This window comes from Trichomycterus rosablanca, chromosome 5, assembly GCF_030014385.1.
Source record: "Trichomycterus rosablanca isolate fTriRos1 chromosome 5, fTriRos1.hap1, whole genome shotgun sequence".
In the NCBI taxonomy this organism is placed as follows: domain Eukaryota; kingdom Metazoa; phylum Chordata; class Actinopteri; order Siluriformes; family Trichomycteridae; genus Trichomycterus; species Trichomycterus rosablanca.
This window is the reverse complement of record NC_085992.1, coordinates 36,876,652-37,001,017: the sequence shown is the minus strand read 5'-3', so window position 1 is coordinate 37,001,017 and position 124,366 is coordinate 36,876,652. Positions and strand designations below refer to the sequence as shown.

Genomic DNA, 124,366 nt, shown 5'->3' with positions numbered 1-124,366 from the left:
TAGCTGGGCACTGATGTTTCTCAAGAAAGCATCAGTTGATATTCTGGTGGAAACAAATACATTCAAAACTTAGAAGGAATGTCCTAATACTTTTGTACATACACTGCCTGGCCAAAAAAAAGGTCACCACCTGGATTTAACTAAGCAAATAGGTAAGAGCCTCCCATTGAATAATTACTGCATGGGTGATTATGTTTCAGCTGGCAACAAGTTATTTAACTCTAACTGATGCAGTGAGTAGCTTCTCATTTGTTAAACAACCATGTCGAAAGACACATCCTGTGGTCGTGGAAAAGATGTTAATCTGTTTCAGAAGGGTCAAATTATCGGCATGCATCAAGCAGAGAAAACATCTAAGGAGATTGCTGAAACTACTAAAATCGGGTTAAGAACTGTCCAACGCATTATTAAAAAGTGGAAGGACAGTGGGGAAACATCATCTTCAAGGAAGGAATGTGGTCGGAAAAAAATCTTGATCGGCGATCACTTAAACGTTTGGTGAAATCAAATGGTAGAAAAACTACAGTAGAACTCAGGGATATGTTTAATAGTGAAAGTAAGAGCATTTCCACATGCACAATGTGAAGGGAACTCAAGGGATTGGGACTAAACAGCTGTGTAGCCACTTGTCAGTGAGGCTTACCGGCAAAAACGGCTTCAATTTGCTAGGGAGCATAAAGATTGGACTCTGGAGCAATGGAAGAAGGTCATGTGGTCTGATGAGTCCAGATTTACCCTGTTCCAGAGTGATGGGTGCATCAGGGTAAGAAGAGAGGGGGCTGAAGTGATGCACCCATCATGCCTAGTGCCTACCGTACAAGCCTGTGGGGGCAGTGCTATGATCTGGGGTTGCTGCAGTCGGTCAGGTCTAGGTTCAGCAACGTTATGTGCCCAAAGAATGAGGTCAGCTGACTACCTGAATATACTGAACGACCAGGTTATTCCATCAATGGATTTTTTCTTCCCTGATGGCACGGGCATATTTCAAAATGACAATGCCAGGATTCATCGGGCTCAAATTGTGAAAGAGTGGTTCAGGGAGCATGAGACATCATTTTCACACATGGATTGGCCACCACAGAGTCCAGACCTGAACCCCATTGAGAATCTTTGGGATGTGCTGGAGAAGACTTTGAGCAGTGGTCCAAATCTCCCATCATCAATACAAGATCTTGGGGAAAAATTAATGCAACTCTGGACAGAAATAAATGTTGTGACATTGCAGAAGCTTGTGGAAACGATGCCACAGCGAATGCGTGCCATAATTAAAAGTTAAAGGCGGTCCAATGAAATATTAGAGTGTGTGACCTTTTTTTTGGCCAGGCAGTGTATAATATATTTGTTATGCATATATTTCACTGATTTTGTAAACAAATAAGCATGAGTGAGGTCTCAAAATGAAAATGTCTTTGACTAAGGTCTCATTAGCTGTGGTTCTAGGAGAAATAGGAAATTGAGTGTCAGACAAAATAAATGGTTTGATATTGCTATCTTCAAACATTTCCAAATAACATGCCAAAAAAGAACAATTTGAGTGGGATTTTATTTGTCCCTATTAGTTTGCATAATGTCCATAAAGCTGTACAAAATAAAATGAGAAGGGGTAAAATCAATTTCCAGTATTGTCAAATATAGACAAAACCAGCAAACTTAGCATTGACTGTAGTAAGAGATTAAAGGTTGTCAGTACGGGGCAAATTTCTGCCGCTCAGATTTTTTGGTGGTAGCCGAGGCAGGGATTTTTGCAGTGTAGGGAACAAGGCCTGGTGTGGCAGCAGCATGCATGGCCAGCAGAGGCACGGTTTTCATGCCAAACAGACTGGACACAGGGAGAGCATAATGGGCACTGGGAATAGATGGCATAGCCATTTGGGAGTGGACGTTAATGGCCGTGGGAGGAGCAGCCAGCATGGCCATAGAGGCCGAAGCGGAGGCAGATGCAGGATTTGCAGACTGGGGGAAACTCAGTCCGAGGTCAACGGGAGTGCCAGAGGAGGAGGAGGCAGCCTGGATGCTGAGTTTAGCCATCTCTAAACTGCAAACACAAACACATACCCAGACGCATCCCGCCACCACAGGGAAGGAAGCATGAAGGGCAGACATGGTTAATAATTAAAGGAGGAACAAGAAAAGTGAATGGGGGAAACAGAAGGATGAGAGAAATGAAAAAACAAGAATTAATATTAAGGAAATGCAGTGTTACAAGGATAAACCAGGATTTCAAATACATTGATAGGTATTAATAAAGCTGAAGAGCACCCACATGATAGAAAATAAATAGAAAATATACAAAAGGACACAGCATGGAATAATTATAACAAATTTTACCATTTTACCCAATTCTGTTATGCTTAAAATGCCAAAATAGCAGCTACACGTGTAAAGTCAGAGGTTTGTGTTTGAGCTGTCACCGTCTGCTCTTACCTGGCACTGATAAGGTACTGGGCCAAGCAGATGCTGGTCGGGGAGCCCGTAATGCTAATATGGCGCACAGCCGAACCATCTGTAGCTCCTGCTATCTTGATCTGTGCTCCAGACATCTGGCGGATTTCATTGATCTTAGTGCCCTGTCTGCCAATAATGCAGCCTATGAGCTGAAAGAAGATGACAGTGAGAGTGGCACATGCCATGATTTAATGGGTAGCTCTTAATCTCAAGTTCTTAATACCAGTTGCTTTACAATTGGCTGCCACTCAAATACATTGTGTAGTAATGACCAAGGTGTGAACATGCATAACTTCTAAACAGAGCATAACACTATAAAGGATGTCAAATGATGCCAATTCATTAGTACACTGGGAAATCCATTATACTACAGTAAGTGCAGCCATCTCTTGGAAGTCATTAGGTCTAATGATAGGTTTGCATGGTTGTATGGCAACCAACAAAGATTAGGCAATTAAGAGAACCCATGTTGCAAAATATTCCCTGCGGTAGTCCATCTGTTTCTCTGCATGCTTTGTTAGCCCCCTTTCATGCTGTTCTTCAATGGCGAGGACTCTCCTAGGATCACTACAGAGTAGGTATTATTTGGGTGGTGGATCATTCTCAGCACTGCAGTGACACTGACATGGTGGTGGTGTGTTAGTGTGTGTTGTGCTGGTATGTGTGGATAAGACACAGCAATGCTGATGGAGTATTTAAATACCTCACTGTCACTGCTGGACTGAGAATACTCAATCAACCAAAAATATATCCAGCCAACAGCGCCCCGTGGGCAGCGTCCTGTGACCACTTATAAAGGTCTAGAAGATGACCAACTCAAACAGCAGCAATAGATGAGCGATCGTCTCTGACTTTACATCTACAAGGTGAACCAACCAGGTAAGAGTGTCTAATAGAGTGGACAGTGAGTGGACACAGTATTTAAAAACCACCACCATGTCAGTGTCACTGCAGTGCTGAGAATCATCCACCTCCTAAATAATACCTGCTCTGTGGTGGTTCTGTGAGGGTCCTGACCATTGAAGAACAGCATGAAAGGGGGCTAAAAAAGTATGTAGAGAAACAGATGGACTACAGTCAGTAATTGTAGAACTACAAAGTGCTTCTATATGATAAGTGGAGCTGATAAAATGGATAGTGTGTGTAGAAACAAGGAGGTGGTTTTAATGTTATGACTGATTAGTGTAACGTTGACCAGACTAAATATGAAATATCTCGGGTTTATACTGTTTGCAATAAAATACAAGTCAGTTTGTTTATTTGCATTTTCTATATGTCCCAACTTTTTCTTGGGGTTGTAGATATTCATCTCTTGGACTGACTATACTGTAGATATTTTCTTTAGTCCAAACCATCCAGGACTTGTATGACAGCAGGGCCGGCGCTAGGGGGGGGCTGAGGGGGGCATTGCCCCCCCAAATTGTGTCTTTGCCCCCCCAAGCACAATGCAAGCAACGGCTATTTTTAAAATTATCTCTGAACCAATCACAAAAATGCATTTTGTTTTACAGTGTGAAGATATTTCCTTGCTTATTCCTGATTGGCTCTTTGAGTCATATAAAAATCGGCAGACTGCCCCAAACAGTTCAGTTCGGCAGTATATGTTCTGTTAGTGTGAGCGAGAGGCAGGTATACTGGTAAACACTTTTTTTTTACAGAATTAGTATTCTTTTGTTTTCTTTATATTTTAATTTCCCAATAATATAAATATTCTCACTCATTCCTATTTCCACGTTTGAATATTCTCAGTCTGTGTGTAGGTACATTTGTCAGCTTTGACTTAAATTTGTATTAAAGCCTTTCAAGAAATAGAGTTGTTCTATTAGTAATGGCAATTTAATTAAGGGCGCGTATTAAAATGAAATACAATTAGATAATCTTTTTTCTCCATTTACATAATCAACATGTATTTTTTAATCATTGGGTTTTAAGTTTAAGTTCGAAAACATGCATTTTTATTTCTTTACCTCATACATCACTTTAAGCCAGTATCAATAGCTTGGCTGTCATCATTCATGCACAAATCAAGCCTTGAATATATTTCTGGCTTCAAAAACATGACTATCAACATGCCCCCTCATTAGGTTTTACTGCCCCCCCAAGCAAAGCAGTCCAGAACCGGGGCTGTATGACAGCATTTCAGAGATGATTAAAGCTGATTAAAGAGGCAAAGTGTGGCCCTTGTTTGGTCCTTGATATAATTTTTTGTATGTATATGGCTGAAATATGATTGCCATAAGGAGTTTCAACACAAATACAACAGAATTATTAATAATTAAGCAAAAATACAATACAATGTGAGTGTTTTCACTAGCATTACCTACTTGCACATACTCTAAATTATGATTCCTCCTATGCCATTGTACCAAAAACATAATTAAGAATAAAGAGACATCAGGCGTGACAGTGGATAAAAGCAGAGGCTGTAATACATGCTGTAGCTTCAGCGGTTTCTCAGCAGATTCTAATGTGTCAGCGAGATCATTAATGCAACGTGACTTGCCTTCAATCAGCCACAGTAGGACTATGGCAGGTTTAAAGGTTAATGCATACAATTTTGAAAAGTATGTAATAGTGATTTTACCTCATTCGGTATGGTCAGCTCATGAGACGTGGCAACAGAGGTATCCACTCCTAGGAAGAAAAATGGAAGATGTAACCTACATGACACTAAACCACATAAGGTGACTAAATGCTGAAATTATCTAACAGATCTTCAACATCATAACTCTATTAGTCATACTAAACATCATTTGAATTACAATTCAGATCATGTAACTCAATTACCCTGAATTATGATATGTATATGAGCAGCAGGGCTATACATGTGTAATCTTACTGGATTTAAGTGCTCTTATAGATGAGAGATCAGTTCCTCTAGTTAAAGCAGCAATCGTGGTTGTTTATTATGTGTTCCCTCTCATAAAAATATGTGCATTAGTGTAAAAGGGCTGGAGGATGGAGGGTATGTTGGAGGTTAGGTATGGTGTAGGGCTACGTGTGGAGTTACATAAGAGCAGAGGGAACAGTGAATGAATGAAAGCAAGATAAAATGGTATACATGTCTTAATGTCAAGGTAACATACAAACCTGGGTGATAAGTATAAATGAAAACATTAGAATCATCATGTCATAACGACGGGCCTTATTTAGAGCTTTGACTTAATTACACTTAATTACAGTTGTGATGCAGCTTCTGGGTGGCTAGTTTAAATGAAAGACATTTCCTGCATGTATATGTTATAAGTTTGCCAGTTTCTTCCTGAGGAGAACTCTTGGACAGCAATTTCTCTAATGATTTGAGATTGATTTATTTAAATATAGAATTGCTATTTTCTCAATAAAAAAATAAAGTAATTGTAAACTGATGAATCTGTGACTGAAAAAGTACAGACAGATAAAACATGAGCATATTTTGAGCATTGACTGACAGGTTTCCTTAAAAAAACATACACTAGCATTACAGTTATTAGCATATAAAACTCCGTACACTTGGGCATTGTACAGCTTTGGCTGTCCCCAAGCGGCCCGAATGAGGTCAGTGGCAATTAAAAATCAGACGAAAGCCGCTCAGGTGGCGCAGTGGTAAAGTGCGCTAGCACACCAGAGTTGAGGTTTTGAATACATCGTATCGAATCTCAGCTGTGCCCTCTGACTGGGCTGGGCGGCTGCATGAACAATGATTGGCTGTTGTTCAGGGTTAGAGGGTAAAAAAGACGGATCATAGGTCCTCATAATTGGTGCAACTGCGGCCCCTGCTGGCTGACTGATGGCGCCTGCACAGGGCTGAGGAATAATGCTGATGGGGGTGTGGCCCTCTGTACACAGTGCCCGTCGGTGTATGAACTCGACTCGTGCAGGTGAAAAATGCAGTCTGTACTGACTGTACACACCGTCTTCAGTCAGCGGTGAAGGGTCGAATCAGTATAGAGGACGCATTCAGGGTAATTGGACACGACTAGAATAGGGGAGAAAATTGGGGAGAAAAGTGGGAAAAATAGAAAATTATATAAAAAATAAATAAAAATCTGATGGAAATAAATGTACATCACATGCAACAAAACAGGATCTTTAAATGTACATACGTTTTAATTTACGTGTGTGCAAGTTTTCCAGCTTCAGCATAATGTGTTGGCGAACAGAACTGAGTGTGACTGATAGAGACCATAATGTTTTAACAAGACATAAACTATTTATTAGTATTTATTTACTGAAGTCAGATGTAAAGCTGTTAAATGATCATAATTTAAACCTAGGGTTTAAATCACCATTACGATACGGAACAGAGAAATACAAGAATGATGCAGAGCCTCATATCTGAAGCTTTGCATGCAAAAGCATCAAGGACATAATTAAGCTTTACACATCCAGTACTGGAGCAGTCAAGAGCAGCTTGGTGATTTTTAAAAAGAATATCCAACAATAACAAAGTACTGAAAAACAGCTAATAAGGTAATACAAAAAATACTATTAGCACTTTGTGTATAGTTTATTTGAATTCTGCACATTTTGTTCACATCTGTTTTCAAAAAAGTTTAAATTACGATTAAATAGTGATATAATGATGTTTTTACTCTGCCTGCTTCTCATTTTCATTGCCTGATTGTAACATCTAATCTTAACAATTTATTGCTTTTATAAAGAGATACAACTGTTATTGAGCAGAATTAAATTCACCCTATTAGTCTGGCCCTCCACAACAGTCCCAGTTTCTTATGTGGCCCCTTGGACCTCTGCCTAATAGGAAAGTTTTGTACAGTAATTTATATTTTCGATTAAAAAATATTTCAGACTACACCTGAAACCCCTCTGCAGTTTGATTTCAGCAGGCTGAAGAGTTATTCGCCATTAAATTTTAACTTACATAACTTACATAGACAGACAACTGACGGGAGTTTATTGCACTAATCTAAAGTTATTGTGCACACAAAATACTGTTAAATACAATAAGAGTGACATTTTAAGGAAGTATCTTAAAGTTCAAAAATTCAACTTAAAAATGAACTACAGAACTCAACAACCAAACATAATTGCTTACAATATTGCTGGCCTTTTGTTCCTGTTTACAGATCTTTGGGAGCCACACTCTCTGAGTTTTATGTATTTATTTTGTTAGCTCCCAAAATGCCAGACAGATTGCAAAAAATAAATTTTAACTGAAAATCACTAACCTTTTTTTAAATTCAGATCAGGAGTCACAAATAATAGAATGAATCACGATCTGTGAAAACCCTGCTCTGCATGGTCACCTGCACATAACTGTGCATAAACAAGTTTAACAATTAATTTGCAGTCTGACCTGATGATTGCACATGTATAATACAATTTGGAATACATCTCTTTAAATCACCTGGGCCATCAGATATGGCTTTAGTCAGAGTCAGACCATGCCTTCATTTTTCTTATAATGTAAAGGTAAAACTCTTAGCATGATACTGACCATGTGCAGTGAGAGAGGACAGCAAAGAATGAAGAGTAGGAAATCATAAAGAAAACAGAAGATGTAGATGTAGAAATTTAAAGGGAGATCAGACTTTTCCAGGGACTTTTGGGTACGTACCAGGAAAGGTAGGGTTGCTCTGCCCAAGGGAGGTAAAGGGGATATTCTGCATAGCCAACTGGTGAAGCTTGGTCAACTGCAGGGCATGAAGGGAGGTTAGAACTATAATAACTGAATTATATCAGAGGATACACATCTACAGACAATTCACAGAAAGTCATTATTAGATCATTATTAGAGCTTGTTAAATTTAACTTAATATATGCTTTAAAAGACAATCATATATGATTCTATTAATGCATTATTGTGATCAAACAAACTGGAAAAGGAAAGTATTAGTAACATCAGGCAAAGGAAATGATGTTGGATGAAAAACTTCTATGTTAGTTTGTATTAAAAAAGAAACACATTGAGATATACAGTGGGATGCAATGGAAAAGGTGTGGTGGTAGAGAGGACAGAAGGTAGCAGGGGAAAGTGAGGTGGTGACCATGAGGAAGAGATGACCAACATCTCTGATAAGATTGCAGCACTGGCACTCACGTCTTGGGTCGGAATGGCATACTGTGTCGGAACAGCAAAAGCCTGCACAAAAGAAAACATTGTTAGGCTGAAATAGCTTGTAACATAATACAGTTCTTGTCTCCAATATACACTCACTCACTTTCTTAACCGCTTATTTTGTCTGGGTTGCAGGGGGATGGGGGGGGCGGGGGTGTGCTGGAGCCTATCCCAGCTTTTCAATGGGCGCAAGGCACACAGTAATGGATGGGACACTAGTCCATTGCAAGGCAGACACACACACACATGCCCATTCACCTATAGGGCAATTCAGTGTCTCCAATTAACCTGACAGCATGTTTTTGGACTGTGGGAGGAAACCAGAGCTCCCGGAGGAAACCCACGCAGACACGGGATGAACATGCGAACTCCACACAGAAATGACCCACCTGGGGATCGAACCGAGGACCTTCTTGCTGTGAGGCGACAGTGCTACCCACTTAGCCACCATGCCACCATGCCGCCCTCTACTATATACAGTTAAATGTAAATATTTAAGCTGATTAACAACCCTGTCAAAGCATTTATTACAAGGGGTCAGTGTGTAAATATGTCAGACAAACAAGCTAAATCGTATAACTATTAGACATACAGTAGTTTTGCCTTATGTACAGCCTCTACACAAAATCACTGTAAAAAATTTTAAAAGGTGTTTGTCTTGGTTTGTATGAGCTTTTTCAAACCTCCCAAAATACGTCTTTATCTGTGCTGCCTACTGTAACTCATCCATAAGTGTGAATGAGTGAGTAAACAGGTGAGGATCAGGACTTGTATTTCAGCTAGGGTGTATTCCTGCCTTACACCCAGTGTTAATGGGTAGGCTCCAGACTCATCGTGAGCAGGATCAGGATGAAGCAGTTTAATGATGAATGAATAAAAGTAAATTAAAAGAACAAAAGAATGAAATACAATAAATAGATAATAGTTAAATCCCCCTGCTGTGATTCCCATACCACTCTGAGGAAAACAGACAGTCCTGGATCAGTAATTCACTAAAACTTTATCTGCATGTCTAAGAGCATTAAAGAAGTTTACTAGCTCTGAATGCAAATCTCTTTTCAGCCAGACTGTTTGTGAAGCGATCATTAGCCTAAATATCCAGACTCATGGTTCCCCAATGAGAATGCAGCATGCAGTTATTAATGTTTAAGAAAGATGCACTCAATCCATTACAATGCTGAATTCATAACTCAACACAGCTGCTACTTTGAGATTTAGTGAGGTGAACTGAGGTACTCACGGGAGTTGTGTGTGGGTGGGTTAAGACTGTGGGATTGCCACCAGCGGAAGGTTTAGGCCGATAAGGAATTGTCGCTCCTTTAGGTGGTGACTGCACATGAAAATAAAAAAAATTTCCTTTTGCAAGTGTGTTTAGAAAAATAATATTTTTATTTGAATTTTAAAGCACAAATTACAGAAAATTGAAGTAGGCAAACTGCTGGGAGGCCCAGTGGGGGTGGTAGAAAAATGTGACAAGACAGAAACCATAAAACCTTTGCTGAACATAATGAGATGGAATTGAAATAAGGAATATAGATGAAAATGGTATTTACCTGTTTCATATTGTATACATGCTGATTCATAGGGGAAATCATATTTTTACCTGTAGTCCTAAAACACAGACACAAAACACACACACACACCTCCAGCATGATAGTGCAAATGTGCCTCACACACTGTGTGATGGCGTCGGGGATGCCAGATATGGTCACCGCTCTTTCAGTTGACTCCGGGAGCAAGTCTCCAGCTACCTGCACCTGGGCACCTGTGGTCTGACATACAGCACACACAAAAAGTTAAGGAACTGAGATACCATAAAGCATTAGCAAATAGATATACTGCTTGCAAGTCAAAGCATACTGTCAAGCACAGATGTACACTTTACAAAATAGCTGCTAATGGCCCTAAAGTACAGCCACAAATATACTCAAAGAATTAAATGAGCAATTCTGTGACCCAGTCATAGCAAAAAATATTTATATATTTAATGATTTGTTAGTTCGCTTAAATCTTTATTTAAATTCTAATATTAAAGTACAAAGAAAAGATTTACAATGTTTTCACTGACCAACTTTACTGAATGTTGTATAAAAATATTTAAAATTAGATGCCTGCACCGCTCAGGTGGTGCAGCGGTAAAAACACATGCTGGAACCAGAGCTGGGATCTCGAATACATCATATCGAATCTTAGCCCAGCTCTGCCTGCCGGCTAGGCTGAGCGGCCACATGAACAACGATTGGCCTGTTTTTCAGATATGGGCGGGACTAAGCCGGATGTGGTCTCTCTCCCATGACTGGTGCAATTACGACCTCTGCTGGCTGATTGATGGCGCCTGCACAGAGATGAGAAAAGAGTGCTTTCAGGGTGTGTCTCTCCGTACACAACGCTGAGTTGCACTCCACTCGTCAAAGTGTAGGTGATAAGATGCATACGGCATGCTGCCCACGTGTCGGAGGGGGCGTGGGTTAGCTTCATTCACCTCAATCAGAGCAGGGATCGCATTGGTGGAGAGGAGGCATGACGCAATTAGGCAATTGGACACGCTAAAAGGGAGAAAAGGGGGAGAAAATGCATAAACAAAAAATTTTTTTTTTTTAATTAAAAATTGGATGCCTGCAACACAGTGGGACAGAGGGATGTTTACATGTGTTACATCACCTTCTCAACAATTTGAGACTGAGGACAATAATTGTTGCTGTTATGCAAGTCAAATTTTTGACCACTCTTGCTTCATACAGCTGCTCAGCAGTCTATTGTCTGATTTTTCTCATCAAGTCTGATACTTGATGCATTTTCAATAAGAGACAGATCTAGACTGTAGGCAGGCCAATCGAACCCACAGATTTTGTGTCTATAAATCCACGCTGTGGTAGCACATGCAGAATGAAGACTGCCATTGTCTTGCTGAAATAACCATGGACATTCTGGGAAATTGCTTTGCCTTATGGCAGCATGTGACTCTCTAAAATCCCAGTATAAACCTTAGAATCAATAGTACCTTCACACATATGCAAGTAACTCATGCTGTGGGCACTGATGCACACCATATCATGGCAGGCTTTTGCACTTTTTGCTGATAACAGTCTGATTCTTATGTGAGAAACATACACAGTCAACAGTGGCTTGCCCTACACAAACTGAGATTTTTTCGTATCCTCTGAATCTTATCGCTGTTATGTTAGCTAAATGATGAACAACCTAATTTCTTTGCAGTCTTGCTTTGAGAAATGCTTTTATTCGACTGAATATTCAATTTCAATTCTCTTACCAAGTTTGCCACATAAAAATTTTTTTTTGTACTGTTGTCAGTTAAAGTCCCAATAGAATTAAGAAATAACATTCTTGTTTTCTATTGCATTTTACAAACTGTCCCAACTTTTTCCAAAAATTTACTTTTTTAGTTCAATATTAATACACGATCAGCCATAACATTAAAACCACCTCCTTGTTTCTACACACACTGTCCATTTTATCAGCTCCACTTACCATATAGAAGTACTTTGTAGTCCTACAATTACTGACTGTAGTCAATCTCTTTCTACACATACTTTTTTAGCCCGCTTTTATCCTGTTCTTCAATGGTCAGGACCACCACAGAGCAGGTATTATTTGGGTGGTGGATGATTCTCAGCACTGCAGTGACACTGACATGGTGGTGGTGTGTTAGTGTGTGTTGTGCTGGTATGAGTGGATCAGACACAGCAGCGCTGCTGGAGTTCTTAAATACCTCACTGTTTACTCACTGTCCACAAGGTTTACCTTGTAGATGCAAAGTCAGAGACGAGCGCTCAACTATTGCTGCTGTTTGAGTTGGTCATCTTCTAGACCTTCATCAGTGGTCACAGGACGCTGCCCATGGGGCACTGTTGGCTGAATATTTCTGGTTGGTGGACTATTCTCAGTCCAGCAGTGACAGTGAGGTGTTTAAAAACTCCATCAGCACTGCTGTGTCTTATCCACTCATACCAGCTCAACACACACTAACACACCATCACCATGTCAATGTCACTTCAGTGCTGAGAATGATCCACCACCTAAATAATACCTGCTCTGTGGTGGTCCTGACCATTGAAGAACAGGGTGAAAGCAGGGCTAAAAAGGTCTGTAGAGAAACAGATAGACAGTCAGTAATTGTAAAACTACGAAGTGCTTCTATATGGTAAGTGGAGCTAATAAAATGAACAGTGAGTGTAGAAACAAGGAGGTGGTTTTAATGTTATGGCTGATCGGTGTATGTTGTTAGTGTTTTCCATAGTTCTGTCTTCTGTAAATTGTAATAAAATGTTATTCTTCACAGAGTGACATTAAAAATAGCTGTTTAGTACAAATCCTGATCGGACATTGTTACAACATGTGCAGTTATTTAGGCCAACCTATTTAGATGCCATATATAAATATGAATCTATTTGGGCCTTGGAGAGTCATCCTGCTCCCGACATTCAAAGCTACTGGGAAATCAACCAACCAGTTCAGCCTTTATGGCTCTGAATAGAGGGGACAGCTTTATTCAAAGAAAAACATGAGCACACAGTGTTCCTGTTACAAAGTGCTTATTTTTCCTGTCAAACACTAATAAGGAAAAAGTACTGCTTTGCAGAAACATTATTTTAGCTTTTTACCATGTCTAAAAGTTGTAAACTGATAGCTGAAAAGCAGATATGTTTGGTGGATGAAATTGGAGCCAAAAGGGGCATTGTTTGTAGCTGTATGTTTAATAAAGCAGCTCTTAGTTCACAAATACGAAAGCTCTGTTTAGATGTGAACAATTAATCACACTGAGGTAAAGCTTTTCTGCTGGGCATGTAAACAAAGAACACCCAGTGTTAAAGAAATGATCACACCATGAATGATTTAAGACTTATGGAGACATTCATAAATAGTACTGTGTTAAGTCTGTTCAAGATCAAATTAAAGATCATATCTACCTCTCTGATCTCTTTGATCTTGGATCCTCCTTTGCCGATAAGCGAGCCACACTGGCTGGCGGGGAATACAAGTCGTAGTGTTACTGGAGGTCTGCTCGTCACTGTGCTGTTTACCATACAGGCCAGTATATCCTGCAACACAGGAGCAATAACCTCACAAGACTTTCATTAGAACTCACTTGTGTAACTTAGTGACATGATGGCATCTTATGTATCTAATTAAAAACAACAGATTTTAAATGATGAAAGACTATCATTTGGTGATGAGGAAAAGTAAGGCAAAGCATAAATCCACTGAGGCTAGCATGGCAAGTATTACATAAAACATCGACTATTTTAAAACACATTACATTTCTTTTTCATTTTCACATTAATAAATCACTAAAGTCTTAATTAAGTACTGCTTTGAAATGAAATTGGAATCCTTGATGTGTAATAATTAACAGTGTATTACAGCAGAATGAAGTTAATTGCATTTAATGATGTCTTTTTTTCAGTACAATACGACGTACCTCCTCAAATTTCTCTGCAATCATAGCGAAAGCTTTGAAGATAACCTCAGAGGAGCCCGTGATGGTGACAATGCGTTCTGGGCTGGAGCCATCTGATATATTAATACGAGCTCCGCTCTACAATAACACAGAGAAAAGAGCATCCATGAGTTATTGGACTCATTCGCTTGCCTATTATGGCGAGTCAATTCTGTTTGTAGTGTTCTTTCCTCTATACAGTCAGCGCACAGTACGGCACAAGCACAAGTCAGCCTTAAAAGCACTTAAGCTTAACAGGTATTCCTCTTTATTTATGCTGAGTCTTGTTTATATATTATCTGTAATGTACTGAATACATCTTATTATCAGACGTTTTGAATATTGTACCTACCTCCTCTCGCATTTTCTTTACAGTTTCCCCTTTCTGAAAACCAAAACCACACAAATGAAAGTTATTAAAACAACATACTAAAAAATACAATCCAGTTACAAATACATCAAATTTAACATGAATTATTTATGAGCAAATAAAAAATATCACTACTGTGTGACTAACTGGTTGATTTGAAATATACACACCTTTCCAATGATGCTACCCACTTCCTGCAAAATAATAAAATAAAATGTACATGTATAAACAAAGGTTTTGATATACATACACTCTTGAGAAATACAGAGGTGGACTAAAGTACAGAAACAGCAGCTCAGTCAGTCTCAAAAGTTATACTGTATATTAAACAGGGACAACCAGCATCACCAAAACAAGAAATAAAGTCTGATAAGACAACATTTACAGTATTTCCTATGATATTGCATGGCTGTATAAGTGAATATGAGGCAAGTTTGCAAGACCTGCTCCTTTTGACCCCATGCAAACCACTAAAACTATTTAAGAGTGGTTTGATAAACACCAGAATTATTTCAAACACTTCCCTTGACCTTACCAATCACTAGATTTAATTATTATTAAATATTTATAACATTTCTAGAGTAGAAGTAGATCTTTACCTCCGCTATCCCTTAAAGAAACTGTTGATTTTAAATAATAGTTTAACTTCCCCATAATCCATTCAGAACTTTTTGTTGGCGTTCAGGAGTGTGGCCCTACCTGAAATTGGTGCCTAAATGTTAATATATTATTTTACTTCAGATGTAGATACAGTTGCAACCGGAAATATTCAACACCACAAAGAAAGTCAAACTCAGAACCTTTCTGCAGAGCTAGATTTTGTATTACATTCATGCTTTATCAGTTGTATGATACAGCAAATAAACAAAGAAAATGAATGATGCAGTATTTTAGAGTACAGTAGACCCTTGAGTTACGAACGGTTTACCATACGAACGATCTTTTTCAACTTAACGTATGATTTACGATTATGATTACAAACCGAAATTCGCAAAACGTGGTGTCACAAACAAGTTGACTCAGACCATCTCTCTCTCTCTCTCTCTCTCTCCCTCTCTCTCTCTCTCTATATATATATATATATATATATATATATATATATATATATACAGTATACAGTGTATCACAAAAGTGAGTACACCCCTCACATTTCTGCAGATATTTAAGTATATCTTTTCATGGGACAACACTGACAAAATGACACTTTGACACAATGAAAAGTAGTCTGTGTGCAGCTTATATAACAGTGTAAATTTATTCTTCCCTCAAAATAACTCAATATACAGCCATTAATGTCTAAACCACCGGCAACAAAAGTGAGTACACCCCTTAGTGAAAGTTCCTGAAGTGTCAATATTTTGTGTGGCCACCTTTATTTCCCAGAACTGCCTTAACTCTCCTGGGCATGGAGTTTACCAGAGCTTCACAGGTTGCCACTGGAATGCTTTTCCACTCCTCCATGACGACATCACGGAGCTGGCGGATATTCGAGACTTTGCGCTCCTCCACCTTCCGCTTGAGGATGCCCCAAAGATGTTCTATTGGGTTTAGGTCTGGAGACATGCTTGGCCAGTCCATCACCTTTACCCTCAGCCTCTTCAGTAAAGCAGTGGTCGTCTTAGAGGTGTGTTTGGGGTCATTATCATGCTGGAACACTGCCCTGCGACCCAGTTTCCGGAGGGAGGGGATCATGCTCTGCTTCAGTATTTCACAGTACATATTGGAGTTCATGTGTCCCTCAATGAAATGTAACTCCCCAACACCTGCTGCACTCATGCAGCCCCAGACCATGGCATTCCCACCACCATGCTTGACTGTAGGCATGACGCACTTATCTTTGTACTCCTCACCTGATTGCCGCCACACATGCTTGAGACCATCTGAACCAAACAAATTAATCTTGGTCTCATCAGACCATAGGACATGGTTCCAGTAATCCATGTCCTTTGTTGACATGTCTTCAGCAAACTGTTTGCAGGCTTTCTTGTGTAGAGACTTCAGAAGAGGCTTCCTTCTGGGGTGACAGCCATGCAGACCAATTTGATGTAGTGTGCGGCGTATGGTCTGAGCACTGACAGGCTGACCCCCCACCTTTTCAATCTCTGCAGCAATGCTGACAGCACTCCTGCACCTATCTTTCAAAGACAGCAGTTGGATGTGACGCTGAGCACGTGCACTCAGCTTCTTTGGACGACCAACGCGAGGTCTGTTCTGAGTGGACCCTGCTCTTTTAAAACGCTGGATAATCTTGGCCACTGTGCTGCAGCTCAGTTTCAGGGTGTTGGCAATCTTCTTGTAGCCTTGGCCATCTTCATGTAGCGCAACAATTCGTCTTTTAAGATCCTCAGAGAGTTCTTTGCCATGAGGTGCCATGTTGGAACTTTCAGTGACCAGTATGAGAGAGTGTGAGAGCTGTACTACACACCTGCTCCCTATGCACACCTGAGACCTAGTAACACTAACAAATCACATGACATTTTGGAGGGAAAATGACAAGCAGTGCTCAATTTGGACATTTAGGGGTGTAGTCTCTTAGGGGTGTACTCACTTTTGTTGCCGGTGGTTTAGACATTAATGGCTGTATATTGAGTTATTTTGAGGGAAGAGTAAATTTACACTGTTATATAAGCTGCACACAGACTACTTTTCATTGTGTCAAAGTGTCATTTTGTCAGTGTTGTCCCATGAAAAGATATACTTAAATATCTGCAGAAATGTGAGGGGTGTACTCACTTTTGTGATACACTGTATATATACATACAGTGTATCACAAAAGTGAGTACACCCCTCACATTTCTGCAAATATTTCATTATATCTTTTCATGGGACAACACTATAGACATGAAACTTGGATATAACTTAGAGTAGTCAGTGTACAGCTTGTATAGCAGTGTAGATTTACTGTCTTCTGAAAATAACTCAACACACAGCCATTAATGTCTAAATAGCTGGCAACATAAGTGAGTACACCCCACAGTGAACATGTCCAAATTGTGCCCAAATGTGTCGTTGGCCCTCCCTGGTGTCATGTGTCAAGGTCCCAGGTGTAAATGGGGAGCAGGGCTGTTAAATTTGGTGTTTTGGGTACAATTCTCTCATACTGGCCACTGGATATTCAACATGGCACCTCATGGCAAAGAACTCTCTGAGGATGTGAGAAATAGAATTGTTGCTCTCCACAAAGATGGCCTGGGCTATAAGAAGATTGCTAACACCCTGAAACTGAGCTACAGCATGGTGGCCAAGGTCATACAGCGGTTTTCCAGGACAGGTTCCACTCGGAACAGGCTTCGCCAGGGTCGACCAAAGAAGTTGAGTCCACGTGTTTGGCATCATATCCAGAGGTTGGCTTTAAAAAATAGACACATGAGTGCTGCCAGCATTGCTGCAGAGGTTGAAGACGTGGGAGGTCAGCCTGTCAGTGCTCAGACCATACGCCGCACACTGCATCAACTCGGTCTGCATGGTTGTCATCCCAGAAGGAAGCGGACGCACAAGAAAGCCCGCAAACAGTTTGCTGAAGACAAGCAGTCCAAGAACATGGATTACTGGAATGCCCTGTGGTCTGACGAGACCAAGATAAACTTGTTTGGCTCAGATGGTGTCCAGCATGTGTGGCGGCGCCCTGGTGAGAAGTACCAAGACAACTGTATCTTGCCTACAGTCAAGCATGGTGGTGGTAGCATCATGGTCTTGGGCTGCATGAGTGTTGCTGGCACTGGGGAAACATGAATTCCAACATGTACTGTGACATTCTGAAACAGAGCATGATCCCCTCCCTTCGAAAACTGGGCCTCATGGCAGTTTTCCAACAGGATAACGACCCCAAACACAACCTCCAAGATGACAACTGCCTTGCTGAGGAAGCTGAAGGTAAAGGTGATGGACTAAACCCAATTGAGCACCTGTGGCGCATCCTCAAGTGGAAGGTGGAGGAGTTCAAGGTGTCTAACATCCACCAGCTCCGTGATGTCATCATGGAGGAGTGGAAGAGGATTCCAGTAGCAACCTGTGCAGCTCTGGTGAATTCCATGCCCAGGAGGGTTAAGGCAGTGCTGGATAATAATGGTGGTCACACAAAATATTGACACTTTGGGCACAATTTGGACATGTTCACTGTGGGGTGTACTCACTTATGTTGCCAGCTATTTAGACATTAATGGCTGTGTGTTGAGTTATTTTCAGAAGACAGTAAATCTACACTGCTATACAAGTTGTACACTGACTACTCTAAGTTATATCCAAGTTTTATTTCTATAGTGTTGTCCCATGAAAAGATATAATAAAATATTTGCAGAAATGTGAGGGGTGTACTCACTTTTGTGATACACTGTATATATACAGTATATATATATATATATAGTGAGCGAACATTCTGTTTTTCCGGTGTTTTCTTTATATTTTGTACAATTCTATATTAAAATGTCCCCAGAGAAGGTGCAGAGAAAGCACAGTTTTTTGTTGTTGTATAATTACTCCTGCCAGTAGCTGTCACTGTGTTATTCTTTCGTTAAATTACACCTACAAGAAATATATAATAGAGAAATATGAGAGTTATTGTTGTTTCTGGTAGATACAATGTATTATGGTGTATGATACAGCACACATACTGTAGTGAAATGTGATGTGTGTTTTATGTACAGTACAGTACTACTGTGTATTGTTGTTTATTAGTGGTTATTACAGGAATGTCTGTTCTATAATTTAAGATTAAGGGAAAATATACTTGTATTTATAACAGAAAAGACCATTTAAGACATTAGAAGGGTTAGGTAAGGGGAGGGGGGGGTTGAGAGGTCTGGCACGGATTAATTCTATTTACATTATTTCTTATGGGAAAAATAGGTTTAACTAACGAACATTTTGACTTAAGAACTTAAATTCGTAAGTCAAGGGTCCACTGTAGTAGGATATTTTGTAACTACTGCCATGTTACAATTATTCAATCCCTACAGATGTGTCAAACTCGAGGCCCATGGGCCAAATCCGGCTCGCCACGTCATTTTATGTGGCCCGCGAGAGCTTAAAAGACGTATGATTGTTGTGATGGTTTGAGTAGTTACAGAGACGTACTTATAATTTTATGGGACACTCGTGCCTTTAAGCAGCAACCGTTGACATCGTAGTCATGGCAACTAACTTTGAACTTTGCTAAGAAGCCATGTCACTTTTACGTTTTAGTGGCAAAAGAACGCGGGGCAAAGTAGTATAAAAAATAATAAATAGAACTTAATTCTCTTGCAATCCAATACAGAAGCATCGTCTGTAAGTAGTAGACATTTATATTCTCAGTTGTATTGTAAATGTTTAGCGAGTATGTTACAGCGTTTCAGTTACGAATTTACCATAATTCCGTAATTAAATACGGTTGTTACCGTTACTAAAGCAGTTAGTATTTTTACACAAAATGCTAACTCATTTTACATTTTACGCTATTTTACGTTTGGTAAAATTTTATGTTGTACTAGATGTAAACTTAACTACAGCTATGTGCATGTACTGTATTAAGTTTTTACTTCATACATTTTGTAGATTTACTTTATTCTGATGCACACAGTTTGGAAGCAAATAAAACCAATGTAACTGTATTTTTGAGGGAGTATTCTGTCTGTCTGTCTGTCTAGCTGAGAAAGGGGGGAAAGCGCTTAGCGAGGGCAGAACAATTGTCTTAAAATACACAATAAAATTGTACATAAACTGCATCTCCCACAATGCATGCCGATTTTTGTGACCCGCAAAGTGATCGCGTCCCGCCATTAGATGATGTTGAGAAATATTTACAAATAATCCCAAAATGTACAAGAAGAGAAACTTGAAGCAGAAGGAAGGTAATCTAATGAAAGATGGGAAAGTGAATACAAGTTTGTGCTTCAAGCAGAAAAACCGTTACGTCTCTTGTGTTTTGAGTGCAATATAAATGTAGATATACATTATAAATATAGAGTATAAATTGGCATTTTGACACCAAACACAGAATTTAGCCTCCAAGAAAAACAACAAATTGTTGAAGACCTAAAAGGCAGACTGCAATCATAGCAGGATACGGTACAATCAGTCCTTTGAGGGCCACCATAATGCAGATATGGCCCTCGGTGAAAATGAGTTTGACACCCCTGCCCTACATAATACTGCCGATGTTAAAACCTTCTGCTAGTCTGTATGACCTTAACATGATTAAACCATTGTAAACTTACAGTATAATAACGACCATTAATTTGCTTCAGCTCTAAAGTGTTATATAGACCCAGACGTGTGTTCATGGTGTGTTGCAACCATGGTAAAAACTAGAAGCTGGGAGAGATCAGTTTATTGCACCAAAAGTGTAATGTGTATAAGAAGATTTTAAAACCTTGAACATTCCTAGAGAGATCATCAGAGGTATTGTCCGGAAGTTCCAAACTTATGGCGCAGCTTTGAACAAGCCTGGTTGTAGAAGAAAGCCCAACATTTCATCCAGAGGCCTTAGCAATCTCATAAGGACAATGAAGAAAAGGCTTACAGGATGACCTGATAAAGCCTGGGACAAATGTGTCAGTGGCAACCCATAAGAAGATCACCTAACAGCTAAGGACTTCTTGGCTGGACTATATGAAGCACACCACGTGCACAGGATGTGTTGAATGCAATAGGCCAGGAGGAATTTGGATAGACATGCAAAGTTCTGAAACACAGTTCTATGGAGCAACGAAACAAAACTGGAACTGTTTGGCCACATGGAGAAGCGGTTTGTCTGGCAAAGAAAGGTGAGGGTTATGACCAGAAGAATACTTTCTTCAAGGTCAAGCATGGAGATTGTTCAGTGTTGATGTGGGAATGTTTTTCTGCTGCAGGAACTAGCAATGTTATTTGTGTGACTGGCATTGTAACGGGGGAGGTGAGAATAACAGAGTCTCACCACCAGAATTATGCTGGTCCCGAGAGCAGATGATGGGCTGAATCAAAATAAGGAAAAAGATTCAATTCTATATCAGGCTGCAGAGCGTAAGAGACAAACAGTCAATATTCCCGACCAGATGGCGGCCCGACTCGCCATTGACTAATGCAGGGTCTGACTGCCAAACAGCAGAGCCTGACTTAAGCAGGGAGAACTGAGTCGAGGAGTCGACTCTGCCCTGACGATGACACTCTTACAGTCCTAAATATAACTAACAGGAGAGAGTAATGGATAGAACTGCGACCATGGCAAGCAAGTTAGCTACTTGATCCACCAACCCACTGATATGTGGTTTAAGCCCGGATGCTTCTCTCCCAAATCTAAGGTAAAAGGAATAGTGAGCAAAAGTATTGGTTAGGGGAGTCAATTTGTGGTTCTGATTCAATGTGGCTTTCAGAAAATGCAGAAGCAGTTTGAGGTGTTTACAATCTTGCCTGGAATGGCAAGAATAAAGAGCTCTCCTCAAATGCAATATGTTTATTTATTTATTTATTTATTAGGATTTTAATGTCATGTTTTACACACTTTGGTTACATTCATGACAGAACAGATTCATCAGTTCAAGTCGTGTAATGTCAAACACAGTAATGGACAATTTTGTATCTTCAATTCACCTCACTTGCATGTCTTTGGACTGTGGGAGGACACCAGAGCTGCGCAGGAAACCCACACAGACAAGGGGGAAACATGCAGACTCCATAAAAAAAAGACCCTGACCACGCCACCTGGGAATCGAACCCAGGACCCTTTTGCTGTGAGGTGAGCCACCATGCCACCCCAAATGCAATTATGAACACATACTTTCTTCTACCTTAATAACTGAGCTTAGTTTAATGACTGGCCTCCAAACTTCTTCTTAATACCCTCGGCGTCAGCTGCTGTGTGTTAATGCTAACTGATACTGCAGCCCCTGGGATTTGTAGTTTGTTTTGGACTAAGCCAGGCTGAGCTACACTTCCTGCCACAAGATAAGGTGGACGAAGGTAATCAACCCCTTACAGGCATCGTGGTTTGTTTGTTTATTTGGCTTTTTAACGTCATGTTTTACACCCTTCGGGTACATCCACGACAGAAATGGTAGTTACTCTTTACACAAGATTCATCAGTTCACAAGGTTATATGGAACACAGTCATGGACAATTTTGTATCTCCAATTCACCTCACTTGCATGTCTTTGGCCTGTGGGAGGAAACCGGAGCTCCTGGAGGAAACCCACGCAGACACAGGTAGAAAATGCAAACTCTGCACAGAAAGGACCCTAACCTTTAAGCTTTACCTGGGAATCGAACCCAGGACATTTTTGCTTTGAGGCAACGGTGCTACCCACCAAGCCAAATGCCACCCTAAATGCTAGTATGAACACACACTTTCTTCTACCTTACCAACTGAGCTTAGTTTAATGACTGGCCTCTAAACTTCTTCTTAATAGCCCCGGCATCAGCTGCTGTGTGTTAATGCTAACTGATACTGCAGCTCCTGGGATTTGTAGTTTGTTTTGGACTAAGCCAAAATACTTCAGGTATTTTAGGGGGAATGCTATGCCTTCTGTGGTGAAATCAAACCTTTGTAATAACTGGATTTAAGCCTACGGTACCAATCCTGGAATATCCTGGAGGATAGTGGGCCTTCTACCTTATATGCCCTTAGATCCCTTAAAATTTTGTTTAGATATAAAGAAAGCAGTTACAGCATGAAAGCCATTAAACCTCAATCAGCTGGAAGCTTTAGTGAGAGAAGACAGGGTTCCACATGAGAGGTGTCAGAGTCTTGTTACCGCTTACCAAATTTGTTTATTAGAGGTTATTAGGGTAAAAGGATGTTCCACAAAGTACTAAGGCTGGAGCTTGAATAATGATGCAAAATTGCTTTACATTCAGTTCTATTCACATCACCATGATACCCTTTAAAGTGATGGGGTGAATATTTTTACTTGCTACTGTAAAAAAATGTTATTGTGTTGCATGATAGTTTCCTCACTGGGTTTTGGGAGCAGTGTGTATACAGTGTTTATCATACAGTATAATTGATCACTGCTTAATATTGAAACCAAAACGCATTATACTAAGCTTTTAAATTGGATGTTGACACAGAACTCCATGCCAGATACTAGCCAGATTCTAGTGTAAAAAAAATATTACACCACACTCTGGTGAAAATGTTTCAGGTGGATTTTTTTCCAGTTGATTCATTACAGAAGACCCAAAGTTCGAATAGCTCATAAACATTTATAACGTAAGTGTTTGCAAGCCTCACCTTTCCGTGCATTAGTAAGCGGATGGTGAGGGTGACATTTAGGCCTCCCTCAGACCACAAAGCGGCCTCCTTCTCATTCATATTCATACTTCTTGATAATTTGAACACTTCACACTTTCAGACTGACAGGCTCTGTGCAGACAAACAGATAAGAATGTTAGCAATTTAGACAGCCCAGTAGACAGTGAAGCAAGTTCAATGCAGTTCAATAAGCATTCGCCACGACACCCAATTCCAAGTTGTACATTTTGGATTTTTCAATAACGCCTTCAGCTACAAAGACTGAATTTCCAATAGCACTTTCAATTCTGCATTACTAAAAAGCAATTCCATGTCTTATTTCAAGTCCAGTCAAGTCAAATTTATTTGTATAGCGCTGTTTAAAATAGACTTTGTTGCAAGGAAACTTTACAGAATCCAGGACCCAAACCCCCCTGTTGAGAAGCCAAGGGTGACCGTGGAAAGAAAAAACAATCCAAATAATACAAGGAGGAAACCTTGAAACCTTTTTGCTTAAAATAATGTTGTGTTACATGTTTCCTGTTAAACTATTGAAACCATATATAAGAAAGTTTTGTACCTATAATTAACCATTAACCATTATTAACCACATTATTTGATTGTTCTCACATTCCTCTTTATTTGTGTATATCAGGCAATATTTTTTTCTATATTTGAGACAGTAGAATGTGCTGGTAAGGTCATGATATACAAAAGGTGAAATAAAAAAGACCACTGTTTCCAGACAGTGAAGGTCTTTGGTGAATCTTATATGCAGCACTGTTACTGTGCAGTTGTTGTTTTTTCCCCTGAAATGAATATTATGCTTGGTATTTTCTTAATGAGGCCATGCAGATCACAAAACGTGTTTCATTAAAAAAATTTATTGATACATCACCAGCTTTGGTTTTTGCATGAAGGTACCTGCCCTCTATTTTCTGGATATGTTCTTTAGGCTTGAAGCAGGGAGACCGGTATCTGAGTTGCCATTTTATTCCTGATGCAGCAGAAATGTAGTGTCTAGACTGAAAATAGAAAGAAAATAGAAAAAGACTGAGCTAAATAAACAAGCTTAACATAATGATATTTAAATGCACTAAATACTGTGGTGAATTTCTGAAATGTATGTATTGTGTGTTCATATTAGCTAATTCCAAATAATAACACATAATAAAATAATGCAGACAACAGGGCAAATACTGTAGGTCTGAATTGTAGAAAAAAAGAGTGGACTCAGTTCTGCTGTTCCATCAGGTATATGCATCAAACACACAGCAACAGCCTTGCCTAATCCTATAGCCAAGGATTTATTTGACTAATGCTAAAACCCCTTTGACCCATTTCTGTCTCTTCAAGCTTGTCAGCGGGTCGCCGGTCCTGCAAACCACTTTGCCATGTTACAACCCAGCAGTAGGAAGGCCAGAAGGCCAGAACACTTTTTACTTCTGAACAAACAGACCACACAGCAGTACACAAAAATATATGTTACGCTGTACTGATCCATTTAGATCACTATGGGCAATTAACATCTAACAATAAATCAGAATTTAAACTGGATTGTTTGTGTAATATTGAATATGCTTTATAGAGTTCAAATATAAGTATAAGTACAAATTATTTTGTATTTATATATTACTGACATTAAATATGTATATATTACTGTCTAGTACCATGTCTTACCATCTACAAACAAATATGGGTCAAACATGTACATAGCAGACTTTGTCCTATTATTTTCCACTAAAGTCCCTATCACAACTTAATAATTACATTTTAATAATTACATACAGATCACATTATTCTGCAATATCTTCTGTATGTAAACATTTGTACATATATATATATGAACAAATGCAATTGGACACCTAGACATTTCATCTACATGAGCTTTTATGATATCCCATTCTAAATCCATGGACATTCATATGGAATTGGTCCCCCCCTTTGCAGCTATACTAGCTTCCACTCTTCTGGGAAAGCTTTCCACAAGATCTATGGGAATTTTAAACCATTCTTCCAGAAGAACATTTGTTAAGTCAGACTGTTGTTAGACAAGAGGGCATTCTATTAAAGTACCATGCTAAAATTCATTGAGCTCTTTAGAATGGCCCATTCTTCAACATTCTAGATGCCTGACTTGGTACACCTGTGGCAATGGGGCCACAAAGGTGTGTCCCAATACTTTTGTTCATACTGTGTAATTCGGATAAACTATTTTTCCTATATTCCCAGACTAGAAATCCAACTCCGACTGCTTTGGTGAAAGCATTAAATCCTAACCAAGACCTCCAGGGGGAAAACAGTGCGTCCTTATTTTAAGTCAGAAACCTTTATGGTTATAAACGGATGTTGAAATAGGGCTTTTATGCTTTTAGGTAAGAATGAGCAGGGTATTGCCCCATAAAGTAGACCCTTAGTATTTTAGTAATTTGTAATGCAATGACAAGCCCTATATCCCTCCAGAAATAATAAATATTAACACATCTAATTTACTATATGTTGTATATTACTATGTTGTTAACAGACTTAAAACAATGTCATGCAGTGTAAACATTACAAGTTGTGGTAAATATATGTAAAATAAAATATTGATTGTTAATGCATGGCTGCAACACTAGACATTTTTGGGTGTTGAATTAGTATTTAAGTATTTAAAAAAGATATAACCCATTGAAACAATACATGGATCAATACATGGATCATTGCTGATATAAATTTTGAAATATAATATATTTTATTATATTTATATTTTTAAATATATAAGTATTTTCTCTCTATCGAAAATGTCAAAACAACTACATTGTATACACACTGTAAATCAGCATAAGCACTGTGCTAATATAGTGTGTTTCCTTTTTAAACCACATAATATACTGTTGACAAAATGTACAAAGATAGCATAGGTTAAACATAAATACACCTACTTGTTCCTGTCTTTTGGACAGTCTATAAATGTGATTAACAGCAAGGTAGTGAACTGACCTTCTGGGTCGATGGAGCTAATGGACGTTGAGTCAGTTTGATGTCGGTCAGTTGTTTATTTCTGTTTGCCTTGTTTCTCCTACAATGTGACTGTCGGAGTCTCCAGTGGCTTTATGGTCTGGTAATGAAGAATTTCCCCCCTTTGTTGTCAGCTGTATTCAGAGACTGGACAGATGGCCTTGTGCCCGTAGCTCTGCCCAACTCAAACAAGCTTTACTCCCCTTTGCATTAGTCCCTGATAAGCCCTTTACACAGCACAGGCCAGCTTGACATCGCTCATTTTCCTATTACCCACATAGCTGGTCCTATCATAAGAGTAATAAAATGCTATGGAATGAACACGTAATGGCTTTCATACACAAAGAGATTTTGAGACTATTCTGCACCAATTAAAATACAACAAAAACAGGTGACTTGCTAACTAGGCTTCCTACTGAATCAGCAGGTTTGAATAAAGCTGATTGTACTCCTTGACAGATTGTATTCCAGGACAGAATAAAATAAGATGAGTGTGATAGAGTTTGATAGTCTGATCATCGTGCACATCTCCATCACCATGAACTGATTGTGTCACATCATTAAAGTTGGAGAGAGACAGCGCGTCTGTCACCCCCTCCCCCAAAACATAGCATCTACTTTTGCTAATGAGGCCAAAGCTCTGCGAAAACAATGTAGGCCTTTACCAAAAAGACATGCATTCAGTATGGGAGCCAAATTATGAAGTGAGAGAATCAGTGGAGCAGAAATGACGTTTAATTACTGCTCACAGTTTGGGATGGCAATGAACCATGCATGGTCTTTCCCCAAGTCTGTTTGTCTTAAACTGTGTGTCAATTGGATAATAAAAAATTGCACATATCAAAAAGCATTATTTTATAATGTATACTATATTGCCAAATGTTTGTGGACAGTCAGACATTAGCATGTTGGATTTCCCATTCCTAAACCATGTGCATAAATGTAGAGTTGTCCCCTCTTCTTTGCAGAAATAACAGCCTCCAGGATTGTAGCGAGTCTCTTTGGGAATTTATGCCCATTTAGTCAAAAGACTACGTGTGAAGTAAGGCACTGATGTCGAACAAGCCGGCCTGGCTCATAACTGATGTTCTGATTCACACCTTAAGGCCACTGGAGTTCCTCCACATCTTTTCATACTCTTCAAACCATGTCATAATGGATCTCACTTGTGCACAGGGCACAGTCATACTGGCAAACAAAGGGACTTAATCTAAACTGTTGCCTTGGAATTGGAAGCATGTAATTCATTTTATATAAATTATTTTATACATGTTAGCAATGAGTGTGGCTAAAACACCTGTACAAATATTATAATTTGGGTTGCACTGAATAAGCCTTAAAACCTGCACTGAACTACAGTATTGCAATCAGCAGTAGAGAAGTGCTGATCCTTATGCACACCACAGTATAGGAAGCTATTTGAGACAAACAGATTTTATGGTTAAAGCAAGCAGTAGTAAAATGTCAGTAGTAAAAAATGTAAAATAAACCATGCCAAAAAGCATAAAATAAAGCAAAAAGCATAACATAAATAATTACATAATCACTATACATACAACCCCAATTTAGAAAAAGTTGGGACAGTATGGAAAATGCAAATAACAAAAAAACACAGAGTTTCTTATATTTAATTTGACTTTTATTTCATTGCAGACAGGATGAACCTGAGATATTTCATGTTTTATCTGTTCAACTTCATTTCATTCATAAATAAACATCAGTTCCTGCATTTTAGGCCTGCAACACATTCCAAAAAAAGTTGGGACAGTAAAGCATTTACCACTTTGTAATGTTGCCATTCCTTTTCACCACACTTAAAAGATGTTTTGGCACCGAGGATACCAAGTGATTTAGTGTTTCAGCTTTTATTTTGTCCCATTCTTCCTGTAAACACGTCTTAAGATGTGTAACAGTTCTCCACACAGGACAGGACTGCAGGCAGGCCAGTCCAGTACCCATACCCTTTTCTTTTGCAGCCATGCCCTTGTAATGTGTGCAGCATGTGGTTTTGCATTGTCTTGTTGAAAAATGCATGGATGTCCCTGGAAAAGATGACGTCTTAAAGGCAGCGTATGTTGCTCTAAGATCTCAATGTACTTTTCTGCATTAATGCTGCCACACAGAAGTGTAAATGACCTCTGGCCACTAACACAGCCTCATAATAGAGCCAGGATTCAAACCATCAATCTTCAGATTGTTAGCCCAAAGCTCTACCCACTAGGCTACCACATGTATGTATATATTGTTTTTGTGGTTGACATTTGTTATTAATTTGTTATTAATTTTTTTCTACCCTGATTATATGATGTGCATAACAACTGGAGAAGCTGTAAAAATGGCAACAATGATGTAGAGGAATAACTGACAAGGGATTATTGTTAACATTCAGTTTTGAGGTGTAGAAGGCAGGTAATAATGGCTTTTGTTTTGAATTAATTGTAAGGGCTTGAAATGTATAACATGTAGTTAAAAGTGACACTGACTGACACTGCATCAATAATTTGTGGAAATGTGGTATTGGTATTAAAAAAAGAATGGCATTGGCGCAGCCCTCGTTACAACAGAAGTGAGGCCAGCAATCTGCCCCCTGTTAAATTTGTGCCAAGCTATAAAGGGATATTTATATTTATCTATATGTAACACAGCAATAGCACTCGGGCAATTACTTTGCCAATCATTTTGACACTATTCACACTACGACTTTCATTATAAGTGCTTGTTCATTATTTGTATCCTTTTCAACTAATTACCAATCCCCACCAGTTAACTAATAGCTAACCCAGCAATCAATTTTGGAGCAGAGATGCTAATACATACCTCCTCTGAGATCCTGCATCTTTTTCAACTGCTGCAGTGTTATAGAGCAGATAAAGAACACCCTGGAGGAGAGCACTAACAGCCCTATTTTGTATAAATGAGCTAATAGATGCCTGCACTTGATAACTCGAGGGACAGATGGAGAGACGAAGAAAAAAGACATATCCTGCCCAGAGACCTAGGCCTGTTATGCTCTCTTGGAATCCTTTCCACATATTTTATTGAATATTTCTTTAAAGGTGCACTGGTCAATAGTTTTTTCTGTAAGAGTAAAATAGAAATACAGAGAACACAAACACAATGTCAACTGTGGCTGAAGCAAGTGTATCATATGCCTAAGAAAACAAAAACCTGAAAAACGTGGTCAAATGCCTTACAGACACCCCACCCATCCTCTATACAGCACTAACATGGCAGACACTTATGCTAATGCCTTAAGGTGTATGTATCTTTTATTGCACTATTTTTGTTGGGAAAGTACCTTGGCCTAGCTGTTGGTGCAGGTGCCACCAAGTAACATGGGTCCTGGGGGCCTGGACTCGACTTCACTGTTTCCCTGTGTTTCCAAAGTTTTTCCCCCACAGTGGGTAACATAAAGGAAGGATTGGTGTCCTGTCCAGGTTGTTTTTCCACCTTGTGCCTAGTGCTTTTTGTGTGGTGCTGGAACCACAACAGACATGATCAGAAGTTAATAATAAATAAGTCCAATCTTTTAAGCTGAATATGGCATAGGACCTGATTTTCCATAAGGGTTGGCCAAATGTTTTTTTTATTCACACTAGATTTTATTTTATTACTTTAAAATTGATCTTAAATTGCATAACTGATAGAAAATGTAAGTAAGCAATATAGCCAAAGACCCCTTATGATTTGGTTTTCCTCCAGAAGCTCTGGTTTCCTCCCACAGTCCAAAGACATGCAGTCAGGTTAACTGGCGATACAGAATTGCTCTAGGTATGAGTGTGTAAATGTGTGTGTGTGTAAGTGTGTTTGCCCTGTGATGGACCTGCCCAGGGTGTTTTCTAATTTACGCCCAGTGAATCGGACCCACCACAACCCTGAATAGGATAAAGGTATGGTAAAACAGACAATGAATTAATGAATGCATGAATAATAATAATGTAAGGCAATGTGGCACAGCAACATGGGTCCTGACCTAGGTTCAATCATTGGCTTTAGTCAGTGTTATTTGAGGAGTTTGGCATTGTTCCTTGTGTTTGCATAGGGTTTGAGTACACTAGGTTTCCTATCACCTATAGGTATGAGTGTTTGTGTGTGTGTGTGTGTGTGTGTGTGTGTGTGTAAGTGTGTTTGCCCTGTGATGGACCTGTCCAGGGTGTTTCTTACCCATGGAATCTGACCCACCGTGACCCTGAATAGGATAAAGCGGTGGTTAAACAGACAATGAATAAATGAATGAATGAATAATAATAATGTAAGGCAATGTGGCACAGCAACATGGGTCCTGAGGACCTAGGTTCAATCATCAGCTTTGGTCAGTATTATTTGAGGAGTTTGGCATTGTTCCTTGTGTTTCCTATCACCCTTAGGTATGAGTGTGTGTGTGTGGGTGTGTGTGTGTGTGTGGGTGTGTGTGTGTGTGTAAGTGTGTTTGCCCCGTGATGGACCTACCCAGGGTGTTTCCTACATTACGTCCAGAGAATCGGACCCACCACGACCCTGAATAGGATAAAGCGGTGGTTAAACAGACAATGAATAAAGGAATGAATTAATAAATAATAATAATAATATGAGGCACTGTGGCATAGCGACATGGGTCAATCATTGGCTTTGGTCAGTGTTATTTGAGGATTGGCAATGTTTTCTTGTGTCTGCATAGGGTTTGAGTACTCTGGGTTTCCCTTAAGTGAGTGAGTGTGTGTGTGTGTGTGTGTAAGTGTTTTTGCCCTGTGATGGACCTGTCCAGGGTGTTTCTTACCCAGTGAATCTGACCCACTGTGACCCTGAATAGGATAAAGCGGTGGTTAAAGAGACAATGAATAAATGAATGAATGAATAATAATAATGTAAGGCAATGTGGCACAGCAACATGGGTCCTGAGGACCTAGGTTCAATCATTGGCTTTGGTCAGTGTTATTTGAGGAGTTTGGCATTGTTTCTTGTGTCTCCATAGGGTTTGAGTACTCTGGGTTTCCTATCACCTCTAGGTATGTGTGTATGTGTGTGTGTGTGTGTGTGTGTGTGTGTGTGTAAGTGTGTTTGCCCCATGATGGACCTGTCCAGGGTGTTTTCTACCTTACGCCCAGTGAATCAGACCCACCTCGACCCTGAATAGGATAAAGCGGTGGTTAAACAGACAATGAATAAATAAATGAATGAATAATAATAATGTAAGGCAATGTGGCACAGCAACATGGGTCTTGATGACCTAGGTTCCATTATTGGCTTTAGTCAGTGTTATTTGAGGAGTTTGGCATTGTTTCTTGTGTTTCATATCACCCTTAGGTATGAGTGTGTGTGTGTGTGTGTGTGTGTGTAAGTGTGTTTGCCCTGTGATCGACCTGTCCAGGGTGTTTCCTACCCAGTGAATCTGACCCACCGTGACACTGAATAGGATAAAGCAGTGGGTAAACAGACAATGAATAAATGAATGCATGAATAATAATAATGTAAGGCAATGTGGCACAGCAACATGGGTCTTGATGACCTAGGTTCAATCATTGGCTTTAGTCAGTGTTATTTGAGGAGTTTGGCATTGTTCCTTGTGTTTCATATCACCCTTAGGTATAAGTGTGTGTGTGTGTGTGTGTGTGTGTGTGTAAGTGTGTTTGCCCTGTGATGGACCTGTCCAGGGTGTTTCCTACCCAGTGAATATGACCCACCGTGACACTGAATAGGATAAAGCGGTGGTTAAACAGACAATGAATGAATAAATGAATGAAAAATAAGAAGAAGAAGAAAAAAAAAGAATGTGAGGGACTGTGGCACACCAACATGGGTCTTGAGGACCTGGGTTCAATCATTAGCTTTGGTCAGTGTTATTTGAGGAGTTTGGCATTGTCCCCTTGTTTCTGCATAGGTTTTGAGTACTCCGGGTTCTTTATTACCTCCCAAAACTTGAAGGTTTATTTCTGCCATTCAACCTGTGTTTATGGGTGGTGACATAACAGCATAAAGCAGTTATGAAAATGAATACATGGTTAGATAAGTGGAAGAGAGGACATTAGCAATGGATTATTCTTCGACATAGTTATTTTGCTGTGTAGCAGGATAGTTTTAATTTGGTTAAGCTGTATTATTGTCGAGTATATATACAGCAAACTAACAGTTCAGTGAGAAAAGAAGTATTTTATGTGTAAAAAAAAAACCTGTTAGACGCCAGAGCTAAACGCCGGAGGAGAACTAGGCGAGAGCTTAGCGAGTCATATGTTTAGCACTTGGCAGACATTTTCTCAGGGCATTCAGCTTTCCGGCGCTCCTCTGTGGACTTGGGACTCAGCCACTCCAGCCTGTCAGAAAAGTTTTTTCTCCAGGAAAAAAAATGTCAGATACGGAGTGGCTGCCAACGAAGTTGACATTTGGACGTAATGGAGGAGAAGCAGAGTGAATTCAGCCGCCTGTGCACGTTTGAAAGCTTTAAACAAATATGTCCGAATTACAGTTTTACTTCAGAACAGACGGAGCTGATCCGCCACCAATTCTCCAGGATAAAAGGTAATCGTTATCGTATTTAGCCATTCGTCTGCAGGACAAATCTGTCTGATACTGCCAGCTTAGTGCCAGCTTCCAAACATTTGTTTGAAAATAACGCCATAAATCTGTATGTATAAAGTGCCAATACAAAATCTGTAACAGCGGCGACAATAATGAAAGTGTTTTAGTTCTACCGGCCCGTGTTTTACTGTACTGTATTAGGGTTAGTATTCAGTTTTACTGTATCAAGCGCCCTCTGCTGCCCATCACCTGCTTAACACTTCATACACCCGTTTCAGTTTCATTTCTATGTTTGTTTGTTTGTTTGTTTATTAGGATTTTAATGTCATGTTTTACACTTTGGTTACATTCATGACAGGAACGGTAGTTACTCATTACACAAAGTTCATCAGTTCACACACACAAGGTTATATCCAGGCTCTCCACACGCATTTCAACAATCTCACAGGCTCACACGCCACACATGGTATTTCTCACGCTGAGAAATGATTAACTTTGCCGCACAGAAATGACTATAACCTATCCTGCACACGAGTCAAAGGCAGATTACTCTGCGCTCATACAGCTGTCTTTAATTAGCGACCTATCGGCCAATCAGAAAAATAACATTTCTCAGCCAATCAGAAAATAGAATTTCTTGTTGCTGGGTGAGGTAGGTGCACATAGTTGTAGACGAGCTGGAGGTGGAAGAGAACCGTCAGGATCAACAGCTAATATCTTCATTTATTTTAATCTTTCATTAGTTACTATAGTTTTCCTACTCTTTGTATAAGACCTATACTTAGCAATTTAATAACTGCAAAATATAAAATAAATATGTAGGAGTGTAATTAGGCTTCCTTGGTTCATTTTTTTCAAAGGTGACTGGTATGAGCAGATTTCCGAGGCTGTCTACAATTGCCAAACTGGTATTAGTTCTGCCACACTCAAATGCAGATGCAGAGAGGGTTTTTTCCATGGTTGGGCTTAATAAAACCAAAACCAGGAACGCGTTTGACACTGGATGGAACTCATTAATGGACATTGAACCACAGTGCTTTAAATGGGAACCCCCAAATATCGGTCATCAAGGCATCAAAATCTGCCACAAACACTTACAACACACAACATCACTCATAAACACAAACACACACAGAGGAACAGAATAACCACTACTGTTCAAGGGGCCCATTTGTTTTCTTTATTTAATTTGTCTGATTTTTTGTTTGTTTAAAAAGGCATAGCTAAAACAATTTATTTAATATTACAGAATTTAGTGTAAAGTGAAGAGACAATGACCACTTGACAATGGCAAATTGTGTTTATGCTGATGGGACACTGGGAGGGACCGCACATCTGCAAACTTACATTATTAAAAGAAAAAGAGCCAGACTGAGGTTTGCAAAACACTGTAAAGATGGGAACGTAGAGAATTGGAATAAGAATTTATTTTTTGGAAGGATGCATGCATCAAGTACTATATACCAGAGATTCTCACAAGTCACAAAATGCGAGTCCGAGTCAAGTCACAAGTCTTTAGGCTAGACTCGAGTCCCCATCTCTGGTATATACAGTTCTTTAATTTTTTCCGACTGCCCCATTTATCGACCACCACAGTGGACCTTCTTGCCATGTCTTGAACATCCTCATTTTCTTCTCTGGCCCACCTGTACCATAGTTTTAGTTGTTAACCGATTTAGCATCAACCGATTCATTATGTATCTTTGTAGTTTTTTTACCTACACTGTGACTTCACGTTTATCTACGTATTTTATTAATTGTATAACTTTATAATGGGTTTGATTAAAATGGTAAATGACTTTACTTTTTAAATACACATACTGTAAAGCAGCGTTATTCAATTTTTTTGACATGCACCCCCATTACAAAACACAGTGGCTGGGAGTTTGATTTAGAACAGGCTTCAAGGCAAAAAAAATGCCTACATTAATAAAACAAAATGAGCCAGATCAAAGTTTGCAAAACACTGTAAAGATTGGAACGTAGAGAATTGGAATAAGAATTGATCTTTGTTAAGGATGCATGAATCAAGTAGTATATACAGTTCTTTAATTTTTTCCGACTGCCCCATTTATCGACCGCCACAGTGAACCTTCTTGCCATGTCTTGAACATCCTCATTTTCTTCTCTGGCCCACCTGTACCATAGTTGTAGTTGTTGTTAACCGTTTTAGCATCAACCGATTCATTATGTAACTTAGTAGTTTTTTTACCTACACTGTGACTTCACGTTTATCTATTTTATTAATTGTACAACTTCATAATGGGTTTGATTAAAATGGTAAATGGCTTTCCTTTTTTAAATACACATACTGTAAAGCAGCGTTATTCAACCTTTTTGGCAGATACCCCCTTTACAAAACACAGTGGCTGGAAATTTGGTATAGAACAAGCTTCAAGGCAAAACACTGCCAGACTGAGGTTTGCAAAACACTGTAAAGTTGGGAATGTAGAGCATTGGAATAAGATTTCATCTTTTGGAAGGATGCATGAATCAAGTAGTATATACCAGAGATGTTCACAAGTCACAAAATACGAGTCTTTAGGCTAGAGTCCGAGTCAAGTCACAAGTCTTTAGGCTAGAGTCCGAGTCAAGTCACGAGTCTTTAGGCTAGCGTCGCAGACTCGAGTCCCCATCTCTTGTATATACAGTTCTTTAATTTTTTCCGACTGCTCCCTTTATCGACCGTCACAGTGGACCTTCTTGCCATGTCTTAAACATCCTCATTTCATCCTCATCCTCATGGCTTTCCTTTTTTAAATACACATACTGTACAGCAGGGTATTCAACCTTTTACAAAAAAGAGGTTTGCAAAACATCGTAAAGGTTGGAACGTGGTCCGCTCAGGTGGCACAGCAGTAAAACACACTAGCACACCAGAGCTAATATTTAGAACTCATCGGTTCAAAACTTAGCTCTGCCATCCGCCTGGGCTGGGCGGCTATATGAACAACGATTGCCTTGTTGTTCATACAGGGTGGGAAGCCAGAGAGGGACCTCATAACTGATGCAATTACAACCCTCGTACCGCACACGTGGAGGAGGGGGTGTGTGACAGTCTCGCTCTCCTCAATCAGCAGTGGAGATCAGCACTGGTAGAGAGGAAGCGTAATGCATTTGGGTAATTGGATATGACTAGATTGGGGAGAAAAACTGGGAAAAATGCAAAAAAAAGAGATTGGAACATTGAGAATTGGTATAAGAATTTATCTTTGTGAAAGATGCATGAATCAAGTAGTATATACAGTTCTTTATTTTCTTTATCGACCATCACAGTGGATCTTCTTGCCATGTCTTGAACATCATCATTTTCTCCTCTGGCCCAACAGTACCATAGTTTTAGTATCCTGCTGGTCTGCACTACCAGTTGTGGTCGTTGTTAACTGATTCAGCATCAACTGATTCATTATGTAACTTTGACTCTGATTTGCATGTTTATCTGGGCTTGGAACCGACACTAGGAGCGCCCTCTTAACAATGCTCAGATTCAAACCCTTCTTGGTCTTCTCACCACCACAGTGGATTTTCTTGCCATGTCTTGTACATCCTCATTTTCTTCTCTGGCCCAACAGTACCATAGTTTAAGTATTCTGCTGGTCAACAACACTACTGGTTGTGGATGTTGTTAACCCATTCAGCATCAACTGATTCATTATGTAACTTTGACTCTGATTTGTATGTTTTTGTATTTGTGTGTTTATCTGGGCTTGGAACTGACACTATGAGCGCCCACATAGCACTGCTCAGATTCAAACCCTTCTTGTTCTTCTCATCTTGTCATAACAAGCACACAGCACCGTGTCATTCACTCACAGCTTCTCTAACTTTCTGCTTCAGGTTTTTACTCCTTTATACTTATGCAATAATGTCACCAAAAATAATAATATTTCTTATAATAATCATGGTACAGTAATAAAAACTGGGTAGTTTCATAACAGAACCTTGGGTTTATGTTTTAAAAAAGTACAACCACTGTAAACTCTATCACTGGTAGTAATAATCATTATAATGAGGCAACACAGTATTTACACAGTTTGCCCACACCCGCAGCACCCAGGCAATGTGGACATAAGTAACATCAATCATAAACTTCCCTTGTAAGCTAAATAAGGATTAAGGATTTTTTGCTGTTTTTCATGTAGCTTGGTACTTAACGGCGATACCGCTGTGATACCGCTGCCGCTACTGTTTGTTTACGTGGGCATGCTGCTATTTCGTGCGGCTGAAGTAGCGGCTGAAGTAGCAGTTCTACCAGTTTTACCAGCTATAGCCCTTTTATTTTTCATCTCTGCTGCAACTGACATCATCTGATGACCACTGCTACCTGCTGAGTAGCCAGCTGCTGCGCTTCCTCTCAGTTAACCTCGCCGGTGACTGTGCTTGGCTGTCTGGCTGCGAGCCTTCTCCTAGGACGTCCTGCATAAGCCTCAACTGTGGTGAGTGGGTCATCTCTCGTTCACTCGTTTGTGTGCTGTCAGCTTTCCCTCAGTTATATCGCTAGCTGAGCGACTGTTTGATTGTATGTGGGTACTTGCCACTAGGTCGGCTAACGTAGTTTTTCCAGATTTTGCCATCAGCTACTTTCACCTGTGTAGTGTGACTGTGAGGTTGTGCTGCTGCTGCAAACTCTTTTTTGCTTAATTTCTGTTTTGAACTGTTATTTTGGCTACTGACCTTTCATATATGGTGCATTATGCCATCTGCTGGCTTTATGCTCTTCGCCATCTCCGTTTTTTCATTGTTTGGTCACTCCATTGCAATTCTTGGAATCCCAGACTGCATTACAGACTGCAATAACTACGCTGCTTCCTCCGATGGCTACTTCCATGTTTATTCTTCAACTGAACTTCTTCACCTACGATCCTGCTATCACCTTGATTCTGCAACTTATAGCTTCTGCCGTAGTATTGGAATTCTACGGCGCCCACGCTATATTCATCGCGGCCGTAGGAGGCATCACTCTCAACGTGCGACCCTGTTTCACAGCTATCAATCTTCTGTCTCGGCTATTCCAGTCATCTGGTCTACGGTTCGCCTAAGAAGAGCTCCAAGTGGTCATCGCAGCGTGCGGCTCCGAGGGTCCTTCGCGAGTTTCCTCGATCTGCCACATCCTCGTCACCGCATATACCCTCCCAGTCCACAACATCCCAAAATAGACTGTTTACCCTCGCACTTTTCAACTGTCGATCACTTTCGGACAAAGCTGCCTTAATCTGTGATCGCATTGCTCATTACCATGTTGATCTCCTGTTCCTCACCGAGACTTGGCAATTGCCAGACGAATACTTTCATCTGAACATTGCTACACCATCTGGTTTTAGACATTTCTCGTCACCAAGATTAACTGGTAGGGGGGGAGGTCTAGCTGTGTTTTTTCCTAACAGTGTCAATGTAAGGCTATGCGAGTCCCAGTTGGTCTCGTCTTTCGAGTACATGATCGTTAAGATCCTCGGTCGTATCACAACATATATAGTATTGGTATACCGTCCTCCCAAGAACTCTATCTCTGTATTTATGTCTGAGCTGGCTGAAGTTCTAAATTTCATCAGTGCAACCTCTACTTCCATAGTCCTGCTGGGTGACTTTAACATACATCTCGACGTTAACTCTTCCCCCGCTGCAGACTTTTTGTCACTGTTGAATTGTTTTGATCTCCAGCAGTATGTAACTTTTCCAACACATAAACAAGGCCACATTTTAGATCTCATATGTGCAACTGGCAATGTTGTCAGTAATGTGTCTGGACATATTACTGGTGTTTCTGACCATCTCTTCATTACTTTCTGTCTCTCTCTTCCTATTACCAAATCCTCTCCGAAGACATTAATTTCCTATCGAAATTATTCTGCTATCAGTCCTCAATCCCTCATGGCTACTCTGGAACACTCAAACTTTACCAGTATTACTTCTGTATGCTTACTGGTGGAGGCTGTCTCACTTTACCATCAATCAATCGCATCTGCCATTGAGGTCCTAGCTCCGGTGAAAACCAGGTATGTTCCACGGTCCCACTCCTCTCCCTGGTTCTCCCCGGAACTACGTGTATTAAAAACTACTGGTAGACGGTTAGAGCGTCTATACAGGAAAACCAGGTCATCCGTGCATTCCATTGCTTTTTCTGCTCACCTAGACAAATATAAAGCGGCACTTAATGCTGCTCGAACTACTTACCTTACTGATAAATTTAAGATAGCAGGACAAGACCCCTCTCACTTATTTTCTACTGTCAAGAGGCTACTGCATCCCCCATCTGACTCTTCTCCCGCTTCACGGGAGCTTTGTAATTCTTTTTTGACATTTTTTGAGGATAAGGTCTCTACTATTTATAAGACTTTATCAAATTCTACAAATCAAACTCCGTTTACTGTTCCTTCACTCTCTTCTCCTAGTTCTCTGTCATCTTTCACTGCTGTCGATTCTTCTGCTATTTTAAAGATCTTGGCCGCTTCAAAGCCCACTACCTCATTTCTTGACCCCGCTCCTACTTATCTTCTGAAATCCTGTGACTCGCTCTTAGTTGCTCCTATCTGTCATCTTGTCAATCTCTCACTCTCTTCTGGTTCTGTCCCTTCTGATCTTAAAACTGCCGCTGTCACTCCCATCCTAAAGAAACCGGGTCTGGACAGATCTGTGTTAAACAACTTCAGACCAATCTCGAATCCTCCATTCCTTTCTAAGGTTCTCGAAAAAGTCGTAGCTTCTCAGCTTCTTGACTTTATGAGCACAAATAATCTGTTTGAAACTTTCCAGTCAGGTTTTCGTTCCCAACACAGTTCTGAGACTGCTCTACTCTATGTGCTGAACGATCTAATACGTTCCTCGGACTCTGGTTTTGTCTCGTCTCTTCTTCTTCTAGATCTCTCTGCTGCCTTCGATACGGTTAACCACAACATCCTTCTGTCTCGTCTGTCTGATATTGGGATTTCTGGCATTGTACTCTCCTGGTTCAAATCCTATCTATCTGACAGGCATTTTTTCATTCGCTTGGGTAATCATGTTTCCGACACTGCTTTGGTGAAACAAGGGGTACCGCAAGGCTCTGTACTGGGGCCTCTTCTTTTCATTATTTATATCATTCCACTTGGTTCCATCATACGCAGACATGGTCTTAACTTTCACTGCTACGCAGACGATACCCAACTCTACCTTGCCTTCAAACCATCCATCTCTTTTCCTCCCTCCTCGCTCACCTTGTGTATCCAGGAACTTCAATCCTGGCTGCATTCAAATTTCTTGCTGCTTAATCCCCTTAAGACTGAGCTTCTTTACGTGGGCACTAAAACTTCACTTTCCTCTTTCACAAACTCTCCCCTCCTCATTGGGAATGTTTCCATCACACCTTCCAGCTGTGTACGCAATCTTGGTGTTCTGTTTGACCCTCTGCTTTCATTCGGTCCTCATGTGAAATCACTATCCAAATCAGCCTTCCTTCAGCTTCGCAATATTACTCGTCTCCGTCCATATCTTTCATTTGAGGTGGCGGAAACACTGATACACGCTTTTGTCACCAGCCGTTTGGACTACTGCAATTCTTTATTGCACGGACTTCCCGCCAAAACCCTCCGTCCCCTGCAAACCATACAAAATGCAGCTGCTCGGGTCCTGACATTTACCCGAAAGTTTGACCACATCACCCCTGTTTTGGAAGAACTACATTGGCTGCCAATTTCCATGCGCATTAAATATAAAATTCTGGTCATGACTTTTAAAGCACTTCATGGTCTCGCTCCCGCCTATCTTACTAAACTCCTCACACGCCACACACCATCACGCAGACTAAGGTCGTCAGACAAAAATCAGCTCTCCGTTCCTAGATTTAGGATGTCCACTATGGGTGGCAGGTCCTTCAGCGTTGCCGCCCCAACACTCTGGAACTCTCTGCCCTCGACTCTTCGCTCTATTTCTTCTCTTTCTGCTTTCAAGGTGTCTCTAAAAACTCATCTCTTCTCACAACATTTTCATTCTACTTCTTGAACTTATATCTCTAACCTATCCTTACACACTGTTGAATTGTTTTTGTTTTGGTTTTGTTTTGTCTTGTTTTGCGTGTTGTCGTTTGTTTTCACTTTTTATACTGTACAGCGACCTTGAGCTTGGTGAAAGGCGCTATATAAGTTGAACTTATTATTATTATTATTATTATTAATGTGATTACTTTTTACATGACATAATATGCAAAGTTATCCTGTTAAATCCTGTAATTCATCATTTGTAATAGATTGCTTTTATTTGAGGAACTATCCCAAAGCATATTTGTATTTTTATTAATAATAATAATTTTTTGTTTCCAGATATTACATACCTTGATCATGCAGGGACAACGCTTTTTCCTGAATCCCAGATCAAGGCATTTTATGATGACATTACCAGAAATGTGTATGGTAAGCATTGTTTTTAGTAACAGACTATCTAATCTCATATCTCAATAATCTCAACCTTACATATTTGAATCAGTGCAATGATATAAAACAACATTTAAGGCTTAGAGTTTTCTCAGGTCCACCAAAATCTCAGTAAATTTAAAATAGAAGAAGCTTGGCACAACCTTAAACCTTCCTGGAAGATCTCGGTGGATGGACAACCATCTTTGTTGAGCTTCCTAAATCCATCTCTTATAAAAGAGTGGCATGATGGATGCCATTGTTGAGTTTGAGTTTGATACACAGCAGGTAGCTGACTCTGGCAACATGAGGAAAAAATTATCTGATGAGACAAAACTGTACTGTTTAGACTGAACAACAAACACTATGACCGGCAAAAAACAGGCACCTGGCTAATCCCATCACTACAGTGATGGAAGTGATGGTAGTGACATCATGCTATGGGGTGCCTTTTTTAGCAGGAACAAGGAGACTAGTAAGAATTAATGGATGGGTGAATGCAGTCAAATACAGGCACATCCTGGATAAAAACCATCTTCACAATGCACACAAACTCAGACTAAGGTGACAGTTCAACTTTCAACACTTCAATGACTCAAGCGTTAAAGGATCTGCTCATGATGAATGAGATAAACTGCCCAAATCCAGGTGTGCGAAGCTTGTAGTGATGTATCCATAAAGTCTTGCAGCTGTAACTGCTGCCGAAGGGGTTTATTCAGTATGGAAATAAAGAGTCTGTCTGTCCACTGACATGGTGGTGGTGTGTTAGTGTGTGTTGTGCTGGTATGAGTGGATAAGACACAGCAGCGCTGCTGGAGTTTTTAAACACCTCACTGTCCCTGCTGGACTGAGAATAGTCCAGCCAACAGTGCCCCGTGGGCAGCGTCCTGTGACCACTGATGAAGGTCTAGAAGATGACCAACTTAAACAGAAGCAATAGATGAGTGATCGTCTCGGACTTTACATCTACAATGTGGATTAAGTAGGTAGGAGTGTCTAATAGAGTGGACAGTGAGTGGACATACTTACTCCAGCAGCATTGCTGTGTCTTATCCAGTCATACCAGCACAACACACACTAACACACCACCACCATGTCAGTGTCACTGCAATGCTGAGAATCATCCACCACCTAAATAATACCTACTTTGTGGTGGTCCTGGGAGAGTCCTGACTATTGAAGAACAGCATGAAAAGGGGGTTAACAAAGCATGCAGAGAAACAGATGGACTACAGTCAGTAAGTGTAAAACTACAAAGTGCTTATGGTAGGTGGAGCTGATAAAATGGACAGTGAGTGTAGAAACAAGGAGGTGGTTTTAATGTTATATGTATGTTATATGTATAGTTTAATGTGTATATCCATTTAAAACCAAGTAAAATACACAATGACGTGTGCAAAATGTCAAGGAACATTTTTTGAATCCACTGTAACAGAAATTCCACTTTATGATGGTTGTATTTAACAACCCAAGAGTTAATGTGTTCCTAATGCTGTGCATTTTTCCTAGGTAACCCTCACAGTCTGAATCCCAGCAGCAGGCTAACACATGACACAGTGGAAAGGGTCAGATACAGGTACTGTGTTCTATGATTGCTTTCAACATATTCCTTCCTTTATCTGCTAACATTCCTACAAGCTATGCTTTTTTTCATAGTACGGTCTAATGTTGAGCTCCCTGAAGAGATAAACATACAAATTACCTGGGAATTTGATTCTTATTTCCTGTCAATGTTTGACAAGACTCCAGTATATTCTTCCACTCTCCAAAATCATGCAGAAATAGAAATGGTTACTGTAAATTGACACACTTGATCCACACAAACACATTCACACACATTTTGGGCAATTTTAATGGCTCCAGTTAACCAAACTGCATGTCTTTGGACTGTGGGAGGTAACCGGAACTTTTGGAGTAAACCCACCTGGGAATTAAACCGAGGACCTACTTGCTGTGAGGCAACAGTGCTACTCACTGTGCCACCTGTATAAAATAATAACAGTACTATTTTAGTTCAATGGGACAGTTGTGAAATACTTAAAACTTAGCATTTAGAAAGAAAAAAGCAATGAAATAAAGTTATTCGCAGTATAGCACTTATGCAGCTGATAATATGATTACATTTTTTGGTTAGTGAGAGTGAGTCTACACTGATGCTCATTATGTACTCCTTGATTTCTCCTTTAGGATACTGGAGCACTTTAACACCAGCCCTGAGGAGTACTCAGTAATCTTCACCTCTGGCTGTACTGCAGCTCTTAAATTAGTAGCTGATTCCTTCCCCTGGGTGTCTGCTTCTGCTAACAGCTTAGGAAGTCGGTTCTCCTACCTCACTGACAACCATACCTCTGTTGTGGGTATTCGGGGGGTAACTGAACCACGGGGAGTTAAAACAGTGCCTGTCTTACCTCAAGAACTAGAAGCACGAGCTCCACTTTATCCCAAAGCTATTCATTTGCCAACCAATGCAGGGCAAGATTGCCTGGTGCCACATCTTTTCTGTTTTCCAGCCCAAAGCAACTTTTCTGGCAGGAAGTATCCACTAAGCTATATAAGAGAGATTCAGTCTCAGCGGTTATACCCAGCATGCCAGCACAAGGGTCGATGGTTTGTACTGCTGGATGCCGCTGGCTTTGTTGGATGCTCACCACTGGACCTGACACAGCACCCAGCTGACTTTGTGCCCATCTCTTTCTATAAAATGTTTGGCTTTCCAACAGGACTTGGAGCCTTGCTGGTGAGGAATGAAGCTGCCATGTTGCTCAGAAAGAGCTATTTTGGTGGAGGGACAGCAGCAGCTTATCTGGCGGAAGAGGGATATTTTGTAGCCAAGTCAGACATAGTTAACAGGTACTGGCAATACAAAGATAATTCTCCTTACATACTGAACATTTCACAAGCTCTCAGACTGTGCTTAGCTTATTTAATGCTTTATGGTCATTTTATTTAGATTTGAAGATGGAACCATTTCATTTCTTGATATTATTTCCCTTCACCATGGGTTTGATGCTCTACATAGACTCACTGGTATAATCATTTCTGTGTATACTTTAATATGATTTTTTATGTTTATGTTTTTTTAATTATGTTAATTTTATTTTATTTTTAGGTAGCATGGTGAATGTCCAGCTCCACACATTTGGTTTAGCTCATTATACCTTTACAATCTTATCTTGTTTGTGCCATAGCAATGGGCAACCAGTTGCCCAAATCTACTGTGACAATGACTTTAATAATGTATCAAAGCAGGGTGCTATCCTTAACTTCAACCTGTTGGACTACCATGGCCAGGTGATCGGATATTCTCAGGTCAGACATTCCTAAAACGTCTTAAACATTTTGATTTTCACACTTAAAGGATATTCTCTGATTTAGCAGTTATTTTATTTTGCAAGATAAACCAGTTTGATACTTGATGTCTATCACTGGGCCTGAAACACTGGATAGGTATTGGATCAGAATTATTGTATTTCTGAAATTAAATCATAAACACATCTTTTTATTAATCATTTTATGGTGGTTAAAATATACAAATACACATTTATCTAAGGACAACAAGTAAAAATATTGCCATTCAGCAGGTCCCTTATATCTGCAATTTCATCATTACAGATTATATGCTTCTTGAAGCCATAGTACTGTTGTAGAGGACAGATCAAGCTTTAGACTGACTAATTAATGCTGCCATATACACTATATGGCCAATAGTATGTGTACATCTGACAATGAGCTTGTTGGACATCCATTTTAAAACTATAGGCATTAATATGGAGCTATTCCACCAACCTTCCCACCCCCAGAATGACTTAACGATGACTCGGATGAGCATTTGTGAGGACAGACATTAATGCAGGACGAAAAGGCCTGGCCCACAATCGACATTTCAATTTATCCCAAAGGTGTTAAGTTTGTGAAACCATGTCTTTATAGACCTTTTTGTGCCTAGTCATGCTGAAACATGCTTCTTTTAAATATCAGCACCACTATCGGCAGGTCAGGCCACTACACAGACTTGATTGGCTATGTCCGAGGGAGGGTATAGGCAAAAGATATTCCACATTACTGCCTGCAATTACGGCCTCTGCAGGCTGGTCGATGGCGCCTGCACAGAGATGGAGAATAGTGGAAATCAGTACCTGACTCTTTGTACATGATACTGATCCCTGTGTGAACCCACGTTGTGTAGGTGAAAAGACTAGGCGTGTTTTGGAGGAGCCGTGTGTTAGATACCGGGGTAGGGGTCTGCTGCAGTGGAGGAGATAAAGAGAAGAAAGCATAAATCATACACTTTTTATGTATCAAATTGTATACACCTGTCAGCAGTGGGCATGGTTAAAACTTTTAAACTCATTAAGAGAGGTGCCCACATACTGCCATTAGTAAATATAATGATTTTGGGGTGTCATGTTTTGAAGAGTCATTCAACAATTTTCATAGCTTTCTTCAATCTGCCAACCTAACAAGCCAAGATATGTGAGAAAAATAATTTACTTTTACTGTACACAAGTATATACTGTACATACATGAGTATTCATGAATTTTTAATTCTTGATTAATTCTTTAATTTTTTTTTCTTTTCAGTATTGACCAAAACTCACTCTTTTATTTTTCAGGTGGAAAAAATGGCCTGTCTGTTTAATATTCATTTACGCACAGGCTGCTTTTGTAACATAGGGGCTTGTCAGGCCTATCTAGGCATCAGCAACCAAGAGATTAAAAGAAACTTACAGGTCAGTGCGACAAAATGGTATTCAGGACTTACTCTGATTATTTCTAATTAGTATTTTAATTGTGTATTAGTATTTGTATTGTATTGTTTTCCTTTAAGGTTGGTCACGTCTGTGGAGACAACATTGACCTGATTGAGGGGCGCCCGACTGGTTCTGTGCGCATATCCTTCGGGTACATGTCAACCTTTGAAGACTGTCAGCGTTTTTTAAAGTTTATTGCTGACTGCTTTGTGGAAAAACCATTAACACTGGACCAAGAGAGACGGGCAAATTTAAGGTCAACTGTTGTGACAGAAACCTCTGTCTCAAATGAGCTGACCTCGTTGTTGAATGGAAGAGTTGTACCTGCAGAGAACAGCCTAAATATTTTGTCTATTCCTGTCAGCAAAACATCATCACAAGATTTTGCTGTAAAGGATGAGAAGCACGGTCAAAATGCACATAAGCTAACCAACATATTTGTATATCCTATAAAGTCATGTGCTGCATTTGAGGTAACATTCTATTTCTTACATTCATGGATCAAATTAATATGCATAATGTATATACAGTGGGGGAAATAAGTATTTGATCCCCTGCTGATTTTGTAAGTTTACCCCCTTACAAAGACTTGAACATTCTATAATTTTTATGGAAGGTTTATTTTAACAGAGAGAGACAGAATATCAACAAAAAATCCAGAAAAAAAACTTTAAATGAAGGTTATAAATTAATTTGTATTTAATTAAGGGAAATAAGTATTTGATCCCCTACCAACCAGCAAGAATTCTGACCCCCACAGACCGGTTATGTGCCCATGAGGCACACAAATTAGTCCTGTCCCTGTATAAAAGACTCCTGTCACAGAATCAGTTTCTTCCGTTCAAATCTCTCGACCACCATGGGCAAGACCAAAGAGCTATCAAAGGACGTCAGGGACAAGATTGTAGACCTGCACAAGGCTGGAATGGGCTACAAGACCATCAGCAAGAAGCTTGGTGAGAAAGAGACCACTGTTGGCACGATAATTCGAAAATGGAAGAAATACAAGATCACAGTCAATCGCCCTCGCTCTGGAGCTCCATGCAAGATCTCACCTGGTGAGGTAAGAATGATTCTGAGAAAGGTGAGGTCAGCCCAGAATTACACGGGAGGAGCTTGTCAATGATCTCAAGGGAGCTGAGAGCACAGTCACCAAGAAAACCATTAGTAACACACTTCGCCGTAATGGATTGAGATCCTGCAGTGCCCACAAAGTCCCTTTGCTCAAGAAGGCTCATGTACAGGCCCGTCTGAAGTTTGCCAATGAACACCTGAATGATTCAGAGAAAGCTTGAGAGAATGTGATATGGTCAGATGAGACCAAAATTGAGCTCTTTGGCATCAACTCCACTCGCCGTGTTTGGAGGCAGAGAAATGCCCGGTGGGGATGGTGTTCTTGGGGTCATATCCAGCATTTCTCTGCTCCCAGCTCCCTTGAGATCATTGACAAGCTCCTCCCGTGTAATTCTGGACTGACCTCACCTTTCTCAGAATCATTCTTACCCCACCAGGTGAGATCTTGCATGGAGCTCCAGAGCGAGGGCGATTGACTGTGATCTTGTATTTACTCCATTTTCGAATTATCGCACCAACAGTGGTCTCTTTCTCACCAAGCGTCTTGCTGATGGTCTTGTAGCCCATTCCAGCCTTGTGCAGGTCTACAATCTTGTCCCTGACGTCCTTTGATAGCTCTTTGGTCTTGCCCATGGTGGTCGAGAGATTTGAACGGAAGAAACTGATTCTGTGACAGGAGTCTTTTATACAGGGACAGGACTAATTTGTGTGCCTCATGGGCACATAACCGGTCTGTGGGGGTCAGAATTCTTGCTGGTTGGTAGGGGATCAAATACTTATTTCCCTTAATGAAATACAAATTAATTTATAACTTTTATTTAATGTTTTTTTTCTGGATTTTTTGTTGATATTCTGTCTCTCTCTGTTAAAATAAACCTTCCATAAAAAGTCCTGTTCAAGTCTTTGTAAGGGGGTAAACAAAATCAGCAGGGGATCAAATACTTATTTCCCCCACTGTACACTATATGGCCAAAACTATGTGGACACACCTCCTTATTACTGAGTTCATGTGTTTTAGCCACACCTATATCTAAAATATATGTAAGTAAAATAAATGATATACTTCCAGTTTTGGAAGGTGTAATCAATTATATCAAGGGAATTATATACTTCCAACTTTGCAGGAACAGTTTAGGGAAGGCCCTTTCCTGATCAAACATTACTGTGCCCCTGAGCACAAAGTGAGGTATATAAAGATGTGGACAAAAGCTTGGTTTAAAGAAACTCCAGTAGCCTGCACACAGGTCTGATCTTAACACCACTAAACAGCTTTGAAATAAACTAGAACATCAATAAAGGCTACATCAGCGCAGCCATACAAATGCTCTTCTTACTGAATGGGCAAACATTCCCACAGACATAGTTCACAGACAAGTATTGCAAGATGCCTTCTCAGAGGAGTGGCTGTTTTTATAACTGAAAGATCACATTGAGGTCACTCTATTTTAATATCATTTGAATTTAAAATTGGTTGTCCAAAAAGCTTGTAGTCAGCTTTTCAAATTCTTTTGGTCATATAGTGTAACTCTATGGTACTGTATTATATATGCTAATGATAATCCTTATATGCTGCTTATTGTGTGGGCATACACTGATTAGCCATAACATTAAAACCACCTTGTTTCTACACTCACTGTCCATTTTATCAGCTTAACTTATCATATAGGAGCACTTTGAAGTTCTACAATTACTGACTGTAGTCCATCTGTTTCTCTACATATCTTTTTAGCCTGTTTTCACCCTGTTCTTCAATGGCCAGGACCCCTTCAGGACCACCACATACAGTGTATCACAAAAGTGAGTACACCCCTCACATTTCTGCAGATATTTAAGTATATCTTTTCATGGGACAACACTGACAAAATGACACTTTGACACAATGAAAAGTAGTCTGTGTGCAGCTTATATAACAGTGTAAATTTATTCTTCCCTCAAAATAACTCAATATACAGCCATTAATGTCTAAACCACCGGCAACAAAAGTGAGTACACCCCTAAGAGACTACACCCCTAAATGTCCAAATTGAGCACTGCTTGTCATTTTCCCTCCAAAATGTCATGTGACTCGTTAGTGTTACTAGGTCTCAGGTGTGCATAGGGAGCAGGTGTGTTCAATTTAGTAGTACAGCTCTCACACTCTCTCATACTGGTCACTGAAAGTTCCAACATGGCACCTCATGGCAAAGAACTCTCTGAGGATCTTAAAAGACGAATTGTTGCGCTACATGAAGATGGCCAAGGCTACAAGAAGATTGCCAACACCCTGAAACTGAGCTGCAGCACAGTGGCCAAGATCATCCAGCGTTTTAAAAGAGCAGGATCCACTCAGAACAGACCTCGCGTTGGTCGTCCAAAGAAGCTGAGTGCACGTGCTCAGCGTCACATCCAACTGCTGTCTTTGAAAGATAGGCGCAGGAGTGCTGTCAGCATTGCTGCAAAGATTGAAAAGGTGGGGGGTCAGCCTGTCAGTGCTCAGACCATACGCCGCACACTACATCAAATTGATCTACATGGCTGTCACCCCAGAAGGAAGCCTCTTCTGAAGTCTCTACACAAGAAAGCCCGCAAACAGTTTGCTGAAGACATGTCAACAAAGTACATGGATTACTGGAACCATGTCCTATGGTCTGATGAGACCAAGATTAATTTGTTTGGTTCAGATGGTCTCAAGCATGTGTGGCGGCAATCAGTTGAGGAGTACAAAGATAAGTGTGTCATGCCTACAGTCAAGCATGGTGGTGGGAATGCCATGGTCTGGGGCTGCATGAGTGCAGCAGGTGTTGGGGAGTTACATTTCATTGAGGGACACATGAACTCCAATATGTACTGTGAATACTGAAGCAGAGCATGATCCCCTCCCTCCGGAAACTGGGTCGCAGGGCAGTGTTCCAGCATGATAATGACCCCAAACACACCTCTAAGACGACCACTGCTTTATTGAAGAGGCTGAGGGTAAAGGTGATGGACTGGCCAAGCATGTCTCCAGACCTAAACCCAATAGAACATCTTTGGGGCATCCTCAAGCGGAAGGTGGAGGAGCGCAAAGTCTCGAATATCCGCCAGCTCTGTGATGTCATCATGGAGGAGTGGAAAAGCATTCCAGTGGCAACCTGTGAAGCTCTGGTAAACTCCATGCCCAGGAGAGTTAAGGCAGTTCTGGGAAATAATGGTGGCCACACAAAATATTGACACTTCAGGAACTTTCACTAAGGGGTGTACTCACTTTTGTTGCTGGTGGTTTAGACATTAATGGCTGTATATTGAGTTATTTTGAGGGAAGAATAAATTTACACTGTTATATAAGCTGCACACAGACTACTTTTCATTGTGTCAAAGTGTCATTTTGTCAGTGTTGTCCCATGAAAAGATATACTTAAATATCTGCAGAAATGTGAGGGGTGTACTCACTTTTGTGATACACTGTAGCAGGTATTGTTTGGGTGGTGGATCATTCTCAGCCCTGCAGTTACAATGACATGGTGGTGGTGTGTTAGTGTGTGTTGTGCTGGTATGAGTGGATCAGAAACAGCAGCGCTGTTTTTTAATACCGTGTCCACTCACTGTTCACTCTATTAGACACTCCTACCTAGTTGGTCCACCTTGTAGATGTAAAGTCAGAGACGATAGCTTATATATTGCTGCTGTTTGAGTTGGTCATCTTATAGACCTTCATCAGTGATTGCAGGACGCTGCCCACAGGGTATTGTTGGCTGGATATTTTTGGTTGGTGGACTATTCTCAGTCCAGCAGTGACAGTGAGGTGTTTAAAAACTCCATAAGCACTGCTGTGTCTTATCCAGCACAACACACACTAACACACCACCATGTCAGTGTCACTACAGTGTTGAGAATGATCCACCACCCAAATAATACCTACTCTGTAGTGGTCCTGGGAGAGTCCTGACCATTGAAGAACAGCATGAAAGGGGGCTAACAAAGCATGCAGAGAAACAGATGGACTACAGTCAGTAGTTGTAGAACTACAAAGTGCTTCTATATGGTAAGTGGAGCTGATAAAATGGACAGTGAGTGTAGAAACAAGGAGGTGGTTTTAATGTTATGGCTGATCGGTGTATGTAATGATTTTGATATTTTGGTAATACAAATATAATGTTGTACCTTTTGATTTTAGTTTTATGTTATGTTTATAGTTTCTCATTTTGTTGTTCTCTACAGGTGACAGAATGGCCTTTGGGACCACAGGGGCTGCTTTATGATCGCATGTGGATGGTAGTAAATGAGAATGGAGTGTGTCTGAGTCAGAAACAAGAGCCAAAACTATGTCTCATCCATCCTCACATCTGCCTAAACTCCAACACTCTGCGCCTTCACGCCTCAGGTCAGAAATGTCATACTTTTAATTTTCAACAATAATAACACCTTCAGAAAACCATTAGGCATGGCTATTGAAGGGACAAGAATACACGTTTTTAAACAAGTCATTTTTTCTAGTAAATTAAATATTCACAGTTATTATGAGGTGTAAATTACTGACTTAGCAGATACAACCAGTCCGGCTTTTTTAAATCTATTGTGAATCTGCTCAAAATTCATTTAGCATTGCAGGAGTTTGGGGGGCTCCAGGAGCTGTTTAACAGATATCATTAGTTTTGTTTAATATTTACGGCTTTTCTAAAGTTCTAAAAAACACCATAAAATAATCTGCACTTTTTATTATTTAATTATTTGCTGCAGTATAGTGTTTTCTTGGAGTTTCTTCACACACACAAAAGACTTTACCAAGGTCCAAAAAGTGGGAAAGTAGATAATGTTCAAATCATTAACTAAGTACACATTGTAATAAAATGTTCTTAGCTATAATTCTTTACCAGAAACAAAAAAATAAATACAAGTCTGAGCACTCTGGTGGGTTCTATTACACTAGTCCATTACCTCTGAGGTCTGCATTTGTATCTCAACGGGCTGTTGGCCGGCCAGGCATCTACACAGACATGATTGGCTTTGTCCGAGGATAGGGGATGGCTAAAGCCCTGTGATGGATTGGCATCCTGTCCAGGGTATTTCCAACCCTGTCCACTATATAGAGGGTGATGAAAATAAATGAAATGTAATTACATGAAATGAAAAAAAATGACATTTTTGTCTCTGTCTGTATTGGTTATATGCTTTATTCTAAGCACTAGTAAATAAATTGTGATCGGAGCTATTGTATTGACTCTAATACATGACTTTATTACATTTTAAGGTATGGATCCTATAACTGTTTCACTGGAGGTCAGTAATGAAAGCCCTGGACTTAGAACATGTCAAAGCAAGGTTTGTGGTGACAGGTAAGTTACAACATGTGCTTCCGTAAATTGTTTTTGGGACCTTTTACAGTGTGCAACAAAAGAGTTTTAGAGAACTGCACTTTTGACTGAAACTTCCACTATAACTTCCGTGTTTATAAAACTAATTTGAATATTTTATAAAATGAAATAAAAAATAACAGTCTGTGATTTGTTAATTCTCTTAAACCTTTATTTTACTGACAAAGGAAAGAATTCTGATGACCAACTTGAATGTTTAATGATACAAATACATTTTGATGAAGTTTCTGATAAAGTTGGGACAGGGGCAAAATATGTGTGAAAAGTTTATAACATATTGAAGTTACACTGTTCAAAGCCAGAGACCTTGTTAAAAGTGTGCAGTTTTTGAGTCCTCAGATAGCATTACATGAAAAACTGTAATGCTACTTTGAAAAACACATACAGTGGGGTCAAAAAGTATTTAGTCAGCCACTGATTGTGCAGGTTCTCCTACTTAGAAAGATGAGAGAGGTCTGTAATTTTCATCATAGGTACACTTCAACTATGAGAGACAAAATGAGGAAAAAAAATCCAGGAAATCACATTGTAGGATTTTTAAAGAATTTATTTGTAAATTATGGTGGAAAATAAGTATTTGGTCAATAACAAACAAGCAAGATTTCTGGCTCTCACAGACCTGTAACTTATTTTTTAAGAAGCTCTTCTGTCCTCCACTCGTTACCTGTATTAATGGCACCTGTTTGACCTCGTTATCTGTATAAAAGACACCTGTCCACAGCCTCAAACAGTCAGACTCCAAACTCAACCATGGCCAAGACCAAAGAGCTGTCGAAGGACACCAGGAAGAAAATTGTAGACCTGCACCAGGCTGGGAAGAGTGAATCTACAATAGGCAAGCAGGTTGGTGTGAATAAATCAACTGTGGGAGCAATTGTAAGAAAATGGAAGACATACAAGACCATTGATAATCTCAAGGTCAAGATCTCATCCCGTGGGGTCAAAATGATCATGAGAACGGTGAGCAAAAATCCCAGAACTACACGGAGGGACCTGATGAATGACCTGCAGAGAGCTGGGACCAAAGTAACAAAGGCTACCATCAGTATACACACTACGCCGAGAGGGACTCAAATCCTGCAGTGCCAGGCGTGTCCCCCTGCTTAAGCCAGTACATGTCCAGGCCCGTCTAAAGTTTGCCAGAGAGCATATGGATGAACCAGAAGAGGATTGGGAGAATATCATGTGGTCAGATGAAACCAAAATGGAACTTTTTGGTAAAAACTCAACTCGTCGTGTTTGGAGGAAGAAGAATGCTGAGTTGCATCCCAAGAACACCATACCTACTGTGAAGCATGGGGGTGGAAACATCATGCTTTGGGGCTGTTTTTCTGCAAAGGGGACAGGACGACTGATCCGTGTTAAGGGAAGAATGAACGGGGCCATGTATCGTGAGATTTTAAGCCAAAACCTCCTTCCATCAGTGAGAGCATTGAAGATGGAACGTGGCTGGGTCTTCCAGCATGACAATGATCCCAAACACACCGCTCGGGCAACGAAGGAGTGGCTCCGTAAAAAGCATTTCAAGGTCCTGGAGTGGCCTAGCCAGTCTCCAGACCTCAACCCCATAGAAAATTTGTGCAGTCCGTGTTGCCCAGCGACAGCCCCAAAACATCACTGCTCTAGAGGAGATCTGCATGGAGGAATGGGCCAAAATACCAGCTACAGTGTGTGCAAACCTGGTGAAGACTTACAGGAAACGTTTGACCTCTGTCATTGCCAACAAAGGTTATGTTACAAAGTATTGAGTTGAACTTTTGTTATTGACCAAATACTTATTTTCCACCATAATTTACAAATAAATTCTTTAAAAATCCTACAATGTGATTTCCTGGATTTTTGTCTCTCATAGTTGAAGTGTACCTATGATGAAAATTACAGACCTCTCTCATCTTTCTAAGTAGGAGAACCTGCACAATCAGTGGCTGACTAAATACTTTTTGGCCCCACTGTAATAAGAACAACTTGAAAGAAAACAATACATCATTGCCATGCACAAAGACCACCAAGTTTTCTGGGCATGAGCTCATTTTAGATGGACCAAAATTCAGTGCAAATATGGGTTGTCATCAGATGAGTCAGGTAAAACTCTTGTTGAGTGCCAAAACCTAAATGGACCATCCAGATTATCAGCAAAAGATGCAAAATTCAACATCTTTCAGAGTATAGGGGTGTATTAGCGCCCACTGCATGGGTGACTTGGATATGTGTAAAGGTATAACTTATGTGGAGATGTACAGTGTATCACAAAAGTGAGTACACCCCTCACATTTCTGCAGATATTTAAGTATATCTTTTCATGGGACAACACTGACAAAATGACACTTTGACACAATGAAAAGTAGTCTGTGTGCAGCTTATATAACAGTGTAAATTTATTCTTCCCTCAAAATAACTCAATATACAGCCATTAATGTCTAAACCACCGGCAACAAAAGTGAGTACACCCCTTAGTGAAAGTTCCTGAAGTGTCAATATTTTGTGTGGCCACCATTATTTCCCAGAACTGCCTTAACTCTCCTGGGCATGGAGTTTACCAGAGCTTCACAGGTTGCCACTGGAATGCTTTTCCACTCCTCCATGACGACATCACGGAGCTGGCGGATATTCGAGACTTTGCGCTCCTCCACCTTCCGCTTGAGGATGCCCCAAAGATGTTCTATTGGGTTTAGGTCTGGAGACATGCTTGGCCAGTCCATCACCTTTACCCTCAGCCTCTTCAATAAAGCAGTGGTCGTCTTAGAGGTGTGTTTGGGGTCATTATCATGCTGGAACACTGCCCTGCGACCCAGTTTCCGGAGGGAGGGGATCATGCTCTGCTTCAGTATTTCACAGTACATATTGGAGTTCATGTGTCCCTCAATGAAATGTAACTCCCCAACACCTGCTGCACTCATGCAGCCCCAGACCATGGCATTCCCACCACCATGCTTGACTGTAGGCATGACACACTTATCTTTGTACTCCTCAACTGATTGCCGCCACACATGCTTGAGACCATCTGAACCAAACAAATTAATCTTGGTCTCATCAGACCATAGGACATGGTTCCAGTAATCCATGTCCTTTGTTGACATGTCTTCAGCAAACTGTTTGCGGGCTTTCTTGTGTAGAGACTTCAGAAGAGGCTTCCTTCTGGGGTGACAGCCATGCAGACCAATTTGATGTAGTGTGCGGCGTATGGTCTGAGCACTGACAGGCTGACCCCCCACCTTTTCAATCTCTGCAGCAATGCTGACAGCACTCCTGCGCCTATCTTTCAAAGACAGCAGTTGGATGTGACGCTGAGCACGTGCACTCAGCTTCTTTGGACGACCAACGCGAGGTCTGTTCTGAGTGGACCCTGCTCTTTTAAAACGCTGGATGATCTTGGCCACTGTGCTGCAGCTCAGTTTCAGGGTGTTGGCAATCTTCTTGTAGCCTTGGCCATCTTCATGTAGCGCAACAATTCGTCTTTTAAGATCCTCAGAGAGTTCTTTGCCATGAGGTGCCATGTTGGAACTTTCAGTGACCAGTATGAGAGAGGGTGAGAGCTGTACTACTAAATTAAACACACCTGCTCCCTATGCACACCTGAGACCTAGTAACACTAACAAATCACATGACATTTTGAAGGGAAAATGACAAGCAGTGCTCAATTTGGACATTTAGGGGTGTAGTCTCTTAGGGGTGTACTCACTTTTGTTGCCGGTGGTTTAGACATTAATGGCTGTATATTGAGTTATTTTGAGGGAAGAATAAATTTACACTGTTATATAAGCTGCACACAGACTACTTTTCATTGTGTCAAAGTGTCATTTTGTCAGTGTTGTCCCATGAAAATATATACTTAAATATCTGCAGAAATGTGAGGGGTGTACTCACTTTTGTGATACACTGTATATTAGGATTTTAGAGAGACAGTTGCTGGAATTTTCCAGGATGTCCATGGTTATTTAAGGCAATGGAAGTCCTCGTTTTGCATGCACAAAGTGCCTGTGCTTCACTGTGCTTTATCTGTCAGATCTAAAAATATAAACACTACATGAGGATAAGAATTAGACAAGAGTGACCACAGATTATTGAGCAAGTCTTTTAACAAGAATGTGTAAACAAGTCCACCTGCAGAATTGTAGCAAATAATGTCCTTAGTTTGCAAATAGTTGAAATGAGATTAGAATATAGAATAGAAAAGGTGATGTAGCCCTATGATAAACATGCCTCTGTCCCAATTTTTAACTGCATTGCAAGCATCAATTTGTACATTTTACATGCCTACTTTATATCCTTATTTATGTCCCTATACTTAGGTAGACCTTATATAAATAAAAATAATATAAATAAATAAAACTGATATAATTTCTGATGTCATTAAATAAACAATAAATGACTCTTTTCTTGTTTCAGAGTACAGACTGTTGACTGTGGGGAGAAGGCGTCATCCTGGCTGTCTGTGTTTTTTGGAAAGCCTTGTCGTCTAATTAGACAGAGTCCCAGTTTCAGCCGTAAAATGAAAATGGTTTCAAAAGGAGGTACAATCCTTAACAAAGCACATAGTATTAACATTTTTATAATCAGGATGCTGCCTGTATTCTCTGTTGACCTTTCCAAACTATTTCATGTATCACATTTTAATATTAATCTAACCCTTTTCCTAATTAATTAAAATGTAAATGCAGTACTTAAAATGCAGTATGTTTCTGATAGCACAAATGGGTGTTTTACATTTTAAACTTGATTTGTCAAGCTTCTTAATTTGGCTTTTGCTGTGGGCCTGTCACACAGATTGATGTGAAATCGTTTCTGTACAGATATGATGATCAATTTAGATATAACTGACTGATTTGACTGATTTAATATACATTCAAGCTACATTCTTAGAGACCTCTTGTGTAACCAGTTGGAATATCCTGTTGAGGATGGTGGGTCCAATTCGATGAACAAAAGGCAGGAGGTCACTAGTCCTTTACAGAACAGACAGACACACAAACCAGAGCTCCCGGAGGAAACCCATGTGGACACAGGGAGAACATGCAGAATCCACTTATAAAAAGACCCTGGTTACCCGGGCAAGAAATCGAACACAGGCCCTTTTTGCTGTGAGGCGCCTGCGCTACCCAATGCACCACTGTGTTCCACCCTGGTTTAATGATGACTCATTTAAATGTGAAACTGTGTTGTAGATTGCACTGGTAAATTTATAATTTGAACAGTTTAGTGTTCAAGCAGTCAGGTGAGAATTAATGTACAATATAAATATGACTGTATGTCTAAATGTATCGTCTTGTGTCTTGCAGGATCCTCCTCATCTGCACTCTCTCTGGTGAATGAGGCTCAGTTTCTGTTGATTAACAGTGCTAGTGTGAAGTTTCTGCTTGACCACATCAACAGCAGGTAATGACTGCTACATAAATACCACAGATACATGCCTGTAACTACACTAAGAATGGGTTAAAATATAGTCAAATATAGTTTAAGCATTTAAGCATTAAGCAATGTATTAAATGTGCATTTTGGAAATATTTCCTTTTTTTTTTCCTTTTTTTTTCTTCTTATGAATACAGTGAAGACCAAAAATCTACTTCACTAGTAAAATGCTTTTATTTAGCATCTTATCAAATGTAATACAGTTCTTTTTTTTATTATAAATTAAATAATCAGCATAACAACTAAAAAGTTCAGTCTTTGAAAAATGGACAGAACTGCTACCTATTTGATTAGGTCATATTTATAAAAGTATGTGCTTTAATGTAAAGGATATAAAGAAGACTTGTACTTGTGAACAGTACCTTACATTAGTTTTCTTTACAATGTGGTTTGTTACAGACAGGGCAGCTCAGATAACAGCACATCTTTCGACATGCTACAACTCATTCATCGTTTCCGGGCCAACCTTGTTATCTCTGGTTCTGAGCCCTTCGAAGAGGACAACTGGTCTAATGTGAACATTGGAGACACACGCTTTCAGGTTAGCTTCAAGCTAACTGACAATATGGTCAGACACATTAAAAAGTAGTGTATGCATGAAGATTTTGAAGGAGGTCGGTTACGACTGTAAATGAAGTATCTGGAGTAAACTGTACATTTAAATACTATACACTAATAGAATATTGTTTATGCACTAATTTGTTAAAGGCAGCAGGCAGGTGTGGTCGTTGCCAGATGATTGGTGTAGATCAGACCTCCGGCACTAAGACCAAGGAACCTCTCAGATCTCTGTCTGAATGCCGAAATGGCAAGGTCAGTATAATCTCAATGCATTAATAAATGTCAAGTCCTAAACTTGCTTCTCAAGTACATTGATCAATGGATAGGTGCTGTTAGTGATATGTGTTAAACACCTAAAATCACAATATACCGACAGTCAAACATGACAGTGGTAGTGTGATGATGAGGGGTGCTTGCTGCATCAGGATCTGAATGGTTTGCTGTTATGGATTATGCTAGTTATTATACTAATTATATTATATTAATTATATCAGACAATTGTTATGGAAAAGGTTATAATCTGGAGCAGGTCAGTAATCCAACACACAGAAGCAAATGCACATCTGAATGGCATTTAAAATTTAAAGTTTGAGTTTTCACAGTTGAAACTGGGTGTTAAATAACTTCCCCTCAGTTGATACGCTTTTATTATAATTGTATTTTCAAGCAAATTCAAGAAAATGTTTCAGCGTGGATCCAAAAGCTGCACAGACACAGACAGGTTTAAATGATATACAGTGTATCACAAAAGTGAGTACACCCCTCACATTTCCGCAGATATTTAAGTATATCTTTTCATGGGACAACACTGACAAAATGACACTTTGACACAATGAAAAGTAGTCTGTGTGCAGCTTATATAACAGTGTAAATTTATTCTTCCCTCAAAATAACTCAATATACAGCCATTAATGTCTAAACCACCGGCAACAAAAGTGAGTACACCCCTAAGAGACTACACCCCTAAATGTCCAAATTGAGCACTGCTTGTCATTTTCCCTCCAAAATGTCATGTGACTCGTTAGTGTTACTAGGTCTCAGGTGTGCATAGGGAGCAGGTGTGTTCAATTTAGTAGTACAGCTCTCACACTCTCTCATACTGGTCACTGAAAGTTCCAACATGGCACTTCATGGCAAAGAACTCTCTGAGGATCTTAAAAGACGAATTGTTGCGCTACATGAAGATGGCCAAGGCTACAAGAAGATTGCCAACACCCTGAAACTGAGCTGCAGCACAGTGGCCAAGATCATCCAGCGTTTTAAAAGAGCAGGGTCCACTCAGAACAGACCTCGCGTTGGTCGTCCAAAGAAGCTGAGTGCACGTGCTCAGCGTCACATCCAACTGCTGTCTTTGAAAGATAGGCGCAGGAGTGCTGTCAGCATTGCTGCAGAGATTGAAAAGGTGGGGGGTCAGCCTGTCAGTGCTCAGACCATACGCCGCACACTACATCAAATTGGTCTGCATGGCTGTCACCCCAGAAGGAAGCCTCTTCTGAAGTCTCTACACAAGAAAGCCCGCAAACAGTTTGCTGAAGACATGTCAACAAAGGACATGGATTACTGGAACCATGTCCTATGGTCTGATGAGACCAAGATTAATTTGTTTGGTTCAGATGGTCTCAAGCATGTGTGGTGGCAATCAGGTGAGGAGTACAAAGATAAGTGTGTCATGCCTACAGTCAAGCATGGTGGTGGGAATGCCATGGTCTGGGGCTGCATGAGTGCAGCAGGTGTTGGGGAGTTACATTTCATTGAGGGACACATGAACTCCAATATGTACTGTGAAATAATGAAGCAGAGCATGATCCCCTCCCTCCGGAAACTGGGTCGCAGGGCAGTGTTCCAGCATGATAATGACCCCAAACACACCTCTAAGACGACCACTGCTTTATTGAAGAGGCTGAGGGTAAAGGTGATGGACTGGCCAAGCATGTCTCCAGACCTAAACCCAATAGAACATCTTTGGGGCATCCTCAAGCGGAAGGTGGAGGAGCGCAAAGTCTCGAATATCCGCCAGCTCTGTGATGTCATCATGGAGGAGTGGAAAAGCATTCCAGTGGCAACCTGTGAAGCTCTGGTAAACTCCATGCCCAGGAGAGTTAAGGCAGTTCTGGGAAATAATGGTGGCCACACAAAATATTGACACTTCAGGAACTTTCACTAAGGGGTGTACTCACTTTTGTTGCCGGTGGTTTAGACATTAATGGCTGTATATTGAGTTATTTTGAGGGAAGAATAAATTTACATGTTATATAAGCTGCACACAGACTACTTTTCATTGTGTCAAAGTGTCATTTTGTCAGTGTTGTCCCATGAAAAGATATACTTAAATATCTGCAGAAATGTGAGGGGTGTACTCACTTTTGTGATACACTGTATGTGTATACAAACTTAGGGGCTTGCAAACTTTTGCACTTAATTGTAGTATTGGTGTATCTGTATGCATATTTGTATCATTATTTATATAGGTTTGCATTTATTTTAATTATTTTAAGATTTAAATAGCTTACTTTTTAAAATGATTCACTTTTTCTAAATAATTTTTTTTACAGATTACATTTGGAGTGTACTTGCGTCACCTGTTACAGGGATTGTGCAGTTCATATCCTAACTTATCTGTTGGGTCCTGTGTGCATTTTGCAGATGATAAAACCAACAACTGAATTCATGTTGGTTTTATTTATGTCTGGAAAGTCTGATGTTTAATGTCCATTAAATCCAATGAACCATGTAGAGGGGCCTAATATGTGTTCTGATTTTATTGTGTGTATTTTAAATCTAAAAAAAGGGTGAACATTGGCATAAATCAAGACTTGATACACACTTTAGTATGTTACATTTAAAAAAAAAATTTTAATCTTTTTTTAGAAAAGATAGGATGTGAAACAACAGACACAGTGTACATCATATGTCGCAATTAATACTAATTAATTAATTGAAATTATTCGAAATTAATTGAAATTTGAATTACACATGTTTAAATTAACTTTACTATGATGAAGTGTGAACTAATATGTGTTTTCTGACAGTATTGATGTGACATCCAGTGGAGGGTTAAAGAAGTATCACATACCACCACCATTTGATGTACATTATTAGATATTAATATATATTACTATAATGTGTATTTAAAAAAACAGCAGAAAATAAAATGATCTCATTCAGTCTTAACTGAATAGTGGTGCCATGCAGTGTGCTCATTTTAATCTACCACATATTTTCCACCACTCAAGCCTACAACAGAGGCCTTTTACTGCAGTGATTTAACTTTATCTGTGAGGGTGTGAAGTGTTGCAAATCCAGCACAATCATTTTAGTGCGTTTTTCAAAGACAATAATTAGGCACGCCTCTGACTCTCCAACACCCAAAGAAAAAGTCATTAACTCGCCAATGAATTCATTGTACTTAGTACATTATGCAAATGTCCGGTGCATTTTAATGAGTTATTTGTGCTGCTGTTTTTGTCAGAAGTGTGCTGATAGCATTAGTGTAATTTGAATGAAGCAGTAAACATCTTACCTAACATCTGTTCAAACAAAAGCAAGACATACTGCTTGAGGGAAAATCTGCTTATGGTCTGCAATGCACAATTTAGTTTAGAATACTGGCATTTGCAATGCACAAGCATAAATCAGAATTATTATACATCTAGGTGCCAGACTATCAGATGCTGGAGAAAACGACATTGCTCATAAATCGTGCTTAAGTTTCTGTGAAGTAATTTTCTGTAAATATTATGGGCTTTTCAGGATTGTTTTCTGGACTTACTTGTGTTAATGCAACAGATGGAGAGGATCATTAATTTTTATTTTGTATCTGTTTTTTTTGCATATAACTAACCAACAAAATATATAAGCATGTAAGTGCTCTTCAGGGTAAATGGTGGATCAGAAGATAAAGACAGGAATTAACACTGACTAGTGAAAAGGATACAATTATGTCTATTAGATGAAACTGTGAAGAATTTTAATGGGGCTGAGACTACACAGAATTTAAATATATAACATAGAAACTGTAGATTATAAGAAACAGGTACACAGAGCAGCACAAAGCAAATATTCTCTGTTACAGCCTACAGTTATAGTTGAATGTATTACTGCATGTCATTCTATAGTGCAATTACAAACTATGCCCCTAAGCTTATTTTGTTCACATAAATGTAACCATGTGAATATTTATCTATTAAGGGGTTTTTATTTTGAATTTTCCTAATAAAGATTTTAATAAATAGTGATAGCCAGTGATAGCTCACTAGCTTGACTGATAATCTGAGATTCTGAGGACATCCCCCCTCCTTCTACACAACCATTAGAGCTCTGTCAGTCCTCTTTTGTCATGCAAATACTTGCAGATAACACACCTCAACCAACCCCCAACTAACTATGATTCTCTTGCCAGCCTTTACAGTCAATCAAAGATTTGTGCTACAGTTTTCAAATAGTTTCATATATAGTGTATATATATATATATATATATATATATATATACAGTATATACAGTATATATATTTATACACACACATATATAAATGTACATATATATATATATATATACATATACAGTGTATCACAAAAGTGAGTACACCCCTCACATTTCTGCAGATATTTAAGTATATCTTTTCATGGGACAACACTGACAAAATGACACTTTGACACAATGAAAAGTAGTCTGTGTGCAGCTTATATAACAGTGTAAATTTATTCTTCCCTCAAAATAACTCAATATACAGCCATTAATGTCTAAACCACCGGCAACAAAAGTGAGTACACCCCTTAGTGAAAGTTCCTGAAGTGTCAATATTTTGTGTGGCCACCATTATTTCCCAGAACTGCCTTAACTCTCCTGGGCATGGAGTTTACCAGAGCTTCACAGGTTGCCACTGGAATGCTTTTCCACTCCTCCATGACGACATCACGGAGCTGGCGGATATTCGAGACTTTGCGCTCCTCCACCTTCCGCTTGAGGATGCCCCAAAGATGTTCTATTGGGTTTAGGTCTGGAGACATGCTTGGCCAGTCCATCACCTTTACCCTCAGCCTCTTCAATAAAGCAGTGGTCGTCTTAGAGGTGTGTTTGGGGTCATTATCATGCTGGAACACTGCCCTGCGACCCAGTTTCCGGAGGGAGGGGATCATGCTCTGCTTCAGTATTTCACAGTACATATTGGAGTTCATGTGTCCCTCAATGAAATGTAACTCCCCAACACCTGCTGCACTCATGCAGCCCCAGACCATGGCATTCCCACCACCATGCTTGACTGTAGGCATGACACACTTATCTTTGTACTCCTCACCTGATTGCCGCCACACATGCTTGAGACCATCTGAACCAAACAAATTAATCTTGGTCTCATCAGACCATAGGACATGGTTCCAGTAATCCATGTCCTTTGTTGACATGTCTTCAGTAAACTGTTTGCGGGCTTTCTTGTGTAGAGACTTCAGAAGAGGCTTCCTTCTGGGGTGACAGCCATGCAGACCAATTTGATGTAGTGTGCGGCGTATGGTCTGAGCACTGACAGGCTGACCCCCCACCTTTTCAATCTCTGCAGCAATGCTGACAGCACTCCTGCGCCTATCTTTCAAAGACAGCAGTTGGATGTGACGCTGAGCACGTGCACTCAGCTTCTTTGGACGACCAACGCGAGGTCTGTTCTGAGTGGACCCTGCTCTTTTAAAACGCTGGATGATCTTGGCCACTGTGCTGCAGCTCAGTTTCAGGGTGTTGGCAATCTTCTTGTAGCCTTGGCCATCTTCATGTAGCGCAACAATTCGTCTTTTAAGATCCTCAGAGAGTTCTTTGCCATGAGGTGCCATGTTGGAACTTTCAGTGACCAGTATGAGAGAGTGTGAGAGCTGTACTACTAAATTGAACACACCTGCTCCCTATGCACACCTGAGACCTAGTAACACTAACGAGTCACATGACATTTTGGAGGGAAAATGACAAGCAGTGCTCAATTTGGACATTTAGGGGTGTAGTCTCTTAGGGGTGTACTCACTTTTGTTGCCGGTGGTTTAGACATTAATGGCTGTATATTGAGTTATTTTGAGGGAAGAATAAATTTACACTGTTATATAAGCTGCACACAGACTACTTTTCATTGTGTCAAAGTGTCATTTTGTCAGTGTTGTCCCATGAAAAGATATACTTAAATATCTGCAGAAATGTGAGGGGTGTACTCACTTTTGTGATACACTGTATATACACATATACATATACATATGTACATATATATATATATATATATGTGTGTGTGTGTGTGTATATATGTACATATGTATATATATATATATATATATATATATTTACACACACACATGAATATACATATATGAATTGTGTGTGTATATATACAGTGTATCACAAAAGTGAGTACACCCCTCACATTTCTGCAAATATTTCATTATATCTTTTCATGGGACAACACTATAGAAATAAAACTTGTATATAACTTATAGTAGTCAGTGTACAGCTTGTATAGCAGTGTAGATTTACTGTCTTCTGAAAATAACTCAACACACAGCCATTAATGTCTAAATGGCTGGCAACATAAGTGAGTACACCCCACAGTGAACATGTCCAAATTGTGCCCAAAGTGTCAATATTTTGTGTGACCACCATTATTATCCAGCACTGCCTTAACCCTCCTGGGCATGGAATTCACCAGAGCTGCACAGGTTGCTACTGGAATCCTCTTCCACTCCTCCATGATGACATCACGGAGCTGGTGGATGTTAGACACCTTGAACTCCTCCACCTTCCACTTGAGGATGCGCCACAGGTGCTCAATTGGGTTTAGTCCATCACCTTTACCTTCAGGTTCCTCAGCAAGGCAGTTGTCATCTTGAAGGTTGTGTTTGGGGTCGTTATCCTGTTGGAAAACTGCCATGAGGCCCAGTTTTCGAAGGGAGGGGATCATGCTCTGTTTCAGAATGTCACAGTACATGTTGGAATTCATGTTTCCCTCAATGAACTGCAGCTCCCCAGTGCCTGCAGCACTCATGCAGCCCAAGACCATGATGCTACCACCACCATGCTTGACTGTAGGCAAGATACAGTTGTCTTGGTACTTCTCACCAGGGCGCTGCCACACATGCTGGACACCATCTGAGCCAAACAAGTTTATCTTGGTCTCGTCAGACCACAGGGCATTCCAGTAATCCATGTTCTTGGACTGCTTGTCTTCAGCAAACTGTTTGCGGGCTTTCTTGTGCGTCAGCTTCCCTCTGGGATGACGACCATGCAGACCGAGTTGATGCAGTGTGCGGTGTATGGTCTGAGCACTGACAGGCTGACCTCCCACGTCTTCAACCTCTGCAGCAATGCTGGCAGCACTCATGTGTCTATTTTTTAAAGCCAACCTCTGGATATGATGCCGAACACGTGGACTCAACTTCTTTGGTCGACCCTGGCGAAGCCTGTTCCGAGTGGAACCTGTCCTGGAAAACCGCTGTATGACCTTGGCCACCATGCTGTAGCTCAGTTTCAGGGTGTTAGCAATCTTCTTATAGCCCAGGCCATCTTTGTGGAGAGCAACAATTCTATTTCTCACATCCTCAGAGAGTTATTTGCCATGAGGTGCCATGTTGAATATCCAGTGGCCAGTATGAGAGAATTATACCCAAAACACCAAATTTAACAGCCCTGCTCCCCATTTACACCTGGGACCTTGTCAGTGTATCACAAAAGTGAGTACACCCCTCACATTTCTGCAAATATTTCATTATATCTTTTCATGGGACAACACTATAGACATGAAACTTGGATATAACTTAGAGTAGTCAGTGTACAGCTTGTATAGCAGTGTAGATTTACTGTCTTCTGAAATTAACTCAACACACAGCCATTAATGTCTAAATAGCTGGCAACATAAGTGAGTACACCCCACAGTGAACATGTCCAAATTGTGCCCAAATGTGTCGTTGTCCCTCCCTGGTGTCATGTGTCAAGGTCCCAGGTGTAAATGGGGAGCAGGGCTGTTAAATTTGGTGTTTTGGGTACAATTCTCTCATACTGGCCACTGGATATTCAACATGGCACCTCATGGCAAAGAACTCTCTGAGGATGTGAGAAATAGAATTGTTGCTCTCCACAAAGATGGCCTGGGCTATAAGAAGATTGCTAACACCCTGAAACTGAGCTACAGCATGGTGGCCAAGGTCATACAGCGGTTTTCCAGGACAGGTTCCACTCGGAACAGGCTTCGCCAGGGTCGACCAAAGAAGTTGAGTCCACGTGTTCGGCGTCATATCCAGAGGTTGGCTTTAAAAAATAGACACATGAGTGCTGCCAGCATTGCTGCAGAGGTTGAAGACGTGGGAGGTCAGCCTGTCAGTGCTCAGACCATACGCCGCACACTGCATCAACTCGCTCTGCATGGTCGTCATCCCAGAAGGAAGCTGACGCACAAGAAAGCCCGCAAACAGTTTGCTGAAGACAAGCAGTCCAAGAACATGGATTACTGGAATGCCCTGTGGTCTGACGAGACCAAGATAAACTTGTTTGGCTCAGATGGTGTCCAGCATGTGTGGCGGCGCCCTGGTGAGAAGTACCAAGACAACTGTATCTTGCCTACAGTCAAGCATGGTGGTGGTAGCATCATGGTCTTGGGCTGCATGAGTGTTGCTGGCACTGGGGAGCTGCAGTTCATTGAGGGAAACATGAATTCCAACATGTACTGTGACATTCTGAAACAGAGCATGATCCCCTCCCTTCGAAAACTGGGCCTCATGGCAGTTTTCCAACAGGATAACGACCCCAAACACAACCTCCAAGATGACAACTGCCTTGCTGAGGAAGCTGAAGGTAAAGGTGATGGACTAAACCCAATTGAGCACCTGTGGCGCATCCTCAAGTGGAAGGTGGAGGAGTTCAAGGTGTCTAACATCCACCAGCTCCGTGATGTCATCATGGAGGAGTGGAAGAGGATTCCAGTAGCAACCTGTGCAGCTCTGGTGAATTCCATGCCCAGTTAAGGCAGTGCTGGATAATAATGGTGGTCACACAAAATATTGACACTTTGGGCACAATTTGGACATGTTCACTGTGGAGTGTACTCACTTATGTTGCCAGCTATTTAGACATTAATGGCTGTGTGTTGAGTTATTTTCAGAAGACAGTAAATCTACACTGCTATACAAGTTGTACACTGACTACTCTAAGTTATATCCAAGTTTTATTTCTATAGTGTTGTCCCATGAAAAGATATAATAAAATATTTGCAGAAATGTGAGGGGTGTACTTACTTTTGTGATACACTGTATATATATATATATATTAGATTAGATTAGATTAGATTCAACTTTATTGTCATTACACATGTACAAGTACAATGCAACGAAATGCAGTTTAGCATCTAACCAGAAGTGCAATAAGCAGAAAGTGCAGAATAAACAGTATTTATGATATACATTATTTACAGTGGGTAAATAGCAGTGGTATAAACAGGATCTATAAACTATACTATAAACAAGATATGTAGCTGAAAAACAATATACATATTAAGGTGCAGATTAATATTAAGGTGCTATGCAGGTTAAAGTGATTAAGGTGCTATGGACATGATCAAGCAATGAGTATGTAAAAACATAACATAACATAATAAACAGATGTATACAGTATATATGAGATTTATGTACAAATGAAATATGTACCATTGAAATACAAAGCGGAAAAAGGATAAAAATGATAATGTTTGTAGTGCGGGGGGTGGGGGGGGGTTTAACGGGGGACAGAGTTCAATATGGAGACAGCTCTGGGGAAAAAGCTGTTCCTCAATCTGGTAGTCCTTGTATATATATATATATATATATATATATATATATATATATACATATATTATAGAACTACAAAGCGTAGTGACTTCTAAAACTATATATATACTATATATATATATATACAGGGGTTGGACAATGAAACTGAAACACCTGGTTTTAGACCACAATAATTTATTAGTATGGTGTAGGACCTCCTTTTGCGGCCAATACAGCGTCAATTCGTCTTGGAAATGACATATACAAGTCCTGCACAGTGGTCAGAGGGATTTTAAGCCATTCTTCTTGCAGGATAGTGGCCAGGTCACTACGTGATGCTGGTGGAGGAAAACGTTTCCTGACTCGCTTCTCCAAAACACCCCAAAGTGGCTCAATAATATTTAGATGTGGTGACTGTGCAGGCCATGGGAGATGTTCAACTTCACTTTCATGTTCATCAAACCAATCTTTCACCAGTCTTGCTGTGTGTATTGGTGCATTGTCATCCTGATACACGGCACCGCCATTGGATGCACATGGTCCTCCAGAATGGTTCGGTAGTCCTTGGCAGTGACGCGCCCATCTAGCACAAGTATTGGGCCGAGGGAATGCCATGATATGGCAGCCCAAACCATCACTGATCCACCCCCATGCTTCACTCTGGGCATGCAACAGTCTGGGTGGTACGCTTCTTTGGGGCTTCTCCACACCGTAACTCTCCCGGATGTGGGGAAAACAGTAAAGGTGGACTCATCAGAGAACAATACATGTTTCACATTGTCCACAGCCCAAGATTTGCGCTCCTTGCATTATTGAAACCGACGTTTGGCATTGGCACGAGTGACCGAAGGTTTGGCTATAGCAGCCCGGCCGTGTATATTGACCCTGTGGCGCTCCCGACGGACAGTTCTGGTGGAAACAGGAGAGTTGAGGTGCACATTTAATTCTGCCGTGATTTGGGCAGCCGTGGTTTTATGTTTTTTGGATACAATCCGGGTTAGCGTATTTTACAACATGCTTGACCTAGCAGCGATGAACGCATATGTGTTGTACAAAGCATGCACCAGGTCCACCGAAAGCAGAAGAGATTTTATACATGGGCTTGCACTGGAACTTCGGCAGCGTTTTATGCTGGGAAAGGTTATGACACAAAAGCAACATCCGTCGCCTGTTCCTGGAAAGACGACGCAGTGTCAGGTGCAGACGCTCTGCACTAGAAACCGCAGCACAAAACAGTGTGGAGTTTGCAACAAGTACACCTGTCGCAAATGTAGAACTGAGAAGAACTGGGTGTGTAATAAGTGTGAATAACATGTATAGCTACAATTACACACACACACACATATGTGTATATATATATATAGTACCTATAGTTTTGTAAAAAACATTAAATAAAAAAAAAACTAAATTGCAATGTGTCTATTGCTTTTGTATCTACAAAGTGCTCATATATGGTAAGTGGAGCTGATAAAATGGACTGGGAATGTAGAAACAAGGAGGTGGTTTTAATGTTATGGCTGATCAGTGTATATGCAGCATAAAACTCAGGCTGGATCAGGCCGCATACAGAGCAGGGGAGAGCTGGTGTGTTCATTACCATGGCTGTGGGTCATTACCATGATAATGGGTGTTAAGTGGCTCACAACAGGGGAGCGGGGGATCTAGAGGCAAAATTTCCTTGCGCAAAAAAGCGTAACCATAGTCAATCTAGTGTTAAGGTACTGGACTAGTAAACAGAAGGTTGCCGGTTCAAGCCCCGCCACCACCAAGTTGCCACTGTTGGGTCCCTGAGCAAGGCCCTTAACCCTCAGTTGCTCATTGTGTAAGTCGCTTTGGATAAAAGCATCTGCTAAATGCTGAAAATGTAAATGTAATAAATAAAAAAAAGAACTGAATTTAGTACCATTTTGTTTATTTGTTGGTTAAGCTACTTCACTTTTCTTTGCTACTGAAGCCAGTAGTATCACTGGAAACATCTGAAATAGTTGTACAGTGTAATGAAGCAAATTTAAAAGACTTTATTGCATTAAGAATAACATCGATTGCTGCTCAGGTGGTGCAGCGGTAAAATACGCTAGCACACCAGCGCAGGGTTTTCAAAGACATCGTATCGAAACTCAGCTCTGCCATCTGGCTGGGCTGGGCGACTGCATGAACAACGATTGGCTGTTGTTCATAAGGATCATGGGTTCTCATAACTGCTGCAATTACGACCTCTGCTTGCTGATTGATGGCGCCTGCACAGGGCTGAGGAATAATGCTGATCAGGGTGTGGCTCTCCATGCACAGTGCTGATAGGTATATATGAACTCGACTCGTGCAGGTGAAAATGCAGTCTGTACTGAGCATGTGTCGGAGGGGGCGTGTGTCAGTTGAGAAGCATCCTCGGTCAGCGATGGAGGGTTGAATCAGTGGAGGATGCAGTCAGGGTAATTGGACATGACTATATTTGGGGAGAAAATTGGGGGGGAAAGGTTGAAGAAAAATAGAAAATTATATATAAAAAAAAAAGACACCAGCCAAATGGTGCTGGGCAAAAAGACATTGTTGCAACACTTAACACAATTTTCTCAGCATTGACTTTGAAAATATAAACCTAAAAAGTCATTAGGGCACCCGGGTGGTGCAATGGTAAATTACAGTAGTCTACTACTGCTGGAATCCAGGGTTCGAATCGCCTGCAGTTCTGTCTACATACATACATGATTAGCTGTGTTGGAAAGGGTGGGTGTGAGTCCGCACAATGGATTGGGCCCAGTGATTCCTGAAAACCCAGACTCGCTGTGACCCTGACCAGGATAAAACGGTGGTTAAAAATTAAATGAAAATGAATGGATTATTTTGCGGGTATATGCAATTAGTGTTCTACTCAAACCCAGTGAGACTCATTTTTTGAATTTCTGAGCTGAATTAAAGACTAAATTATAATTATTAAAATTAATTATAATTCATTAATAACTTTAGGTTATTATGCTCAAAATAGTGGGTTAAAATAGGTCTAGAGTTGTCATGACAATGGAAAAATAAATGTTGGTGTGACAGCAGCACCTTTTTAATTAGGAACATAAGCTGCAGCTGGTGACATGTTAATCAAATGACAAGTAGGAAAAGATATCAGCCAGACCTATTCTCGGAAGAGCTTGGGGCAGAGTCAGACTGACAAAGATTTGTTTAGTATTGCAGTAAGTTCAGAGCTAAAAACAGAATTAGCTGGATCTACAGTACATTGAAAATGTACCTTTTTATGGTATTAGATTATATGTAGTGGTACATTTTAAGTGTTTTTTCTTGGTTGATCTATTAAATAGGTTAAACAACAGTACGTCATGTTAACAGAAATATGCCAAACCATTTACTAGAATTAAAAAGATAAAAAAATTTACTCACACCTAGGAGCAATTAAGAATAGCCACTCCATCTTCTGCATATATTGGGATTTGGAAGTAAACAAGAGCACACGGGGTAAAACAAACATATGGACAAAGAGTGACCAAAACTGATGATCCCATCCTGGTGCTCAGGACTGAAACAAATAACATAAACAAACACTAACGGTGTGGCAGCTATCTACACAACACATTCTATCTGGTGTAATAATCAAACCCTCACCGCACAGCAGCAGTGTTATAAGTAATATGATGTCTTGCCTGGTATTTTGGTGTTTTGCTGTGTTACTAATAAATATTTTAAAAATTGATGTGATATCCATTTTTTGCTGAATGTTTATAATGCTCTTACATTAGAGAAAGGTGTTACATCATCTGTTGAATTGTAAAACGTAACAGTCAAGCTTTAAGTCATCATCTGAAACTGGACTGTGGATGCAACACTTAGAAATGTAGCAACCTCTTGGGCATTTTGAGCATGAATGTCCTTGTTCGCACAATCACAGGATGTCTACTGTTTGAATAATATGCTTTCTCAACAAATATTCAATACATTCTAAAATGTAATTGTTAATAAATACAAATAAGAAGATGTAGGGAATGGGAAATACAGGCTGTTTAATACAGTGCATGATTAGGGCTACAAAGCTTTCATTGCCAAGGTGGAGAGCTGTGTGTAAGTCTACACACAATATCCTATACAGTATGCTTAATATAGTAGCCGTGTCATAGGTTAAAGCATAATTTAGCACATTATTTAGTATATAGGATGGTATTTGGAACATAACAGCTTTATTTGCTTGTGTGTTCATTCATTTTGTAGTCCCATTCTCACCTTTTTCTCACACTTCCTAATTTTTATCCACTTCCTAAAGTTTTAGAGGGCAGGGGAAGGCAGCAACGGTTGGTTGTACAACCCCTGGCAAAAATTATGGAATCACCACTCTTGGAAGATGTTCTTTCAATTGTTTAATTTTGTAGAAAAAAAAGAAATCACAGACATGCCACAAAACTATCATTTCTCAAACTGTCAACCCTCTGGCATTAAGAAACGATAAAAAAAGAAACAAATATAATAGTTGTGGTCAGTCACAATTGCTTTTTTTTAGATCAAGTAGAGGAAAAAAATATGGAATCACTGAAATCTGAGGAAAAAATTATGGAATCATTAGAAAACACTGCACCATTATTACTTTGTTGCACCACCTCTGGCTTTTATAATGGTTTAAACTCTATGAGGCATGGAGTTAACTAATGACAAACAGTATTCTTCATCAATCTGCCTTCAACTGTCTCTTGCTGTTGCCAGATCAGCTTTGCAGGTTGGAACCTTGTCATTGACCATTTTCTTCAATTTCCACCAGAGATTTTCAAATGGATTGAGATCCGGACTATTTGCAGGCCATGCCATTGACATTATATGTTTTCTTGAAGGAAAGTTTTCACGTCCTTTGCCCTATGGCAAGATGCATTATCATCTTGAAAAATGAAGTCATCATCACCAAACATCCTTTCAACTGATGGAATAAGAAAAGCGTCCAAAATTTCAATGTGGACTTTGGCATTTATTGAAGACCATCTCCCCTGTGCCTTTACCCGACATGCAGGCCCATATCATCAACAACTGTGGAAATTAACATGTTTTCTTTAGGCAGTTATCTTCATAAATTTCATTGGACAGACACCAAACAAAAGTTCCAGCATCATCACCTTGCCCAATGCAGATTCGCGATTCATCACTGAAGATCACTTTTATCCAGTCACCCACAGTCCACGATTGCTTTTCTTTAGCCTACTTTAACCTTGTTCTTTTCTTTTTAGGTGTTAATGGTGGCTTTTGTTTGGCTTTTCTGTATGTAAATCCCATTTCTTTTAGGTGATTTCTTACAGTTCAGTCACAGACATTGACTCCACTTTCCGGCCACTTGTTTCTCATTTGTTTTGTTGTGCATTTTCTGTTTTCAAGACATATTGCTTTGTTTTCTATCTTGATGCTTTGATGTCTTACTTGGTCTACCAGTATGCTTCCCTTTTACAACCTTCCCATTTTGTTTGTACTTGGTCCAGATTTTAAACACAGCTTACTGGGAACAACCAACATCTTTTGCGACATTCCACAATGATTTATCTTCTTGAAGGAGTTTTATAATCCTCTCATTTGTTTCAACTGACATAACTTGTGTTGGAACCATGATTCATGACAATCTGCTTTGTGCAACAGCTCTCCGAGGTGTGAGCACTCTTTTTAAACTGAAGAATAATTAGCAAATCTAATCTGCTGCAGATGTTTTGTTTTTAAACTGCAAATTACAGAGTGATTCCATAATTTTTTCCTCAGATTTGAGTGATTCCATATTTTTTTCCTCTACTTGATCTAAAAAAAGCAATTGTGACTGACCACAACTATTATATTTGTTTCTTTTTTTTATTGTTTCTTCATGCCAGAAGGTTGACATTTTGAAAAATGATAGTTTTGTGGCATGTCTGTGATTTATATTTTTTCTACAAAATTAAACAATTGACAGAACATCTTCCAAGAGTGGTGATTCCATAATTTTTGCCAGGGGTTGTAAATGTCACTCTAACGCCAACTTTCACTCTTGACTAAGGTGCTACATAATCAGCTGCAAATAAAGTTGATGTTTATGGATAAACCCTATTCAGTGTGTTACACCTAAAGGATTTATGATAAACCCTTACAAGAAAAACCCATAGCTTTGCTTGTAAATAATTAGCTAAATGTCCTTTGGATGATTCCACATGCTATGAGGTCTAATAAGATTAAAATTGAACTTTGAGTTTAAGCTGTGCCATTGATCTAAAAAGGATCAGAATCAGCCATGTAAAACCACATACACTGTAAATGAGGATGATGCATTGTCTCAGCATATTGTAAAAAAACTGAACTGAAGGTTTGAGCACACTGAACAGACTTACACCGTCAAACAACATCTGGAGTGCTATAAATTGTGAAAGTTTGAGGTCTTTGAGGGACCTTGTTTCTATCTTAATCATGTTCAATGGCCCGAAAGAGCCCAGCCATTGTGAGGTGTACTTGTCAGTGTGCTCTCAGTGCGTATCCCAAGCTCTGATAAACATAAGAGGTTGCATCAGGAAGGACATCTCAGTTCCTAATTTACACTCTTTCACAAATAAGGAAATTCCCAAACAGTAACAGAACAGTTCCCAATATTTCTACTAACAAACTAAAACTACCTCCTTGTTTCTACACTCACTGTCCATTTTATCAGCTCCACTTACCATATAGAAGCACTTTCTACATACTTTTTAAACCTGCTTTCACCCTGTTCTTTAATGGTCAGGACCCCTACAGGACCACCACAGAGCAGGTATTATTTAGGTGGTGGATCATTCTCAGCACTGCAGTGACACTGACATGGTGGTGGTGTGTTAGTGTGTGTTGTGCTGGTATGAGTGGATCAGACACAGCAGCGCTGCTGGAGTTTTTAAATACTGTGTCCACTCACTGTCCACTCTATTAGACACTCCTATCTAGTTGGTGCACCATGTAGGAGTAAAGTCAGAGATGATCGCTCATCTGTTGCTGCTGTTTGAGTTGGTCATCTTCTAGACCTTCATCAGTGGTCACAGCATGCTGCCCATGGGACGCTGCCACGGGGCAATCATGTTTAATGGTTTACTTATTAAAGAAGATTGGGGACTGTTTTGTCACTCCCTGGTAATTTCTTTGTTTGAGAAAGAGGAGTGTTTAAAATAGGAATTGAGACTGAGGGCCTTTTTTTTGTGTTTGCTTTTGTGGCGTTCATGTGATTTCTAGGCAGTGTTTGGAAGTATGTTATATTTGCACAAAGTATACCATCCTAAATACATTTTACACAGGGTTTCTAAATATGGAAGTGGTGTAATGCTAGCTGTAAAGCTTAGTAGTTCTATGTTACATGAATGCATGTGAGTAGGGTTGCCAACCGTCCCATAAAATACGGAATCGTTCCTTATTTGGAAACTAAACGTCACGTTCCGTATTGAACCGATACGGGAGGCGCTTTGTTCCATATTGAACTGATACGGGATGCGCGAGACAGGGCGATATATGTATGAAACAGAAGGAAACTGCTGCTACCATGGGAATTAGAAAGCGTTTGGTTATTATATTTTAAGTAGTGTTCACTTTTAGTCTTAGTATCTCCGTGTGTGCGCAGGCATATCAGCATAACTTTCATATAACTCCGACAACTGTTTTCTTCAGAAGTTTTCAGATGATTCAGCAGTCGTGGGTTGTATTAGGGCAGGATGTGAGCAGGAATACAGGGGCACGGTCAAGGACTTTGTGGACTGGTGTAGCAACAACCACCTACAACTTAACATCACAAAAACCAAAGAGATGGTGGTGGACTTTAGAAGGAGGAGGAGGGATCCTGAGCCAGTTACTATCCTAGGAATTGAGGTGGAACTACAGGTACTACAGGTACCTGGGAGTTCAGCTGGACAACAAGCTGGACTGGTCTACACACATGGAGACGGTGTACAAAAAGGGGCAGAGCAGACTGTACTTCTTAAGAAGGCTGAAATCTTTTAACATCAGCAGGCCCCTTTTGTGCACCTTTTATCAGTCTGTGGTGGCCAGTGCTCTTTTCTTTGGAGTGGTTTGCTGGGGTGAGAGTGCTAGAACAATGGACACAAACCGAATAAACAAACAGATCAAAAAGGCCAGCTCCATAGTGGGGTCTGAACAGGACTCAGTTCAGCAGGTAGCAGAGTTAAGAATGCTCACAAAGCTTAACTCGATTATCAAAAACAATTCACACCCACTTCATACCCTGGAGGTGTTTCGAGCACCTTCAGTCACAGACTGATTCCTCCTAAATGCAGGACTGAACGCTACAGAAAATCCTTTCTTATAACTGCTATCAGACTGTTTAACAATTCATAATAATCCAAATAAATCATTTATAAGAAATACCTACTTCTGTATGCTATGCATGCACCATTAAACCAATGGTTACATACCTCAATAAATACTAATTTTGTATGCTATGCATACACCATAAAAAGTTTACATGTATATAGTACCATACTGTACATTTGTATTCTTATTGCTTGTTTTACACTGTAAGTTAATGTGTATGTATACAAGAAGTTGTTGTTGTCCATCCATCCATCCATCCATCCATCCATCCATCCATCCATCCATCTAATCTATCTATCTATCTATCTAAACAACCTGTTTATTACTTTGCTGTTTGAGTAGCGCAGTGGGCAGAGCGCATTGCGTGTATTTTTCCACCCTAGGTTCGAATCCGACTTAGGGCAAAACTTACGTAACACAAGCAGGGCCGGCATTGCCCCCCAGATTTTCTCACTGCCCCCCTAAGCAACACAGCCAGAACCGGGGCTGCATGTCAGTGTGAAGATGGATTATGTAAAAATGTTGTTTGTACTATTGAGAAAACATGTTACATGATGTTCTTTAAGCATGCTTTATTGCCTAAAATATGGTTCTGATTTATTATTATAAATAATAAACCCGCCAGCCCAAAGTGTTCCTTATTTCCAGTTCTGAAAGTTGGCAACCCTACATGTGAGAGATCTAAAAGTTATTTTTAAATTGAATATTATTGTTGTGTTGTTGTTGTTAAATATATAAAGGTTCTTTGCACCACCAGTATTTTGATAAAAGCAGATGAATTAACATATTTCTGGACAGTTTAGGATCCATTTACAAACCTAAAAAAAATCCATAATATGTATTTTGATAAATCTCTGCTTTGCACCTCAAAGATTTGCATTCACCTTGAACAGGGGGCAAAATTTCAATCACAGAATACCACATAATCATTAACTTTAACTTGAGGTAAATATCGTTCAACTGGAGAGCCTTGAAGAAGCACAAACATGGAGAAGTGCAACTCCTCAGTGATCAAACCCAGGTCCTCAGATCCCACTGTGGTGTGTGCCAATGTGCCAGTGTGCCACTCCCTCCCGTATGTACTACGTTCACTTGTGCTTTCACTTGATTTCTTTTTAATGTTCGTTTCTTGCATATACAAGGCAGTGTGAATGAGGCCATACTTGAGGCACGTTGTACAGTTTCCAGTAGCTTGTGCTTGATAGTAGACCATTCACTCACAAAGTTTAGGGCGTGATCTTATGCTCTAAACCTGTTGCGCAATTCGTTTGAAAAACGCTTTAATATACTGTAACTCGTAAAAGTTTTACAAATATAAAATCAAGCATGTGGATTATGATAGAAAATCAGCAACATGTACTTAATGTAAATGTGTACAAAATTTAACGTAAAGGCTATTTTAGGATACAAATAGTCTAAATGCATTTCGCTGATGATCTTAAACCATGTACTACGCTTAACAAGTCCATTACATCTGTGTGTTTATGACATATAGATCTGCGCTAGTGAAACGCAGCCATATGACGTCGTTTTGTCCATACTGTCCGATCACTCATCCCCACCCACTAAGTCAAGTCAGTTTCCTGATCCAAATACACTACAGGGCTCATTTGTTTCTGCTTTACTCGCTATGTGAGTTTTATTTTATATATTATATCGTATATGTTATAACTTATTCCTGCTATTCTAGGTGTTATCCAGCTAGCGCGTTCTGTCGTTAGCTTAGTTTGAATGGTTGTAAGTGAACGGCATTTAGTTGCATAAATTGTTTAAGCTTAGCTGTAAATCACACATTTTCATATAAATAAGTTTAAGTTGTTTATTGCAGTCGTGTTACAACAAAGTTTAACCTGTATTTATGGTCTATTCTTGATCAAATTTAGGCCCTTAGAGATATTATTCCGTGTACGTCATGGGCAAATGGGCAGGGTCAAGAAACAAAGTTTACTATTAACTCAGTGAAACCCAGAAAGCCAGAGAGAGAGAATATATATATATATATGTGTGTGTATATATATATGTATATGTATATATACATATATATAGTGTGTGTATGTGTGTATATACAGTGTATCACAAAAGTGAGTACACCCCTCACATTTTTGCAAATATTTTATTATATCTTTTCATGGGACAACACTATAGACATGAAACTTGGATATAACTTAGAGTAGTCAGTGTACAACTTGTATAGCAGTGTAGATTTACTGTCTTCTGAAAATAACTCAACACACAGCCATTAATGTCTAAATAGCTGGCAACATAAGTGAGTACACCCCACAGTGAACATGTCCAAATTGTGCCCAAATGTGTCAATATTTTGTGTGACCACCATTATTATCACTGCCTTAACCCTCCTGGGCATGGAATTCACCAGAGCTGCACAGGTTGCTACTGGAATCCTCTTCCACTCCTCCATGATGACATCACGGAGCTGGTGGATGTTAGACACCTTGAACTCCTCCACCTTCCACTTGAGGATGCGCCACAGGTGCTCAATTGGGTTTAGTCCATCACCTTTACCTTCAGCTTCCTCAGCAATGCAGTTGTCATCTTGGAGGTTGTGTTTGGGGTCGTTATCCTGTTGGAAAACTGCCATGAGGCCCAGTTTTCGAAGGGAGGGGATCATGCTCTGTTTCAGAATGTCACAGTACATGTTGGAATTCATGTTTCCCTCAATGAACTGCAGCTCCCCAGTGCCAGCAACACTCATGCAGCCCAAGACCATGATGCTACCACCACCATGCTTGACTGTAGGCAAGATACAGTTGTCTTGGTACTTCTCACCAGGGCACCGCCACACATGCTGGACACCATCTGAGCCAAACAAGTTTATCTTGGTCTCGTCAGACCACAGGGCATTCCAGTAATCCATGTTCTTGGACTGCTTGTCTTCAGCAAACTGTTTGTGGGTTTTCTTGTGCGTCAGCTTCCTTCTGGGATGACGACCATGCAGACCGAGTTGATGCAGTGTGCGGCGTATGGTCTGAGCACTGACAGGCTGACCTCCCACGTCTTCAACCTCTGCAGCAATGCTGGCAGCACTCATGTGTCTATTTTTTAAAGCCAACCTCTGGATATGACGCCGAACACGTGGACTTAACTTCTTTGGTCGACCCTGGCGAAGCCTGTTCCGAGTGGAACCTGTCCTGGAAAACCGCTGTATGACCTTGGCCACCATGCTGTAGCTCAGTTTCAGGGTGTTAGCAATCTTCTTATAGCCCAGGCCATCTTTGTGGAGAGCAACAATTCTATTTCTCACATCCTCAGAGAGTTCTTTGCCATGAGGTGCCATGTTGAATATCCAGTGGCCAGTATGAGAGAATTGTACCCAAAACACCAAATTTAACAGCCCTGCTCCCCATTTACACCTGGGACCTTGACACATGACACCAGGGAGGGACAACGACACATTTGGGCACAATTTGGACATGTTCACTGTGGGGTGTACTCACTTATGTTGCCAGCTATTTAGACATTAATGGCTGTGTGTTGAGTTATTTTCAGAAGACAGTAAATCTACACTGCTATACAAGTTGTACACTGACTACTCTAAGTTATATCCAAGTTTCATGTCTATAGTGTTGTCCCATGAAAAGATATAATGAAATATTTGCAGAAATGTGAGGGGTGTACTCACTTTTGTGATACACTGTATATATATATATATATATATATATATATATATGTGTGTGTGTGTGTGTGTGTGTGTGTGTGTGTGTGTGTGTATATATATATATATATATATGTAACTCAGTGAAAGCCAGAGAGAGATAATATATATTGTGTGTGTGTGTGTGTGTGTGTGTGTGTGTGTGTGTGTGTGTATCAGCCCCGGTTCTGGACTGCTTTGCTTGGGGGGGGCAGTAAAACCTAATGAGGGGGCATGTTGATAGTCATGTTTTTGAAGCCAGAAATATATTCAAGGCTTGATTTGTGCATGAATGATGACAGCCAAGCTATTGATACTGGCTTAAAGTGATGTATGAGGTAAAGAAATAAAAATGCATGTTTTCGAACTTAAACTTAAAACCCAATGATTAAAAAATACATGTTGATTATGTAAATGGAGAAAAAAGATTATCTAATTGTATTTCATTTTAATACGCGCCCTTAATTAAATTGCCATTACTAATAGAACAACTCTATTTCTTGAAAGGCTTTAATACAAATTTAAGTCAAAGCTGACAAATGTACCTACACACAGACTGAGAATATTCAAACGTGGAAATAGGAATGAGTGAGAATATTTATATTATTGGGAAATTAAAATATAAAGAAAACAAAAGAATACTAATTCTGTAAAAAAAAAAGTGTTTACCAGTATACCTGCCTCTCGCTCACACTAACAGAACATATACTGCCGAACTGAACTGTTTGGGGCAGTCTGCCGATTTTTATATGACTCAAAGAGCCAATCAGGAATAAGCAAGGAAATATCTTAACACTGTAAAACAAAATGCATTTTTGTGATTGGTTCAGAGATAATTTTAAAAATAGCCGTTGCTTGCATTGTGCTTGGGGGGGCAAAGACACAATTTGGGGGGGCAATGCCCCCCTCAGCCCCCCCCCTAGCGCCGGCCCTGGTGTGTATATATACACACAGTGATAGCTCAGTGGTTGAGGTACTGGACTAGTAAACAGAAGGTTGCCGGTTCAAGCCCCGCCACCACAAAAAAAAGTTGCCACTGTTGGGTCCCTGAGCAAGACCCTTAACCCTCAATTGCTCATTGTGTTCCGCTCACTGTGTAAGTCGCTTTGTAAAATGTATGTATGTATGTTTATGTGTGTTTATGTGTGTGTGTATATATATATACGTATATATATATATATATATATATATATATATATATATATATATATATATATGTGTGTGTGTGTGTGTGTGTGTGTGTATGTATGGTTGTGTGTGTATATATATATATTTATATTTATATATATAACATTCTCTGGGTTTCTAGGTTTCATTGAGTTGATAGTAAACTTTGCTTCTTGACCCTGCCCACTTGTCCATGACGTGCTTATTACTGAGGTAAAGCCCATCTAAAAAAACAAATGTGATATACAGTGTATCACAAAAGTGAGTACACCCCTCACATTTCTTCAGATATTTAAGTATATCTTTTCATGGGACAACACTGACAAAATGACACTTTGACACAATGAAAAGTAGTCTGTGTGCAGCTTATATAACAGTGTAGATTTATTCTTCCCTCAAAATAACTCAATATACAGCCATTAATGTCTAAACCACCGGCAACAAAAGTGAGTACACCCCTAAGAGACTACACCCCTAAATGTCCAAATTGAGCACTGCTTGTCATTTTCCCTCCAAAATGTCATGTGATTTGTTAGTGTTACTAGGTCTCAGGTGTGCATAGGGAGCAGGTGTGTTCAATTTAGTAGTACAGCTCTCACACTCTCTCATACTGGTCACTGAAAGTTCCAACATGGCACCTCATGGCAAAGAACTCTCTGAGGATCTTAAAAGACGAATTGTTGCGCTACATGAAGATGGCCAAGGCTACAAGAAGATTGCCAACACCCTGAAACTGAGCTGCAGCACAGTGGCCAAGTTCATCCAGCGTTTTAAAAGAGCAGGGTCCACTCAGAACAGACCTCGCGTTGGTCGTCCAAAGAAGCTGAGTGCATGTGCTCAGCGTCACATCCAACTGCTGTCTTTGAAAGATAGGCGCAGGAGTGCTGTCAGCATTGCTGCAGAGATTGAAAAGGTGGGGGGTCAGCCTGTCAGTGCTCAGACCATACGCCGCACACATCAAATTGGTCTGCATGGCTGTCACCCCAGAAGGAAGCCTCTTCTGAAGTCTCTACACAAGAAAGCCCACAAACAGTTTGCTGAAGACATGTCAACAAAGGACATGGATTACTGGAACCATGTCCTATGGTCTGATGAGACCAAGATTAATTTGTTTGGTTCAGATGGTCTCAAGCATGTGTGGCGGCAATCAGGTGAGGAGTACAAAGATAAGTGTGTCATGCCTACAGTCAAGCATGGTGGTGGGAATGCCATGGTCTGGGGCTGCATGAGTGCAGCAGGTGTTGGGGAGTTACATTTCATTGAGGGACACATGAACTCCAATATGTACTGTGAAATACTGAAGCAGAGCATGATCCCCTCCCTCCGGAAACTGGGTCGCAGGGCAGTGTTCCAGCATGATAATGACCCCAAACACACCTCTAAGATGACCACTGCTTTATTGAAGAGGCTGAGGGTAAAGGTGATGGACTGGCCAAGCATGTCTCCAGACCTAAACCCAATAGAACATCTTTGGGGCATCCTCAAGCGGAAGGTGGAGGAGTGCAAAGTCTCGAATATCCGCCAGCTCCGTGATGTCGTCATGGAGGAGTGGAAAAGCATTCCAGTGGCAACCTGTGAAGCTCTGGTAAACTCCATGCCCAGGAGAGTTAAGGCAGTTCTGGGAAATAATGGTGGCCACACAAAATATTGACACTTCAGGAACTTTCACTAAGGGGTGTACTCACTTTTGTTGCCGGTGGTTTAGACATTAATGGCTGTATATTGAGTTATTTTGAGGGAAGAATAAATTTACACTGTTATATAAGCTGCACACAGACTACTTTTCATTGTGTCAAAGTGTCATTTTGTCAGTGTTGTCCCATGAAAAGATATACTTAAATATCTGCAGAAATGTGAGGGGTGTACTCACTTTTGTGATACACTGTATATGTATATACAGTGTATCACGAAAGTGAGTACACCCCTCACATTTCTGCAAATATTTCATTATATCTTTTCATGGGACAACACTATAGACATGAAACTTGGATATAACTTAGAGTAGTCAGTGTACAACTTGTATAGCAGTGTAGATTTACTGTCTTCTGAAAATAACTCAACACACAGCCATTAATGTCTAAATGGCTGGCAACATAAGTGAGTACACCCCACAGTGAACATGTCCAAATTGTGCCCAAAGTGTCAATATTTTGTGTAACCACCATTATTATCACTGCCTTAACCCTCCTGGGCATGGAATTCACCAGAGCTGCACAGGTTGCTACTGGAATCCTCTTCCACTCCTCCGTGATGACATCACGGAGCTGGTGGATGTTAGACACCTTAAACTCCTCCACCTTCCACTTGAGGATGCGCCACAGGTGCTCAATTGGGTTTAGTCCATCACCTTTACCTTCAGCTTCCTCAGCAAGGCAGTTGTCATCTTGGAGGTTGTGTTTGGGGTCGTTATCCTGTTGGAAAACTGCCATGAGGCCCAGTTTTCGAAGGGAGGGGATCATGCTCTGTTTCAGAATGTCACAGTACATGTTGGAATTCATGTTTCCCTCAATGAACTGCAGCTCCCCAGTGCCAGCAACACTCATGCAGCCCAAGACCATGATGCTACCACCACCATGCTTGACTGTAGGCAAGATACAGTTGTCTTGGTACTTCTCACCAGGGCGCCGCCACACATGCTGGACACCATCTGAGCCAAACAAGTTTATCTTGGTCTCGTCAGACCACAGGGCATTCCAGTAATCCATGTTCTTGGACTGCTTGTCTTCAGCAAACTGTTTGCTGGCTTTCTTGTGCGTCAGCTTCCTTCTGGGATGACGACCATGCAGACCGAGTTGATGCAGTGTGCGGCGTATGGTCTGAGCACTGACAGGCTGACCTCCCACGTCTTCAACCTCTGCAGCAATGCTGGCAGCACTCATGTGTCTATTTTTTAAAGCCAACCTCTGGATATGACGCCGAACACGTGGACTCAACTTCTTTGGTCGACCCTGGCGAAGCCTGTTCCGAGTGGAACCTGTCCTGGAAAACCGCTGTATGACCTTGGCCACCATGCTGTAGCTCAGTTTCAGGGTGTTAGCAATCTTCTTATAGCCCAGGCCATCTTTGTGGAGAGCAACAATTCTATTTCTCACATCCTCAGAGAGTTCTTTGCCATGAGGTGCCATGTTGAATATCCAGTGGCCCGTATGAGAGAATTGTACCCAAAACACCAAATTTAACAGCCCTGCTCCCCATTTACACCTGGGACCTTGACACATGGCACCAGGGAGGGACAACGACACATTTGGGCACAATTTGGACATGTTCACTGTGGGGTGTACTCACTTATGTTGCCAGCTATTTAGACATTAATGGCTGTGTGTTGAGTTATTTTCAGAAGACAGTAAATCTACACTGCTATACAAGTTGTACACTGACTACTCTAAGTTATATCCAAGTTTCATGTCTATAGTGTTGTCCCATGAAAAGATATAATGAAATATTTGCAGAAATGTGAGGGGTGTACTCACTTTCGTGATACACTGTATGTGTGTGTGTGTGTGTGTGTGTGTGCGTGCGTGTGTGTGCGCGCGCGCAAGTGTGTGTGTATTTTTTGATGGGCTTTACCTCACTAATAAGCACGTCACGGACAAATGGGCAGTAAACTTAATTAAAACCAGGAACTCAATGTGTGTTCATGTGTACATATGTGTAGTAAGTTTGACTTTTTTTGATGGGCTTTACCTCACTAATAGGCACCCTAACCCTAAGTATAAGGTATTAATGCCACTGACTGGCTCTCACATTCCCCAGACCTGAATCTAATTAAGAACCTCTATGTTGTATGTGTCAGTACATCTACTGATTACTACGCTGGAAAACAACTTTTCAAAAATACAGAGATTTGGCAAACCTATTCCTATTCGGTCATGGGCATGGTCTGGTCCCAGTTAACTGGTAACTAAGTGTATTTTGACATTGTAATGTACAGGTGTGGTGTTCATTTTCACACTTCACCTATTCAGCTGCTCTGTGTTTGCTCACTGTTCGCTTTACAGTGGAAGTTTATGACAGCACAATAGTTGTCTTTCAGCATGCATTAGTCATACAGGACTGTTGGTGGCAGGACTGCTCTAACAGTTAGCTTACATGCGCACCTATATTCAAATGTCAAGGTTTATGTGGCTAGAAAATGCAAAGCCTCTGACAGACCTTATTATCTGTGTCTCTGAGGTGATTTCTGGTGACAGTGTGGGTAGCAGACATTAGATAAAGCATTTAAATCATTAATCAGAACTACTTTGCTGGTGGAACTGTAGTACACTGTATTTACAGTGCTGTGAATACCTCAGGGTTTCATAAAGTAGTTTTAGTAAATCAAAACATATCTATGTAATCTCAGTTAATAAAACAATCCTATATATTTTAACCTGTTTATTCTTGTTTTTCACAGACGAAATAAGTATCTTTACACATTTACTGGTGTACAGTTTTAGCAGTTAGCAGTTTTTGATTAGTTGTTTTAGTGCTACCTGTAACCTTACTCAGGTTTACTTTTACATAAATCTGTCATTATGCTGTATATGTAAAACAGTGACCACCCACCATATAAACTTCTTCACATTTTTCCTGTTTACTTTTTAATACACATTTCAGACATTTGCTAGAGAAAGTTTAAAGTGTCAAACCAAGCAAATTGGCTAGGAGTTTATGGCCTCATATTTAAATCAACAAAAAAAAAGAAAAATTATTAAAACAATTTAAAGATTTAGTCAGTATGCTTGATGTTTTTTGCTTGATGAGATTAACTACTGCTAACAGTACAATGCTAATAATGTCAATCAATCATTTTTACCTTTCCTCTATTACTTTCATTATTTGTTTTAATTTCCAAGGTTCTAAGGACTAATGCTACTTCATATATAAAAGATGTTTGTAAGAGTCTAGCATTAATGTCGGAGTCTGTAAAGTTAAAGTATTCTTATTCTGCAGCTTTGCTTTGCTTTAGCTATTCTGTGAATCTTGTTTAACCTAAATGCTAAATGTACATTTAAGTTTTTGATTAAATAGGGCAAGACAAACAGTGAGAACCAAAATGTGTAATACAGTGGATTAGAAAAGGCACCTGCTAGACACATACAAACCACATTTCTAAAAAAGTTGGAACAATTTGTAAAATTCAATTTGTAAAAAAAAAAAAAAAAAAAAAAAGAATATGTGATTTGTTAAGGCCGTAGAGTTTGGCAGGGGTTGCAGGTTACAGTATTATGACCACTTGCCATGCCATTGTGTCCAGCAGGGGGCATGGAGGTGGAGATGTCTAACAGTGCCAGTTCTAGAAATCAGGCAGTCTCTGCTCTTCATTAAGCGTTAATTTGCTTAATGAAGACCTTTAAATGTCAGCTGGGCCACTTTGCTGCTGGCTCATTGTGCTGTGTGTGTTTGTCACCTGCACACTCTGTGAGGCTGAAATGCTTGGTTGGACTACCCCAAGCTCTTTTTTTCACTGACATTTAATTGATGATCTTTTCAAAAACTTAGGGCACTGATGCACTCCCATATCATGACAGATGGTAGCTTTTGATTACATTTCTTGGTGCAGTGGCAGACGGTGATAACAGTTTACTGAAGTACTGAACCCATGAGATTATATATAACATAGTAGCATGACAGTTTCTCATGCAGTGTCATCTAAAGGCATTAAGATAATGCTCCTTGAATAGTTTCTGGTCTTGCTCTTTGAGGACTGAGATTTCTCTGGGTTCCCCTTAATCTTTTTACAGTGTTCTGTCCAGTAGATGGTGAAAGACCTAAATTATTTGCATTTTAGTTTTACGAAATCTGATCTGAAAAAAAGTTGTGAGCCTCAATTCATCTTGGCTTGCAAGGACTAAGCCTTTGGATCCTCCTTTTATACCCAATCATGAAACCCTCACCTAGTAGCAGTTCATCTGCATATTGTGTAATCTTTTCTTACTGCATAACTACAATATTTAATATAATTCTCACCCTTATTTTGCCCCGTCCCAACTTTTTTGAGACTCTTGGAAGCATTAAATTCAAAAATTGTTTGGATTTACACTAAATCTTATCAAGTTGTTGGGACAAAGCATGAAAAGTCATTTTAATAAAAAAAAATGTCAGTTTTTTATTGTCAGTTTTTGTTTTTATTGCATTTTACATTATATCACAACTTTGTACAGTGTGATGCTGATAATGTCTCAACCTGCATTTGTAATCTTTAAAACATTTCCTAAACATTCAGATTTAAGTGACAAACCAAACAAACATGCTGCAGGATTATGTGATCATGAGATCATGATTCATCACATAGTAGTCTATAGAGCTCTATCTAACATGTCCTGGACAGTGAGAAACATATTGGTAAACTTTTGTAACCAAGGCGGGTTAAAAAGCATGCAATCAATGTTCAGCACTGAGAACAGGTGGCATATGATTATTCTGCCTTGCCAGGTAAAAAAAAAAAAAACCCTCTAAATTCAGTTTTGCTGCCAGTGAAACAAGTGCATTGCAGAAGGTATACAGAATAATAAAAAAGACAGACTACCTGAAATTCATTACACAACCTCAAACTGTCAGCGAGGAGTTTATGATATAGGACACAATTTGGTATTCCAACTAGATAAGATTTATTTCAGTCGAAAAACCTATTCCGAAGTTCTGACCTTAACCCTATTATGTATATGTGGACTGTATTGAAAAGTCTGTGATTACACTCTACCAATTCTGCCTAACTGTGTTGTTAACTATCCAACCAACAAGATTAATCAAGTTGTGCTGGTGCATTTTAATGACTAATAATGACTAATACTAAATATTAGTGTAGTGTATATGTATTTTAGACCCAATATATTTTCTTATAATTAGAAACCCCACAATTAAGTGAAAAAAAAAACTAATTGATTGGACAAAGATAAAAATTAAAAGAACAGACAAAAACAAATGAAAACATAGCACAGATTAGTAGAAACATTTTAATCTGTTTTCATTTGGGATGTCGACCTCAGATTGTAAGATGTTTTGGATTTAAAAGGCTTAATACCTGGCAAAGCTTAGTACTGTATCAGGTTCTACTGCATTTATGCCAGATAACATGTTGTCTTTGCAACTGTAGATTTTAAGCTTGTTGAACATAAATGTGCAAGCATATGCATGACAGAGTGCTTTTTTTTTACATTAATGCTTGTATGTTTGGTAAACCATGCTTTTTAGTTTCCGCACTTCACTTATGTTGGGAGCAAATTTAAGTCTTTTAAAAGGAAAGCTCTTGTGTTTTTTTAGGAAAGTATCCAATCCTAAAAAATAAACAATGAGTACCAGAACACAAAAATTCGTATTCAAATTTGCTCTAGATATTTGCAATAAGAAGAAGTAGTTTGGTTGTCTTCAGTAGATAGATCAAATGTCATGTGAGGTAAAAGTGATAATATTACTGCGTTATATAACCTTCTTATAATTATGTTATAAATATAAACTTAGTTTTACTTGAGTTCAAAAGTACATGTCCCAAAACTCATAGGGGCATGGACACTATATGGCCAAAAGCATGTGAACATACATCCTAATTATTGAGTTCAGATGTTTCAGCTACACCCATTTCTAAATGCTGTATAAAATCTATTACTCACTTTCACTCACTCACTCAATTTCTTAACCACTTATCCACTTATCGAACCCAGGACCTTCTTGCTGTGAGGCGACAGTGCCGCCCTAAAATCTATTATATAAAATAAATTGTATGTTTCAACTTTTCTAGCAGTATGTCTGGGACTATTGAGCACAAAACGAGGTCCATAAAGACGTTGTTTGACAATTTAAACTACACTGGACATCTTTGGAATGATTTGTAAGGTTGTTTACAAGCCAGGCCTGTTCATCCGAAATCAGTGGCAAACTTTAAAATGTTCTTTTGATTCTACAGACACAATTAAAAAAATTATGAAAAAACTCTCAGAAGAATAGAGACTGTTCTTCTGGAAGAATGGACTTTAAATTATTGCCTGGGATTCTAAATGGGATGTCCAATAAGCTCATGACCAGGTGTTCACATACATTTAGCCATGTAACCTATGTCATGGCCATCTTGGTATTTCAGAGTTTTCTGCCACAGTTTTTTTTAATGACAGTATAATTGGAATCTCACCACAGGAAGCGTAGATTGGCCAGTTGTATTCAAAACAAACAACTACTCTCAGGATCTGCAGCTCTAGTGCACCGCACCTGAAATTGGAGCTACTTAGGCAAACCCTAGAAAGTGGTGAGGGGCTGAGTAATTATCCTTAGCTCAGTCATTAAGGTAGTCAGCCGGTGTGTGATTCCTTGCTGTTATTGAAGATATCTCTACCAAATGCCGATAACAGTCTGAGCTGAACGGCGGCCTGGCCCACCGTTTGATAAAGATAAAGAGAGGAGAAGAGGTTTGGAGAGTTTACTCTTCACCCATCATGATTCTCTTACCAGATTTACTACATCTGGTGAAAGAGAGTGCTAAGTGGAACCGTGACAAATGCCAGCCAATCAGCTACTCAGTCTTAAGTCATCTAATACGCAGTCTAAGCCACAGTGCTTCTTTACCAAAATTAAACTACAAAAGAAGATAGTGAGATACTGCAATAGATCTAAGAAAGCAGCAGTATTTACAAAATGTCAATAAGGGCAAAAGCAAAGTAATGTCTTCAGTAAGAGCAAGGAGTAATGCACACCGTTACATTTCCTGCTGTAAGATGACGCGAACAAAGACAATTGACTCGTTGCACTAAATAGCTGTTTGTGTATTTTGACCCAGCAAGTATTTGGACTAATTCTAGAAAATCTACAATAAACAAATACAAGTACAAACCCCATTTCCAGAAAAGTTGGGACATTTTTTTGTAAAATGCAGTAAAGTATAAGTAAATGTAATTTGTTAATTTTCTTGAATCTTGATTAAACTGAGAAAAGTAGAAAGAAACTAAACATTTAATCCTTGAGCAACCACATGTCCCAACTTTTCACTTTCTGTTCTGACTACAGTGGTACTTTGAAACTCAACGTTAATTGGTTCTGGGAGTGGTGTTGAGTTTAAAAGATGTTGAGTTTCAAGGTATTCCTGTGGAACTGCATAAATTTTAGGATAATGTAAAATAATGGGGTTGTTTTTGACACTTATACAATAAAAATAACCCAAACTTTACTTCTTTATTGTTTCCTTATGCTTCTTAATTGTGGAGATGCTTGATCTTGGAATACCGTATTCCATTCAGTACAAGCGCATTCACATAAAAAGTGGCACAATAGCTTTTGCGCTGCCTGTGCCGGTGCACAAAGCTTAACATGACTTATTGTACTAAAACAAGCGAGGAATTTCATTAGTGGAGAGAACTAATGAGCAGTGATAATTAAGAGAAATTTAGTGTTCCTGTGTCGTCCTTTTAAAACATTAAGTCACATTAAGCTATTTTTTAACGATAAGTGTTTTAGACTCTCTTGGAAAAGCTGATTTTCACAATATCTCAGAACCCTGAGCTGTAAAAGACAAGTTTGAAAGTGAAACAGTGAGGAAACTCCAGCTAAACACAGATACACATGGGCGCTTTAAGACTGGATTTGATGGTTATTCCACACAAATGTATATTCGTCTCATATTCGCACTTTGATGTCGTTTTACTGCACCACTCAAGCCAAGCGCTGAGCAAAGTTCATTGTTAATTTGAAATTAAATAAATTTAAAAAAAAAAAGCTGAACACGTTGAGTTTAAGGTGAACGTTGAGTTTAAGGGTACAACTAAGGGCGCTGAGTTTAAAAGATTTTGAGTTTAGGGGACGTTGAGTTAGAAGGTACCACTGTATATGCTAAATTTATAACCTGTTGTACATTTCTTTCCAGAGTTAAAGATGAGTTATCCTGGTTATCCTCCACAGGCAGGTGGCTACCCTCCACAGGCAGGTGGCTACCCTCCACAGGCTGGTGGCTACCCTCCACAGGCTGGTGGCTACCCTCCACAAGCTGGTGGCTATCCCCCACAGCCAGGAACGTACCCTCCTTCAGCTGGGGGTTACCCCCCTCAAGCAGGAGGTTATCCTTCACAAGCAGGCGGATACCCACCCCAGCCTGGTGCCTTTCCAGGTCAGCCAGGAGCGTTCTCTCTTCCTTCAGGTACACTATTTCAGAGTGACATCACATGTTAGAATATAAGCTAAACTGCTAATTTGGTGCTACTGTAAACACAACACATCATGAATGGAAACTGCTGTTGTAGAATGACTCAGTTTTGCATGTGGGTGACTGGCAGAGCAATGTGTCTGCATGATTGTATGAGTTATATTACGCTGTTGTGTATTCAATAATAGCCTCCTCTTGGGGAAGACGTGAACTTTTCTGCCTCAAGCATTTCCTAATGAGGGTGTAACAACTTGTGTAACTGGTTTTGTTAGGTAATAACGTAAGGATTTGCCTTTAGATTGCAATCACTGTATGTTCTACAACATCACAAGCAGGATTTTATTTTACTATAATTTACTATTATTTTGCCCTGTTTTTATACGTCTACCCTTAATAAAATTATATATTTGTTATCTCTAGAAATATAATATAGTATAGTTTTACACAATTTAGGTAATTCCATCACCTGTTTACTTATAAACTGACATGTTGATGCACAAACATTACAAGAGAGCCCAATAGCAAGAGTCAAATGCCTTGTATAGTCTGTTTGTGGCTTTCAGGTGCAGGTAGGGATTGACTATATTTAGAATATAGTGGGCTCAACCAATGTGGTTTGTTTCCAGTATTTAAATAATGGACCATATAAAAGGGCAAGGGTGATGTACAGAGATGTACAGATCTTAAGGAGAGTTAGAAAGGAACTGGTCCTGTGAAGCATTGTGATGGATAACAACAACACATTCTGTAAGCTTTTATTTACTTTTTACTTTTGCCAATTAGAGATTTAATGTGATTTAGTTGTGAGCAGGTTAGGGTCATTTTTGCTGCATTTAAATGAAGATGCTACTTGTGAAATATCAGCATAGAGAGAGTCTGTAATATCTGCAAAAATTATCAGAGGAAAAGCATTTTACTTTTTATTTTTATTTTATTTTATTTACACTCATACTAAAATATGCTTTAAATTGCCATTGGTCTATTTGTCTGTAAATATATTGGAATTTGCTATTTAAAAATCAGTGCACTTTTAGACTGTACTTATTTTCAGATTTCTGAACCTACAGTTCAGGAGTGTAATAATGTTGTAGTTTTACACAACATTCATACTTGAGTTGGTGTGAGGATGTCCGTATCAGATCAGTACTGGTATAAGGCATTATGTAGGGTTTTATTTAGCATAATTCAAATTAAAATTGGATAAAATAAAATGGGATTAGGACACTACTTGTTTTGGCCATAATTGTAATTTTTTTTCTCATCTTGCCATGTGTTTTAGGTGGATGGGGAACTCCTGGTGCTGGAATGCCTGGTTTTAATCCAAGCAACCTACCTGCTATGGTAAGTCTTCAGTTATGTGCTGAAATTGAAATCTTTAACAACATTACAATATATAAATATTAATTAATTAATTAATTAATTAATAAAGAACCTTTACCAACTAAAAAACATAATACAATCATAAGAAGGATTTTACCCAATTACACTCAATCAAGGTCAGGTTAATCACTGTATCAGTTCCACTGTTCTACCTGAGTTAAATTATTAATCAAGCTTATTTAACTGTATTAAGGTAAATAATTCTATAAATTTTTTAATAACATCAGGATGTATTATGTGTAAGTGTGGAATAGATTAAGATTCCACTTCAGTTTTTTCTGAAGTCAGTATCTCTACGTGTATGGCAGCCATTCCATTCCAGTGTCTGTTGAATTCCAGCACAGGCACACCTTATTCTAGTTAATGAGCTACTGATTAATAGATCACCTGAAACAAATCTTACTTAATGAAGAAAAGTATAAAACACTGCTGTGGTCATCTTCTGGTAGCTGGGTGGCAAGAGCAGAGCTAGAAGTACCTCAGAGGTAACCAAAATGTAAAAAATTATTACTGACCATGTCTAAAGAGTGGAACAGAGAAGTTTTGCGTGAACGGTGCAATTCTGCTAAAATGACTTAACTGGTAAACACCAGAGTAACCTGGATAAATTGTATTTAGTCAGAATTTTAAATACAGTGTAGCCTAGTTGGTAGAGCTTTGGGCTATCAGTTGAAAGGTTGAGCAAGGCCCTTAACCCTCTCAATTCCAGAGCCATACAATAGCTGACCCTGCACTCTAACCCCAGCTTCCAAACAAGCTGGGATATGTGAAGAAAGAATTTCATTGTACTGTACACCTGTATATGTATATATGATAAATAAAGGCGTTCTATATATTCTATTCTATTTGTAATTAAATCGTACGCATTTTTAAATAATACTGAAATATTTTATGTTTTATTAATATGGCATAGTAGTGCATTGTAAAATTATTCGAAATACATTTCTAATACATTTTTAAATGTATTTTAATAAAACATGTTATGGTATAATATGTAACTGAATACATTTAAGACAAAATACTCAGCAATTAATGTAGTAATGAATACATAAGCTATCAGTTATCTTTGTAAGTTTTTACAGTAAAGTTTTCACTACAGTAAACTATTTCAAGTTTAAGATTTAAATATAGTCAACTGTATGTTGCTTGTTCACATTTGCCCATTCAGTTGTGTAACCCTATTTCTACAGGTTACTGTTTTTTAATTGATTGCAAATTAATTAATTTAAAGTAAATTGAACTAAGATGTATTTTTATAAATATTATTTCCTCCCAAGATCATAACAAATGAACACAACAGCAAAATTATTTCCATGTTTCTTGATTGCTAAATATATTCCTAAACTCTGGGTCTGTCTCATTTGCATTTAAGATCATGGCTGTTTTATTTTTTACTTGTCTTTAAGAAATCTCATTTATATAAACGCTGTCATGATACCTACAGACCGCCCACTAATCTGCTTTTCCTTCAAATTTTCCTTGAATTTGAAAGTTGTACTTGGATTCTCTCTATAATGCCTGTCAGCCAGATTTCTTCATGCTTTTGCATAATTTTGACACGGCTACTTTTTTTTTGTTAAATGATTTATCACATCTATTCTGCTGATGCACCTATCATTTTGCTGCTTATGATATTGTGAATCTTTTTGTCTTTCTCATTTCTCATGCAGTCCCAACTCTCTGTTTTAAATTACTGTTGAATTAAAACTTATGTTCTGCGCTTTACTTTCAAAGACATAGTCTTTGTATAGGCAAACAAGAGCAGCAGAACCAGTATTTGAGATATTAAAATTAATTACAGTTAATTACAATTAACACCAGTCACATGGGCCCTCCCTCTGGAATTAACCAGCAATTTACTAGTTACACCTTTTTGTTTAAACTTGCTTAACCCTTTGATGCACAACCTGGGTCAAAAGTGACCCAACTGAGTTTTTATTTTCTATATCTTTGCAATAAATTAATTTCGTCATTCAAGCTTCCATGAATTTTTCAATTAACTTGTTTTTGATCATCACAAATCCTTATTTCAGTTTTATATTTTTTGCTTTTTTAATAAAAATCATTTTTGTATCACTACCCTTCTAATGCACAACATGGGTCAAAAATGACCCTTATGTATTTACTATGGAATTTGACAGAAACTACTGACATTTGTAAGTGTTTGTAGTCATAAACATATTTACTGATCTTTTGAAAGACAACCAAAGATTAGGCTCTTGAATCTTGAATATGTTCAATACTATTTGCTTGCTAGCTGTTTACATATTCTAGTATAGATAGCTTTTATTAGCTAAGACAGTAAATACATGAATAACTGACAAATGTGCATATGAAAATATTCTTGAATGGATGAATATGGGTCATTTTTGACCCATGTTGTGCATTAGAAGGGGTTTGCTTAGCTTGTGCATCAAAGGGTTAAAAGTAAAAAATGCAGGAAAGACCGACAGAGCAGTTAGAATTAAGACCTGTTCAAACAAGGTTGGCTCATGTTTGAACAGAGGATGATATATGTACATTGCTGTGAAAACGTTATTGCTTACTTTGCAGTTGCCTCTACTTATACATTTCATTTCACTTAATGATTTCAGATAATTAAACAAAATTCAGTACTACACAGTCAACTTTTATTTAAGCTAGATCCGACAGTGTCTCTATAACTATAACTCAGATAAAATGTTCAAACCTGTTCAAAAGGGCTGAAACTGTAATTGCAACTGCACATTGCAGTTATATATATATATAGGATCACTCCCCCCAAGAATGTGCATAGTAATGCCTGTTTCATAACAGTTGTGTATTTTATGGTCAATTATATAAAAAATGTTGGGCTGACGGTAGTTACTAGTATTATATACATTAAATGCAGCAGTTATGATCAGCATGAATACATAAGTAACCTACTGACTGTTGCCTGAGGAGAGAGAAGCCACTAAACAGGTTGGTGGACAGCCAAGATTCATAGATGCTAGGGAACATAAAGGCCATGGTGTCTGGTATGGATCAACAGATGGATCTACTGTGGCTAAAATCTTAATGTTAATCTTAATACTGGTAATGGTGAGGTGAAGGTGTCATAACAGAAGAAGAAGGTTGATGAATCCCCAAGATCTTGTGGACAAACATCATGTGCTTATCTGCACAAGAAATGGCACTAGCATGCAGTTTAGGATCCTCCTTGCAGTGTATAGAAGTTGAAGGACCTGCTGTTACTGTTTTGATACTAGGTACCACAGAACTCCATCAGATGTCTTGTGGAGTCCATGTCTCAGCAGCTTAGTGCTGTTTTCACAGCAATTTAGTTTTCTGGTCCTAATGTTTTGGCTCATAATCATTCCAGACACTAGGTACATAATTAATTTTAAAAAATGATGCTATTGGATAGAAGTAAAAATCAGAGCTACCCTGGTCACAATTAATCACAATAAATAAAATAATTTATGAACAGTACTTCGGAAATTTAGAAGAGCCTTGGGCCGCCCGTAATATGTCCACACTGTGAAATCATTCATAATTATGCAGACCACCAAGCAGAGTTACACATAATAAATATAAAGCTGATTAATAGAAAATGGAAGAAAAAAACTTTACTTTTTACCAGGTTATTTGTATATGTATTTTACTTATAGTGTAGTCTACTTAAAGTGTCAGTGTTTAAATTTTGTCTGAATTGCCATGAATTGCAGCATAAATGCTGGAACGCAGTGGTGTGTGATCACCAGTAAAAGTATCCTGGTTGAAAGATATTCAGTCAACCAGGATACTTTTTACATTTTTATTAGTTAGTTTCATTTTTCATATACACAGACCTTTATCTAAAAAAACCTCATCATACACACATTCATCGTCACAAACCCCTAACCAGAGACTGTAGAAGCACAATTCACCCTCATCTCCTTCATTTCATCATGTCTCTATCATTTCAAAATGCTGTTCTGTCAATGTGATTGTTTTAAGCCTGTGTTAATAATCTATGTTTAATTATTTAATGCATCTCCTCTGCTAGCATGTAAATTGTTCAGCTCTTGATCTGTGCTCTTTTTATCGCCTCCTAATCCTTTCATCACAGGCAAACCAGATTGCTACTGATATGGGTGGATTTCAACCAAATCCATCCGTGTTCCCTCAAGCACCCAGTGGGGGACTCTATCCTAACCAACAGCCCTTTGGCATGTCCCCTCAGCCAGGAGGAGGCATGCCCCAGGCACAAGGGATGGGCTATCCAGGAGGACCAGCTGCTGGCCAACCAATGCCAGGCTACCCACAAGTCCCATCACCTAATCCTACCATGCCAGGCTATCCACAAGCCCCATCACCTAATCCTACCATGCCAGGTTTTTCACAAGGCCCTTCACCTAATCCGTCGATGCCTGCCTACCCGAATGTGCCTGCTCCCAATCCGTCCATGCCCTCGTATGGAGGAGGTGCCCCAGTAGTTCCTGCTATCAACGTAAGCATACACATTTTTACTAATTAAAATCTTTCTTTTGTAGTTTTTTCACAGAATGTCTGTTGTACAAGTAGATAAGACATTTATATTTTCTGCACTTTTTTTTTTTACATTTAGCGTGGATTTAGAGGAACCATTCAAGATTTTCCTGGAGCTGACCCGTTGAAGGATGTGGAAGTTCTTAGAAAAGCCATGAAGGGCTTTGGTAAATATCAAATTTACATTATATTTCTCCTTAACTTGACTAAATCACAATTACTATAAGTGCTTAAGTTCTGTTGGGGCTTTATCAGGTCCATCAGCTAAAAAAAAAAGCTTTGAAAGAAACATAAGGCAACTAACAGAGATCTCATGAGTGGTGTATAAATTGCAGGTTGACAATGATAGAGAGCCAGCTTGTATAATAGTTGCAAAATATAATGTATTTTATAGTATAACCCAAACAAGTATTTGGCTAAATCTTAAGGAAATATGAATACTGTGAAACTAATAAAGCTGGAATTTATTCCAGGGCTGCAAGTAAATCAGATTTTGTATAAAAGGCGAATGTGCAAAGATGCGTAAAGTGTAACAAACCCAAAACCCTGACTCCTAGGTCCTATATATGACCTATTTTTTGAAGGATGCCTTTAGAACCCCATTTTTCTTGCCATCTTTGATGCCAACTGTATGGAGGGTCATATTGTAGAAATCATTGAATTTTTGCTTTGCATGCTCATATAACAACCAACAAATATAATGCAGTTTTATATGACCACATAATACACATACACTTGCATGATACTATTTCCATAATCCACAACAATAATGCCCCCATACATTCTGCTAAAATTGTTTGTAAATGGTTTGGTGGACATCAAGTCGAGCACTTTTTAGGGTTTTTTTTCTAATCACCAGATTAAAAGAATATTTAACATTCATGAAATGTTAGTTTCAGGACTATTATACAGTAGTATTATAACATTAAGGGCGGCATGGTGGCTCGGTGGGTAGCACTGTTGCCTCACAGCAAGAAGGTCATGGGACCCAGGTGGAACGGTCCGGGTCATTTCTTTGTGGAGTTCTCCGGGAGCTCTGGTTTCCTCCCACAGTCCAAAAACATGCAAGTGAGGCGAATTGAAGGTACTAAATTGTCCATGACTGTGTTTGACATTCAACTTGTGAACTGATGAATCTTGTGTAACCAGTAAAGTAAGTGTGTAAAACATGACGTTACAATCCTGATAAATAAATAAATAAATTATAACGTTATAGCAGTCCAAAGAGAATTAATGTTCTGGAGGCAACATTTGTCTGCTTTTTACTAGATTCATCATAGTAATCTGTATTACACGTTGCTTATGCTGTTCTTCATTCTGCTAAATAGTGAAAGAGGATCTTTCCACAGACAATGAGTGATTTGTTAATTCTGTGGTTCTGCATTCAGTGTCTTGTTTACGTGAAAGCTGACTTTGACATACGTGTTTAAACAGGCACTGATGAGCAGGCTATAATTAATTTGCTTGGGAGTCGCTCCAACAGGCAGCGTGTACCACTGCTGGTTACTTTTAAGACTGCGTATGGAAAGGTAATTAGTTTGAGATACATTTTTAATCCATGCATTTTTATTAGTGTCATTGATCTTTAGTTATTGTCCTCACAACATTTCAACATTTATAGCATGTTTGAATAGTTTAACAGATCAGAAGAACTATATCAGATATAACATGGTACAACTGTTGCTGATCTTTGTAATCATTGTGTGTTCTTAAGGACTTGATTAAAGACTTGAAGTCTGAGCTTTCTGGAAACTTTGAGAAGCTTGTTCTGGCCATGATGAAGACCCCTACTCAGTTTGATGCATATGAGCTTAAAGAGGCCATTAAGGTTTGTAAATAATTAAAACATTGAAATAATTTATAATGTTTTCCCTCGAATTTCTAATCTAATTATTGTCAAGTCCCCTACTGCAAATTTTATGCTACTTCCTTTACCCCCATGTTGTCATCCCTGCAACACATGCGCCATCGCCGGATGCAACTTCAAGCACCAAGTTTCACACATAAGAAACAACTATTAACTAGCTGTGAACCACATCTTGTTTGGAAGCTTGACTGGGTTCATTGCACCACCAGGAATTCGCACCCATAATTTGTAAACATCTGTTTCTCTGCATGCTTTGTTAGTCCCCTTTCATGCTGTTCTTTAATGGTCAGGACTCTCCCAGGACCACTACAGAGTATTAATATTTTTGGTTGGTGGACTATTCTCAGTCCAGCTGTGACAGTGATGTGTTTAAAAACTCCAGCAGCGCTGCTGTGTTTTATCCACTCATACCAGCACAACACACATTAACACACCACCACCATGTCAGTGTCACTGCAGGACTGAGAATGATCCACCACCTAAATAATACCTGCTCTGTAGTGGTCCTGGGAGAGTCCTGACCATTGAAGAACAGCATGAAAGGGGGCTAACAAAGCATGCAGAGAAACAGATGGACTACAGTCAGTAATTGTAGAACTACAGAGTGCTTCTATATGGTAAGTGGAGATGATAAAATGGACAGTGAGTGTAGAAACAAGGAGGTGGTCATAATGTTATGGCTGATCGGTGTATTTAACTACATGTTTTGTATTCTGTCAGTGCATAAGAACATACATTATGAAATAAATATGTAGAAATCTCCAGCAGTCAGTTTAGATTAACAAAATTTAGCATGTTACAGTTCTGGGAACATTTGTTCAATTAATCCAGTTTTTTGGGTGTTCTGGGAAGGGTTTCGCATAATGTTTACATAACATTTTAATGTTTGGGCCAGTTGTGGCTCAGCTGTTTAGGCTCTGGTCCATTGATAGAAAGCTTAGGCTCAAATCAGGCTGTCTTTTTGACCCCTAACCAAAGCCCTTAACTCTCACCCATTTTTAATGCCTCAAATCTTCCTCCAACGTTGGCACAAACCAAACAGTTTCATCAGCAGAACTGTGTAAATAAGAAACCAATGTTGTCAGCAACATTACTAGAAATTTGTATAGGACATTATTTCATCTTGTTTTTATTTTGTAAACAGCTTAACCTACTTACCTACCTATTACTGAATATTTTGACAACACTGTGTAGAATGAGAGTGGTGAGTTATACAGTCTGTGAGTGTGAATATTTTATCATTCAGCCCTTGATTCTATGGCTTGACAGGGAGCAGGAACTGATGAGGCCTGTCTGATTGAGATCCTGTCTTCTCGAACCAATGCAGAGATTAGAGAAATCAATCAAATCTACAAAACCGGTTTGTTCTCATGCTGCACCACATCCAAATAAATGAACAGATGTTAATGATCTGTTAGGATTTTGTATGTTCTTATATAAAATTTGAAATGAAGTCAGACCAGAGGCTACAGTGGCTGCTAAACTTCTAAATGTATTATGTTTTTACAGAAAACAAGAAGTCTCTGGAGGATTCTATCAGTGGGGACACCTCGGGACACTTCCGCAGGCTGCTGATCTCTCTCGCTCAGGTATAATACTATGGGATGGCCTGTCATGGTTTTAACTTGTTAGTAATTATGCAATAGTGCTTATAAATAGATCAGTAATCATCATGAAATTATCATTATTTTGGAAACCTGAAGTCCATAGCTTATTTTTTATTATTTGCTATTACTTTAAGCGTGTCAAATTATGCTAATCAAAATTACTTCAGCATTGTTAACAGTGTTCCCAATATACTGTTGATATAACAACAAAGTTACATTTATTTACATTTACATTTTCTGCATTTAACAGACGCTTTTATCCAAAGCAACTTACAGTACTGATGTATTGTCTAAGCAATTACAGGTTAAGGGCTTTGCTTATGGGCTCAACAGTGGCAACCTGGCAGTGGGCAGTGGTAGCTCAGTGGTTAAGGTACTTGACGGTTCAAGCCCCATTACCACCAAGTTGCCACTGTTAAGCCCCTGAGCAAGGCTTTCAACCCTTAATTGCTCAAATTACATTCAAGGATAATTGTAAGTCACTTTGGATAAAAAGTGTCTGCTAAATGCCAGAAATGTACAGTGTGCAAACGGTGGGACTTAAACCGGTGACCTTTTGATTAGTAGTCCAGTCTCTAACCACTAGGCTACAACTGCCCTATTTAGTATTTATTTATTATTACAATGTACATTTATTATTATTTTTTAATGAATATTTTATTCTCAAAGGGCAATCGTGATGAGAGCCAGACTGTGGATATATCATTAGCCAAACAAGATGCTCAGGTAATGATTGACTTAGTTTATTCCACTTTTATAATTACTTCTTCTAATTCTATTTACATGTTTCATGTATTTCTTTGTTCAGAAGGCTTAAACTACATGTATGTACTCTGTTCTGCTTTAGACTCTTTATCAGGCTGGGGAAAATAAAGTGGGCACAGATGAGTCCAAGTTTAATGCCATCCTGTGTGCTCGAAGCAAACCTCACCTTAGAGCTGGTAAAATCAACTACACAAGCATTGCATAGAAATCATTGTGTAGAATGTTGACTAAATGTTTTAGCACTGAAATCAGTGACATGGTAGAAAAATGGCTTATATTAAAACACATTATAACCCAGAGCTCTTCTTAAATGCTAAAACTTTAAATATACATTTTATTAGATAGATAGATAGATAGATAGATAGATAGATAGATAGATAGATAGATAGATAGATAGATAGATAGATAGATAGATACTTTATTGATCCCGAAGGAAATTAAATTATTATAATATACTGTATTAATGTATTAAATAAATTCCTACGCTTTCTTAGTTTCCATATTAAAACCAAACATTGAGAGCAACTGACCCAGTACTGGGGAAACCACAGTAGGTTTTGCTAGTCACCCAATGGAAAAACCAGTTTCAGTGAAGGATAGTGGTTTTTCTGGTTTTAGGGGATTTTACCATATTGTTTTTTTTCCTAACCACTCAAAATAACCTACTTATTGTCACACCATTATCTGGTAAATGGGTTTTAACAGCCCAAGTCTGGAATTCCTCTAAAATAATAGAAGTGGAAGTGGGTTCGTTTGGTTCTATAAATGTGTAGATATAATCGTAAATGCAAAGGCTGCCAATTTGGCTGCCATCTATAAAAACTGCCTTTATATAATAATTATACTATAACATAAAGTTACAGTTTAATTAAAAAATTGTTTGCTTAGAAATACTTGCATTGTTGGATTTTACACTTGAAATCATATTTAGTACTTCATGTTGTACACATTTTCTAAATTGAATTCATATAAAATTGAATGAATTAATAGAGAATACAGCTATAGTTACCATATAGTGACCATTTACGATGTACAGCTATAAAGCATGGTTGTATGTGTATATAATATACTATATATACAGTTTGCAGGTTGACATTAATTGTAAAACTTGACTATAATTATTTCTCATAAATAGTAATAAGTAATTTATGAACAAAATGACATACCATTAGTTCTTACTTTTAGCCTATTAAATCTCACAATGTCACATGTGTATGTGTATATAAACCGACGAGGCAAAACATTATGACCACTGATAACACTCATAACACTGACTATCTCTTCATCATGGCACCTGTTAGTGGCTGGGATATATTAGGCAGCAAGTGAACATTTTATCCTCAAAGTTGATGTGTTAGAAGCAGGAAAAATGGGCGAGCGTAAGGATTTGAGTGAGTTTGACAAGAGCCAAATTGTGATGGCTGGACGACTGGGTCAGAGCAACTCCAAAACTGCAGCTCTTGTGGGGTGTTCCCGGTCTGCAGTGGTCAGTATCTATCAAAAGTGGTCCAAGGAAGGAACATTGGTAAACCGGCGATGGGGTCATGAGCGGCCAAGGCTCATTGATGCACGTGGGGAGCGAAGGCTGGCCCGTGTGGTCCGATCCAACAGATGAGCTACTGTAGCTTAAATTACTGAAGAAGTTAATGCTGGTTCTGAAAGAAAGGTGTCAGAATACACAGTGCATCACAGTTGCAGGGCTGTTTTGGCAGCAAAAGGGGGACCAACACAATATTAGGAAGGTGGTCATAATGTTACGCCTACAGTTTGCAGTTATATTTATACATATTAAGTTATATGCAATTATAACAGCTATTTAGAAGAATGCAAGTATTATAATTAATAAAGGGCTCTGTTTAAACAGAAATAAGACAGTGACCACACACTATACAGCACTATAGCAGTGTTTTTGCCAAAACAGGTTATGTTTATTGTCCAAGCCATTTCAAACAATAACTTGTAACTGACAAAACAACTGATGTGTTTGAAAAGTCGGTTTGTAGTTATTAACAAACAGAAATTTTAGTTTTTCCTTGCTGCATCAATGACTACTGTATTTTACTAATTAAAATGTAAATTTGACCTTCTAAAACAATGTCTGCTATAAAATCATTGTTTTTTGCTGCACTTATCTACAGCATTAAAAAAGAATCAGGGTTTATGCAATTCTGCCTCAACTTTATGATTTAGTAAAGGCTGTGAGTTTCATTGTGACATTGTGAGTTTCTCTCTAGTCAGTGTTTTTGGTAGTGCTAATATTTAGAGAATTGTGTGTTTGTGTTGACAGTGTTTCAGGAATACCAGCAAATGTGTGGTAGAGACATTGTGAAGAGTATTGAGAGGGAGATGTCTGGAGATCTGGAGAGTGGCATGGTTGCTGTTGGTAAGATGTTTTCTCTCTTATTTGCTAAGCCTGAATCTTTTACCTCGGAATCGTTTGTCTACTTCTATCACATAAAGATTAATTCCCCAGACATCTATTAAGCCTTTGATTGAACTGAAATTGAAATCGTGGTTTGCCATTAAAAGTCTTATTTTGAGTAGAATTAGGACTTGTTTTGGTCTGGAAAACCAGCATGTGGGCTACTTCATTATAAAGACAAATAAGGCCGAGTACACGCATGTAGATTTTGGTATGTTTACAATAAAATATACTTATAAAACTATGTTGTACATGTCAGTGTTGTCATATTAAAGTATAGATTTAAAACAGTGAAATTGTAAGTAAACAAAAGACAGACTTGACACAATTTACATATGTATTCTCTTTTGTATAATTTGGTGGGTTTCTTTTTTAATAATTTATTGCTAATCAATGAAATGATTTATTACAAGAATCTTTATCCATATTTACAATTTTGCTGGTAGCTATGAGTGAGACTGAAATAGCCAAACTCATTTTTTAAATGTAGGATCTACATAATTTTGGCCATGTAATGTATTAGTAATTTGAAATATATATGAAAGTCTTCTGTTATTAAGTACTGTATCATATTTGATATGTTCGGTGTTGGTTATAAGTAATAACACAGTAATAAGTTATACAAAAGGCACAATTAAATCATGATCAGTTTATATATATATATATATATATATATATATACACGTATGTATATACATATATATATAAAAAAAAAAATTATTTTTATTTTTTTTTGTTTATGCTTTTTATCCCCTTTTCTCCCGACTTTTTAGCGCCTCCAATTGCCCGATGGCGTCACGCTTCCTTTTCACTAATGCCGACCCTTACTCTGATTTGAGGAGAACGAAGCTCACCCACGCCCCCTCCGACACGTGGGAGAGACACCCTGCGACACATCTTGTGTACGGAGAGACACACCCTGATCCGCACTCTTTCCCCGCTTCTGTGCAGGCACCATCAATCAGCCAGCAGAGGTCATAGTGCGTCAGTTAGGAGTCCCTATCCAGCTTAATACCCCACCCATATATGAACAACAGGCCAATCGTTGTTCATGTGGCCGCTCAGCCAAGCCGGATGGCAGAGTTGAGATTCGATACGATGTATTCGAGATCCCAGCTCTGATGAGCTAGCGTGTGTTTATACCGCTGCACCACCTGAGCGGCCAAATCATGATCAGTTAATTGTGCTTCATCAACCCTTACTAGTTATAATTATAAAAACTATCATTTTAAATGGTGAGCTAAGCTTAATAAATAAACGTAATCCTTTCTCTTTAACCACACTGTATTTCTTAAATTATCCTCTACCCTGCTGGCCGCTCTCAGGCTGACGATAATATGGTAAAATATTCATTTACACACTGAGCTCATCAGCATAACTAAATTCATGAACACTCTATCTCACACATTGCTGTGTAGTCTGACTTCCCTCTGTGTAGAGTGCATGGTGTTTTAGGTGTGGTGCTAAAAATAACTTGTGTCTGTGTGGTTTTTTGCATAGTGTCTCCTGTGTGTCTGCTCACATTTGCAGTGTATACATTCATTTGCAGGATTTGGTCTATACATTTTAAACAGATATTGCATGTTTGTTCTAACCATTAAGCACTAATTTAGATAAAACATAAAATAAAAGTAGATCGGTCACACTGAACATTCATCATTGTGTTGTTTGGTTGTTGAGTGTGCAGACTTGGGCTTTTGGGGTTACTGGGAGATAATTGCTCTGTGTTGAATCTGTGTTGTATGTTCTTTCTACAGTGAAGTGCATTAAGGACACACCAGTCTATTTTGCTGAGAGACTCCACAAAGCCATGAAGGTGAGATGCTTATTCTGAAGTATTTATACCTGACTTGTGTTGTTTTAAATTACCTTTTCCCCCAGATGTTAAATAGGTGTGAGGTACTTTGTATTAACATGTTATAATAAAATAAGATTTGCATGATTGAACGCTAAACAGGCAATCTGTGCTATATAAATAAGCTTGCCTGTTGGATACAAATTGATGTCATTAGTCTGGTTATTTCTTATTAATGGATTAAAAAATACACTGATCAGCCATAACATAAAAACCACTCACTGTCCATTTTCCATATAAAAGCACTTTGTGGTTCTACAGTTACTGACTGTAGTCCATCTATTTCTCTACATACTGTTTTTGATCTGCTTTCACCCTGTTCTTTAATGGTCAGGACCCCCACAGGACCACCACAGAGCAGGTATTATTTAGGTGGTGGATGATTCTCAGCACTGCTGTGACAATGACATGGTGGTGGTGTGTTAGTGTGTGTTGTGCTGGTATGAGTGGATCAGACACAGCAGCGCTGCTGGAGTTTTTAAATACCGTGTCCACTCACTGTCCACTCTATTAGACACTCTTACCTAGTTGGTCCACCTTGTAGATGGAAAGTCAGAGACGATCGCTCAGCTATTGCTGCTGTTTGTGTTGGTCATCTTCTAGACCTTCATCAGTGGTCACAGGACGCTGCCCATGGGGCGCTGTTGGCTGGATATTTTTGGTTCGTGGACTATTCTCAGTCCAGCAGTGACAGTGATGTGTTTAAAAATTCCATCAGCATTGCTGTGTCTTATCCACTCATACCAGCACAACACACACTAACACACCACCACCATGTCAGTGTCACTGCAGTGCTGAGAATGATCCACCACCCAAATAATACCTGCTCTGTGGTATTCTCTATTAAAATAGTTGACCATGACTTTCCCCCCTTTGATTTGTATTTAAATAAAGTGAGGAGGTGTCAAAGATTTTCAGTCATATATCAGATTTTCAAATAAATGAGGGATCTTCAAAAAGTTTCCTCACTTTCATTTTGTGGTTGGAAACGGTGAGGGCGGGAGAAGTTTCCTCACTTCTATATTTTGGTTGGAATTGGTGAGGGCAGGAGAAGTAACCACATGACCTAATTGGTCGTGTTTAAGAGACTGAGAGAAAGGCATCTGATTTCCACCTTTTTGGACTGCTCAAAGAAGCTTTAAGAGGAAGAAGACTTTCATGTGAAGATTATGTGAAAGCAGTGGTGCATCAGTGGCTACACGCTCAACCAAAAAAATTTTTTGCTGATGGCATTAAAATGTTGGTACAATGCTGAGAAAATGCATCGCAAATAAAGGTGACTGTAGAAAAGTGATGTCATTTTTTTTTTTTTTTTTTTTTTTTTTTTTTTTTTTTTTTGGAAATTCTTAATAAATAGAGTTAAAAAAGTGCGGAAACTTTTTAAAGAAACCTCGTATGTTCAGAGGTAAAAAAAAAAGAAGCTTGTGCTGCTACAGCCTCTGTATAAGGCGAAAAATAAAACAATGCTTACAGCCAAAATCTAATCATTTAGCCAAAGGTTCTTGCCTGCCAAGCTTGTTTAAAGTCATAAATGCATAATGTTTTTCTGTATTTGGGGGAAAAAGAAGAAAAAAAAAATCAATAATGTCCGTTTTTATTTAATCTTGAGTATTTTTGTGCAAATAATAAATAAATAAATAAAATAAAAAAAAATAAAATAAAGTAAGACCTAGAGATGCATGAGTACCGATACTGGTATCGGGTATTTGCCTGATACCGCGCTCATTAACTTGTACTCGCAAACGAGGCTCCCATACTAAACATCCGATACCGTGTGCCTAGTGCACGTTGCTGCGTTATGCCTAGTTCACGCTACACGATTTTTGCCCTGATTTTTGCTCGGCGACTGGTCGGCGCTAGATTTGCCGGCTCGGGAGCAACTCGCCGATCAAAACTCGGCTCTCGATCGCTAAGTGTGAACTACTCAACAACTCGATCCGACCAGCTCGCCGAGCGCTCGGCAAACGGATCGAGTTTTCTAGCATGTCAGATATCTGATCTAAGATGTGCGACTGGGAATGAGTGACATGTCGAACAGCCAATGAGAACGCAGGATACAGTGTGAGGGGAAACGCAGGAGAGGAGTGTAAACAGGTGGGACAGGGGGATAATATAGTTTATAGCAGAATAAACCTGCACACACACACGTTTTACAGTATTTCTGACCTGATCGTTCTCTACAAAACATAACAACAAAACACCAACATTGCAAAAATATTTATTAACCTCCAACTCATTAACTCCATTAACTCATTAACTCCATCATTCTAAATAGGTATTGGTATCGGTATCGGCAAGTACAAAAATACATGTACTTGTACTTGTACTCGGTTGGGAAAAAATGGTATTGATGCATCCCTAGTAAGACCTGCATTTTCAGCTTGAATTAAAAAGACATTTATTTTTGTGTGCATAGGGAGCGGGTACCAAAGACCGCACCCTGATCCGCATCATGGTGTCTCGTTCTGAAGTGGACATGCTGGATATTCGCCAGGCCTATGTAAAGACGTATGGGAAGTCCCTCTACACTGCCATCTCTGTAAGTAAACACACTCTATGATGTTCCAGATGTGCATGTGCTACATAAACTTATTAATTAATGTCAGACCAGAAACACTTCAATTGTGCATTACAAGGCTGACATAACTAGTATCACAAACACGACATAACTCTTATAATTAGGGCCCTACTAAACTCACGGGAAAATTTGCTTCATTTCACAGACGTCGTTTTTCAAAAATCACAGATATCACAGATTTTTACAGGAAAGTGCCATTAAATGACACTCCTTAATTAAATGATAGAATAAATGAAAGCCAGCCTACCTTGACGGGTAAATGTAAACCCAGAACATCCAGCGATGGTCTCAAAGACAAATGCTCGTCCTTCTGCGTACACAATTGGTTACCCGAGTAGTGTTTTTAGCTGCTTTACACTTCAACAACTTGGACATTTTGACTAAGCAATTGCTAACTGAATTGCCGTAGGATTGCTAGGATTACCTCACGTTGCAAATGAACCAGTAAACGTGAGGTGCTTAAATGCTACGCAAATGAAAAATGTTACCTGGCCAAACACAAAATGTAAATTTTGAATTTCACAGCAAATTGCATATTACACGGGAAGCGGCTCATTTCATCGTCCATGACACAATTTTCACGACCGTGAATTAAGTAAGGCCTTAGACACAAACACGACATAACAGTCATACTGCTATGACACCATACTGATTTGATAAATGTACTTTAATTATATCATAATGTGTGTAACTTATTTGATCTCATAAAGTTGCAATCAGTTGACATTAATTGTAAAACTTGACGTTAATCATTTCTCATAAATAGTAATAGCTCATTTATCAACGAAATTGCTTACCATTAGATCTTACATTTAGCCTATTAAATCTCACAACATCCTTTATATAATATATAGTACACTTAGCAAAAAATGAAAGATTAGCATGAGAATTCTGGTATGTTTACAGTGTGAATACCTCTTCCAGCTGTTAGTGGCCACAGAGTGGTTTACAAAGCTACCCCTTATAAAAAGCTACTACACTTAGGTAGCACTGTCGCCTCACAGCAAGAAGGTCCTGGATTCAATCCCCAGGTGGGGCGGTCCAAGTCTTTTCTGTGTGGAGTTTGCACGTTCTCCCCGTGTCTGTGTGGGTTTCCTCTGGGGGCTCCGGTTTCCTCCCACAGTACAAAGACATGCAAGTGAGGTGAATTGGAGATACTAAAATTGTCCATGACTGTGTTTGATATTAAACTTGTGAACTGATCTTGTGTAATGAGTAACTACCGTTCCTGTCATGAATGTAATCAAAGTGTAAAACATGACGTTAAAATCCTAATAAACAAACAAACAAACTATTAGACTAGAGTGCTCAGAAAAGTGTTGACAAAACATTTAACTCATATGGTGGCCTTTTCCCACTTAACCAATCCTTTTATGCTAATAAACAAAATAGAAAACAAGAACCAAGTTGTAGGTTGCAGTGATAGTAAGGTTTGTTATTAAATATAAGGAACGCTGGCTTGGTGAATTGTACGCATGTCAACACCCAACACTAAGAAGCAGTTGTTTGGACAGTCAGGTACAGTTGCAGTCAGAAAAATTCAACCCACCTCATAAAAGTTGAAAAGATATTGGGTGGGTGCATCGGGATAGTCTGCTAGCACACCAGCGCCGAGATTCTGAACTTCTCTGTTTGAAACTCGGCGTTGCCACCGGTCGGCTGGGCTCCATATAGCGGGCATAATTGGCAGTGCCTGCAGCAGAGACGTTTCTGCTAGGACGGGATGACCAGACTATGTGGGTGGGGTCTTTAAACGCTGTGTAAGGACCCTTATTAGTAGAAAGAGAGGCGTCTGTGCAGAGTGCATAGGTGAAAAAGGGTTCCGCTAAGAGCTGCACGTGGGTCGAAGGAGACGTGAGCAGCAATATACCCACCTCGACTGCTATCAGGGATCCCCAGCAGTGGAAGACAAATTGGCTACGCTAAATTGGGAGAAAATGTGAAAAATGCATAAATAAAATAGAAAAAAAGGTATTATGGTGATATGTGTAGAAATAAAGAAAAGATATACAACAAGAAGTCTCAGTAATCAGAGAAAGAATATTTATTTATGCATACAAGTAATTTTGGTTATACAAGTTGCCATAATTTGAATTCAATGAAAAACATTTAATTTTCTTGACAAATGTCCATGTGCATTGTTACTTAACCCCCAGCAGCAGTACCTGGTGGATATTATTTTACCTTGTTCAGACTTACACTAATTAGTGAACTGACTCACAGCTTGCTCCATTTTATGTAGACAAGAAGACAGCAAATAATACCTAGTTATACTGTAAGATATTCTAACAGTAACTGAATATTTAAGTTCAGTGTCAGGATTGTTCTGCTACGGATTCAGGGACATCATGTGTTTTTTGCGACTCCATGATCACCCGAGATTGTTACAGAATTAGAATTTTACCTTAGATCAGGTGTCCACTACAGAAACAGGAATGTCATCTGGCTGGTGCATTCTCCTGCTTTACCACAAGAGATCACCATCGTCATTCAGATGGTACAACTTTGTTTTAGAGACATCTGCTGGTCAAAGAGTAGAACTGCATGCCCCAATAAAATGTACAGTATGTCCTCTTAACCCTTTGATGCACAACCTGGGTCAAAAGTGACCCAACTGAGTTTTTATTTTCTATATCTTTGCAATAAATTAATTTCGTCATTCAAGCGTCCATGAATTTTCAATTAACTTGTTTTTGATCATCACAAATCCTTATTTCAGTTTTATATTTTTTACTTTTTTAATGAAAATCATTTTTGTATCACTACCCTCCTAACGCACAACATGGGTCAAAAATGACCCTTATGTATTTACTATGGAATTTGACAGAAACTACTGACATTTGTAAGTGTTTGTAGTCAAAAACATATTTACTGATCTTTTGAAAGACAACCAAAGATTAGGCTCTTGAATCTTGAATATGTTCAATACTATTTGCTTGCTAGCTGTTTACATATTCTAGTATAGATAGCTTTTATTAGCTAAGACAGTAAATACATGAATAACTGACAAATGTGCATATGAAAATATTCTTAAATGGATGAATATGGGTCTTTTTGACCCATGTTGTGCATTAGAAGGGATTTGCTTAGCTTGTGCATCAAAGGGTTAAAATTAGATTGTACAATCACAAAATGAGTATCATTGAAGATTAAGAAATATAACCATTCAAGATTATGAAATATATTAAGGACAGACAAAAAATTCCCCTTTATTAATAATTATTTAATATTTTTATAAACTACTTGGTGGCACAGCATTAAAACACACTAGCACACCAGAGCTGACATTCTGGACTTGCCTATACAGCCAATGATTGGCTCCTAAAAGGGTGGGAATGCCAAAGGGGATTCCTCATAACTGCTTCAATTCAACCTCTTCTGGCTGATCAATGGTGCCTGCACAGAGGCGGGGTATAATGGAGTTTGGTGCATGACTCTTCATGTCCAATACGAATCTCTATATGAACCCACCTGTGCAGGTGCTTGGGTGGTCAAGCATTGAATTAAATTATCCCACTACTGCTGGGGTCCAGGGTTTAAATCCTCAGCAATGCTATCAGCCGGTCGGGCATCTACATACAGACATGATTGCCAGTGAAGACTCACCCTGACCAGGATAAAGGGATAGTGGTTAAGGGTACTGGACTAGTAATCAGAAGGTTGCCGGTTCAAGCCCCACCACCACCAGGTTGCCACTGTTGGGTCCCTGAGCAAGGCCCTTAACCCTCAATTGCTCAAAATTGTGTTCAGTCATAACTGTAAGTCGCTTTGGATAAAAAGCGTCTGCTAAATGCAGTTAATGTAAAATGTAAATGTAAAAGCGGTGATGAAACTTGATGAACCTGAAATAAAGTGAAATTGACAGTGCTTATGTTTAGGCTTTTAGTTCAACTGCCAAACCAAGAGTTTTCCTTTTAAAGTCTCACTGTTTGATATGATACATTTACTTATATAAGTCATGTAGGAATATTTACAATATATCTTTAAAAACTCTGTTCATTTTTATACAAACACTTTGCTTTGGGTTTTATAGAAACAAATAGAGACTCATCTACATTGTAATCACAGAGCCTTTCATGGCTTTCAAAGCACATCACTGATTATACTGTATAATGCATTGGTGGTCATGAGGATGCACACTAATGCTTTTCATTGGCATTCATAATATAGAAAGGCAAACTCTGACATTTGTATTGATTTAGTCTGATTACCATACCGAAGCTTTTTCATTATGTGATGCATAGTTTTGCATGTTTCCAAATCTTGTTATTATAACATGCATTTTCATTAGGTTTATTTAAGTAGTGAAGGGTTGGGATCTTGATCTGTGTTATGAGTGATGAATATTAATCGTTTATGTATTCTGACTTTGCAGGGAGATACTTCAGGAGATTACAAGAAATTGCTGTTGATGCTGTGTGGTGGAAGCGACTAGAAAGGAAAAGTGTTCATCACATTAAGGAGGGGATATTTCTGTGCCAAATTGTGTTTATACAAATCATATCTTCTATCATACTCTCAGCTATAATTGCATGCTGTTGCCATAACTATATAATTGCACATTTATGTCATTTTTATGGATGTTGTTTGTATGCTGTATTTTTATAAATCTTTGATTTAAAGCGAATAGCTTATATTTTATCTAATTGGGTTCTTTATGTTAAATATATCACCCAGAAATAGTCATTTGATTAGTTAAAATCACAGACATTGAGCTAATATATTTCTCAATATATAAAATGTTTAAAATATTTGAGTTTAGTATTGTTAGGAAACTACTAAACTATTAAAGAGATTTTTTTTTATAGTCACAGATGTTAGTTACGTAAAAACACCCATAACCCTGAGATTATTAAATATAAACTACATAGTAAAGACACTGTAGACATTCTATAGACACTTATTATTGTCGTTAGACAATTCTGTGTGTTATTACAGAAGTGACAAACATTATTGTTAAACAGGTAATAGTATACATGTGCCTGTGTGTGTAAAGACATAGATACAGTAGATGACAAATTAAAGTATACACAAGGTATAGTCCAGACATTGTGTAAAGTACTACAAGAGCAGCTCCATTAATTCCAATAAGAATTGTAGAAGTAATTTGTGTACAATATTTTGTACCTTTGCTTAAGTTCAGAAGCCTCTGATGTGGCCCTACCAAACCAGAAGTTTCTATTCTTTTAACATTGTTCTTTGCTTTTCACGTCACAATTCTACAGTATAATGAAAGTCAGTTTGTAATTGTATTGTTTATCTGCATTCTGGTCACATTTTTGTTTCTTTTGGTTTACAAATTTGTTTTGTTATACATGCAAATCACAATGCAGAGCATAGAAATCACATTAAAGGCACTTTCTACGTCATGGGTTATTTGTCTGGCTGATTTGTTTGTCACTTTATTTAATCCTTGGCGGAGCCACATGATCACCTGCACAAGTACCAACTAATTCTAATACATGATATTAGCACACAAGGTCGGCACGGTGGCTGAGTGGGTAGCACTGTCGCCTCACAGCAAGAAGGTCCTGGGTTTGATCCCCAGGTGGGGCGGTCCGGGTCTTTTCTGTGTGGAGTTTGCATGTTCTCCCCATGTCTGCGTGGGTTTCCTTCTGCTGCTCCGGATTCCTCCCACAGTCCAAAGACATGCAAGTGAGATGAATTGGAGACAATTGTCCATGACTGTGTTCGATTGTGAACTGATGAATCTTGTGTGATAAGTAACTACCGTTTCTGTCATGAATGTAACCAAAATGTAAAACAAGATGGTAAAATCCTAATAAACAAACACATTAGCACATAAAACATGCAAAATGCTCTTTGCTCAAGGACCCAACAGCAGCAACCTGGCAGTGGTGGGGCTTGAACCAGTGACCTTCTGATTACAAGTCCAGTACCCTAACCACTAGGCTACATCACTTCACTTAGAGGAAAATGTCACTGCAAATAAAAAAAAATTTCTGATTACCTGAACAATAAAATAGAGCATTTCTATCCTAATGGAAGTGCTCTGCTAGGATGTCAATACCCCACCCACAGTCCATGAAGTATTTTTGAATAGTTTGCATCATTACAATATTTTAACAGCATGTCCAAATGCAGAGTTCTTTTCATCATAGCAATGAAAAGTGTACTAATGCAGACCTCTTGAGCATGTGGCACTGCTCCAGGCGATGGAGGAAGCATGTGATGGCACCCATGCAGATGCCAGGGATGAATCTGCCATGCCAGTCGTTTTTCCCCTACTGCTTGGCCAGGAAAAACATTTTAGCCAGACATGAGGATGAGATCCTTTGGCCTGACCAGGACTTGGATGCATTTGAATATGTATTATGAGCTCATGAAGCAAAAACATACCTGAACACACACTTTGGATAGTAGTGTTTTGAATATATCACAGCAGTGTTTATTTGATAATCTGTAAGAGATGAGCATATGAATGCTGTGTGTTTTGTTTTGGTGGGAGGAAGCGGTTATAAGAGAGAACGTGGTTTTGAAGGCTGTGTTTCATTTAGCAGGAGATTTGTGGAGTTTTGACTAAGTACTTAACTCTTTTCAGTATGTTTTTAAAGTTTTTAGCCACAGTTAATGGAAATGTGTTTATATATTTGATGGGGGAAAATTATATTCTGGGGTTCCAACAATGTTGACCACAACTGTATATGTTGTGACCTGTACTCATGAGATCTGAACCCACTTAAACACAGACTTTGAACAGCCATTTCCATCTTCAGTAATGTGCTAGTAAAGGGCATAAGTTTTAAACAAATAGTGATCTTTTTCCTCCTTGTAGAGCACCAGAGACTGGCAGGATCTACGGCCAGGCAACCTAAAGCTGCTTTGGTGGCTCATAATGGCCAATCACTCTAATATTGCACTATATGATTTTTTTTTTCAATTGTATAATTGTTCTTCACTCTTCTAAAGTTATTACATACAATAGTTGGCGTGTGTGCTTTAATTTCTTTTTAGATTCAGTGTCAGGTGAATGTTCTCCAATTCTACCAGGAGAGAGCAGTGTCAGTCTGTTCTAACAAAACTGCTACAGGATAAATGGAACTCTACAGTCAGAAACTCCAGCACACATGGCCATAGATGGGGAAAATGACAATGCTCTCATGATCAGATCAGGCAGCTGATAAAACATTGGATTGTTTATGTGATTAGACGTTAAGTGTCATGTGTAGTCACCTAAACAACTCGTTTCATTATACAGTTTTAATTAAATGTATTCGAATAAAACATGAGCATCTAGGATTAGTGTCTAGTGTTTAGCTCACAAATCTACTGAAGGAATTAAGGTGAGGCTTTGTGCTAACAGTAATTGTTCATGCAGTGGAAGTAAAACATCTGCTCTTATGCAATAATCCTCCTCTATTCATCCCTGTAACCTATGATTTACTAAACGTGTTTCAACATTTTGCCTGTATTCTGCACTATTATTTAATAGTACATAATAATACTCGTTAAAATGGGAAAGGGGGGTTGATAAAAACCAAAAGCTCAATGCAAGTGAACTCTGTTCCAGCTGCAATAGCAATCACTTTAATAAAAGTTTGTATTGTATTTGTGATCATGTGCCTATTGTGCAAAATAGGAATTGTATATCAAAGCAGGCTGTATTGTGTTGTTTCTGTTGACATTGATCGTCATGAAGAACTAACATCTTTAGCTCTGCACCCAAACAATAACTGTAGCCTGATGTTCTGTGTACAGTAATGTGATCTGCAGTTTTTTTTTAATAGAACTTTGGCCAAAAAGCCCCATGCAACCAAGTGCAAATGTTTCCTGCCAGTTTTCTTTTTCTGTTTGTAGAGTCTGATCATCCTCCTCGAAAATAACTAATCTGTATTCTCACTATTCTCTCACTATTCTCACTATCTTTTACTTATTGTCATGAATTATACTCAATTTGCTCTCTGTCATTTTACTTGGGGTAGTCTACAAGGAATTTGAGTTGTAATCACTGGGTAGAACAGTACACCATCATTGAATAAACCAAATCCCTGTCAATTCTGTATTGTGGACACAGTGTGGTGATATAAACAACAAAAAAAGCAAAAGGCCATCCTGTCAGTGAAGATTATTTTTGTTCAAAATGTGTACCAAGAAACATTCCATTACAAAGCTTTCAATGTGTTAGAATTCATCATTATCATCATCATCTTTGCCGCTTGTCCATTCAGGGTTGCGGAGTCAACAGGTCAAGTAACACAGCCCAGGCATCTCTGTCCCTTGCAACTTCAACCAGCTCCTCTGGCAAGATCCCTAGGCATTCCCAGGCCAAGCAGAGAGATGTAATACTGTACCTCCAGCAGGTTCTGGGTCTGCCCCGGGACCTCCTCCTTGTCTGCCGTGCCTGGTATACCTTCAATGGAGGGGGTTCAATAGACATTCTTATTAGATGCCGAACCACCTCGTGTTAGAATTGCGTAATAATAATAATCAACATCATCATTTTATTGTTATCAACCCTTTCATCCTGGTCAGGGTCACAACAGGTCCAGTTTCACCAGCAAAACACTGGACGCAAAGCAGGATTACCCTGGACACATCCATCACAGAGCTTTGGCCATCCCAAAGACATAACCAGTCATGTCTGTGTAGATGCCTGGCTGGTTGATAGCTCCACTGACATTTGAACCCTGATCTCAGTGGTGGTTGGCTGGCGTAATAGACCGCTGCCAATTGAGCACTTATTATAAGTTTATATTTTGATCAATTATTTAGTCTTGTCCAATCCAATCAGGGTCGGTGGGAGCTTACACTCTGTCTTGTCATTGCCAACACCCCTACTCTTGATCAAGGACAGCCAAGGCTGTCACGCACCCTCTCTTGTTTGTGCACAGCTATCAGATCACTCTTTTTCACCTGCCAGGGGTGGGGTCTTACAAAGCGGAGTATTGCATGTGGAGAGCCACTCACTGCCATCCATGCAGGCTCCTTAACCAGTCAGCGGAGGCGGCATTGCACCAGTGATGAGGAACCCTGTTTCAGCCAGTATCTTTCCCCCCAAGTGCAATAACAGGCAGTTTAAAAGGATGAAATAGTTTTGGGGCACTGTACAAAATGAGTAAATCAGTAGAGCAATGTAGAGCAATGTTTAATGAATAATGTATTAAACACTTTACAATATCAAATTTGTAAAAAGTAATGTCACATGCTACCTTCCAGTCCTCATAGGGAAATCTTTAACAGGAGATGGGGGGAAAGCAGAGTACCAGGAAATAACATGCCATTTTATATACTTTTTGCTTACACGTCTACAACTCGTAAATATAAAAAAACTAAAGTGATTACCAGAGCATTAACACGGAAACTAAATTATAATTTTCATCATTTCAACATTTACATTGGAATTGAAAGTAGTTCCGATTATTTTGGTGCTTTTAAAAGTGTACGAGGGTGGCACGGTGGCTCAGTGGGTAGCACTGTCGCCTCACAGCAAAAAGGTCCTAGGTTTGATCCCCAGGTGGGGCGGTCTGGGTCCTTTCTGTGTGGAGTTTGCATGTTCTCTCTGTGTCTGCATGGGTTTCCTCTGGGATCTCCAGTTTGCTCCTACAGTCCAAAGACATGCAAGTGAGGTGAATTGGAGATACAGTGGTACCTTGTAACTCAACGTCCCCTAAACTCAAAATGTTTGAAACTCAATGCCCTTGGTCGAGAAATTTGTACCCTTAAACTGATTGTGAGACGCATCTGCATTTGTGTGGACTAACTTGTCAAATTACCTTCTCTCCTGGGCGGCACGGTGGCTAAGTGGGTAGCACTGTCGCCTCACAGCAAGAAGGTCCTAGGTTCGATCCCCAGGTGGGGCGGTCCGGGTCCTTTCAGTGTGGAGTTTGCATGTTCTCCCCGTGTCTGCGTGGGTTTACTCCGGGTACTCCGGTTTCCTCCCACAGTCCAAAGACATGCAAGTGAGGTGAATTGGATACAAAATTGTCCATGACTGTGTTCGATATAACCTTGAGAAGTGATGAACCTTGTGTAACGAGTAACTACCGTGTGTCTGTCATGAATGTAACCAAAGTGTAAAACATGATGTTAAAATCCAAATAAACAAAATAAACAAACCTTCTCTCCACTAATAAAATTTCTTTGGTTGTTTTGGTACAATAAGTCACGTTAAGCTTTGTGCACCGGCACAGCCAGCGCAAAAGTTATTGTGCCGCTTCTCATGTGAAAGCACCTTTACTGAAGGGAATACGGTATTCCAAGATTAAGCATCTCCATGATTAAGAAGTGTAAGGAAACAATAAAGAAGTAAAGGTAAAGTGCAGGTTTTATTGTGTTTAACTGTTTTCAATTGTATTTCAGTGTTTTTATGTATATTATATGTGTTATTTTCAGTGTATAAGTGTCAAAAACAATCCCATTATTTTACATTTGCCTGAAATATATGCAGTTCCACTGAACCATGGAACGCATTAACAGGTTTCCCATACATCCTAATGGAAAAAATACCTTGAAACTCAAAACCTTTAAAACTCAACGCCAGTCCCAGAACCAATAGACGTTGAGTTTCAAGGTACAGTAGACCCTTGAGTTACGAACGGTTTACCATACGAACATTTCGGGTTACAAACGATCTTTTTCAACTTATCGTATGAACAAATTCTCTCTCTCTATACCTATATATACAGTGAGTGAACATTCGGACAGCGGACTGTGTTTTTCCAGTGTTTTCTTTATATTTTGCAAAATGCAATATTAAAACGTCCCCAAAGAAGGTGCAGAGGAAGTGCAGTGGTGAGAAAATCACTATTTGTTGTTGTATAATTACTCCTGCCAGTAGCTGTCACTGTGTATCAGACAGAGGGGAAAGTGAGTGAGAGAGAAGAAGGAATTCGGCTCAGTAAAGTATTCTTTCTTTTGTGCAATTACACCTACAAAATACAACACTATTGAAATAAAGAAGGAAATAATAGAGAAATATGAGAGTTATTGTTGTTTCTGGTAGATACATTTTATAAAAAAAGAAGGAAATGTATTATGGTGTATGGTACAGCACACGTACTGTACTGAAATGTGATGTGTGTTCATGTACAGTACAGTACTACTGTGTATTGTTGTTTATTATTGTTTATTACAGTATTATCTATTCTATAATTTAAGATTAAGGGAAAATATGTTGTATCTATAACAAAAAAGACCTTTTAAGACATTAGAAAGGTTAGGTAAGGGGGGGTTTGGGAGGTCTGGCACGGATTAATTCTATTTACATTATTTCTTATGGGAAAAATAGGTTTAACTAACCAACATTTTGACTGAAGAACAGCCCTTCAGAACCGATTAAATTCGTAAGTCAAGGGTCCACTGTACCACTGTTATTAAGCAGTAATTAAGCAGTCATGTGTGTAAAACATGACGTTAAAATCCTAATAAATAAATAAATAATGTTTAAAAGTGTACACACAGAATAGAGCTCATAGACCCCGCCCACTGAGAGAAATCAGGTGTGTCTGTGTGAGGCCCCGCCTACTTTTACCTTACATGGCTATTGTGTGCGAGTTGATTGACAGCAGGCAGCAGCGACTGAGCTGAGACATGGCGGAGCTCACAGTTTGAGTAGGGAACGGCAGCGGAGTTTCGATAGTTTCGGTCGCGCTAAAGTCGCCACAAAAGCAGTTAAATGGCGAGGAAGAAAGTGTAAACGTGGATGGATATGCTCCGGGTGGAATTTGCAGGGCAGGAATGGAAGAAGTGTGTAGAAAGTAAGTGAGCTGGGTGAAATGTATGTAGCATTCGCTGTTTAGTGCAGTCAACAGCCTCAGGCAACAAATATGGCTTCGTGTGCCTTTTTACATTTTCTAATGATAAACTGCTGGGTTAAGCCATTCTGTACCATGGCACATACGCTCAAATCGTACAAGTGACCATAATTAACAGAGTTCCTGCTCGGGTACCGGGGCCGCTGTTGGGTTTGAGTCGAGGTCACAGTCTCCGCCGACATAACAAGAACGTAGCCTAGCCAGTTAGCTAGGGAACTGCGCGGAGTGCAATGGAGCCGAAGCACAAAGAGTTGTTAGAGCAGTGCCAGCAGAAGTTAGTACAGTCCATCACTGATCCTCAGCGCCTCATCGAGCTCCTGGTCAAGTCAGGCAGCCTGAGTGAGCAGGACAGACATGATCTGGACCAGAACTGCTCCTCCAGCTCTGAGAAAGTGGACCATCTCCTAAAGATGCTCATCCATAAAGAAAGCGATCATTTCCTGGCCCTGTGTGTGGCACTGGAGAAGACCTACCCTCACCTGTATTCTGCCCTGTTCAGCAACGGTGGACAACACGCCGATCATTCCGGTAAGAGTTTTCTAACAAGTTCCTAAGAGATTCCCAACATCACTGCAATCAGAGTAGATGGAGTAGATGTCTAATCACGCATCACTACTACAGTTAGTGGCTGTGATTTTGTGTTTGTGCTTTCCTATACAAAAAGTCTTTATTTGTTTTATTAAAAAACACATTAAATACAGAGTTTTTGGAAATTTGAAGTCATTTTGCATAATCCTTTGGCTGTAGTTTTAGACCTAGTATTAAATACACTTCATTTAGTAATAGGACCAGTTTACCAGTCACTATGTGTGGGTTTTAAATATGTAGTAGGGCAGTTGTAGCCTAGTGGTTAAGTTGGACTAGTAATCAGAAGATTGCTGGTTCAAACCCCACCACTGCCAGGTTGCCACTGTTGGGCCCTTGAGCAAGGCTCTTAACCCTTTGATGCACAACCTGGGTCAAAAGTGACCCGACTGAGTCTTTATTTTCTATATCTTTGCAATAAATTAATTTCGTCATTCAAGCGTCCATGAATTCCTCAATTAACTTGTTTTTGATCATCACAAATCCTTATTTCAGTTTTATATTTTTTACTTTTTTATAATAATAATAGAATTTTATTTATAAGCACCTTTCAGGTCACCCAAGGACACTGTACAATTCAAATATGAGCAAAAACAAAACAAATGACAACCAATAAGGTACATTATAACAGATTAATACAGGGAACACAGAACAGCACAACAAGCCAGAGAATCAAGTATAAAAGGAATAAAATAAAATAATAACTTATATATAACTATAAACTATGGAACGCAGTCCTATAAAGATGAGTTTTTAAGTGCTTCTTAAAAACAGATAGTGATGAGCTCGTGCGGAGGGAAAGTGGCAAAGAGTTCCATAATTTAGGACCTGCCACACTAAACGCTCTTTCACCAAATGAGCGAAGTCTGGTTGATGGAACAGTAAATGGGCATCAGCAGACCGGAGTGAACGTGCAGGACAGTATGGAGTGAGCAGGGCAGAAAGATAACTGGGGGCCAGACCCCAGATTTTTTAATAAAAATAATTTCTGTATCACTACCCTTCTAATGCACAACATGGGTCAAAAATTACCCTTATGTATTTACTATGGAATTTGACAGGAACTACTGACATTTGTAAGTGTTTGTAGTCAAAAACATATTTACTGATCTTTTGAAAGACAACCAAAGATTAGGCTCTTGAATCTTGAATATGTCCAATACTATTAGCTTGCTAGCTGTTAACATATTCTAGTATGGAACATTAAATGGTGAGATGGTTTCAAAATATATACCAAAAAGATACTAAGTAATACATGAAATAACATAGGAAACGAATATAGGTCATTTTCAACCCATGTTGTGCATTAGAAGAGGTTTGCTTAGCTTGTGCATCAAAGGGTTAACCCTCAATTGCTTAGAATGTATAATGTAAGTCGCTTTGGATAAAAGCGTCTGCTAAATGCTGAAAATGTAAATGTAAGTGTAGTATTAGGGCTGGGCGGTATGACCCCAAATTTGTATCACGGTATTTTTAAAATACGTATATGCAGTTCCACCGGACCATGGAACGCATTAACAGGTTTCCCAGACATCCCTATGGAAAAACATACCTTAAAACTCAACGCCACTCCCAGAACCAAATGACGTTGAGTTTCAAGGTACCACTGTACAAAATTGTCCATGACTGTGTTTGACATTAAACTTGTGAACTGGTGAATCTTGTGTAAGCAGTAATTACCTGTCCTGTCACGAATGTACACGTGTGTAAAAAATGACGTTAAAATACTAATAAATAAATCAATATTTAAAAGTGTACACACAGAATAGAACTCACATTAAATACAAAATATTTGGAAATTTAAAGTCATTTTGCATAAACTTTTGGCTGTAGTTTTAGACCTAAACCTTGTGAACTGATGAATCTTGTGTAATGAGTAACTACCATTCCTGTCAATGGAATCAGTATGTGTGAAACAGTTGCAATAAATACAATTTTTATTGTTTATTTAATATTTAAGTATTGTACAATTACCCTTTAACCCTTTAGCTCTCCCTTTAATGGATATACCACAAATCCAGTGTTTTAATTATTGCTCTGAAAGCTTTTTTCTCGACTGTCTATAGAGGAATCGTGTACTTGCATGTGTGGATTGTAAATGCATTTGTAATGCCATTGTTTGCAACAGCTGTGGCTCGCCAAACTGTGCAGTATATAATGTTTTAGTCTGTTTTAAACTGCAGACATGCCTCATTTATTTGGCAGGTTCTTCTGGTATATTTGGTCTTCCTCTCTTTATCCTCCATCTGTTTTTGTTTATTTTTTCCCCACCATATCGAGGAAACCTCTCTCATCTGGTAACACTGTCATGCTAATGCTACTTAGCTAACTCGTGAGCTTTATCTAATCTGCACAACGGTCCATAGCGCTTTTAGAGGCGAACAATATTATGTGATTTGCTGCCTACTGAAGCTTAAAGCTGTTGTATTAACTCTGCAACGGTATGGTGGCATTTGTAGAATCCATACGGTATGAGAAATCAAAGATGGTATACCGAATGTACGGTCATATCGCACAGCTCTATGTGGTTTATGACATTTTATATCTTGGTTACGGTATAATCACAGTATAGATATTGTCAGATACCTAAAAATCACTATTCACAATATAAACTGTCTTTAATTCTCTAATTAAGAATTCCGCCATTAATGTCCTATATGAGTCATGTGTGCTTCGTGTTGCTTCGTGGGCATTTTCCAAACCTGTTAAGTTCCATTAGTTCAGAAAAAAGCAGTTTACCATTTACCACACAGTTATTACGATAAACCACTTATATCATTGTTCAAATGAAAGAACCAAATCAACACTGGTAGATTTATATTTATATATGTACACAAACACTTATTACCAGGCCATAGTTACTAGCAATGTCCATATTGTATTTTTTTCATTGTACTACCAATTCTGACATTATTGTTGTTCACTCCCAATACTGATGTAATACTGACAACCCCATCTTACCCACGTGCCTATTTAAAAGCAAGTTATGAAAAACCTTTAAGGCAGGATGTTGGCATGTTTTGTTTTATTCGAGTCTTAGATTAATACATATCCAGCATTTGAAGGTAGTGTCAGATTGAGACGTTACTAAAAATAAGAGATCATCTTGACAGAGGGCTGGTTGTAGTTTGTGCTTCAATGTTTTAGGAAGACTTGGGAGGTACAGTTATCCCTCCTCGATCGCGGGGGTTCCGTTCCAGAACCCCCCCGCGAAAGGTGAAAATCCGCGAAGTAAAAACCATGTGTTTTATATGGTTATTTTTTATATATTTTAAGCCCTTATAAACCCTTCCACACTCTTATAAACATTTCCCGCACAGTTATACAGCATAAAGCGGAATCTAATGCTTCTCTCCTTCGCTGAGCCAATCAGCACCCAGGATACTTAACCGCGTGCTCTGATTGGGTAGCTTCTCAGCCATCTGCCAATAGCGTCCCGTGTATGAAATCAACTGGGCAAACCAACTGAGGAAGCATGTATCAGAAATAAAAAGACTCCTTGTCCGCAGAAATCCGCGAACCAGCGAAAAATCCACGATTTATATTTAGATATGCTTGCATATAAAATCCGCGAA

General features: G+C 39.3%; 4 protein-coding genes across 9 annotated transcripts in view; 3 read left to right on the top strand and 1 right to left on the bottom strand.

Moving 5' to 3' along the window:
- Positions 1–1,683: 1,683 nt before the first annotated feature.
- On the bottom strand, positions 1,684–23,608 carry zgc:110045 (uncharacterized protein LOC664755 homolog). The gene is made up of 12 exons (XM_062995133.1): positions 23,522–23,608; positions 14,505–14,528; positions 14,317–14,349; positions 13,947–14,063; positions 13,435–13,566; positions 10,150–10,278; positions 9,747–9,836; positions 8,489–8,530; positions 8,006–8,081; positions 5,030–5,079; positions 2,425–2,594; positions 1,684–2,035 (listed from the first exon to the last, which is right to left on the bottom strand). Exons 1-12 carry the CDS (start codon positions 23,606–23,608, stop codon positions 1,684–1,686), a joined length of 1,302 nt encoding a protein of 433 aa, XP_062851203.1.
- A 9,259-nt stretch (positions 23,609–32,867) lies between these two features.
- On the top strand, positions 32,868–61,891 carry mocos (molybdenum cofactor sulfurase). Of its 4 annotated transcripts, none has more exons than XR_010012468.1 (15): positions 32,868–33,013; positions 41,305–41,394; positions 42,904–42,970; positions 43,582–44,244; positions 44,345–44,421; positions 44,504–44,703; positions 46,008–46,124; positions 46,223–46,618; positions 51,396–51,558; positions 52,426–52,510; positions 56,936–57,060; positions 57,826–57,922; positions 58,355–58,496; positions 58,668–58,768; positions 61,546–61,891. XR_010012468.1 is itself a non-coding variant. In XM_062996101.1 (15 exons), the coding sequence occupies exons 1-15, from the start codon at positions 32,887–32,889 to the stop codon at positions 61,549–61,551; spliced, it is 2,460 nt and encodes an 819-aa protein (XP_062852171.1). In that variant the 5' UTR covers positions 32,868–32,886; the 3' UTR covers positions 61,552–61,885. The 4 variants fall into 4 exon arrangements, 2 of the variants coding, with proteins under 2 accessions (XP_062852171.1, XP_062852170.1); XR_010012467.1 differs by lacking the exon at positions 61,546–61,891 and adding an exon at positions 61,069–61,249; XM_062996101.1 differs by having other exon boundaries at positions 58,664–58,768; positions 61,546–61,885.
- A 16,201-nt stretch (positions 61,892–78,092) lies between these two features.
- Positions 78,093–113,803, top strand: anxa11a (annexin A11a). Of its 2 annotated transcripts, none has more exons than XM_062995132.1 (15): positions 78,093–78,178; positions 91,192–91,461; positions 92,747–92,808; positions 97,034–97,300; positions 97,418–97,505; positions 98,773–98,867; positions 99,053–99,166; positions 100,475–100,565; positions 100,715–100,794; positions 101,482–101,538; positions 101,660–101,753; positions 103,865–103,960; positions 105,757–105,815; positions 108,271–108,393; positions 112,808–113,803. In XM_062995132.1, exons 2-15 carry the CDS (start codon positions 91,200–91,202, stop codon positions 112,865–112,867), a joined length of 1,548 nt encoding a protein of 515 aa, XP_062851202.1. In that variant the 5' UTR covers positions 78,093–78,178; positions 91,192–91,199; the 3' UTR covers positions 112,868–113,803. The 2 variants fall into 2 exon arrangements, with proteins under 2 accessions (XP_062851202.1, XP_062851201.1); XM_062995131.1 differs by having other exon boundaries at positions 96,920–97,300.
- Positions 113,804–119,979: 6,176 nt separating this feature from the next.
- The window catches only part of dlg5a (discs, large homolog 5a (Drosophila)), a 95,368-nt gene continuing 90,981 nt past the window's right edge, over positions 119,980–124,366 (top strand). For both annotated transcript variants that reach the window (XM_062996099.1, XM_062996098.1), the window contains exon 1: positions 119,980–120,734. In XM_062996099.1, coding sequence (XP_062852169.1) covers positions 120,437–120,734 — 298 coding nt within the window. In that variant the 5' untranslated portion in view covers positions 119,980–120,436. The remainder of the gene's footprint in view (positions 120,735–124,366) is intronic.

What these genes read in the sequence shown, in the direction of transcription:
- mocos (XM_062996100.1), top strand. Translation starts at nt 32,887, where the DNA reads ATGGAGGAGAAGCAGAGTGAATTCAGCCGCCTGTGCACGTTTGAAAGC. An exon ending in AGATTAAAAGAAACTTACAG is followed by an intron (nt 46,125 to 46,222) that starts GTCAGTGCGACA and finishes TTTTCCTTTAAG; the next exon opens with GTTGGTCACGTCTGTGGAGA. An exon ending in AGCAAGGTTTGTGGTGACAG is followed by an intron (nt 52,511 to 56,935) that starts GTAAGTTACAAC and finishes TTCTTGTTTCAG; the next exon opens with AGTACAGACTGTTGACTGTG.
- anxa11a (XM_062995131.1), top strand. Translation starts at nt 91,200, where the DNA reads ATGAGTTATCCTGGTTATCCTCCACAGGCAGGTGGCTACCCTCCACAG. An exon ending in AGCGTTCTCTCTTCCTTCAG is followed by an intron (nt 91,462 to 92,746) that starts GTACACTATTTC and finishes CATGTGTTTTAG; the next exon opens with GTGGATGGGGAACTCCTGGT. An exon ending in TGCTGATCTCTCTCGCTCAG is followed by an intron (nt 100,795 to 101,481) that starts GTATAATACTAT and finishes TTATTCTCAAAG; the next exon opens with GGCAATCGTGATGAGAGCCA.
- zgc:110045 (XM_062995133.1), bottom strand. Translation starts at nt 23,608, where the DNA reads ATGAATATGAATGAGAAGGAGGCCGCTTTGTGGTCTGAGGGAGGCCTA. An exon ending in GCTTACTAATGCACGGAAAG is followed by an intron (nt 14,529 to 23,521) that starts GTGAGGCTTGCA and finishes ATTATTTTGCAG; the next exon opens with GAAGTGGGTAGCATCATTGG. An exon ending in TTTGCACTATCATGCTGGAG is followed by an intron (nt 9,837 to 10,149) that starts GTGTGTGTGTGT and finishes TTTCATGTGCAG; the next exon opens with TCACCACCTAAAGGAGCGAC.